General features: G+C 33.6%; 8 protein-coding genes, 1 long non-coding RNA gene and 1 other non-coding gene across 16 annotated transcripts; 7 read left to right on the top strand and 3 right to left on the bottom strand.

Moving 5' to 3' along the window:
• The first annotated feature begins 4,046 nt into the window (after positions 1-4,046).
• Positions 4,047-6,929, top strand: LOC103828915 (transcription factor bHLH144). Of its 3 annotated transcripts, none has more exons than XM_009104549.3 (4): positions 4,047-4,365; positions 4,800-4,959; positions 5,221-5,390; positions 5,559-6,929. In XM_009104549.3, exon 4 carries the CDS (start codon positions 5,896-5,898, stop codon positions 6,577-6,579), a length of 684 nt encoding a protein of 227 aa, XP_009102797.2. In that variant the 5' UTR covers positions 4,047-4,365; positions 4,800-4,959; positions 5,221-5,390; positions 5,559-5,895; the 3' UTR covers positions 6,580-6,929. The 3 variants fall into 3 exon arrangements, with proteins under 3 accessions (XP_009102797.2, XP_018508835.1, XP_033130709.1); XM_018653319.2 differs by having other exon boundaries at positions 4,047-4,415; XM_033274818.1 differs by lacking the exon at positions 4,800-4,959.
• Positions 6,930-7,040: 111 nt separating this feature from the next.
• LOC103828913 (F-box protein At1g30790-like) lies at positions 7,041-8,955 on the top strand. The gene is made up of 2 exons (XM_033274811.1): positions 7,041-7,765; positions 7,831-8,955. The coding sequence occupies exons 1-2, from the start codon at positions 7,730-7,732 to the stop codon at positions 8,866-8,868; spliced, it is 1,074 nt and encodes a 357-aa protein (XP_033130702.1). The 5' UTR covers positions 7,041-7,729; the 3' UTR covers positions 8,869-8,955.
• A 1,190-nt stretch (positions 8,956-10,145) lies between these two features.
• On the top strand, positions 10,146-17,021 carry LOC103828911 (prefoldin subunit 6-like). Of its 3 annotated transcripts, XM_018652797.2 has the most exons (6): positions 10,153-10,586; positions 10,654-10,724; positions 10,793-10,917; positions 11,125-11,185; positions 11,506-11,580; positions 16,663-17,021. In XM_018652797.2, the coding sequence occupies exons 1-5, from the start codon at positions 10,505-10,507 to the stop codon at positions 11,560-11,562; spliced, it is 396 nt and encodes a 131-aa protein (XP_018508313.1). In that variant the 5' UTR covers positions 10,153-10,504; the 3' UTR covers positions 11,563-11,580; positions 16,663-17,021. The 3 variants fall into 3 exon arrangements, with proteins under 3 accessions (XP_018508314.1, XP_018508313.1, XP_018508312.1); XM_018652798.2 differs by lacking the exon at positions 16,663-17,021 and having other exon boundaries at positions 10,146-10,586; positions 10,793-10,892; positions 11,506-11,943; XM_018652796.2 differs by lacking the exon at positions 16,663-17,021 and having other exon boundaries at positions 10,155-10,586; positions 11,506-11,943.
• Positions 17,022-61,515: 44,494 nt separating this feature from the next.
• Positions 61,516-62,100, bottom strand: LOC103829091. The gene has a single exon (XM_009104763.1). The coding sequence runs from the start codon at positions 62,098-62,100 to the stop codon at positions 61,516-61,518; it is 585 nt and encodes a 194-aa protein (XP_009103011.1).
• A 4,361-nt stretch (positions 62,101-66,461) lies between these two features.
• LOC103829090 lies at positions 66,462-67,628 on the bottom strand. The gene has a single exon (XM_009104762.1). It carries the CDS (start codon positions 67,626-67,628, stop codon positions 66,462-66,464), a length of 1,167 nt encoding a protein of 388 aa, XP_009103010.1.
• Positions 67,629-72,105: 4,477 nt separating this feature from the next.
• LOC103828910 (gibberellin 2-beta-dioxygenase 2) lies at positions 72,106-82,094 on the top strand. Of its 2 annotated transcripts, XM_009104545.3 has the most exons (4): positions 72,106-73,559; positions 74,060-74,402; positions 74,730-74,796; positions 74,947-75,116. In XM_009104545.3, the coding sequence occupies exons 1-3, from the start codon at positions 73,147-73,149 to the stop codon at positions 74,754-74,756; spliced, it is 783 nt and encodes a 260-aa protein (XP_009102793.1). In that variant the 5' UTR covers positions 72,106-73,146; the 3' UTR covers positions 74,757-74,796; positions 74,947-75,116. The 2 variants fall into 2 exon arrangements, with proteins under 2 accessions (XP_009102793.1, XP_009102792.1); XM_009104544.3 differs by lacking the exon at positions 74,730-74,796 and having other exon boundaries at positions 72,111-73,559; positions 74,947-82,094.
• A 1,349-nt stretch (positions 82,095-83,443) lies between these two features.
• LOC103828909 lies at positions 83,444-96,064 on the top strand. Of its 2 annotated transcripts, none has more exons than XR_004449151.1 (3): positions 83,444-89,787; positions 90,087-94,882; positions 95,565-96,064. It is a non-coding gene; the product is annotated as an uncharacterized LOC103828909 (long non-coding RNA). The 2 variants fall into 2 exon arrangements; XR_625406.3 differs by having other exon boundaries at positions 83,449-90,310; positions 90,676-94,882.
• A 6,981-nt stretch (positions 96,065-103,045) lies between these two features.
• LOC103828908 (nudix hydrolase 25) lies at positions 103,046-105,072 on the top strand. Its single transcript, XM_009104543.3, has 6 exons — positions 103,046-103,258; positions 103,778-103,848; positions 103,936-103,986; positions 104,256-104,348; positions 104,435-104,529; positions 104,626-105,072. The coding sequence occupies exons 2-6, from the start codon at positions 103,783-103,785 to the stop codon at positions 104,846-104,848; spliced, it is 528 nt and encodes a 175-aa protein (XP_009102791.1). The 5' UTR covers positions 103,046-103,258; positions 103,778-103,782; the 3' UTR covers positions 104,849-105,072.
• Positions 105,073-105,354: 282 nt separating this feature from the next.
• LOC103828906 lies at positions 105,355-112,783 on the top strand. The gene is made up of 2 exons (XM_033274812.1): positions 105,355-110,886; positions 111,110-112,783. The coding sequence occupies exon 1, from the start codon at positions 109,933-109,935 to the stop codon at positions 110,752-110,754; it is 822 nt and encodes a 273-aa protein (XP_033130703.1). The 5' UTR covers positions 105,355-109,932; the 3' UTR covers positions 110,755-110,886; positions 111,110-112,783.
• A 1,442-nt stretch (positions 112,784-114,225) lies between these two features.
• Positions 114,226-114,332, bottom strand: LOC117126936. The gene has a single exon (XR_004449697.1). It is a non-coding gene; the product is annotated as a small nucleolar RNA R71 (small nucleolar RNA).
• Positions 114,333-125,748: the final 11,416 nt, after the last annotated feature.

The following is a 125,748-nucleotide window of genomic DNA, read 5'->3' as shown; positions in this document are numbered from 1 at the left end:
AAACATCGCCATTGTTAAAGTATTTAAAGTAAGTTTGTAAGCTAAACAAAATTAAAAACTCTTTTATGTTTGGGATACTCCCTTAGAGATCTCCCATTGGCATGAAAATGTTCTAAGGGTATTTTCACTTTTCAATGAGTCTTTATTTTATTTTTTCTATAATTAACATTAAAATAGAGTAATTCTATTATAGAGTAATTTTTGCTCCAATGATGTTACTCTATAATATAATTACTCTACTATAGAGTGAAATATAGAAGAATATCACTTTTCAACTCCAAATAGGGTTAGTCTATTTTAGAGTAAAAAATTATATTCCTCTATATTTTATTTTTATTATAGAGTAACACCATTAAAACAAAAATTATTTTATAATAGAGTTACTCTATTTTATTGTAAATTATAGAAAAAAATAGAGTTTCATTGGAAATGGTCTAACAACATTTGCCAAAATTAAAGATAATCAGACATTTCTACATATTCATTTTCTTACAATTCGGTCTCCTCCCAAATGAATAATTACTTTCACCGAATTGTAAAATATTCGATATTTGTTTTGTTTCATGAATTATTATTATTACTAACAATATATCCATCTTTCTGTTGATAAAATGGTTGGGTGTGTTGATTAAAGCTCAAACAATGTGAATATCGTTACCTCGAAATCCAATACTCCAAATAATGATCTGAGCTAAAACCACACGACTCATATGTGTACGCGGTCGTTATTTCTTTTGTACCATATAGTATTAAATTGTTACTTTTCTACCAAATCTGACTTGCTGTTAGTAGCAAACAAGTTTGTACCAAATTAAATGTTTACTTCTCTACCAAATCTCACATAGTGTTTGGGTGATTAGTAGCAAAACAAACAGTGATTTAAAACACGACAGCGTAATTGTTTGTGGCTACCAATCAAATCAAATTAGTGGAGGGGGAAAAACATAAACCCGCATGCCAACATTTGCGTCAGACACTCGATCTCTATGTTGTTTTTTAAGCTTATTATTGCAGCTCAAATGTACAGAGGGAATCATGAGGGTTGGTTTGAACTATGTATACGTTACTTGGAAGTATGGGTTGGAGCAAGAGCCCAAAGAGATGATGAGTATCTCGTGTCGTCGATTATTACATACAACTACAATTTATCATCATTATATTATTTTAAGTACGTACCAAAAAATAAAAATGTCAAGTTTTGGTGGGGGACCTACAAAGCTTTTCACGCGTGTTATCGCAATCCTACGGTCACCATCATGCCCGCATTGAACGGGAACCACTCAGATTGCTTCATCTAACGGCTCACACTCCCCGTGTTTGACTCTGTTCTGTCCAACCTCTCACGCGTGCTCCCCTTCCCTCTCCTTTTGTTTTCCTACTGTTTATCAAAACATCTTTTTCTTTTTTAGCAACAACCAAAACATCTCTTAATACATTTACTTATTGTTATTTTTATAAACTTTGTCCTTTCTAATTCCCTATTCAAAAATCTATATCCGCCTAGTGAATGACAGAATGAGTGATATACATGCATTACGTTATTCACGTAAACTTTATTTTTGAGACCAGTATGATAACCAAAATCGTCTTTGGTAAATAAATTACGGTTAGAACTTTCGTCCTGAGTTTAATTTGTTTTGCCCATCTAGTTATGCCATTTAGATGGATTAGTAGTGTATTCTGATGCAATGTATCATATGATAGTCTTTGGGACTAAAAATATATTTGGATCTCCACAATTATAAAAAACGTCTATATAAGTAGTATTGAAATTCTACACTCGATCCTAATTATCAGATTATGTGAGACATAACATACCAGTTTTTTATATAAGTGATTTGGATGTTGTATGCCATTATGTTTATTGCATTAATCAATTTGACTAACTGAAAATCGACACTAGAATCATGCCCAATCATGTAAATTTGGTTACAATTTTGTTATATGTTCTAATAGAAGTTTTCTCTAAACAATAAATAACTAAAGAAACAACAAAATAAACTCTTTTATTTTATTTTTGGGGATAAAATAACTCAAGGTTGTATTTAACCTAAATTTTGAGGTGTTTTGATTTTTAATGAATTTTACATGATTTTATATAAATTAGAGAATTTAAAGTGATTTTTCTTAAACTATTTTAAAATATTAACAAAACCATGAGATTTGAGTTTTAATTTTTTTTAGTTAAGAAATTAACCATAACACTCTACAATCACTTGAAAGTTTTAAAACTTACAATTTAAAATCAGCAACAGTAAATTTTAGACTACTTTATAAAATGTTAAGTCCAATAACAGAAAATTTTAAGTGGGTAAAATTCATTTTTAAATTGTAAATTTGTCATTTTAATACAAACTAGATCTTGACCCGCACAACCGTACATATAATTATTATCATTTGATTCATATAACATTTGTTTAAAATGATTAGTGGATATAATTTTAATATTTATCATATTACTAATTGTATCATATAACATTTTCACACACACCAATTTCATATTTCACACTGTACTAATTTGATTTAGTAGTATCTTTCTTATTAAACCTTGAACACTAATTAAAACCTTAACTTTTGTGATATTTATGGGAAGTCACTTTATTTGATATTCATTTAGATATTTCATTAAATGTGTACATTATAGATAGATGTTAATCAAATTTTTAGTATGATTTAAATTTTTGACTCAATAATTTATACTAAGTATATAAAAGGCCCACTTCATTTGAATTTTAAACAAAAAATTAGTGCATCGTCTATGTTTTATTGAGGTTTTCTATTTTGTCTTTTAGTGATTTAAATTGTTAATTTTTGGTTGTACTATCCTAATATTCTCGAATCATTTAAAATGAAATTCTCAGTGTTAAAAAAATTCTTGTAATTATTCTGCTATTATACATACTTATTCACGTTATCTAATTTAAAAATAGTCATTTGAGAGAATTTTCCATAAAACAATTACATATGAGATAAATTGTGACTTATGTTTGAATAGTATACATAGATGTGTTATTCAAAAATGAGTAAACTGGACATAATTTTTTAAAAATAGAATACTTCTATAAATTTTATTAATTTTAAATCTCAGATTACCATTTTTATTCTCTTATATTTCTATTTATATTAATGAAGTATTTTTTTGAGAAATTTATTTATATTACATTTTCATAGATTCTGTTCTATAAACTAAAACTAAATCTTTTTGTTAAAATAATTTTATTTACTGGTTTTAATATTTTGGAATATATGGTTTAAAAATCATTTTAAAACAAGATACGTGTGTGATCTATATATTAAAATGGATATATTAATAATAATTATTATTATTAGCAGATATATTTTTATTTAGTTTAAATATAGATATAAAATAAGATGGCCGTATGTTTATATATATGCTTTCATATTTAATTCCAAATATTAAATCAAGTCTAATTACAAAGATCTAACACAATATGTTTATTGTAAGATATATTTTTATACCTCTTGGTATGGTAGACAAAAGAATATATTATTACTTGATAATTACTTGATGGCTTAGCATCCATTATTTTTAGGATTAAATTGAATGTTTGTGTTTGTTGAATATTTTAGCTGGCCAAGTTTACGACCATTCAATCATATGAAATAGAAATACAAACGAAGAGTAAATGTAAGGAATAAAGATATTAGATATATTGTTAGGATACTATTATGTAAATATAAAAATGTTTTAAGTAATTTTTTAAAAATGACCTAAAAAATCACACATACAAAAAAAAGTTATGACTTCTATTTTAATAGTACAGTTTACATCAAATTTTCAGTTGAACATATTCCTAAAGACTACATCAAAAGTTTTTATCTCTTCAGTATAACTCGTAAAAAGACATATTTTGTCGAGAATTTGATCTTGGGTGAATCAATATTAGTAGGAGTGTAAAAAATTGATAATTCCGAAAATTCCACTAAAGTTTAACTTCTTTTTGCTTGTTTTTATTTTTGTTTTGAATAAAACAAGTAGAGTTGCTCAAAAAAAAAAAAAACAAGTAGATTCACGCACACAAACCGTGCTAGGAATTAATAAAAAGGGAAGTGTTTTACAAAAAAAAAAAAGGAAAAAAACTTATAAACATCCATATATGTATCATGAATGCGATTAAAATGGGAGTGGACAAACCAAACAAAAACAAACAAACAGCACCAGAAAAGAAGAAGGCCACGCTCTGTCACTTACTCCTATTGTCTCTCCTTTTTTCTCTTTCTAGATCTTCTTCCCCACCCCACTGCAACTTCTTTCGATCAGCCTCTCAGCTTAAGTTCTACGCAGAAAGAGTTCATTTTTATTTATTCTTCCTCTTCTATTCTCAAGGTTTTTGATCTTTATAGGTATGATCTCTTTTGCTTCTTCTTGCAGCCGCAAATTTTGACTTATTTAGGTGAAGATTCTATTTTTCCCTTTGAAATTTCTGTGTGATTTCGTTCTGTTTCCTTTTCATGAATAAACTATTCATGATCGCGTGAAGATTCTGTGATCAGTATGTAATTTTAGTGAGAAAGATAAAAACATTTATTATCCGTGATCCACCAGTGTTAGTGTCTTTGGTCATGGCTGCTCTTGTTTATCGTACGCAGATGCATAAAGCTGTATGTATGCTTTTGTTTCATGAATCAAACATCCTCTGTTTATTTATTTTTTTCAGTATTATTAGATATACTTTTTATAGAGATTTTGCGTTGGTTTCAGTGCCTTTCAACTTTATATATCTGTGATTATTTTATGAATGGCATTGGTCCTAATTTTGTTGTGTTTGTTTGTGAAGTTTTTTGAAAGAGAAGAGGAACGGGGAGGTTTAATACTCAAAATTAATAGTGGAAGGAATCAAAGATGCCCTGGACATCCTTCTTCATGTTTTTCAACCGGACTTGCACTCGTCTCGTTGTCTTTTTCCTTGTCATTCTGTAAATTTCCATCCTTTCCAGGTGAGTGACTGAGTGTATCTTTTGCCACATCTTCTGTTTTTTTGTCCTACCATTCATGTGGAGTATATTTTATTAAGATCTTTGTAGTCTGTTTTGCTTTGCCTCTATATAGCTGTTTTATATAGTATCTCGGTATCTAGTTTAGATTGTCTTCTCGCCTTGGTGCCATGTGAAAGCGAATGCTCTCTTGTTTTACTTTTTTTTTTTCACAAGCTTCTTGTGTTTAAAACTGATGAACAATATTCCTTTCTCGTTTTGCAGGCGTTGTTAATCCGGAGTAGCTCTCTGTTGTTGTTGTGACTATTTTTTTAGTGTTGAGAATGTGCATTGTTGGAAACAAGAAGAAGGGAAACAGATCACTGAAGGAAATAGGAACTTTTATGATGACTACATGTTTCATTGCTAATTACCAATCCGTTCAAGTTTGCCAGGTAATAACTACTTTTTTTAATTATATTTTAAGTTATCAAGCATTGAAAAATGTATCCCTCTAATAGATCATATATGTTTTGGGTAAATAGTTTTATTCTTTAAAGCATGAAAACCACAGTGTGTATGATGTTTCAACCTTTCTTTCTTTTTTTCTAAAATCTTTGCAGGCAGAATATTTCAGACAGTTACTTAAGCCTGTAACGTAGTCTGGTTTCTGGAGTTTCCGATAATTGGGCGGCGGCTGTCTTTTGATTACTGTGAGATATTAATAGTTTGGTATTCTGAAGACAACTGAACTCTGTTTGGTGGGGTAAGAGCTCTGGTGGAGACTCTTCAGTCTGATGGCCATAACAACTTGATTTAGCATTTGGTTCAGTTGTCAACGTAGTGTTTGTTTAGTAGTGTAACCGAGCAGCTCAAAGCTTAACGAAGACAGATTTGGTAGTAAAGAATCAAGCAGCTCGCAGCTTAGGACTTGTTTTTTGTTTTCACATTTTAGCTCTAATGCAGAACAATCAGTATCCCTACTTCTCTGACCAAATGGGAGACGGAAACATGAACAGCGTCCCGTATGCATCAGCGTCATCCTTTGATGATTTGTTCCCGCCGTGTGCCAAGTTACCATTCCATGGTGTTGAACTTCAACCCTCTTCGGTCTGTCCAAAGAACTTTGTCGTTTTCGACCAAACGTATGACCGCAGCCAAGTGATGTTCCATCCTGAGCTGACACCTAGGCTCGTGAACTCCGGATTAGCTTCTTCGTTTCAGAACGAGTATGTTGCGGGAGGTTATGGTAACTATGGCCAACAAGAAGTATCATCCTCTTCTTCTCACCAAGAAGATCCAAATGAGATTGATGCTCTCTTGAGCACAGATGAAGATGATGATGATGATGAGAGTGAGGATGGTGGTGATTCAGAAGAGGTCAGCAGCACTGCTCGTAACTCGAGCTCTGGATATAATAGCTCAAGAAGGAAGCAGAGTGTATCTGGAAGTGCTAGTAGTTCTAACAATGATGGGAAAGGAAGGAGAAAGATGAAGAAGATGATGGGAGTGTTGAGGAGAATAGTCCCTGGAGGAGAAGAGATGAATACAGCTTCTATACTTGATGAAGCTGTTCAGTACCTCAAGTCACTTAAACTCGAAGCTCAGAAACTTGGCGTTGGACATTTCTCAAACCAATCTTGAAGATACTATCCGATATTCCTTCTTCCATTGCAACTGTTCTTGGGAAGTAACTCTCGGTCCAGCACTATCTGGACCACTCTGTCTCTCTCTCTATGGTATATCTATGGTACTTAGATATAATAGTATGTTGAATCTCTCTCTCTCTCTATATATGTTGTTTCATTTTGTGTGTTGCACAAGGTGTACTTGTGGATTTGCTTTGAGCCTTTTGATTTGTATGGCTGGAACTTACACTGTAATCATTTGTAGCCATGAACTATTATAGTTTGTGATCTGCTTTTTTGCTTGGGCATGTAATGTATTTTGCTTCTTAAAAAAACCTTTGGTCTTCTGATGACAAGTTCATCATATAGTGAAACATTGCAAGTGCCATCACTTTTTTTCTTTTGTCGGCTCAAGGGACAATCACTTTTGTCTTTTGTCGCCTCCCACACCTTTGTCTAATAAGTAATATTTTAGTTGAAAAAAAAAAATTCAGCGAATTTCAGGTTAAGCCTCTCACTAGACGGCTGAGATTGAAAATGTTTCAATGAGAGAAGTTAACTTAAAACAAGCGGCTGAGATTTAGAGAAGAGGTTCAGACTCAAAGGTTTGAACACGTAGAAGAAAAAGAAACTCTTTTGGCTTTGTCAAAAGTAAAAATCTTCATATGAGTCTACAGTAAATAAACAATTTTCTTAAGTTATATGAAACATACTTTAAAATAAATGAATCTAATTAAACAAAAAAGAAACTTTTTGTATTTTTTTATAAAAAATATCAAATTCTTAACATTATTATTTTATATAGTTGTTACCGTATATAATACATTTCAGCGAATTTCAGGGATACACCTCAAATAGACGGCTGAGATTGAGAAATTCACTGATATTTCTAATGAGAGAAGTTAACCTAAAACAAACGGCAGAGGAACTGATGACTTCTGGAACACGTAAAAAAAAAAAAAAAAACTCTTTTTGGCTTTAAAAGTCTTCGTCTTGAGTCGCCATGAAACGCAAGGGATATGAGACGGAGAGGTTCTCCAGCCACCGAAGTATAGAACCGATCCCTCTTGATCTGAAGAAGATGACTAGATTGCAGGTTAAACCACACCAAAAGAAACTCCTTCGCAAAGTCGAATCTAGGGTTTGCTTGAAACGCAAGGAGAGAGATGGTAACGAGGACGATGAGAGCGACAAGAGGCCAAGTAAGCTACTACATTCGATCCCTTTAGATCTAGAGGTGGAGATAATGACTAGATTGCCTGTAAAGTCTCTGATGAGGTCCCGATGCGTGTCGAAGACTTGGTCTTCCATCATCCTAAGCCAAGGGTTCGTCCATGCTTACTACGCTATGTCCTCCTCTGCAACCCGATCCCGGTTTACAGTCGCTTTCAGCAACAGTGTATTTGTCAAGGGTGATGCCCAGCGTCTGTTCATCTTCTCGTCTTCTTCTTTGGCTGCCAATCTCCACATGACTATACCTTCGTTGAGCTTGTCTCACGTCTCCGATTGTCCTTCCGTCCATGGCTTTGTCGGTTGTTGTTATGGTTTTCAGTTCACTATATGTAACCCTAGCACGGGTCAAGTCGTTAGCTTGCCCTGTAAAGGAAACCGCACATCCTTGGGATACGATCCTGTTGATGGTCAATTCAAAGCATTGTCTTTGGTGCCTACTCCTGTCCGGGGTTATCATATTTGTGTTGTGCACGAGGTTATAAAACTTGGAGGAGGAGGGGGAGGAGAATCACGCAATATGGTAACCTCCCCACCTTATTCCCCTCTGACGAATAGACTATGCATTAATGGTTTTATATATTTTGGTGCTTGGGCCCCAAGACCAAGAATGAATCCGGTGATTGTCTGTTTTGATGTTAGACATGAGAAGATAAGTTTTATCAAAATGCCTAAGGATGTCCTGAGTTATTCAGTGTTGATAGAATACAAAGGGAAGTTAGCTTCCGTTGTTAGACACCAACCTTTGAGCTTCCGCAGTTTTGATTTATGGATTTTAGAGGACGTGAAGAAAGGTGTCTGGTCCAAGCAAACATTTGACCTTCCTTGCGATTTGGTGAATATGACTTCCCCGGGCACCAACAAGGCTGGTGAAATCATTTTTGCTCCAACAAAACTGTCACATGGTGCACAGCCCTTCTACATTTTCTACTACAATACTCAAACAAAAGACTTGAGAAGAGTTCGGATACATGGGATTGCTGACGATGAAGGTTTTAGGCGCCGTTATGGACTGGTGAGCGATTGTAATGTCTCTGTCTCACCCGAACATGTTGAAAGTATTGCCTTTTTATAATTGTGTTTTTTTTTTAATGGATGTAAGACTTCGTCAAACTCTGGTGTTTATTTCAATCAATATTCAAGTGTTATCATAGGAATGATATGATTTGCAATAGCTGACATATGTGTGTGTTTGTTTTGTTTTGTTATGATGTTGCTCAAGTGTTGGAAACTCAATGCCATACTTGAAGGCATGAATTCCAGAACTTGTTTACCTTAATCCAGAGTAAATATCATTAGCAAAGTTAGCGCAAATGTGATATTCTCAGGAATTTTCTCTTTGAAGTAGATATCATTCACAGGAATCATCATATCTCTGGTCGTATTTAACTTTGCGGCTTATATAGCTCACCCAAGTTCACCCAAGTATAGTTCAATTACTTTTTTTTATTTGGATTGCTTATAAGATATTATTAAAAATGGCACCAACTATAGCATTCCTAGTTTGTTAAAAAAAAAAACGTTGACTCTTAGTTCATATTAAACACAATTTTGTTAAATTCTTTTTTTTTTTATTGTGAACTAGGTTAAGATCCGCGCCTTGCGCGGAACGAATATTATATATAAATTATTTTTAAATATTATATATTTTTTACATATTATGAAATAATAAATATATATTGAATGATTAAAATTTTAGTAACTATTACGTATATAATTAAATTGGTACAAATATTTAAATAAATTTTATTTATCCAGACAAACACTTTTTCTATTTTATATGTTATAAAATTAAGTTTAAATGATATTAACATAAATATATAGTACATTTTTAATATTGACATCTGTTAAAACATATTTTATACTCATATTATTTTTAATCGTTTGTATTTCTTTATAACAAAATTTTTAAATCAATGATAACAATAAAAAAATTATGGGATGTTTAATAGTTTTAATAATTTATAATTTTAAAAACATTCAATGCAAAGTTTAAAATCTAAATATTAAGTTGTCAACAATTGTTCAAAATGTTTATAAAACAATTTCAAATCAAATTCGATGAGACTTCCTACTTATGTAATTTTGTAATCATTTGTATCTTGTTATAACATAAATTTTAAACCATGGATCACAAAAATTTTAGTGTGATATTTTTAACAACTTTAGTCATTTATATTCGTTTTTTAAAATTCAAAATATAACATATACGAAAAAATCTAAATTTTTATTATATAGTTAATGTGGTTGTTTAATTTATTTTAAAATGAATTAAAAATGATAGAGAATAAACTGATTTTTATCAAATTTTTATTATTCAAAATCATTAATTATCGTATATACTTTAACCACATTAGATAATTCCGTGATTTTTATTTAAGTAAACAATGAAGAAGATTTATGATTAATTTATGGTTAGTTTAATAAAAAACTTATTATATATTTATATAGACCAACATATTTTTCTAAAGATTCTAAAAATGATTGTGGTGATGATATGTGGATACAAAAATATGTTGTAATGTTTCCCTTTTAATATATAGGGGATTTAGAGAAATAATAAAAAGTTCTTAATAGTCTTTATTCCTATTTTGAAATGTAATGGGCCATTTGCAATCCTAGTGAACTCCACGGGCTTTTCAGCCCATCTGGAAACAGAGAGTACTAAAGAACTCGACACCGGAGTGAGGAACAAGAGGAAGAAGAAGAAGATGAGTTCATCATCAATGGCTCTTCGAGATATGCAAAGAGACCTAGAGGCCAAGGCCAATGATCTCGCCAAAATCCAGAAAGGTAATCAATCCCTTGATTCGAAATCTTTCTCTTGTTTTTGTTCAATAAACTTAGATTAATACTTCAGAAATCGCGAAGAATCACCAGCTGAGGAAGAAGTATACGATTCAACTCGGTGAGAACGAGCTCGTTCTTAAGGTATTTACATGTCTCACTGTTTTGTATACAGAGTATGATTCTTCTGAGATTGAAAGAGAATCATACATGAGTTGGATTTGCTGGAAGACGACGCGAACGTATACAAGTTGATTGGTCCTGTGCTAGTGAAACAGGATTTGGCAGAAGCTAATGCCAATGTTCGCAAACGTATGGAGTACATCTCTGCTGAACTGTATGTTTCCAAGTTTCTTTCTTTTGGATTGTTACATCAACTTGGAAAGAAAAAGAGAGAACCTTTCGTTCTAGCCCTAGGATACTAATAAATGCTGTTGATGAATATGCAGTTTAGCACTTATGTGAAAACATGACTTCCTATGTTGATCATGTGTTTGAGCTACATAGTGTCATGTCCCTTAGGAATAACGTTTATTGTTTGAAGGAAACGGATTGATGCAACTCTCCAGGATAACGAGGGGCAACAAAACAGCAAGAGAGAAGCTGTAAGTCATCCCTCTCACAGACTATATGCTGATTTGAATGCATTTCAACATGGATACTAACACCAGTCATAGTCCGAACATTGATGCTTAAATTTACTTAGCTTAAGAAATATACAGTAGACGTTTTCTGGGTCAGTTTATTCATGTCCTGGAAGTAAAGACTTGAACTGAGTGCGCTCCTCTGTCTTGTTGCGTGGTGGACTTAGCACCATATACGAGTTTGTTTTGTTTGAAAGAATAGAGACGAATGGTCACAAATGGAAACTCGTTCCTTTACTTAAACTAGTGATGACGATCTTTATGGAATCAAACTCTTGCAGATGATGAAGTTACAACAACGTCTACAATCTATCCAGGCAGGAAAAGCAAAGGCTTGATTCAGTGATACGTACGAGGCTCGCAGGCCTCCTATCCTTTACCAATATCACAGAAAGAATAAGAAGAGCGCGGCTCCAACTTGATGGGGAAGCGGCGGATTCTAGAAGGTGAGGTGGCACTTATCTAGAAGGGGAATCTTTGAATAACCACTTGAGGGGAACATCACACGTACCGGAGGGAACATCGCACGTACGAGCCTAACAGAATGAGAGTGACGTGTTATCCTTTACGCTTATCCTATTTATATGACTATGTAAAAGAGAAATGGTATCGAGTGTTTGAGTCGATCATAGTGTAGGAGCTGAGAAATCTCCTGTGAAACTTTCTCTTGGTTGTAAACACTTGATCGATTGATTCAATAATACACTTGTTTCTCTAGATCATTGTTTTTACTTCTTCACATAACAAACTTGGTATCAGAGCACGGTTGTTACCTGAGATCAAGCATGGCGCCAGTTAAGAAGAACGATGAGAAGATCTCCGAGCTCGCAGATCGCGTGGATGAGAGGATCGACGCGATCGAGAAGGAGGTAGGGAAGATCTCGTCATTGGAGAGGTGTATGGAGAGCATGATGACGGAGATGAAGCTGATGACCGGTGAGTTTGGGAAGATTCGTCTTGGACTGACAGAACAAACCAAGGAGAAGGATCGGCGGGAAGAAGGGCCGCTCTCCTCTTGTTTGGTCTCTCATCCAGCGGGTGTTTTCAACGCGCCGGTCTATCCAGGAGAAGGATCGGGGAAAAGTATCGAGGGAGGACCAAGGCACCATGGGGAGGCAAGGTACGTGGGTGAGTCAAGGTTGGAGGGTGACTCGTTCACGGTACAGCCGCCACCGTGGAGAGCCTTGGAGGATCGAAACTTTTCGCTGTCTCGGCGGATGGAGATACCGCTGTTCGACGGCACAGAAGCGGAGGGGTGGATACTGAGGATCGATCAATACTTTGAGATCGGAGACTTTACGGAGGCAGACAAGATGAGGGCGGTGCGACTGTGTTTCACCGGCGAAGCCTTATCTTGGTACCGTTGGGAGCGAAATCGAAACCCATTTGAGTGTTGGGAGCAAATGAAGGATAGGGTGCTTCAGCAGTTCTCAACCGTACGCGACACGAGCGTAGGCGAGAGACTGCTTAGCTTAAGACAAACGGGCTCCGTGAAGAAGTTTCGGAAGGAGTTCATCGCGCTCGCATCCAACGCCCCAGAGATTCCCGATTCAGTGTTGGTGATAGCCTTCCAGAACGGTCTGCGTCCTAAGATTCGAGCGGGGGTGAAACTGATGGAGCCGCGGGGGTTGGAGAAGATAATGAACGTGGCGGAGCTGGTCGATGAATGGTCCGGAGAAGGAGACTCGTCGGAGAAGGGAGAAGGGAACGATAGCAAAACGGGCCGGGCCAGTAACGGACGATTTCAGGCCCAAGGAGCTCGTGGGAGCGTTCAAGGAAGTTTGGGCCAGGGGAGTGGACAGAACAGGCCCAAATCCAACACACCCACGACAACCACCAACAACGGAGGTCAGAAGCCACATAATAGGCTCAAGCCACCGTTCCGACACCTGACACCGGAGGAAGTCGCTAAGTGGAAGGCGGATGGCCTCTGTTTCCGCTGCGATGAGAAGTACCGGTACAATCACAGGTGTGCGCGACCGGAGCTGTTGGTACTTATGTTGCTAGAGGATGGAACGGAGATTGATGTCTCTGAATGTTCCGTCGAGTTGGCAGAGACGGCGGTGGAAGAGGAAGGGGAGATTGCAGAGATTTCGATTAGCTCAATGATGGGGATTTCATCATCGAAAACCATCAAGCTAGAGGGAACAATACAAGGCGAGAAGGTGGTGGTTCTGATTGACAGCGGCACAACCCACAATTTTGTGTCAACGGAGGTTGTGAAGAGATTGAACCTGACCATCGATAGTGCTAAGGCGTACAACGTACTTACGGCGGGAGGTATTACGATAAGAGGAGCGGGGACGTGTCCTGACGTGAGGTTGGAGTTACAAGGTTGTTCAATCACCTCAAGCTTTCTGCCAATTGAATTGGGGAGCGCTGATGTGATCTTAGGGATCCAATGGGTTGAGACGTTGGGCGATACGAAGGTCAACTGGAAGTTGCAGGTGCTTAAATTCAAGATTGGAAACAGCAAGTATAGACTGGTGGGAGATCCAAGTCTCTGTTGCTCACCAGTCTCAGCAAAAGCCATGAGGAAAACAATGGAACAGGAAGGAGAGGTAGTGTTGGTGGAGTACTACGGGTTGCAAGTTGAGAAACCAGTGGTGAAAGGACCACTCGCACCACAACTTACCTCGTTACTGGAGGCTTATGCGCCGGTCTTTGAGGCACCCAAGGAGTTACCACCCTCGCGAGGGAAGGAGCATGCCATTGTGCTCAAGCCTGACGCAGAACCAGTGAGGGTGCGCCCTTTCCGATACCCGCAGATACAGAAGGAGGAGATAGAGAAACAGGTCACTACGATGCTGGCTGCGGGCATTATACAGGAGAGTAGTAGCCCCTTTTCCAGCCCTGTCTTGTTGGTTAGAAAGAAAGATGGAAGCTGGAGATTCTGCGTCGACTACCGCGCCTTGAACAAAGTCACAGTGGCTGATTGTTACCCAATCCCGATGATTGACCAGCTGCTTGACGAGTTGCAGGGGGCAGTGGTATTTTCGAAATTGGATCTGAAGGCGGGGTATCACCAGATTTTAGTGAAGGCCTGCGACGTACCGAAGACAGCATTTCGCACGCATGATGGTCATTACGAGTTCTTGGTAATGCCCTTCGGACTCTCTAATGCACCAGCAACATTCCAATCTCTCATGAATGATGTGTTCCGGGGCTATTTGCGCAAGTTCGTCCTCGTCTTCTTTGACGACATCCTCGTCTATAGCAAGACGTTGGAGGAGCACACTGAGCACGTCAGGCTGGTGTTGGAGGTATTGCAACAACACAAGTTGTATGCTAACAAGAAAAAATGCGAGTTTGGCAGTTCTTCCGTGGAGTATCTGGGTCACATCATCTCAGCGGAGGGAGTAGCTGCAGATGAGGGCAAGATACAGGCCATGAAAGATTGGAAGGAACCACAGAATGTGAAGGATTTGCGGGGATTTTTGGGGTTGACTGGCTACTACCGCAAGTTTGTGCTTGGGTATGGAGATATAGCTCGACCTCTTACGGTGTTACTCAAGAAGGATCAATTCGCTTGGGGGCCAGTACCAGCAAAGGCCTTTCAACATCTAAAGCACGCGATGTCGACAGTACCGGTGCTAGCGCTACCTGATTTCAATGAGTTGTTTGTGGTGGAATCAGATGCGTCGGGATTCGGTCTGGGCGCGGTACTGATGCAGAAGCAGAGACCTCTTGCTTACTTCAGCCAGGCTCTCACTGACAGGCAGCGGATGAAGTCAGTCTACGAAAGGGAACTAATGGCCATCGTATTTTCTATCCAAAAATGGCGGCACTACTTGTTAGGGCGCAGGTTCCTGGTCCGTACCGATCAAAAGAGCTTGAAGTTTCTGCTGGAGCAGCGCGAAATTAAGGTGGAATATCAGCGGTGGCTTACTAAGTTATTGGGATTTGATTTCGAGATCCAATACAAGCCAGGCTTGGAGAATAAGGCGGCCGACGCACTATCAGTACCTATTGCCCTACAGATGGAGGATATTAACAGAGCGGTTGAGGTTGACCCGGAGATGGGACAGATTGTCCGAGACTTGAAGCAGGACAGCAAAGCGCACCCTGACTTCACACTGGTCCAGGGGAGGCTCCTACGCCAGGGTAAGCTGGTTATTCCGAAGGATGCGAGTATGGTGGGGTTAATATTAAACGAGTTCCACGATGGGAAACAAGGGGGTCATGGCGGCGTGCTGAAAACGCAGAAGCGCATCGGGGAGATCTTTTACTGGAAGGGGATGATGACTGACATACGGCGTTATGTCTCAGCGTGTCAGGTCTGCCAGCGGAACAAGTATTCTACTTTGGCCCCTAGTGGTCTGCTTCAGCCACTGCCGATTCCACTCAATGTTTGGGAAGACGTGTCCATGGATTTTATTGAAGGGTTGCCAAAGTCAGAGGGTTACAACGTGGTGCTGGTTGTCGTTGATCGTTTCTCCAAGTACGCTCACTTCTTGGGAATGAAACACCCTTTCACTGCGGTTGATGTCGCGGTGTTATTCATTCATGAGATAGTCAGGTTACATGGTTTCCCTAAAACGATCGTCTCTGATCGAGATAAGGTATTCACGGGATTGTTTTGAAAAGAGCTGTTTCGTTTGGCGGGAACAAGGTTGTGTTTCAGCACTGCCTACCACCCACAGTCAGATGGGCAAACAGAGGTGACAAATAGAGGATTGGAGACGTACTTGCGGTGCTATGCAAGTGAGAAGCCTCGCACTTGGGGTCAGTACTTGGCATGGGCAGAGTATAGCTACAACACATCTTTTCACTCCTCTATTTCGATGTCACCTTTCAAAGCTGTCTATGGTAGAGACCCGCCTGTGTTGATGGGTTATGAGTCGGGCTCTACTAGCTATGCGGATTTGGAAAAACGTTTGAAGGGTAGAGATGAACACTTGGCACTGATCAGGCAATATCTGCACAAAGCTCAGCAAACTATGAAGAACATGGTTGATGCACGTCGCCGGGAGGTGGAGTTTCAGGTCGGAGAGAAGGTGTTCCTTAAACTTCGACCTTACCGTCAGCATACGTTGGCCCGTCGTGCAAATGAGAAACTCGCCGCGCGATTCTATGGACCATATGAGATCGCTGCACGGGTGGGACCAGTGGCATATCGTCTGTCTCTACCACCAGAAGCACGCATTCATCCGACGTTCCATGTCTCTCAACTCAAGAAAGCCGTGGGAGAGGAGCTGACTCCGGTCTCTTTACCGCCACAGCTCACGGTGGATGGGATTTTGGAAGCCCAACCAGAACGAGTGTTAGACGCGCGCATTCACCCAACGTCGGTACAGCGTGAAGTCTTGATTAAATGGGCAGGATTGCCAGAAGCTGACTGCACGTGGGAGGGAGCAGAGGCAATGGCTAAGCAGTTTCCTACACTTGACCTTGAGGACAAGGTCAATTTCAATGGCGGCGGTAATGATACATACGAGGCTCGCAGGCCTCCTATCCTTTACCAATATCACAGAAAGAATAAGAAGAGCGCGGCTCCAACTTGATGGGGAAGCGGCAGATTCTAGAAGGTGAAGTGGCACTTATCTAGAAGGGGAATCTTTGAATAACCACTTGAGGGGAACATCACACGTACCGGAGAGAACATCGCACGTACGAGCCTAACAGAATGAGAGTGACGTGTTATCCTTTACGCTTATCCTATTTATATGACTATGTAAAAGAGAAATGGTATCGAGTGTTTGAGTCGATCATAGTGTAGGAGCTGAGAAATCTCCTGTGAAACTTTCTCTTGGTTGTAAACACTTGATCGATTGATTCAATAATACACTTGTTGTCTAGATCATTGTTTTTACTTCTTCACGTAACATTCAGCTAGTAAATTGCAATCACATTTCTCAATGCCCTTCACTTGTGCTCTCGGAGTCTCGGGCACTGTCTTAATGGTTTCAGAGGGTTCTTGTGGTTTTAGATTTGGTGGTGATCCCTTTCTGTCGTTAGTGTTCTTTTTGTTGACAACTGCACTTGAATGTGTGTATAAACTTATACAGATCTTGTCGCCCTCTCTAGTTAGGAAATTTGGAGATTTACACTAGTAGCTTTTACCATACATATTTTTTCTCCAAACAAAACCTACCTCTGTGTGGAGGTAAGCAGTTGGCCAGTGGCAGTGACTTATATTTCAAAGCATGCTCAATCTTGCTTCTCATCCTCATCTACAAAAACCCTTTTGTTTTGTTATACCAAACATTCTGTCATATACTTTGTGGGAACCGAAATTCACACTGTCGATTTCCGTTTAAATAAGGAAACTAAGAAAACCCTAGTTTCCCAGAGGACCCGTATATCTGTTAATTACCACACGTCAAGCAATCAGAACACGAGAATAACAACGATAAAAATAAGAAATCGAAAAGAGAGCAAAGTAGATCTTATTCCGAATCTGCGTATGAGCGTTACAACAAGGTATAAGCCTGGGCTCGAGAGCTGTCGGCGAGATTCCTAGTTCTAGCAACCCTAAGACAGCTAAACCTAATTGAGTCGCAGCTCGAAATAACAAAAACGGAAAATTGCCTAAATTGCTCTAAGTGCTAAGTTTACTCTGAAAAAGTTCTCTCCTCTTCTCATCGCCTAGGACTCCTTATATACTAGCTCCAAGGTTGGTTTACGCTTTTACTCTTCTGCCCTTAAGCCGTCATAGCATAAAATGGAGATTTTCCATTTTTCCCGATCTTCATAATTATCTTCAAAACTTCCGTATTTATCCGCGGAAACTTGACATTTATCCTTCCTCGTGGGCCAAGCGTAAACCATGCTGTGGTTTACGGGGTTTTGGGTAGGAAAATCGTAGGATGGGCTTCGAATCGTGTTTTAGGTCCCTCTGGGCCGTCTTCCGACTCGACACGTTTACTACGAGTTTTCCGCGGTTTCTAATCCGCGAAGTTTGATCGATGAATTACAATAGCGGGAAACATGGACTGAGCTTGCTACGGTCTTCGGGAGATAGCATTCGAAGGTTTGACGAGAATGCATGGACCGGTGTCGTGTCGATGTTCGGAAAGGTTCAATCGCTACACAGCGACCGAACTTTGGCTCGAGCCCGGTCGCTACGTGTGAGACGAGCGCTCGGTCGCTACGTAGCGACCGAGCGGGACGATCGCTCGGTCGCTACGTAGCGACCGAGCTTGGCTGAGCTCGGTCGCTACGTAGCGACCGAGCGGGACGACTGCTCGGTCGCTATGTAGCGACCGAGCTTGGCTGAGCTCGGTCGCTACGTAGCGACCGAGCGGGACGATAGCTCGGTCGCTACGTAGCGACCGAGCTTTTGGCTCGAGCTCGGTCGCTACGTAGCGACCGAGCGGAACGAGCGCTCGGTCGCTGCGTAGCGACCGAGCCTGGCTCGGGTTTGGTTGCTACGTAGCGACCAGACGGCGTGTATACGTAGCGACCGAGCTTGGTTTGTTCGGTTTGATTCCCAAAGGATACTTCTTCGTAAAAACCTCGTATAAGTTATTTTTTACGAAAATTACATCTCTTCTTTTACTATCTCTTTCGAAAATACGATCTCCGAGGATTTAGATTTGGTGGCGATCCCTTTCTGTCGTTAGTGTTCTTTTTGTTGACAACTGCACTTGAATGTGTGTATAAACTTATACAGATCTTGTCGCCCTCTCTAGTTAGGAAATTTGGAGATTTACACTAGTAGCTTTTACCATACATATTTTTTCTCCAAACAAAACCTACCTCTGTGTGGAGGTAAGCAGTTGGCCAGTGGCAGTGACTTATATTTCAAAGCATGCTCAATCTGTCTTCTCATCCTCATCTACACAAACCCTTTTGTTTTGTTATACCAAACATTCTGTCATATACTTTGTGGGAACCGAAATTCACACTGTCGATTTCCGTTTAAATAAGGAAACTAAGAAAACCCTAGTTTCCCAGAGGACCCGGATATCTGTTAATTACCACACGTCAAGCAATCAGAACACGAGAATAACAACGATAAAAATAAGAAATCGAAAAGAGAGCAAAGTAGATCTTATTCCGAATCTGCGTATGAGTGTTACAACAAGGTATAAGCCTGGGCTCGAGAGCTGTCGGCGAGATTCCTAGTTCTAGCAACCCTAAGACAGCTAAACCTAATTGAGTCGCAGCTCGAAATAACAAAAACGGAAAATTGCCTAAATTGCTCTAAGTGCTAAGTTTGCTCTGAAAAAGTTCTCTCCTCTGCTCCTCGCCTAGGACTCCTTATATACTAGCTCCAAGGTCGGTTTACGCTTTTACTCTTCTGCCCTTAAGCCGTCATAGCATAAAATGGAGATTTTCCATTTTTCCCGATCTTCATAATTATCTTCAAAACTTCCGTATTTATCCGCGGAAACTTGACATTTATCCTTCCTCGTGGGCCAAGCGTAAACCATGCTGTGGTTTACGGGCTTTTGGGTAGGAAAATCGTAGGATGGGCTTCGAATCGTGTTTTAGGTCCCTCTGGGCCGTCTTCCGACTCGACACGTTTACTACGAGTTTTCCGCGGTTTCTAATCCGCGAAGTTTGATCGATGAATTACAATAGCGGGAAACATGGACTGAGCTTGCTACGGTCTTCGGGAGATAGCATTCGAAGGTTTGACGAGAATGCATGGACCGGTGTCGTGTCGATGTTCGGAAAGATTCAATCGCTACACAGCGACCGAACTTTGGCTCGAGCCCGGTCGCTACGTAGCGACCGAGCTTGGCTGAGCTCGGTCGCTACGTAGCGACCGCGACCGAGCCTTGGCTCGAGCTCGGTCGCTACGTAGCGACCGAGCGGGACGATCGCTCGGTCGCTATGTAGCGACCGAGCTTGGCTGAGCTCGGTCGCTACGTAGCGACCGAGCGGGACGATCGCTCGGTCGCTACGTAGCGACCGAGCTTTTGGCTCGAGCTCGGTTGCTACGTAGCGACCGAGCGGGACGAGCGCTCGGTCGCTGCGTAGCGACCAAGCCTGGCTCGGGTTTGGTTGCTACGTATCATGGATTACCCTCACCTCCCTCTTTCTCTCTTGATTGATCTAAACACTAGATAGCATTCTCTCTGCTCAGAACAATCTATAAATAGAAGATCCCAACCTCAGCCACACGTATGTGACGAGGCCGTTAGGAGCACATGGGATGTCTCTCACTTGTTATTTTTTATTCCGTAGAGACAGCTGGCAAGTGATAAGATCATCTGCCTTCTAGAAATTCATACTCTCTGCTGCAGGCTTGCTTCACTAATGGGCCGAACCTTGTCATTCCCTTGGTTTGATCCAATATAGCAGCACACATAACATGTTTCGGGAGTGTAAAATGGAAAATGAGACATGACATGTGTTATGAGCACACTTTGATCCTATTTGTGGCTGCATCACAACCTTGTGACTAATTATAGAGGCAGAATCAGCCAATACATGATATATACTGGAGTCAATGATATCATTGAGAGAAGCTACATGGGTTTTCTGTCTTCTTTTATACTCCCTCTGTTTTTTTTATGGAGGTAGTTTTAGGTGAATGCACAATTATTAAAAAAGTTATTAATTTTTTCAAAAATAGCATTTGATATATAAATTAGGTATAGTCCAAACCAATCATAAATAAGTATATACTAGATTTTGTAATTAAATATATTGTAAACGAATTTCTATATAAGATAGTGTATAAGTTTGAGCACATTTATCCAAAACCACGGACCAAACCGTACCAAGCTGAAAAACCAAAATTGAATTGAATTGCATAAATAATATAGCAAATCATAAATCTATGACCAAAAAATTGAAACCAAACCGAGAACCAAATGAGTACCTGAATTTTTAAATAAAAATTATATATTTAAAAATATTAATTACATTCAATTTTTAAATAAACACATATCCTAAAAATACTATTTATAAACCGGATAACACGAAAACTTGAATTACCTGAATATTTTTATTTGGTTGATAAATAATTTAGTTAACCAAAAGTATAATTTATGTATATAATTATTTATTTCAAATATATATAACTATTTTTAATATAACACATAGTATCAAAACGATTTTCAAAATAATATTATGTTTTAAAATAAGTAGATTTTGTTCTAAAACACAATTCTACTGCTAACATATTTTAAAGTATCGATATAGTGTTAATAAATAACAAAGTGTTTTCAAAGTTTTAGAAGTTATCACTAACCGATTTATAATTGGTTAGACTAAATATCTAACATAACCGAAGATAAATAGTCATTTTCTGAAAATATAGCAGATGGAAAGATTGAACCGGTTTTATGTAGACCATAATCATATCTATGGATTTTTATAGAAACTGGTTTGGTATTAGAATAATACAACCAACTTGGAATATTAAATTGTGACAAACATCGTTTAGTTTGTGAATGATAATATTGAAGTGTTCATATATATAACATGGTTAATGAAATCAGTTTAGTTAATAAGGTTAGTATAAAATAATGGTTCATCTCTATAAAAAATGTATTTTTTACAATGGATATTATATTTTGTTTATAGTCTTCGAAAGTATTATCTATTAAATAAATCACAAGTAACTATATACTATATAAATATAGGATGGACATTATTTAATATTAGCTCAAAATATTTATGATGGAATAATGCGTATATAGTAAACATATAAGTAGATAATTAGGTTAGTACCATTTTTTATGACTAATTTACTTTTAATGAAGAATAATTAAGTTAGTAGTATGAGAAATAATAGGAATTCTAGTTAAATGAAATGGTCCAACTATGACTTGTTTTAAGTAGATTTTTTAGGACTCCTTCCCTTTTAATAGTATTGATTATTTGATTGGTCACACTATATCCAATAAAGTAAAATTTACTTAAAATTATAAAAAATACTTATATTTTGAAACAAACAAATTTTACTTAAACTACTTGAAATAAAAAAATAGAGGGAGTATTTGTTATAGATGGAAGATCATATCGTTAATGGACTTAGTTAAAAGGGCCTAGTTCCATCCAGACTATCGAGCTAATGGGCCTTTGCGAACGTATGGAGTCAATTTTTGATTCTCATGGCTTGGTTAATTGTCAATAACTTCATGATGATGCTAATGGTGTGGAATTGATGACGAAGGTCGAATCCAATATTGTATATTTTATGATTTTACATACAAAAGTTTATTTTTTTTGAAATAACATACATAAGTTAATAAACACACGATTATGGTTATTATATAATTTTTTTGGAATTATACGTAGGTGTTTCTAATATTAATTCAGAAAACTCGTATATGATGATTGATGAAATATCTTTTTTTCAACCTGCATCTGTGCTGTCCACACAAGAGAGAGCTTACCAGATAAAGCTTATTCTATAGTAAAAAGGATTTAAAGGGATATATAAAAGATTTCTCCTGAAAAACCGATACAAATCTCGCGTTTCTTTCTCGAACATAAAACGATCAAGACAAAAAAATGTTAAATACAAGGCGAATCCAACATGCGTATTCATTTGCATACGAATGTACACGTAAAGCGTACAAGTTACCATAAAAATTTTTGTATAATCGAATGTCGACATGTAAATATATACATGTCAAGTAGAATGACAATCACGTGAATTTATAAAATTTGACAGAGACAGTGTGTGTTTCCGATGGCTCATCCGCTTCTGCCAGGTACGTAACATGATGAGGCTGTTTGGCAATGTAGATTCAGAGTCCTAACTTTAGTCATTTGATCATGTTCAAATAAAAAACTTGTCATTTGATCACCAAATTTTTTTTTTTTGGTCATTAAAGATTAAGAAATGGATGTTCATATATTTGAAATCAAAATATAAAGTAATCTCATGTTGTTGAAAAATATTCCATAACGTTAACTAACGTATCTTCTGACCGCTCTTGTATTGAATTTTTTCTTCTTTTTTAAATTTGATTAAAAAACATGTAATTGATCATAAGTTCATAACTAAACAAAACCGAAGACTAAGTAAAAAAAATAGTAAACTATTCTCCGAAAATAAAATGTGAAAGCTCCGGTAACCACATGCTGTGGAAATCTGGTATAGTGCAGATTCGAATTCGGGTCTGAAGACTAAGTATGATCCAGATTGTTTCAATAATGAAAATTTTGATGCCTCCACGTTTGAGTGTTTATGGACAAATATTTACTTAATTGAGATCAAGATGTTTTTTTTAATAACTTGACATCAACATCAAAGACATCCATCCGTGCGTGTAATGTTTACGTTGATAAGTAACAAAATAAATTATCTTGAATTTTCATGTTTACCAATTTTTTTAGTATCATTATTACTGTTTACCACTAAGAAATCTTTTTAAAAATATATTTTTCATTAAGATTCAAAATATTTTTTATACCCTTGTTTTCTATATATATAATAAATAATTATTTTTAAAAAACATTATACTTTTTCAAATTTGAACCTTTTTATAAATCTTTTTTTTTGAATTTTTTCCAGTTTATTTTTTCAAAATTTCTTTATGAAAATCGAAAATTATTTTTGAACTATTTTTTCTCTAAAAATTATATTTTAAAGTATTTATTTATATATTTATTAAAATCCTAAATTTCACATTCGAAGAATCGCACCCTACACTTCAACTCTAATATTTAAGTCTAGATTAGTTAATCATATAGTTATAAATGTCTTTTTTCCCTCTTTAAAAATAAGGGTAAAAGTAGTTAGTGTAAACATCAAAAGTAGTATTATAAATGTGGTATATTTGGAAATTTCTCTTATCTTACAATATTCAATATGTAATCATATTTATGGAATTCAAGATATAGCTATCTAGCTCCTGGGTCTCCTAATATTTGGATTCAGTCCGATCGAATTCATCTGTAATCGTTCAAATCTTTTAATATAAAGTTAAAATAATTAAATTATTACATAATAAACGAAAAATTAATTTTTGTAACTTTTAGAACATATTTTTCATAGGAAATCCAAAAATACAACAAAATGAGGCATTGATCTCTTTTTAATACCATTCTTCATTCATTTTTCCTCCCAAAACGGGACATCATTACAATAAGTTTTTTCTGATAAGTATCAGATATCACCCTCTTAATTATAAGATAATACTATAGGAAAAAAATATATATATATATAAGGATGTAGGTTAGAGGTTAGATCGATTATCGAATCTCGAATAATTTTCCTAACCTCGCATTCAAAGATATTTCACTAATGGGATTCTAGGTGCTATGTCATCATTATTTTATTGGAACTATTTTTTACAAGTTTTTTAAGCTGACTAAAATTAAGTATGTATGAATATAATTTTACTAGTCTATTGGGGTGAGTAAAAAATCTAATCTAATGTTAGGTAAATGTTGTACTTTATATAGAGTAAGTCCATTATATTTTGCAAGTCCATGGGTAGGCCAGGGAATATGATTCTTTGCCTGCGGGGTCCGGCCCGTTTGACCCGCCGCGGAGGGATGCGGGTCAAACAATTTAGAAAAATTAATTTGCGGGTGCGGGTGTGGATCATGAGCATTTTATGCGGGGCGGATGCGGGTTGGTGGATTTTGAAACGCGGGTATCCGCCAACCTGCAATTTGTTTTTTAAAAAAAAACTTTTAAAAAAATATATTTTTTTCTGTAAAAATGTATATTTTTAAAAGAAAATATGGGAATTTTAAAAAATAATAATCAAAATATTTTAAAATATTTAAAATTTTAATTATAAATATATTATTTATATTATATTTTACAAAAAATTAACTAAATAATTATTTTTTAAAACAAAAATATAACCCTCGGGTCCCGCGGATTACCCGCAAAATTAAGCGGGGTGGGTGCGGGTATAAATTTATTTGTTCGCGGATTGTGCGGATCGGATTTTTTGACAAAAAAAAACTTTGTAACCCGCGGGTTGGCGGATCAGCGGGGCGGGTTTGACCCGCAACCCAGCCCTATCCATGGGCTGAGTAAAATAATGGAGAAAACTTTTTACTAAGTTGATGACTAAAGTAAGTCTATTTGGTAACAAATGGCTTAAGCTAAGTAAATTTGATGACTAATCTAACTTATTGACCAAGCTATGCAACGCAACTTAGTGAAAAATGGCAACTGATAAAACTATGTTGGTGTCTAACCTTGATGACTTAGTAACAAATATCAAAAGCTTAAACAAACTCAATGACACATGTCAAGTTACTTTAAGACTAAGCTTTGTGAATCTCTCCTATAAATAGACATCTTGCATTTCCATTAAGGACATACTCTCATACACTTAAGAACTCACAAATTCATACATAAGCTTCCACATACAAAAGTTTCAGCAATACCTCTAATCTTTCAAAGTAAGTCTGGAGAGTTGGTTCGCAGATTCTGTGTTGGGTGAAGCAAAATAGTTTCACGTGGTTTTATCCTGGGACTCAAAATCGTACATAAACCTTCTCACGTACGGGCAATTTACTGAGTTAAGGAAAGTGATCAAATAACGACTCCACGTATTTGTCTTTTCCATTTTGGGGTTCTAAAGTTTTTGCCGCTTTATATTATCGTTATCATCACGCTTTGTTTCGTAATTTTCAATATGGATTCTTGCGTCCTAACATACTTAACTCAATAAATCCGCTTCATGCTTATTAGTTGAATTGGATTGAATATTGCCAACAATATTTCTAAACGGATTTTTAAATCATCTGAAACGGTTCTGAGAACACTCTTTAGCTTTTCTTCAGAACGTTTTGGTAAAAAGACGAATCATCCTTAGAAAATGATATATGTAACATTCATTGAAAGGTTCACGATCTCGTTTTTTATTTTAGAAATAACGTTTAGGATGACCTTTTGGCGAAATCCAAAAAACGATTATTAAAGTTCAAGAACGCTTCTTAGCGATTTTGAGAACAATTATTTGCAATTTAAATTGCATGTTCGAATCAATGACTACGGTTATTGGGGCGAAAGGTGATTCAACAAGTTAGCCGACAACCCAATTCGGGAATGGTATACCACTTGGAACGCAACCTACACAAGTTCCGGTTGTACCAAGCAACGTAAGCGGAATTCAGCCCGATAAGTTTGATGGATCGAACTTTAAACAGTGGCAGCAAAGAATGCAATTCTTTATGACTATACTGAATTTGGCAAGGTATCTTACCGAAGTCAAACCAGTGCTAGATGCCGATAATACAGATCCACGGCGCTGGCACGCCTTGTAGCATGGAGGCATGGTGACTTCCTATGTAAAGGCTACATCCAAAACCACTTGGTGGACCAGATGTTCTATGTATACAGTGAGATTGAAACCTCCAAAGATCTATGGGATGCTTTGGAGAAAAATACAAATCCTTCAATGTAGGTTCGGGGAAATTTGCTACTGCAAAATCTTTTAACTTCTTGATGGTCGATTCACGACCTATCATGGAACAAGTTCATGAGATACAATTTATCTTTCAAGAGTTCGTTGACAAAGGTATGAAGCTCTGTAAGACCTTCACAGTGAATTGCTCCATTGAAAAGCTTCCTCTAAGTTGGGAAGACTTCAAAACTTATCTTGCTTACAAGCAAAAGGCCTTGACTTTGGCAAACTTAATTACCCGGTTTTAGAAACGTGACAAAGATGGGCCATTCTGTACTCAAGATGCTAATGTGGCTGAGTATCGGAACAAGGGTAAAGTGAAGGCAAGATTTCAAAAATTCGAACCGAAGCTTATTTAAAAAGCACCCTCGAACTTCAAAAGACAAACTCAACTTCCCATGGAGGGAGATGTCGTAATTGCGGCAAGATGAGACATAAATCATTTGAATGTCGTAGAAAATCCATGGGGAAAAATCAGTCCAACCTAACTGAAGCAGATCTATGTGATGTGGTCACAGTAGCTCATATTGTTGAAGAAAATCCCAAAACTTGGTGGTATGACACAAGTGCCACTACACATATCTGCACTGATAGATATATTTTCAGTACTTATCAGAAATGTAAATCTGAAGATCATGTAAAGACGGGAAACATATCCAAATCTAAGATCAAAGGTACTCGGAAAGTTGTGTTGAAGATGACTTCTGGAATGGAGATCACTCTCACCAACGTAAAACATGTTCCAAACATGAGGAAAAATCTGATTTCCGGATCTCTGATGAGTACACACAGTTTTGGAATTCACTTTGAATCTGACCAGCTGATACACAAAAAGAATCGTGTTTTCATATGAAAAGGTTTCGTCAAATTTGGATTAGTCAAAATGTGTGTAATGACAATCCTTAAGAAAAACGATGAACCTATTTCCGAAAAATCAATGAATAAGAATCCAGTTGCTTATATCATTGAGTCATCTAATATTTGGCATGAAAGATTAGGACATGTAAATCAAAAGTCTATAGAAAGACTAATGAATTTAAACATGATCCCAAGATCCAAAATTAGGAATGACAAATGTGAAGTTTGTGTCCAAGCAAAACTCATAAAAACACCATCACCTCGTGTCGAAAGAACAACCGAACCTCTAAGTTTTATACACACAGATTTGTGCAACTTAAAGTACGTACAAACTATAAGTGGTAAGAAGTATATTGTGACTTTCATTGATGATTGCATAAGGTACTGTTACATATACTTATTACGTAGTAAAGATGAAGTCTTGGAAAAATTCAACGGGTATAAACTCAAAGTTGAAAAATAACTGCAAAAGACTATCAAAATAGTCAAAAGTAATAGAGGAGGCGAGTATGATGGACGTTTTAATACGTTTTGTCAACAAAATGGCATTATTCATCAAACAACCACTCCATATTCACCTGAATCTAACAGAGTTGTAGAACGCAAAAACCAAACTCTGAAAGAGATGATGAATGCAATGTTGCAGGAATTTGGTGTAGCTCAGCATCTGTGTGGGGGGAGGGGGGGGGGGGGGGGGGGTGGGGGAAGCTCTTCTCTCCGCAAATGAAATCCTCAACAAAATACCTCATAAGGTATCTGGCAAAATGCTATATGAACTTTGGAGGTTTCTGGTTCATAAATCAGATATACCAGACATTCATGTCAATACAATCATGGAATCAAAGACTGTTTCATTCTTTGAAAATATATTTCCATGTAAGGATAAACAATATCCAAAACGCACTCGTGAAGAAACAGATGCGGTGACCTCTATTAATGAGGCAAGTACTTATGGCACTTCTGTAACTAAAGCAGAAGAAATGAAAGACGAAGCTAGATGAAGCAAAAGAGCTCGTAAGGAAAAGTCGTATGGTGAATATTTTATAAAGGTAGTTCTCACTGAGAATGAGCCAAAATCTTAAGCCGAAGCCATGTTTACACCCAACGCACCTTTTTGGTAGAAAGCAGTCAATAGTGAAATAGATTCTATAATGCATAACCATACCTACGAGTTAATTGAGTTACCTCAGGGGTTCAAAACACTAGGGTGTAGATGGCTAATGAAAACCAAGTTGAAACTTGATGGCTCAATTGATAAGTACAAGACCGGACTTGTGGTGCAAGGAAAAATACAAAAGGAAGGTCTAGATTTCTTTGACACCTATTCTCCAGTGATGAGAATAACTTCAGCAAGAATATTGATTGCAATTGCAACATTAGAGACTTGGAAATCTATTAAATGGATGTTAAAACTGTGTTTCTAAGGTGAGATTTAGAAGATGAGATATATATGAAGCAACATAGTCCAGGGTCAAGAACAAAAAGTTTTTTGACTTGTGAGGTCATTGTATAGGCTCAAGCGAGCACCGAAACAATGACATGAAAAGTTTGATACTGTAATGATGTCAAACAGATTCAGCATCAATAAATATGATAAATGCATTTGCTTCAAATGTACTCCTAGCGGGTATGTTTTGTTGTGTATGTACTTTGATGACATGCTCATCATTGGCAGTAATAAAGATATCATCCAACGAACCAAAAACATGCTTCATAGTCGGTTTGACATGAAAGACATGGGTTTTGCGGATGTTATCCTCGGCATTAAAATCATGAGAACTCCTGATGGTATAATTTTATCCCAGGATCATTATGCTGAAAAGATACTTGAGAATTTTAAAAATTACTCAAATGGAATTGCGAAAACTCCAACTAGACACTCAATTGCACTTAACTAAAAACGCAGACGAGCTAGTGTCCTCGTCTAGTGTCGCAAGTGGAGTATGCAAAGGTATTTGAAAGTCTGTTGTACTTAACCAATTGTACACGACCCGATTTAGCGCATGCGGTAAACGTATTAAGTCGCTATACAAGCAATCCATGTAATATACACTGGAAAGCCATAACAAGGGTATTGAATTATCTACTATACACCAAAAGTTATGGGCTGCACTATGGTAAAGAACCATGAGTCTTAGAAGGATATAGTGATGCAAACTGGATATCTGACTCTAAGAACTCGAAATCCACAAGTGGATATGTGTTTACACTTGGAGGTGCAGCGATATATTGGAAATCTTCCAAACAAACAGTATTGGCCAGATCCACAATAGAATCTGAGTTTATTGCTTTAGACAAGCAACTGAAGAAGCAGAATGGCTTCGTAACCTTTTGGAAGATATTCCAATGTGGGAGAAACCAGTCCCAACTCTACGCATACATTGCGATAGTCCGTGGGCTATAGCTCGGGCACTGAACACTCTCTATAATGGAAAGATACGACACATAAGACGACGTCATAAGACCATTAGACACTTGATCCAAGCGGTGCAATATCTTAACTATATAAAGTCAATTGATAACCTTGCGGATCCATTTACTGAAGGTTTATTGGGAAATCAAATTTTAAAATCATCGAAGGGAATGGGTTTATTGCCTACAACTAAGGATGTTTGATGAAAACCCCACCATCGAGACATGAGATCCCAAGAAGTTGGTTCAAGGGGATAACTAAATCAAATAATATCCGATAAAAGCACTGTAGCCTGCCCATATCCCAAGATGATAAAGTATAACATGGCAATTTATTGTGTTTATGATAGGTGCACATGGCAATCACCTAGTGAGTCTGAAATGAGACCGTTTCAAGGAGGTGATCAGGCTACACCCTCCAACTTGACTCATGAAACACCAGGCAAGTTCACGGCCAAAACGCAAACATGAGAATTTAACACAACGAGAAAACACAGCTGTGTTAATATTTGTTGACTCAGTTTACATAAACTTTAAGGTGGTTCAAGACATCAAGTTCACTACGAGAAAAGTAAATCCTACAGATACTAACAATGAGTAGTCCAAGGATGGAAAACACTACACATCACATACAATTAGTTTTTTTGCTTATAGTCTCGTAAAGTCTATATGTCTAGTCTTAGTTAAGTTTAGTCAGTCGAATCTGTCGAGTCTGTATAAGTTCTTTCGAGTCTTGCATATGTTTAGATTTTATCTATTCATGTGGGGGATTGTTGGAACTATTTTTACAAGCCTTTTATGCTGAGTAAAAATTAAGTATGTGTGAATAGAATTTTACAAGCCTATTGGGTTGAGTAAAAAATCTAATCTAATGTGAAGTAAATATTGTACAATATATGGAGAAAATTCATCATATTTTACAAGCCCATGGGCTGAGAAATGATGGAGAAAACCATTTATTATGTTAATGACTAAGCTAAGTCTGGTGACAAATGATTTAAGCTTAAGTAAACTTCGTGACTAATTTTAACTTAGTGACCAAGTTATGCAACTTAATGACAAATGGCAAATGCTAAAGCTCACTTGGTGTCTAACCTTGATGACTTAGTAACAAATGTCAAAAGCTTAAGTAAACTCTGGTGATGATTGTTTCGTGGTTTTTAGATTTTAGTTTTTGGCTTTTGGTTTTAGTTTTTAGTTTTTAGATTTTGGTTTTTAATTTTTAGTTTTTGATTTTGCAGTAGATTTTAGTTTTTGGAGAAACACGAACGGTGATTTTGGTTTCTAGCTTTAGATTTTTGTTTTTTAAACTAAGAAAATATTTATTATAAATTTTGATTTTTCTGTAGTTTTTGTTTATAAAAAATGAATGATGATTTTTCTGTATAAAATTATAAATCTATTTTGACTTCTGAATTCAAAATTTATTATCTTATTGGTTTGTCAAAAAAAATGATTAATTATATTTTAGTCTGATATTTTTTAAATAACTTAGAAGTTAATTTCTTGTTTTAAGACAAAATAAAAATTACTAAAAGAATATATCACAAACTTAATAAATAGTAAGCAAATGATTCTTTTTTTTTTGGCATCAGTAAACAAATGGTTCTTACAAAACCTTATTTGTTTATAGTATTTATCATTTTTCTTATATTAAAATAAAAGTAATAAAAATAACTTTATAAGAAAATGAAAAACTACCGTGGGTTTAGAAAAAACATGAAAACTTGGTTTTTGGCTTTTATGTTAAAAAAATAGTTACTTGTAAAAATTAGTTTCCCTACATTTTAGGAAATCTATTCTTTCAAAATCTTGATTGGATACAAAATAGTTTTTTGAAAAACAAAAACCAAAAACTAATCCAAAAACTAGAAACAATCAACCTCTCAATAACACATGTCAAGTTGTTTTATAACTAAACTTTGTGAATCTCTCCTATAAATAGACATTTTACCTCTCCATTAAAGATATACTCTCATACACTTGAAAACTGACAAATTAATCATATGTAAGCTTTCACATACAAAAGTTCTAGCAATACATCTAGTCTTTCAAAGTAAGTGACGAGAGTATAGCATGGCAGTCAAGTGTCGAGATTATAGCGTTACAGTTGGTTCGTAGATTCTGTTTTAAGTGAAGCAAAATAATCTCACGTGGTTTTAATCCGATACTCAAAATCGTAGGGAAATCGTCTCACCTACGGGTGATTTATTGAATTAAAAAAAATGATCAAATCACTACTCCATGTATTCTTCTTTTTCATATATGTTTTCTAATGTTTTTACCGTTTTATATTATCGTTATCATCGCACTTTGTTTCATAATTTTTAATTTGGATTCTCACGTTCAGACATATTTTTCCTCCGTTCCAAGTTTTTAGTAGCTCAAATTTGATGAACTAATAATTCAAAATGAAGTAGCCGTCGTGAGAATTTCGTGCGGCATATTATATGGTAGTTTAATTATGGATTTTGGATGAGGTCAGGATGAGCCACGTGATAGTATATGGGGTTTGGTTTGGCCGCGAAGACCAAGAATTTTTACAGATTTTTTGTGGTTCTATAATCGCCCGCGACTGTCAAATAATGAACATGACATGATACGATACGATACATACATAGTTCTATATTTAAATAAATGATTCCTTTTGTAAACAAACTTTTTAGGTGGAGTTTTTAATTAGATTTATATCTTCTAAATTAATTAGAGTGTGATGATGGTTGACGGGAGCAACTATAATTTGTATGGAGGTTGACGGAAACAATCAGTGCCGTCCCTGCCATAAGGCAGCTAAAGCTTGTGCTTTAGGCAACATATTAATCACAGTTCTTAAGGCCACATATTAATCACAGTTTTTAAGGCCACATTGCAATAAAATGATTGTAGCTCAATGTCTAATGCAACATCTTTTTACTCATTTTCGTTGGTTAGCGTGGTTTTCTTTTGAGTAATGTTTTTTCTTCTTTGTGTTAGTTGGCTTTTGCTACTATATATTTTTTTTTCATTCGATTATTTAGATGTTTATCACAATATATTTTCATCTTTCATATATAGTTTGACAGTTTTATAGTTTTTATTTAAAAGTTATTTTATCCTTTCTTTTTATAAAATAACTCCCTAATATTTATTGATGATCTAAATTAATATACGTTTTTACAGAAAAAAAATTTTAAACAAAAGTTAACCACTATTTTTAAATATGCTTTAGGCCACAGAATTTTTTGGGACGGCACTCAAACAATTATATATTTCCATTTAAACCAATCATATTTGTAAACTTATAACTGTTGTAATGATTTTTATTTTGCTAAAATCAGAATATATCTTTAAACGAGTTTTGTTTCATGATCTAACAAAAGGTACATTTATTGTAAATGACTAGCTTTATCAAGTTTCAGTTTATTATGAATAAAAATACTCATCCAGTATTTTTGTATGTGTGTACTTTGTCTAGTTCTAAATCCCTTATCGTTTTAACTCGAACAAACAAAAAAGCCTGACTGCCTGAGAAACAGAGTAAAGATGGTAACCACATTGCCAAGGAGTTCTAAAATCTGAACAATTGTGATCAAATACGGCATGTTAAATTTATTCATCTGAAAAAACAGTTGTACTAGGAATGTTAAATTTATTCATCCTCTCATTTTTTTAATATGTCATATGCAAAAAAAATAATTCTTCATACTATCTGAGTCTTATTTGAAAGAAAAAGAAAATTTGAAACGTGTTACGTGTTTCTGTAGGTATCAAAAAGCGAAGGGCACGGAATCTTCAATGAGTGACCCTTTGGAAACTGAGAGAGAGACAAAAATCTTTGTCGGAAAATAGTTCTGTCCAAATTTACCCCAAAAAATGAGATGAGATGTCAGTAAAGCCACGTCACCCCCCTTCACTTTACGCACCCCAGCTCTCCACGTGACATTTTTTTCCATCAGCTATTTCCTCTTTAATGCATGAACTTTAGATAACGATAAGCGAAGACTTTTTTTCTTTTCCTTTTTCGTAGTTGATAATTCTGAAGAAACTATTTAATTTATCGTTGGGAATGTTTCATATCGAAACAAAACAAAAGGTTAACACGATGAATCAAAGTTGTTGACGTTGCCCCAAACCCATGTTTTGTTAACAGTATTTTCTGAATATCATGTGTTTGGGGTGATTGATGTTTTTTTTTGAGAAAGAAGGGGTGATTGTTGTTAGTAGAAGAATTTGAATCAAATACACAAAATTTCAATTACCCAATGTCTTACTTAATTTTGAGATTTTGAAAGTGGGTTTATGATTGAATGATGACATAACATTTTAAGGCCAAAGGCAGCTAATAGTTATGGATGCAAGTGCACTAATAATAAATTTTGTTTTCTTTTTGCATAAAATCATTTAAACTTTGTTATATAAAACAGTAAGATTGCAGTTCTAATATCTCAACTTCGATACATTTTATATTTTAATTATGCTTTTATTGGTAATATATCCAATAAAAAAATCTAGATTTAGCCCTCTGTATACATGCAAACATCTACTTGTTAAAAGCTTGGTGATAAAAGGATTTTTTTATGAAGAAGATAACTTTTTTATTGATGTTTTCAACTTAACATTTGAGATTACATAAGAGATGAATATATAGGAAAGGACTGAGTACACAGCAGAAGCTAGCTAGGGTATAGCTCAGCAGGTGACAGCACATAATCCTAAAGTTTCAAACCGCTTGTGCAGCTGTAGATCCTTGGCTGTATGTCCTGTACGAAGCACACCTTTCGACGACATGGTTGTTGCGTGTTCTTGACCGTTGATAAATGAGGAGCTGGGCCGATCAGGTTGGGCCTTAGATGTCATTGGGCTTATACTTATAACTAACAGTACATTAAAGTATTGGTTTAGTACAAAAATTGATTTTCTTGTACCTCTATACTTTACGTCATGTTATTCGGTATCAGCAACTGTTTGGTTCTAGGTACAGGAAAATCAGATCTGATTCAAATTACTCCTAAAAATCTACCATTTATACAGAAACGGACAAAAAAAAATGAAAAGGCTATTTTATAAATTAGTCTAAGTTAATTAAGATTTAATTATGATGTATACTAATTATATAAATGTGAAAAAAAACTGAGCAAGTTTAAAAGGTATAAATATACTACATATACAAAGACATAGTTAAAATTTGGGAACATTAATTAAGGATATGGTTTTTTCTTTAACTTCTTAATCTTTATTAAGATAATCGAGCAAGTACATAGTCCACATGTAGAAAACTTGATATCTTTGTAGGTACATAATAGTGAAAATAATAAGAAGACATAGTTGGAGATCTTTGTTTTGCTAAAATATATGCCTCCTTGTTTGATTCCCGACCGGTCCATTGGAACGATAATTCCTGAAACTTATCGGCCCACCACCTAATCTCTCTTATCCAGGTGTAAGTAGGAAAATGTAGAACCTATTATTTAGTATTTTCATTATTTTTGCAGTTTGACGCGATGATGATCTTTCCATATCTTTGACTCCAACAATATTATATAGCCATTAGAATGGCTTGTAACTCACTTTCCAAATGAGAGCAAACCTTATACCCTTTAGCTTGTACTGCACCTTGATAACGTCCTCTTCCATCACAAACAACCCATATATCCTATCGTAGCCTTTGTTTGTGAACTAATAAAAGATTCATCCACATTACATTTGATCCAATTGTATGGTGGTGTTGTACAAGGTTTTTTTTTTCCTTATTCAATATGTGACATTACTTACTTGAAAATCATATTTATCTTCCTGATCCATATACTTCCATTTCCTAACATCACTTTTTGCATATAACAAAACATTCAATTGGCTTTTCCCAAATAATAACACATTTCTACTTTTTTATATCCCCATAATATCTAGATTTGTAATTCCTAGAAATGATTAAGTGATGCGGAAGCAGAGTATTGAAGACATGCCTCAAGTTTTTCTTCCAATGTTTCCATCTAACTATCTATCAATGATTGTATTAGCTTTTCAAGGTGCCCTCCATTTTTTTAAGGATATATAAAATAAAATAAAAGATGTTCTTATGTTTCCTCCTCCATCCAAGACCTCTTGCATATAACATCCGTCGTAACATATCTTTTTCTCAGGTTATTTCCAGTTGCAATACTTCTGGATAAAAGTATCCAAAGAAAATGTTTCAATGTTTCAGCCTCGCATCTCCATATGTTGGGGAAATATAGTTGCTATCTGGGAGATGAGTAGCTAACGAATACCTTGATTTAACCGAATAGATACCGTTATCATTATAATGCCAACCCATCAGGTCTTATTGAGCCTTTAAACTGATTTTAAGGACCATAATCATTTCTATGTCTTCTGTAACAACATCTTCTCTGAGTTTCTCTATATTCCAACCAGATTTGGTATATAACATTGAAGTAATTAGAGGTTTTAATAGCTGGATTTACTCCTCTCAATGGCCGTGGAGTCTGTGGAGGGTGAATAGATAACCATGGATATGTCCACATGTTTGTTTGTGTACCATTGTCAATTATATATATCATTCCTCCTTTTCATGCATTATCGATTTCCGAACATAAAAAGATTTATTCTTCAATGTAGCCTTCAAAATACCGCCATCAAGTAAGTAATGGGCTCGAAGAATCCTACCCACAAGACAGTTGCGATTTTGCATTATTCTCCACACTTGCTTCAGATCTGTGAAACCAAGATCACCTTCCTTCTTAGGGATACAAACTCTTTTCCGAGCATACCAATGTATTCCTCTGTTAGTTCCTGAACCCACCAGAATCTAGTTAAAATAGCATTGATCTCTTCATAAACTTCTTTTGGTAATCAGAAAATATTCATTGAATATACTGGCATCGCAAGGGCTACAACTTTTAGGAGAACATTTATGCAACCATGTGAACTATGTTTCTGCTTCCACCCTTACAAAATCATTTTTACCTTATCGATAACATATGAGAACTTCTCACTTTTCTTTGATACAAACTGTTCAAGCAAAACCCAAATAGTTCATTATACCACCATTGTTATGAATTCCCAACACATTCCTCATCCTTGTCTTTACTTCAGAGCGAACTTAACTTCCAAAGGTTATAGTAGACTTAAAGATATTAATAGCTTAAGTTGAGACTGATTTGAACTTGTTGAAAATATCATTTAACTTGTTTGCCGCCTTCAAATTGGTTAGAGAGAAGAAAAGAAAATCATTTGCGAAGAGAAGATGACTAAGTGCATGTGCTTGAATAGCTATTTTAACTCCGAGTAATGATCTATCTTCCATAACTTTTGACAAACTTCTGCACAAAGGAAAAAAAAAAGATAAGGAGATAAATGATCTCCTTGTCTTAGTCCTCTTTCTGGGATGATATACCCCTTCGGAGTTCCATTGATTAGGTCTGAATAGGTGACGATAGATATGCAAGCCATGATCCACCAAATCCACTTTTCTCTATATCCCATACACTATATTGTTTCCTGTATAAATCTCCATTCAGCGCGATCATATTTTTTGTACTATCAGTCTTAACAGATATATAGGAGTTAGCTTGTCTCTTCCGTGACTTAAGGCTATGAAAAATTTCATGAGCAACAACAATGTCTGAAATCAATTTACCTGAGATGAAAGCATTTTGGTTTTCCGCAACAATATGGGGTAGATGGCTCTTCAGACGGTTCACCAACACTTTAGAAATGATCTTATACAAAACATTACACACAACAATAGGAAAAATCTTTCATATCACTCGGTAGAAATATTTTTGGTATGAGACCGAGGTTGGTATGGTTATATTGTTTGTCCATCACTCCTAAGTTAATAATCCCTCGATTTCTTGCATTATATCAGCTTTGAAATCATCCCAAAAATTTTGGTTAAATACAACAGTGAACCCATCTGATCCAGGAGAACAATGAGGCCCCGTATCAAACATACCAGCCTGTATTTATTCCTCAGTGATTGGTCTTGTTAAATCATCATTCATCTCTTGAGTAACTCGTTGTCTAAACCCAGAGAAAAATTCTGAATACAACTCTGAATTAGTCTCTTCAAACGCGTACAAACTCTTAATATACTTTGTAGCAACTTCTGAAACTTCTTTGTGCCCTTCACGTATGACTCCTTAATCATCTCGAACAGAACTTATTGTATTCCTTATTCGCTTAGCCTTTGTGATTTCATGAAAATAGCTAGTATTCCTATCACCTGACCGTAACCATATAATTTAACTTTTCTGCTTCCAATATATCTCCTCCTAAAGATACGCTTGGTGAAGTTCATCTTTTATAGCATTCGTTTCCTCAAGAGAAATGGCACTGGAGATGAAAACTTTATTTAGCTTACTTTGTAATCTCTTTACCTTTTCCTCTGATTTGTTCCTATTGAGTCATTTCCATTTAGAAATATGTTGTATGCATCTACTTATTCTATGTGCCAGAGGAACTCTTATTAGTTGTGCTTGTCCCATACCACTCCAACATCTATGCATAATATCTTGGAAACCGTCCTTGTGTAAAAAACGATTATCATACTTGGAAAATCTTCGAGGTTCTTCTCTATCCGCTGACACGAACGTAACCAGTGCTCGATGCTCCGATTCTCCAATTTCAAGAAATGTAGTATGAGAAATTGGAACATATCATACCATCTACTATTCGCCAATGTACGATCTAGACAATATCGAACAAGATGGTTTCCTCTTTGTCCAACTCACGAGAAATGATTACCAATAGTCTGAAGATCAGTGAAATCACAAGTACTCATCATCTTCTAAAATCATGAAATGAAGCCTCTGATCATACTCGTTCACCTATCTTTTTTTTATTACCAACTATCTCATTGAAATCTCCAAGAGCAAACAAAGGTTCTCTTCTTCTATTTATACCAAGACACATCATTTTTTCCTAAGTATGTTGTCTATAAGCCTAGTTTGGGTGCCCATATACAAACGGCAAGTAACACTGAGTTTCAATGCATATAACTTTACAATCAATGAGATTTGAGGAACAACTAAGAACAGAAAGCTGAATGTGCTTCAAAAAATATATTACTAAACCACCACCCATTCCAACCGGAGAAACTAAAACAGAATGCAGATAACCTAACAGAGCTCCTACGTCTCTCACGTAGTCATATTGTTGCTTTGTTTCCGATAGGGTTATATGTATGGGAGATATTTCCTATGTATCTCTTGAAGCGTCAAACTGTCGAGTCACTGCCTAGACCTCGAAAGTTCCAACTTAGTGTCTTCATGGCTGAATATGTTATTCTGGACCCACCGCACCTCTCTGCTTAGTTTTGTCTTGTTCCAGGTCATCTGCATCCTCATCATCAAGGTGAGTGTTTCTCTTCATACGCTTCACATCCTTACATATATTGGATTCTCCATTCTCTTGTTTAGTAAATATTGAAGTATTACCATTAATTAGCTTCTTCCATCCATGCTTTCCTTTTAAGACTTGGATCCACACCATTGTGAATGCCAAAAGGGTTGACATGATTGAACATCTCTTCCTGATTTAGATCTTTGGAAAACGTCATCTTCCTAGCTGCTCTACTCCGTAACTCATCATCATTGGCGTCATTCTCAAAATCCCCCACATCCCTCTTATACTTTACTTGGACATGTTCTACTCTTCAGGCTGATCCTCCTCTGTTTTAGCTTCATCTTCATTGACTTCCTCAGTTATGACACCTTGATTATGAACTACATCTTCCTCATCATTATCGTCTCCACTGTCATCATCCCCATCATCTGGTCCTAGTCCTCCATTGTTGATTACGTAAGAGAGCATTCCACAAGCTTCGCAAAAATCTCTTAGCCTCTCATAACGAAATTTGAAAAGTTTATTAACACCAAGGGTGGACTGAAAATGTCTCTAAAACTTCAAAGAATGAGCCACATTCCAATTCAGCCTTATGCGAAAAAATCCACTCTTCCACTAGCTTCTTCATTGTACTCCATCAAGATGTACTGTCCCATTGCTCTTGCAATATGAAGAATCATTTCACAATTCATAAACTGGAAAAGAATGCTTCTAACTTGTATCCAAAAAGAAATGAAATTAAAAAATTCAATATCCATCAATGTTGTCTAGGGGTGGGCGTTCGGGTACCAGTTCGGGTTCGGGCCGGGTATTTCAGATTTTTGGGTATTTCGGTATAGAGGTGTAGAACCCGTTCGGGTATTTCTGTACTTCGGGTCGGGTTCGAGTATTTTTAGTTCGGATTCGGTTATTTCGGATCAGGTTCGGATATTTAGCTTTTGAAAAAAAATAATTATATTTTCATTTCTCAAATTTCTTGTATTTAAAAATATAAATTTCACTTAACTTATTTTTTATTTTTAATAGATTGAATGGTTAATAGATTTGGACATAACATTTTGAAACTAAAAAAACATTAATTTAGTTATTGTTTTTAAAATTTTGATGTAACTTTTTCTTATTTTTTGAAGTAAAAAACTTGACATGCATTTTAAGTGAGTAGCAAATCATATTTTTCGTAATTGTATATATATCATATGAATTTAAAGTATATGTAGTATCAATATAAATGTTTTATATAAAATGAGAGATGTAAAGTAGAAATATAAGGTTAATTATACATATGTTCGGTTATCTTCGGATATCCATTCGGGTTCGGGTATTATCCGTTCGGGTTCGGGTATCCAATCTCTCCTAATTCAATACCCGTTCGGTATTTTGCTACTTCGGTTCGGATTTCGGTTCGGGTTCGGATGCCACTTTGGATATCGGGTAAAGTGCCCACCCCTAATGTTGTCTACCTCTGCAACACTAGAATTCTCTCTGCAAAAGCCCAAGGACTCCTTCGAATAATTGTGTCCATGGCCTCCCCCGAAGGAAAAACAAATTGGAATCGATGCCCTTCCATGAGACATCCTTGAAATATACCGTCCACTCCCCCAAACTCTTTTCATAGAGGCCACAATTGCATAGAGATTGTCTTTTAGGCATATAACCAGTCGCCCCACCATGATAAAACAGTTTTCCTCTCACACTTGTTGGACCACTTCCGTGGGTAAGCAAACGATGCATCATTGAATCCCAAATTGATTTCTTGTAATGCTCGTCGAATTCCGTCTTCCATTGTACTATGATAAATAAATAATTTCCAGAAGTGAATCAAGAGGTTTGCTAACGAATTGGAGAAAAATGTGAGTGAAATCATCTTTTGAGTTGGAAATTTATAGGCTTCATCTCTCTTTAACCGTTGTGTGGCTAATTTGTAACGAAAGGACGTGGGATCCTTCATGGGAATACATGACATCGTGGGTGGATTTCTTGTAGAAAACCCCTCTTTATCTTTAAAATCACCTTCAACCACAAAATTCGTGACGAGAAATTGCCGTCGTCTTTTTGTTTCCTTTGTTACATCTTCGTTCTTGCATCACCATCTATTAGAAATATAGTTCAAAATAACTTAAATACACATGTATACAAAAAATGCATGTCTAACGGTAAAATGAACACTATACTTTATTTGACGCATAATTATTTTTTCAATTGACATTGTTGAATGTTTTTAACCTTTGACATGAATTTATAATCAAGGATGTTAGGTAAATATTATTACAACATGTAGATTGAAATAATAATAATAAAATTCATATTTAAATTATAATAGATTTGAAATGTTTAGGATCTTGTTATGTTTTTTTCTTTTTGTAATCAACTTAAGCAGATGCATGTAGATTCTACAAACTAAACTGGTAGCTCCGCATCCATATGAACGACAAACGACGGTTACTTAGCCACCTGGGTATTTTGTGTCTGTGATATATGAATGAGCTCTGAACTGTGGAATCTTCCCTTCAGGATCTTGATATCTTCAAAATAACTTGTAAGGCTTGCCATTCATCTGATTCTGAAACCATCTTCATCAACTGAGAAAAATCCATTGTAAATATAACATTAAACTATATTAAATTTTTTATACATTCCATTACCCAAATGAGAGCATTTGCTTCCGAGTGGGATGGTGATTGACTAACTCTTGTGTTCCTCGCCCCCATTAAACCATCAAAACCTGCCAATGTATTATACCACCCTTGTCTAGAGTAATTTTCCTGAGCTTTCCATGATCCATACCATCTACCTGGTATGGTCGGCAATGTTTCGTCCATCACCAATCTAGATTGATCAGTTCTCTGTGTAAGTGAAGCATGTGCCGCAGTCCAAAGCAAAGACTCCATTTCTACCAATTTGAGAGTATCTATGGGGTCCACATCCAAATTGCTAAGAACTTTATTGTTTTTTCCTTTCCATATGTACCATAAAATCCATGCAAATTGATGATCTTCCAAATATGGTAAAACTCGCCAAAATAAATGATCCATGTTTGCGAAGAGACTGAGTGGGAATATACATGGATTTGTTGGTATTCGTGAGAGCACCCGGATCTGAACCGCCGGTAGACACTAAAAAACCACATGATTTGTGGATTCCTTAGGTGCTCCACAACGGGCACATTGTATAACTCTGAATTTCTCTAGATCTCAAATTTTTCTTAACCGCTATACATTCTGAGACCAGTTGCCATAAAACCACATGATTAGGTGGCAACAAACTTTCCAACAAAAAGCATTTAGGGAAGATACCGAAGGACCGTACTCTGCCAGTGTTCTTTCTCTGTTCGGGTACACTCGTTCCAATTGATATCCTTACTTAACCGTGTATCTCCCATTATTAGTAAAATGCCATCCATCACGATCTGCTATCTGGCTTCGACTCAAAGGTATACTTTCAATAATCTTCGCATCATGAGGATCCACCAGAGACCTAGTTGTCTGTAAATTTCATGTTCTCGAAGTTGCATTGATGAGTGAGTTCACTGTAAGGTGAGGGTAAAGGTTATGTTGATTTTTATTTTCTGGTCTCGAGCAAGTGGATGAGAGCCAAGGATCATCTATACTGAAATAGACGATCATGATCCCACCCTTTTGATTAGTCTTTTGCTAACCAGAGATCTAGCAAAGACAAAACTGCACCAGCGACGAGTACGATCTAATCGGTTCTAGGGGTGATGTATTCTTAAAATACTGTCCCTTAAAAATTCGGGAGAATAACGTGGTTGGTTTCTCTATCAACTTCCAAAATTGATATCTAAGCATAGCAGTATTAAAGTCCGGAAGGTCTTTAAATCCTAAGCATCCTTCTATAATCTCTGAGATTTAGAGAAAACATATATATTTAGCCAATAAAAGATTTGCAGTTGTCAACTGAAATTGCAGTTGTATGAATTGAACTCCTGGTTTTGTAATCTTTGGGTGTATTTTTAACCAGTTAACTATGATGAGTGGTTTTGGAAGTCATTGTGATATATAGGTTTGAAAGAGATTTTTTATTTCAAATATTTCTATAATAAATATATGAAAAGGATTTAGATTATATGATTCTTGAATACTTTTTCTCAGCCCTCACATACAAAGATATTTCAATGATGGAAGATTGTGAGATTGACCGACTGTTTGCAGTTTTTAAAATAGTTTTTGATTTTTGATTTTCTAAAACTTATTTTTATCTAACATGATTTCATTAAAATATGTATATTTTTTTATTTTTTTAGAAAATATTTTTTTTTCTTAGTTCTTCTATTTTATAACTAAAAGCTAAAATCTATATTAGACTGGGTTTCGCACATGAATAAAATTTTTATATTTATAATATTTTTCTCTAAATGAATTATTTATTTTAACTTGTTGTCACACGGATAGACTTATTACTTACGGCTCATTTAAATATTAATATGGACCTTTCTAAGATCTGCGATGCCTACAAACTGAAAAATAAAAATTTAAAAACAAAATAACAACCATCACCTAGGTCTTATGGCGTTTTTACTTATGATTCGTTCTATGTGTAGCTCAAATCTTATGAACTAATAATTAAAAATGAAGTAGCCGTCAAAATCTCGTGCGGCATACTTTAGTTGCGGTTTGGATGAGGTCATAATGGGCCACGTGATAGTATATGGGATTTGGTTTGGTTCCGTAAGATCAAAAGTTTTATATAATGCATTCGGTCCAATATTCAAAACGTGTACTTTAGGATCAAAGTTTTATATAATGCATTCGGTCCAATATTCAAAACAATGTTTCACGCAGCTTAAACCATTCTTCATATAAATTGTAATGCATTTTATTAGGGCTATGGAAATCATTTAGATTCCAACCAATCATGTATCATAAATTTATTTTCTTGTATTGGCTAAAACTTTCCGCTAAAGTCAGAATAAATCTTAAAACGTGTTCTTATGGATATCTAACAAAGGTACATGTCATTATATACTAATACGCATTCATATTTGTAGATATACGTTCTGTCTAGTTCTAGTTCCCTCATTTTTTTTAACTCGCACAAAAAAACATTACACGCCCGAGAAGCAGAGTAGAGATGGTAACCACATGCCCAACTAGCTCGGCAATCAATTTAATGTTTATATTCTGACCAAATACGGCTGTTAAGATGCATGCATTATCCTTTTGGATATACGTCATGCAAATATTATTGTATAGTTGGTCAGTCTACTATTTATCCTGTTAATATTATTGTATAGCAGTACTGAGAATGCTCGTTGGCCAGTCTACTATTTACCATATCTGGAGGCAGCGTACTAACGTACTGCATAATGGAATCTCTCTCTCTCCCCGGACGCAATTTTCAGATCAATAGACAGAGACATTAAAAACTCTATCTCAGCAAGGAGGCAGCGGAAGCATTTCCGGGGCCTCATGTCGTTGTGGTTAAGATAAAAGGCCTTCATTGGTCTCTCAAATGCTTCACTTTGTTTTTCCACTTTTTGCCAAAGTGTTGCTTTCTTTAGGTCTGCTTTCTGTACAAACCTTTTTTTCGTTTATAATGTTATTTACATTCTTAGCAAAAAAAAAATATATATAAATATCTATTATTGTATAGTTGTATATTATCTGAATCTTATTGGAAAAAAATGAGAAGTTGAATAGCGTTACGTGTTTGCGTAGGCGCATAGCAAAAGAGAAGGGCACGGAATCTTTAGTTGCCAAAAGATTGAGACGATGTCAGTAAAGCCACGACATCCCATTCCACTTCATATACCCTAAATCTCCACGTGTCCTCTTTTTCATCAGCAGTTTCCTCTTTAATGCATAAACTTTTAGATAGCGATAAGCCAAGATTTCCTTCTTTTCCTTTTTTTTTTGTTGTTGATAAACTTGAAGAAATCATTTATGGGTGAGAATGTTTCGCTCACCGACCAAAACAAAGAACAAAAAGAAAGATTACGAGTCGATTAGAAGTTAACATGATGAATCGAAGTTGTAGACGTTGCAAAAAACGCATGTTTTGCTAGTTTTCTTAATCCCTTATATATTAAAAGAAAAACATTGTAATAAATGCATTCACATTATAATAGACACGTGTCAGTTTCACAATGATTTGATAATAAATATGATAACGCGTTCACACTATAATCATAAATGTGTTCACACTATGTACTTTGTGTTTTTTTAAATATAAAACTCACATACATGGTTCCAATAAAACTCTGAATTTTTCGGTTCGAATAAAAATAGATAACGAATCAAAAACCAAACTATATATATATTATTTTTATATTTACGGATAAAGTTGAGCAAAATATTCATAAAATTTGATTCGATTCGTTATCCGTTTTGATTTGAACCAAAAAATTTGGATATTTGAAACTCTACGAAACAAATCAAATACTAAAATACAATATCCAAAAAAGAAGCAAATCACAAATACCAATATTTTTAGGAACATATATCTAATTCGATATGTTATATGCATATATACATATATGTAAAGAATTATATATATATATATATACTTTAAAACAGATATAAAGTATAATATATATAACATATATATATATATATATATATATATATATATATATATATATATATATATATATATATATATATATATATATATATATATATATATATATATATATGTTATATATATTATACTTTATATCTGTTTTAAAATATTTTTATGAATTAAATTTATTATATTAGGTACTAGAATTTAAAAGGTTATATAATATTTTATTTTTGTAATAAAATGTTATTATTAAATTATTTTTAAAATTTTATTTTATTTACGAATCAAATCAGATATTCTTTAAAATTCTAAAATATTTCGGATATCCGAGTCACCAAATATCTAGGTGGTTAAATATCGAATCGACAATAATGCTTTCAAATACCCAGATATTTGATATGTGTCCATTCCTATTTACGGATATATTTTTATTTTCTTTATATGAAAAATGACTAATGTCAAGGTCTTTTTTATTTTAAATTAATTTTAATTTTATCTTTCATATATTATTTTGAACAAAAATATCATTTAATATTAATTAACAATATCTTTATATATTTTTTTAACTATTTTTATATACTTTTTACATAAACATACATGTGCACCTTGATGTGAGAACCTTCTAACTAAGTATTAACCACAACTGAAATATCTAATTTTTTTGAAAGTTGAAATATTTTTTCTTAATGTTTCTTTCACTACCGACCAAATTGTAGTGAAATGATTTATCTTAATAATATTTTTTTTTATTTTTTAAACTATTATCTGTTTAAAAACTATAATATGAAACTATTAGTTCGACATAACGACTATCTAAAATTCATAATATGAAAATAAACAAATAATAATATTTTAATCGAATAAACTAAAATAAATATTAATTTAAAATCATAATTATATTTTAGAAGATTAAAAACAAAAAAAAAGGTAAAACCTAACCAATATCCAGATTAAACAGATTTAATGTTTTTCTATTAAAAATAACGAAACTAGTAATCACATTCTGCGCAAGGTGCGGGTTATTACCTAGTATCATATGTTTGGCGTGCTTGATATTAGTAGATGTGCTTTTCAAAAAAAAAAAATATTAGTAGATGTGAGAATATTTTGAATCAAATTCAGTTTAAAAAGGAATTTGAATCAAATACATACGATTTACAAATATTGTATTAATTGATTTTCAGATTTTGGAAATCGATTTATGCTTGAATATGTATGACAGAACATTTATAAATAAGGTCCATTTTTTTTGTAGTCGTACATTTATACAAGCAAACATAGAACGATTGACTTTTTTTTTCTACTAAAGAACGATTGACTTGAAAAGGTAGTTTTTATAAATTAATTAGACGAATGAAGATTTTTGAATAAAAGCATATGATGGATATCAATTATGAACGTGTAAATAAAATCTGAGTCACTTTAAAAGGTATACGATACATACGAATATATAGAAGGAATTGATGAATTGATATTATTTATGGTTAACTTAACCCAAAAACAAATGTATACACAAAATGCATATCAAAGTAGAAGGAACCATTATATATGCTCTCATGAATAATTATTTTTTCTGTTGACATTATTTCTGAATTTTTGATACACATAACAAAAGGGTGTCGTGTGAATATTATCAGACATAGTAGACTGAATTAATAAAAATTAGGTAATAATCCACGTCTTGCGCAGAATGTGGTTGTTATTTTTGTTAACTTTTAATAAGAAAACATTAAATATGTTTGTTCTGAATATCGGTTCGGTTTTAGGTTGGTTTTCGGGTTTAATCTCCTAAAATATAACTACCAATCCAAATCAATATTTATTTTGATTTGTTCGGTTAAATGTTTGATATTTTGATTTTTTTGGTGATAACCAAAAACTATTATTATTTGTTTAGTTTCATGTTATAAGAATTTTAGATAGTCCTGATGTCGAACCAACAGTTTCATATTATAGTTTTTAAACGAATAATAGTTGAACAAAAAGAAAACAAAATTATTAAGACGAATTATTTCATTATAATTAGGTAGATAGTAAAAGAAGCATTAAGACAAAGAATATTTCAACTTTCAAAAGAATTGGATACTTCACTTGTGGTGAATATTTAGTTATATAGGTGCTCACGTCAATGTGCACATGTATGTGTATGTAAAAGTGTATAAAAGTAGTTGATACATATATAAAGATACTGCTAATTAATATTAAAAGTCATTTTTGTTTAAAATAACACATGAAAGATACAATTCTTAAAATAAAATTAATTAAAAATAAAATAGGCACATTAGTGAATTTTTTTCATATAAAAAATCAAATTGTATCTGTAAGTAATAAAAATAATATATATATATATATATATATATATATATATATAATGGCTTGCTGCATTTTATTTTTTGGTATATTATGTTGTATCTTGGCCAATCAGTTTTTAACATTAATCATTTATGGCAACAAATATTTTACAGTTGGGACTGCTAAAAAACAAAAAGCCTAAGATTTTAAAACGTGTACACACATTCGTAGAAATTCAACAAATATCTTCACTCGATCTTTTTGAATCCATTACCGGAAGTTCTTTCTATTTCTCTATATTACTTCACTCTATCTTTCCTTCTCGAAATTGTATATGAGTTTAGTATTGATTAAAAACACATATATATTGTATAAGAGAGTTTGAAAGGTTTATGAAGGAGAAGATATGTCAATTAGTTTTTGTAAATTATCTTTCTATGTGAAACCTTTGTATAATCCGTGGAACTATGCATATGAGTTTTATATTAAAAAAAATATAAAATACTTAGTGAGAACACATTTGTGTAGAATTTGGCTGAGAAGCTTTTTACACATGATACATCAGCGTACTTATTTTTCAATCGCTGTGAATCTACCACGTATCCATTATAGTGTGTAATGCTTCTCCTTTAATATATAAGAGATATTCGTATTTTGAATTATAGTGTACACGAAGTGTTTAGGATCTTATCTTGTTTTTATATAACGTCATACTAAAATTTAGATTTTTCTCTGATGTGTTGTGAAAATTTAGATATTTAGCCATTTAAAACATCCAAAGTTGTTGTATGAATTGAAACTCTGAATATGTAATCCTTTAGTAATATTTAACCCCTTTACCCTGAAGAGTTGTTTTTTCTAGGATCTTTCTCTATCATATCGCATATTATTATTTTTTTTTTTTGAACATTATTAGTTGGTCTTTTTGAACATATCGCATATTATTTAGGACTGGTTTGCAGGAAATTGTTTTCTGATACTTTGATCGATGGAGTATGTATATAAAAATGTTACTAAAATATCTATATTTTTTAATATGCAAATTTTCGGTTGAATTGCTTTTAGCTGAAAGCTGACCCGGTCACATCCCACGTTATCTACGGATCTACCTTTAGATTGCTTGTGCACACACACAAAAAAAGGTGACTCTCCCCGTAGGCCTGGACATTTTACCCGGATCCGAAGATCCGACCCGAAACCGACCAGAAAAAACCCGGTCCGTGTAGGAATCGATCCGAAAATTACCCTATCGGGTTTTGTTGCAGAGGACCCGCGGGTCTTGGACCCGACCCGACCCAAACCCGAAACCCGATGGGTACCCGAATTAATAATGTAAATTAAATAAAATGCATCAAGAGGGAATCGAAGACAAGTTATTTGTCCAGAGAACATGGGGTCAACCACTAGGAGACAACGAATTGTTGTTGTATTTCGCATAGTTTAGTATATATACACATTTTAGTATAATAAAAACACAAATGTTGAATAAAATTTTGAATATTTTCGGATATATAAATATTTTCAGATATTTTTTTGTATTTTTAGGTCTTTTTTAGATCGAACCCGATCCGAAACCGAATCGAATCCGAACCGATAAATTCTAATTACCCGAATGGGTCTAACTATCTAAGACCCGACCCGATCCGAACCCGGCACGACTCGAAACGACCCGGAACCGAAAATTTAAAATTACCCTATCGGGTCCTAAACTCTTAGACCCAAAAAACTCAGACCCGAAAGAACCCGATCCGAATCTGACCCGACGACCCGAATGCCCAGGCCTATCTCCCCGTTTGACCCCACAGTTCTACGAACCCCATTTTTCTTGTTTTTAAATTTAAGTGTACATTTGTCCAAAAAAAAAAATTTAAGTGTACATATTTATACTCGCCTCCACATAAATAGCACTACATCGAATTGTCTATTTGATTTTTTTTTTACTGATCTATTTAGTATTTATTGCTACATTAAAAGGTGAAAGTAAAAACAGATTACACATGTTCATGCACATGCATGCATCCACAAAGTCCTCTCTACATTCTGACATTATCATGTTTCTCGGCGTTCATAACAATTGAAGATGTGCAAAATATGTACAATCAGTTTCGAAATATATATATGTACAATCATTTTTGCCAAAAAAAATAAATAAATACGAATAGAGAGATGCATTTTACATAAATTTATGATTAAAATTAAGAGATTTATTAGTCTTTCATGCAGGGGCGTAGCCAGTGCATGACCAATGGGGGCACGTGCACCCCTAATTTTATTGATATTTTAAATTTAGTATGTAAATTTTCAAAAAGATCAGCTAGGAAAGATGATTAGAGTGTCTTGTGCACCCATTGATGTCTCAAGGTCGATACCCCTTTTCACATTTATTTTAATTATACTAGATGTGCACCCATTGAATATTGTGTCTGGCTTCGCCCCTGCTTTCATGGTTCTTTGTATATGTGATTTGCGTTTTTGTGACATTACGACAGCTTTAATTTTATGACTTAACTATGTTATAATTTTCTCAATATCCAATGCTTAAGTTTTCAGTGACACGTCAACATCATTTCAAGATTGTACTCAGTCGATTCATATACACTTATAAAAATTAAATAATTTGAAAAAGTTCCATATCTAAGAGTCTTCCTTCTGGCCACATACATCTCTGATCCATGGTACAATAAAGTTTTAAACCAAAACTCTACTCCAGCAAAGTATATACTTTAAGGGATTACAAGAACTTGGTGGTCTCAACTCTCAAGCAATAGTAACATATTTCTTGCTAAGATTTATGTATTAAATAATTGAGGGCTCTAATTATATGAATCAAAACCTATGCTTTTTAAAGTTTTGTCAAGACCTATGCTTTTTAAATGATTTTCTTCTCTTCTATGAGAACATTATAATAATATAATAATAATATATATATATATATATATGTCATGTAACATGATAGGTATGGGCATTCGGATCTTCGGATTGGGTTCGGGTCGGATCTGGTCGGGTCAAGTCCCGGTCCTTCGGGTCTTAGAGTTTATGACCCGATAAGGTAACTTGAAAATCTCGGTTCGGATCTTGTCGGGACCGGATCGGGTTCAGATTCTAAGAACCTGTAAATACCTAGCAATTTACGGTTCCAAAAAAATCGGGTCAGTTTTCGAGTTTTCGGATCTTTGATGTTTTCAGGTCGTGTTCTAATGTTTTTGGCCCAAATTAGCCTATTTACCTTAGATATTACCCTGTAATAAAAACCCGCAATGCTGAAACTTAAAGCCATCAATTCGTAAATTTTTCCATACTTCATAACAACATAAGAATTAGTCAAGGATAAGGCAAAAACAACAACAACAACAACAAACTAGCAGTTTCATTATATAAAAGTGTAGACATAAGTAGACATTAAAGTTAAAAACCGATCAAGTGAAAATTAAAAAACATAAGTAAGCAACCAGAAGGCAAAACCAACAACAACAACAACAGACTGATCCTCAGTCTCCAACTCTCAGTATGCTTATGAACAGCTACATTCAAGCTTGAAACACATGTTCAAATTCTGAAAAACTAAAACAGTGAAGGTCATAAAAGTGTAAACCAAACTACAAAACATAATGACAATAGACATAAAGAATAAAGAGACAAGAAACCAGAACTTATACCTCTCATAAGAGCATATTCCTCTTCTATCACCTTAAGCATTTGTTCCTTTCCTGCGATTCCTTTTCCCTTGAGTCTAATCTCACATTTGAGCCACTGCTCTGTGCACATCAATACGTTTACCATATAGTGCGTCAAACAACTTCTACTGGGGTCTAAAATTCGGTAAATGGTGTTGAAGACCGATTCAGATGCAACATAACTCACTTGCATTGCAAGTACATCCTTAGATAGCAGTGATAGAATCATAAATTTTGCACTATTAACCTTCCAGAAAGAGAGTATATCATATTCTGAACCGCCTATAAGGTTTGGAATCTCCACATTCTCTTTCAGATACATATCCAACTCAATGTTTTTCCTATAATCATATTTTTTGAATAAGCTCTTTGTAGATGTCATTCATACTCTCATATGCAAGCCCATTTTCAAGTACTATCCTCTGAGATACTTCATCTCCTAACTGATCCTGTAACTGAGATTCAGATTGAAAAGATGGTCCTTGAGACTGACTATGAAGTGATGAAACCGAACAACCACTAGTGCCACTTCCATTGTTGTAGTGATCAAACAAACTCTTCAAAATTTCCTCGACTTCATATGTCAAATGAGTAACCTCAACCGAACCTTCACCATTCAACTTCTCAAATAGCTTTGTGGTAACCTTCATCTTCTTGGTTGGGTCAAGAACACCAGCGACAATCACAAGTTTATTCATCTTTTCATGATTTGTCCCAAACGGATTCTAATACTTGCCTAGTTTTAGACCTTAAACTTTCATCTGGACCAGGAGCAGTGCTTAAAGCACTAATGTTCCTCGTTACTGTGACGATCGCATGATACAACTTATGCGCAATAGCAGTGTTTGATGCAGACATAACCAAAGTAGATTTGTAGGAAATAATTAAGAACTTGACTAACCTATCAACTGCTTCTCAATCATCTTTACTTGGTGGTCCAACTCTTTTTTTCCATCCATAATTTCATTGAAGTAGTCATTGTATGGCTTGTCCTCAGCTTCCATCTTCTCAGAAACCACCTTGAATTTCATTTCTTGTTCTGGCATCAAATAGGTGGAGTTCCACCTAGTTCTCACATCTAAAGGTAAGCTTCCTCTCTGAATTATTCTTGACTCTACATGTCGCTAAAAAGAATTCTGCCTCGGAGTTGAAGAGCTCACAAAATATATGGCATTACGAATGGCATTGACACTACTCTTTATCTCCATCAAGCCTTCTTTAATCAAATTGAGAATGTGAGTAGCACACTTAAAATGCAGAAACTTTCCATCTTGAACTAGTGCATCATCCCCATTTTTCTCAACAAAAGGTTCCCTAAACTTTCTCAATGCAGAACCATTAGATGTGGCATTATCTACGGTTATTCCATACAGTCTTTTGATATCCCATTCCTCTAAGCATTCAAGAAATACCTTATATATTGTTGATCCTTTGTGATCATACACATTCTTGAATCCAGCGATGAGCTTCCTCAATTGCCACGAGTTGTCTATGAAATGAGCCGTAATCACCATATAACTAGAACCAGTATGAGGATCAAGCCAGATATCACTCGTCAATGAAAGTCGTTGCTTGATCTCGTTAAGAATCGTCTTCATTGCGTCTTTCTTTTTTTCACAAAGATCTCAACAATATCTCGGATTGTTGTTCTTCTAGAATGAGGCACGTAAAGCTTAGTCTCTATCATTATCTTATTCTTTCAAGTAAAGTGTTCCCATACTTTTGATGTTCTCTTCTTTTCTGACCTTGAACCACTGGCTCCTTATGTTTTCTTACGTTTTGATTTGTTACGAGAGATTGGAGTCTTAACTTGCTGATTTATCTAAATTTGAACCATTATCACAAGACACCATCTGCATTATAGACCAGACAACATTAAGAAAGAAATAAGAATGATAAACACAACCAACAACAAGAACATTATCTACTTCGAAACTGACCAATAAAGGAAGTTAAGGAACAATAGAATCAAGGAAATAAACTTGGTTTAATCATTATCAAACCCGGGTTCACTTTGGATCAAATCTTAAACACGAAAGAAACGCTTCAAAAGAAAGAACAAAGGAACACAAGTAGGAATCAAACTTGGATTACAACAAAACCAAAAACAAGAATCGGACTAAACCAAATACATAAACAAGATTTAAATCAAAACTTCGAGACTTACCCTAGTTTGATTGGTAGACAACGCTGTCGCTGATGAAGAAGCGGCTAGGGTTAGGGGGGTTTGATGATGATGAGATTACAATTTGATGATGTTTGATTTCGGATTTACAGTTTATAAATGGACAAACTCTTCGATTCAATTGCTTTTGTGGGAGTGGAACCGATTAAGGAAAGTAGGAGCTATAATGGTGTATCGGGAACTGAATAGATTTAGGCTGCTTCAGGTATGAAGTAAATTTCGGGTCAGATCGACGATCCGCAGGTCCTAAGAAGTAAGACCCAATAGGATAATATGGTTGTATCCGAACCCGACCTGAACCGGGTTTTCGGATCGATTCCGGTTCGGATTGTCGGGTCCGGGCAAAATGCCCAGGCCTATAACATGAGTGCTTTTTTAAGGTTATAAATAATTAGAGGTTAGGAAGTTGTCATGCTCACAATTAATGTTCAACGAATAGAGAATATCGCTTACTAGGATAAGACATGGTGAATTTATTTATATATATTATCGAATTTTTTTTATATATTTGATCATTTTATTTATACATATACAATATTTTTGTTGTCATTATATAATTTATTTCCGATGGACCGGATCAATTTTTATCAAAAATTATGGAACTAAACTATAAATAATATGTCATGGGTTGATCAGATTGAACATTAAACAAACTATGACAAAAAACCTTTTTTTTCCTCCGAACATATTTTTGAAAAAAGTGAATAGTAATGTTACCTTTATCTTCCATATGGTTTTGAAAGGTTTCAGATCAACCATCGAATTGATAAATATCATTTTAATGCTTTTAGTCGTATGCTTAAGGAAAACTTACATTTTTGTAATTTAAAGTCGTTTTAAAATATTTTAAATATAACAAATAAGGAACTCTAACATATAAGAAAAATATAACATATAAGGTTTCCTCATTTTTGTAATTTAGAGTCTCTTTAAAAAAATTAAAATATACTATCATATAAAGTTTCTTTATTTTTGTAATTTAAAGTCATTTTAAAAAATTCAAAATATAACATATAAAAATCTATTTTTTTATTATTCAATATAAAATTAAACAAAAATGAGAGGAATGAAAATATTGTTATCAAATCTTTATAATTCATAGTCATTAATTTGTTAACCATATTAGGTAATTCCGTAGCTTTTATTTAAGAAATGTGTGTATTTCTTATATTTTGGGTTAATATAATATTCTCTAGTAATTGAGTTTGGACCAACATTTTTTTCAGTTGATTCTTATGTTGCCACGTAAGCTAAATTGACATCTTAATTAAGTGACACCTAAGCAAACCTCTTTTTAATTAGTACAAACTTAAGGTTACAACTTTTTAAATGATCATCAATTAATATATGTCCTCAATTAATATATGAGATATATAGAATCATTGTTTATCTAGTTTGGGTACACCCATTAGTTTTTCATTCAACCAATCATCCATGACATTTATCGTGAACTAATTCAAATTTGAAATCAAATAATTACAAATCAATACTTTAAAACGCCTTATCAAGTGGATTGGGTCACCTTGGTTAAATTATAAAGGGAAAATTGTTTTTTTAGAGCAAAAAAATGATAACTATGTCCCTTTAGACTAATCTCATATACTTTATGTTCTATTAGGCTAATTATTTTCAAAATAGCAATAATGCCCTTAAAGTTGTAATTTTTTTTTCGTCTTTTTTTTTGTTTTTTTATAAAAAATCGATTTTTTTATAAAATATGAAAGTGAATATTCTCAAATATTTTGTTTCCATATTTTTAGGAACTGATTTTTTATCTGTAGAATACAACTAATTTGTAGAAATCGATTTCTACAGGTTTTTAGAATTATAGTAATATTTAGATTTTGATTTCTACATGTTTTAGATTTACAGTAAATCTGTAGAAGTCGGTTTCTACGTGTTGTAGATTTATATTAATATGTACATTTTGATTTCTAAAGATTTTAGATCGGTAGGTTAAGTGCAAAATGTGTATTCTAAATATTTTTAGAATACTCTTATTTACATATATCGTGTATTCTAAACATTGTAGATTCAATGAAAAAAGTGGATTTTGTTTTCTACTTCGTTGAATGTCATTTCTACTTTATTTAGAACATAATCTAAAATTTATGATTTAAACATTTTTAAAACTGAAAAAAATACCACTAAGTTCATATTGGTATTTAATCAAAATTTACTATTTTTCCAATTTTCTTTTATTTGTAAAACTATTTATTAAATTTATTTTCAAAAATATTAAAAGGTGTTATGGATAAAAATGACACAAAATAGATATTAGTCTAAAGGGACATAGTTATCATTTTTTTTTTGCTCTAAAAAAACAATTTTTCCTATTATAAATATGTTGATCGATTACTTACCTCGATGTGTTACTTATCACTAAAATATACTATCATCTAGAAACTAATATGTTCAAGGAAAACCGATCAATCATCCAAAATAGTTTTGTAAACATGTGTTAACTAGATGCAGCTACAATGCTACATCATCGTTTGAAATATTTAGGATTTATGACCTATCACCTATCAACGGATTATAGGATTGTATAAATGGGATATTCCTAGAAGCTGTTTTCTTTTCAGTTTTCATTTATGCAACTTTTGAGTCTTTTACGCATTTAAAGAAATGTGATGACGACAATATGAGAAAGACAATCACAAAGAACGAAGGAGAATAATAAGTCGACATCAATAAAACTTTATCATATGCCACTAACCCGTTTCCCCCAATCATCTAGATATCTTTAATTAATTTCAATGAGTGTGCTCATATCTTTCAAATTTATTGAAAATTACTTAAATACTTGGCTATCACTTTTCAAAAATACATTCAATCAAAAATATCCTAACATTTAGATCTACGGTGTAGTGATATTCCTTATTTAGTGGTGAAGTTGGATTTATAAACTCTTATAAATATTTCATAAATTATTCTTAAACAATTATAAAGGATTTAAGAGAGTTAATTTATTTTATATCACAGATTTAAATTATTTATAAAAATTATTAAAAAATTGTTTTTTGAAAAATAGTATCAAACTTGTAGTTAAATTAAAATTCTCCCAAAATTCTTTCTAATACTCCCTTATGTATTTTAAATGATTTTTCGCCACCTATCGTTTTGTGTGATCAAAAGGAAAGTATGATATATTTGGTTGCAAAAAAAAAATTTAGTACATCAGTGTGACATATTGTCAGTTCATCATTTAGAACATAGAATTAGTTTTATTAAACGGATGATAATGTCAACTGAAGCTTTGTTTCAGATTTCAATCGTTTGTACCGTTGGTTGACCAGAAAAATTCATTCGTACTTATTAATAGTTTTGGTGTTTTAGAAACTTGATCGAATCATATCTTACGACGATCCAACCTACTTAATTTAGGGACATCCATTGGTTATCCCAATGCCAAGAAACTAAATTACCATCACTTTGACGGTTTGGGATTAGGCTTTGTCCTAAAATAGTTTACATGGTGGATCGTAATAGATGATCGGTTCACCCGTTATCATTAGTCGGAAGGTATTCTAAACTCGAATCAGACAATGGCTACTTTCTAGCATTAAATGTGTTTCTTCCGATACCGATGTCAATCAGTCGATAGAATTTATCGAAAAAAAGGAACAAGATTAAGTGACTTGTAAAATAACCAAAATTCACCACAAATTTAGCAAAAAAAAAAATTGACCCAAATTTTATTTTCTGTCCTAGAAAACCGGAAAACCCATAACTATTATTGTATTTATTATGTGCCAAATAAGCATCCACTATTAATGATATGAGGACGTAAAATGGTGCACATCTATAGCATTTTCTTGGTTGGTTTAACCAAATATATAGTTGAAAATACGTACTGTGATATTGGTTATTAGGATAATAATGCAAGGAATGTTTCAATATTCATATTCTTAACTCCGAAAAGAACCACACCAACGAAAAAGCAACTTCAAAAGAACCATCACCAATGAAACTCGACTCCAACCTCAAAATCTCAGATCATGATCTAGAATACAATCAGAAATTTTTTTAAACCTAAGTAAAAATACATGTACACTAGAAACAGGGCCGGCTTAGAATTGTATTAGGCCCTTGGGCAAAAATAATTTTACACCTAATAGTTAATTAAACTTAAGATTAGGGACCCTTGTTGTAAAAGAAAAATAAAAATATGGACTCTTTTTGTTATTAAATTTATTGGAATTTATGGTGGACCCGAACGAGTGTTACTCTCTCTGGTGAGCCGGTATACTGACTAGAAAAGGAAAAGAAAACATAAACTAAACCGATAGTGACTATGAAACTCACTCTGTCGACTGGGAAAACGAAGCTAAATGAAAGAAATCTAAAAAATGTATGAGAGAAAAGTCTAGAGAGAAGGAGGGGGGAGGTTTACAAGTTTTTCAACATCCATATTACCACACACAAAATTATCACATTGGTAAACTATGCAGAAGGCAGTAATGAATTTGGACAATATATCACTCATTGTGACAGATATTATTTCGATTTTGTTTTCCAGTTTCATCATTGAAAATTTAGCGGATAGACTCCGTAGTCAAATGCAAATTAGATTGGGCGACAACAAGTTTTGCTTTTAACGTGTGAAAAAGATTAACTAAAAAGTTTGTGTATATCATCTTCCCCAATCATCTTAGTTACTAAATCTAAGAAATGACAGAATCGACTAGATGCCATGTTCGTCATAATCATATGTGATTCAGGTTCAGTTATTCAGCCGACTTTATCTTTCTTTTTTTGTCATCATAGCCAACTTACTTTGCAAGATTATTTCTCTTTAAAAAAAGATTATTTCTCTTCCAAAACAAAGGAGTTCACTGGAAAGAAATCACAATTTATAACATAGATACATAACGAAGAACAAATGTCTTCATAAATAACTTTAAAATGTTTTAATACAATATTAGGGATTAGTACTTTTTGTAATTGCTCCTTTTTATACTCCGGTTTAGACTTTTTAATACATACTCCATTTGTTTCATATTAGCTGTTACTTCAACATTTTTCTTATAACACAAAAAGTGTCGTTCTACATTCCAGTACAATTTATATTTTCTTTTAGTTCAATATTAATTATAAAATGCATTGTTCTTATAAATAAATATATTTATCTAAAATGCTATTGGTTAAATAGATGACATTAATTAAAACACAATTACATTTCAGTCAGTTTCTTAATATGTGTGAAAAATGTTTAAGTGACATTCTTTCTGAAATAAATCGAATATATTTTTTAGTTATACAGAATTTAAACTTTAATTTCTTTCTAGTTGAAAACCAGTACGCTTTAATACCAAAAACATGGTGTAAAGCGCTTTCTCGCGAATTAGTAGCACAATATTACTAACACATGCGCATATTAGTCCAGTGTGTTTGGAGGTCAAAATAGTATTTTCAATATTGTGGTAATATTGGAAGTTTGAGAAGAGATCAAAAATCGAAATAAAAAAAGACATCAAAATATAAGCAATATCTGAAAGTATAAAATTTACATTTACCTCTAATATATATTGTTCAGCATTAGTTAAAAATAAAATAAAACATTGTATATATATTACCATTATTTTCGTGAATATTAATATGATTTTCAAATATATACTTTTGTATTCTTTACTTTTATTAGTTTTCATAAAGATCGGTTCCAACTCTGAAAATATTATAATTTAAAATTCATAAAGTTCATATTATAAGAAAACTGATCTCAAAAAATAAAATAAAAACCTTAAAATTCTTCAAATGATTTGCTACATCACTTTTCAGAGGTGGCAAAGGAAAGTCCATATCAATGTGTATGCATTCCTTCACAAGTAATCTCCATTACGCGGACATGTAATTCCATTACCGAGCTTTCATCTTTCATGCCTTCTAGCATGTCGATGTCTTTAATCGACTCCAAAGTCCTTTCCCTCTAGTTAGTCACTTCTGCTTCATTATTGATTTTTGTATTACAAATAATCATTCTTTATTTTCGCTTACATAAAATTCGTCCATTATCAACAATACGAAAATCAATTCGGGGAGGACACTGGTCGTGGACACTCAATAGTCCTACTGTCCTAGACATCACCCATTGACCCATGCCTTATCAAGTTTGTTTTTCTAAGACTTTAGGGTGAATTTTAGCTTATGATTGAGTTATCCCAAACTTTCTTATAATAGACAATGGTGGTTTTTCAGGAGGATTGTGCATGATTTATGCATTAACAGATTGGTGTAATTTGCTTTTTTTATTCTACTGAATTCGATAAAGAATTTGTGTCTTTTTTATTTCTGCACTTTACAATGATCTCATTTTCACTTACATAATGAAAGTAAACATTTTTTTCTTTTATTTGGTTAAAAAATCAATCCAAGTTTTATTTCTGTAACATTTTTTTTCTTTTTCCTCATACATAAATTTAATTTTTCAATAAAAACAATAAGAAAAGTAATATCAATATGAGAAAATAAAAAGGGAAATTCAGTGTAGATATCTAGTTTTTACTGTGGTTATTTTTTAAAAAAAAATAATAGGCGACAAAAAAGTTCCGACCACTTTTATAATCTCTTGACATCATTTTAAAATTATTTAAATTAGTTTCATTGTAGCCAACCGGTTTTCATGCTCGTATTAATAACAATATGTTGTCACAAACTAGCTATAATTGTTTTAACCATGGTTTTGATATGAACAATTGCAACTAAATTCTTAATAGTTAAAAATTATTAAGAAAATATATACATAAATTTAAACTTAATTTAATGTGAGAAATCCGCTAGACTCCTTTGGTTAAGAATTACTACTGTTAACTGATTTGATCAAGAATCTTACTTAAGGTTCAAATTATACTCGTACTTAGACCATGTGCTATTGAATATTTTTTTAAAACGGTTGAATGAGTTTAATGAGGGTGTTGAGAAAGTTTTTAAAATGATGAGAATTATTTGTAATTGAATATATTCAATTAGTTGAAACTTAAAAGGTGGGGTCTATGTCAACAACATGTCAGTATATTATTAGCTTTTGAAAGTGTTAATATTTTCTTATTCACCCTGACATTTTCAAACCTATTATCGTATAATAGCTTAATTTATCTTTTTTTTTTTAATATCAAAATTTATTATTTTGTGTTTTGTAAATAGAGATTTTTTCATTTAATTTGGACATAGAAAACATATTTTATACTATTATAATTTTTTGTTAATTTTTACTAAATTTTGTTTATGTTTATTGTAAGATAGAATTCCAAAATATATAATCATAAAATAAAATATAAATACATATAAAATAAAAGTAGATGGAAAGAGTGTTGTAATTTTTTAAAAACAAAATCATTGTAAATATATAAAATTTATGTATATTAAATGATTATGTGGAAGTGAAAGAAGATGGCGTAGAATGTTAAGATGTAAAAAGAGGGTGTTGAATAGATAAATCAATGTAGATGGTCTAAAGATTGAAATTAAAATTTAAGTTATAGAAATTCAAGTTTAGGATTTTGTTTTGGTAAGATTCCAACAGAAGAAGATGCATTTAAAGTAATTAACTAGATTTGACAAAAAAAAAGAAATGCAAAATATTCTTAAAAATGATAAATTTACAAGTAAAAGATGGTGATACGAAGAATAATGACTCAAATTTCTCATATTTAATATTTCATTCTCTATTATTTATAACATGTGACTACTAATATGTTTTTTCCGGAATGATATTTTTTTTTTTTTTGACAACAACACTCAAACACTAATTAGAGCTGAGTCTCCAGCCGATCTAGCAAGCCAAACCGGTGGAGTTGAATCGACATAAAGCATAGCTGAAGGAGAACTCCTCGCACTACGTGCAAGCTTATCCGCCAAGGTATTTTGTGCTCTAGGGATATGTCTGATCCGAAAATGGGGGAAGAAAGTCTTACTTCGCTTGAATTCTTCCATGTGTGTAGAAAATGCAGGCCATTCTTCAGGTGTCGACACCATCTTCACCAGCTGAGAACAATCCGTCGCAAAAACTACATCAGGATATTGGAGGGTCTTCATGCATTCCATTGCCCAAATAAGTGCTTCGCATTCTGCATGGAGAGGTGACAAACTTCTTCGAAGATTCATTGCCCCAAACATAACCTCTGTTGATCCTCTCTGTTTACAAAACCACCCTTGTCCCGTAAACTTATCATCCTCTTTCCAAGCGCCATCAATATAACAAACTCTAAAGTCTTCCAGGCCTAGATCCTCCGATTGATGTACATTCCCAGTATATGAATTCTCATTAGGATCCTTAACGGTTAACTGTGCTTCCAACCACATCCTACTTTCCACCTCCGCCATCCTTAAAATCTCCTGTGGATTAGCATCCTTATTTGAATAGATCTTATCATTTCTAGCATTCCAAATATACCATAGTAACCATGGGAAATAGTGTAAATCCTCCTCCTTTGGTAATCTCCAAAATAAATAATCCATATTGGTGAACACAGACGCCGATGGAAAAAAAACTGGAGAAGAAGGAATCCTGGAGAGTGCCCAAGTTTGCAATGCAGGTGGGCATTCGAAAAGAACATGGTTAGTAGTCTCCTCATCTGCCCCACACATGCTGCATCGTGTATCACAAACAATCCCTCGAGTAGTAAGGTTTTTGGACACTGGTAGTGTACCAGAAAGAAATTGCCACACAAAATGTCTCAATTTTGGTGGACATTTCAGTTTCCAAGAAAAGGACAACAACGGTTTAACATTAGGTACATAGAAAATGGGCATCTGAACTCTATCTGAGTACAGAGATTCCGTTCGAAACCCTGATTTAACCGTATATTTACCAGATTCCGTAAAGCTCCATCCCACTGTATCTGGTTTCCGAGATCTACTAATCGCTATACCTCGAATCAATTTCACATCATCGGGATGCATATAGGCATTCAGCAATTCTACATTCCATGAGCAATCAATTGGGTTAATGAAAAATTCCACCTTTAATGAAGGGTGTAAAAATTGAGTATTTGATTTTGGTGTTGCTGACCTCGGGCGAGGAGCGGGTATCCACGGATCTGTCCATACGGAGATGGATTGTCCTGTTCCCACTCTTTTGATTAGCCCTTTTTTAACCAGAGATCTAGCTGAACAGATGCTTCTCCATCCATAAGAGGATGAATATGATCTGTGATCGTCCAAAGGATCTGTATTCCGAAAATAACGGCCTTTAAAGACTTTTGAAAACAAACAATCTGGTTTATCTATTAACCGCCAGAATTGTTTAGCCAACAGAGCTGTATTAAAGTCTTGAAGATCTCTAAAATTCAACCCTCCCTCTTCCTTAGAAACACACACTTTATCCCAAGAGAGCCAGTGTATTCCTTTTTTATTTCCACTTCCACCCCACCAGAAATGAGAAAGGGTGCTTGTTATTTTCTTCGTAACTCCTTTTGGAAGTCTGAAACATGACATTACATGCGTTGGCATCGGTGAAGCCAATGATTTGATCAGAACTTCCTTTCCCCCTTTAGTAAGAAACCGAACAGTCCAGCCATTTACTTTATTATTAACCCGATCATTCAGGTAACCAAAAATTTGTATTTTAGATCCTCCAAGACTTTCCGGAATGCCTAAATAATTACTCATTCCCCCCCACACTGGTAATCCCCAAAATATTATGAATATCTGTTCTAATATTATCTGGGACCTTATGACCAAATTGAACCGATGATTTCTGAAAGTTAATTTGTTGGCCAGAAGCTGCCTCGTACTCTTTAAGTATTTTTAAAATTATGCCACATTCCTCCGTCGTAGCTTTACAGAAAAATAAGCTATCATCCGCAAATAAGAGATGAGAAATATTTGGACTGCCGCGTGCAATTTGCAGTCCCGTTAGTCGTTTCTCACGCTCCTCCTTTTTAATATTTGCTATGAGGGCTTCAGTACACAAGATAAATAAATATGGAGACAATGGATCACCTTGCCTTAACCCTCTCTCTGGAACAATATGCCCTTTCGGCTGCCCATTCAAGAGAACCTTATAATTTACTGAAGAGATACATTGCATCATTAGGGTCACCCAATCACTCGAGAAACCCATCTTTAATAGTAAACGCTTGACAAAAGGCCACTGTACACGATCATAAGCCTTACTCATATCCGTCTTAATTGCTAAAGAATTACCTTTACATGCTTTATTTGTACGAAGACCATGAAACATTTCCTGAGCAATAAGAATATTATCCGAAATTAATCTTCCAGCTACAAACGCAGACTGAGTTTCCGATATCAGCTTTGGTAGCAGACCTTTTAGCCGCTGACATAATACCTTTGAAATAATCTTATACCCAACATTACATAAACTAATTGGTCTCAATTCAGTCATCCTATTGGGTCTCACCGTTTTAGGAATAAGACAAATATTCGTCATATTTAATTTGTCATCAAAAACTCCTGAAGAAAGAAAATTATTAACCATATTCACCACATCCTCTTTGATGATTGACCAGGATTGTTGATAAAAAAGTGCCGTCATTCCGTCTGGTCCGGGCGCTTTTTCTGGATGCATCATAAATAGTGCTGCTTTAACCTCCTCTTCCGTGGCCTCAGTCATAAGTTTCCGATTTTGACTATCCGTTATCGAAGTAGGAACTTCCTCTAGGAAGCTATCAAAATCTCCTGGGGATGACGTATGAAACAAATCCCTAAAATATGTTACTGCAACCTCTTCCACCTTGGACTCAGAATTAACCCAAATTCCCTCTTCATTATACAGACCAGAGATTCTATTCTGAATCCTTCTCTGTTTAGTAAGAGCATGATAAAATTTCGTATTCCGATCACCGCATGTATGCCATTTTGTTCTACTCTTCTGCTCCCAATATTGTTCCTCATCGCGATATGCTTCCTGCAATTTCCGAGAGACTTCCAGAACCTCATCATTTGTTTTGGAAAAGTCATTTTGAATTTCCTCCAGCGCCTTTTGTAAATTATTTATTTTATCTTTCCCATACGGTGGATTAGCTTTTCTCCGCACCGAAATCTCATGTCTACAATTGTGAATTTTCCCAACAATTCCTACATCCCCACGCCTATTGCTCGAATGCCAACCGCGAGTAATGGATTCCATTAAACCTTCTTCACCAATCCATCTTTTATCAAACCGGAACTGTCTACGAAATTTAAGTATTTTATTCTCAATAGACGCCACAATAGGTCTATGATCCGAACCTACCATTCTCAAATATTCTACATGAGAACAAGGAAATAGATTATGCCACTCATTATTTCCTAGAGCCCGATCCAACCGACACTTAACCACTTGCTTATTCCTCCGCCCACTCCAAGATAAAGTGTTACCTAAACTCGGAAAATCTACCAAACCGCAATTCTCAATCATATTGTTAAAGGAGATGAAGGTATCAGCGTGCCGCAGGACCCCTCCTTCCTTTTCATGATTTCCTGTAATCTCATTTAGGTCTCCAATTATAAACCATGGTTCATCCCGAGCTATACCAATTCGAGTTAATTTTTCCCAGACATGATCTCGTAGATTTTGATTTGGTTCTCCATAAACAAAGGATATAAAAATTTGTTTCCCTTCATATTCCGTTTCCACATCAATAATTCTGTTGGTCGATGACAGAATGGTTACCTTAAAGGAGGAATCATAGAAAAGAGCTAGACCCCCACTTCTACCTAGAGGGTCAACAGTATGAAGATGACTGTAACCAAAATGAAACTGAACCGATTGTACAAAATCAAATTGTTGCTTTGTCTCTGATAGAAAAAGAAAAGCTGGTTTATGTTTCCCCCAAATTTCCCGTAAATAACTGAAAGTCCAATGACTACCCAATCCTTGACAATTCCAACTTATAATTTTCATAATTCCACAATAATTAAGTTTGGAAACCGAAACCTCTTGAAGTATGTAGCCGTATCCAAACCGTATGGTCCCAATGAAGAAACAAAAATTATAAATATCCTCCAAAGCAAGCCAGTGCTCCCATACCAAATCCGACTCAACAATTCCAACTCCACGGTATAAACCGTAAAGACCCAATTACCATTCCAGTCTCTATCACCAATGAGAGACAAAACTATATATTGCCTCCGAGACAAGCCATCTCCCCCATGTATCTGGTAAACTGAGCATGAGCTACCCCCACAATCCTTAAAATTCCACTGAATCAGCAACCCCACGGACCATAATCTCCAAGATTCCATTTCCAAATATCTCCACAACCAAGAAACCAAAACACGGTTAAAAAATAATAAAACCAGGCCGCAGCTTACTGCCAACCTCACGTGCATATGTATTCTCCAAATTATCATACAAAGCAACTTTAAGAACTCCAAAATCCACCTCATCTCAAACCACACTAACAACGAATGAGACCTTATTCTCTCTTTGACAAAATCTTCAAAACAAATAACATAACACATTGCCAAAACCATAGGAGCCAAAACCATACAACCATGCTGATACCAAAGAGAGAGCCATATATTGAAAACCTTAAACCACATGCATGCCATTAAAAGCTCATTGATTTGACACAACCATGCCATACCACAGAGATGATCATGCAAAAGACTATAGAAACTGAAAACCATAAAAACAACACCACTAGGACAAGACTCGATTCTAAGGGATTTCATAATTGAATCCAACATTATTCAAATAAAAATAAAGATACTGCAGGCCCTTACTCAGATGAGTTCTAAGGCTTCGGCGGTGCCTTCTTAGCCTTATCGCCCTGCTTCACTCCCGCCTTTGCCAACAGCTTCTTACGTGGAGAAACAAAAGCTTGCCCCACACGCTTCTTGACACCCCCTATCATCCCCGCCTCCTGCTTCATCTCCTTCTTCTTTGCAAACTTCTCATCGGATGGGGCCACCTCCTTCTCAGAGTCCGGCATCTGGACATTCCCGTCATCGACAACATAACTCTGCACCTGATCACTCCACTTCTGATCACTCCCCTCCTGCTCATCCAGTTTCTTATCACCCAACTCCTGTTCCCCCAAACCTTGATCACCCGCATCTAAACCCTCCTCCTCGGCAAAATCCATAATCTCGCCTTGTTCCCAACCCTCTAACTCGTCCCCCTCCACCAGGAGCTCCGAATCCGACAAGATCACGCCATCAAGCATCAGGTTCGCATCATCTAGAGCATCAGAGTGCAAAGACTGCTCCTCTACCTCTTTAGCCTCCACATCAAGTGCACCTTGCTCCTGCACAGACTGAGCCGTACTCAGCACCCCAATCTCTTGCCCTGTCTCATCACTCTTGACCTCAGAAGCCGCTTCCTCAAATAGCAAAGACTTTCGCGCTTTTGAAGACCTCCCAGTCCCGGCTGTTCCACTCCCCTGAACCCCACCTGGAGCTCCCTTAAAAGCGTCAAGCATAAGCTTTGTAGGGTTCAAAGAGCGCTGCTCTTCTATCACTTGTCTTTGTTGATGTGGAAAGTCTCTCGCCTGGAGAGCCGTCCTCTTATCTCCATGTCCATGAAACCTTCTATTGAAAGAAGAGCCCTCTCCATATCCCCGTGTGAACTTCTCCTTGTAAGGATGATAAGCACCATCTTGCTTTTGATAACCATGCTTCTCCCTAGCAATCCCCTTCCCCTTATCAGTCCCTTTCACCCCTTGAGACCCTTGAGACCCTTGAGACCGACCATACTGACCTTCTCTCCGATCACCATTCTGCCTTGAAGCATTTGCAACTACCGCTTTAAAGCTTGTTGCACCTGTTCCAGTCTCTCCAGAGACAACTTCTTGTACTGAAGTTTCGCCCTTTTTGATAAGCTCCGGGCAACGCGCCTGCTCGTGCGTAAGACATAAACACTCTTTGCAGAACCCAAACAACTTCTTATATCGAAGCCCCATCGTAATCTCTACACCTTCTTGAAACTCCACCGTTACCGAGAACACCAATGGCTTAAAGCCATCAACCTCCACACGAACTCTCCCTGCAATGAGATCCACCGGTCCCTGAACCGGAATGATATTTTTAAATCAAAAGTATGTGATCTTCAAAAAGCTTATCAGTATATTAAAGATTTTGCGGAAAAAAAAAATGAACATTGCAAATTGCAATATAAAAAGCATGTTATAATATATAATCATATTATAATATCAAGTCTTACATCTATTTGCAAATTGCAGTATAAAATCATGGTATAATATATAATCGTATATATATATTTATTGACATTGTAGCTAAGTTAGGAGAAGATCCTGCATTGAGATTTAAAGTAGATATAGGACTTTAAAAATATTATCTTAAATTTTCATAGAAAGGTGCCCTGAAATGAAATTAGTTATGTCCTAATGATTGTAAGAGATGACTGCACCAATTATTTGCGATGCCACGAGAACGTGGGACTGAACAGAGTAAGGATAAGGATGGTTTTATTTGTGTACTCTTCATTTTTTGGTCTGATATTTATGTACTATATGATTTATGATAAAATAAAATAAACGTGTAAAAAGCTGGCTTTGGGCCTCTCTGATGGGTAGACGTTATTCCTCAACTTCATAATCCTTACTCTCACGACTTTCTATATTTTAGTTTAGATCGCATAATCAACCTGCACATAGAGATTAGAGGAGGCTAATTAAAACATGAAATATATATAGGTGTGAAGATTATATTGGCCGGTTTTGACGAGGATGCAATCATTTTCATCAATAAGTTTGCCACTGTTAGTTATTTTTTTCTTTCTCTTTTCTACTTTTTCTGACTATTGTTTATTGTGTTTTTTTGGTAAAGATTAGCTAGGTTTCACTCATCTAGCTTTATCTCTATGACTCTATCCAAGATCTCAAGATATCGTTTTTTTAACTCAATATAATCTAAACTTTTATATGGTCATTATGCATATCAAAAGTCAAAACAAATGATCTTATAGTACTTTCACTGCAGAAGGCCAATGCAGTTTACTAAATCCACAAAATATATTTCTAAAAATGAAAAAAAAAATATTTTGTGTTTGTTTCATGTTTTTTGACCAACCCAACAAACCTAACTTACCGAATAAAATTTTGAAAATTCGTACCATATTATATGAAAGCTTTTTTTTGAGAAAATATTATATGAAAGTTGTAGTAGAATAATTAGATGAAGTTTAATTTAATTGCTAATAGGAAATCGTAATCTTCTGAACCACAATTACTATAAATACTATAAAAAATTGCAGCTATCATGTGAATACTTCTATAGTAAATTATGATCGCATCAAAATCAAAACATAGGTAGCACATGAGTATTACACTTGAATTTATCTTCTTCTTTTTTGAAACTAAACACATGAGTTAATATTTTAAAAGCAACGTTATGTAACAATATCAATGTAACTATTTTTCTTTTGAAACGGGGGTTTCGGTTGTGTGTCAATATTTGTAAGAAAAGCAATAACACCTTTTTTTTTTTTTTCTTGACATCAAACATTTACAGACTTATATTGACTCTGTAAACCAAAGTGGTAATTCTGCATCCATGTGCACGATAAAAGACGTTTGGTTTCTAGCACTGCGTGCTAAGCAATAACACCTTTAAAATCCTTTCTAAACACGTGGAATTACATTACCGTTCGTTAAACAAAGAAACCGTATTCTCGAAGAGGCAAATACTGTAAACCTATTAATTCCTAAACCTATTAGAATTGTATTTGCCTCATCGACCATACGGTTTCAGAGTGCTAGATTTGATTGTCAATACCAGTTTCGGATGATAGTCTGATGTAAACTTGTAACTTTTTGAGCTCAAGTCCCTAAAACAGTAAACCTATTAATTCCCAAACCTATTAGAATATTAACATTCACTTAGAGCTCTCAATAAGAATCTCTTAGAGAAGTTCTCAGAAACAAATAAAAATATTACGAAAGATAAAAAGAAAAAAAGAAAATGAAGAAAATTTGAGATAGGTATCTCATTGTAAATACTCAACAATAAAAATTTGAGATATTTATTCCACATGTCACTCTATAACCGAATTAGCTTTTCATTTCATTTAAAGTTTAATCAAATAATTAAATTGTCAAAACTATTAGTATTTTATATGGATGGATAAACTTTTGAGAGTATCTAACCATTGTGGATTCTCTTAGCTATTATAAAAGCAAAGATATTAAATAGAGTAAGCAAATTAGTAAAGTTGGCTTAGAGAATCTCCAAAAAAAAATACTCTATTTTTAAGTTTCTAAAATTTTATTTTTGAATTTTAAAATTGTTTTTCTCCAAAAGAAAAATTTCAAACTTAACTTCAAAATTATTTAAATCTCATAATATGATCTTTATTTTTTCATAATTAATTTAATTTATAAAAAAATTATAAATAAATAGTTACAATAGTATTAATTAATAAAATTTTAAAATAAATATGAAATTTGTACATAGAGTTACATAATTGAATATTAAACTATAAGCAAAATATCACATTATTCCATAAAACTATTTCTGTAATGTCCTCATATATAATCAACTAATGCATTTCTAAATCTAGTTTTAAAATTTTTTAATCTTATTTAATTTTTTTCTTTAGTTTTATGTGTAAAACTTAAATTTATAGAAACAAATTTGAAAATTTATGAGATATAAAATTTAAAGATTAAAATGATAAATAACAAAATATTTAATAATTATAAATATGATGTATAATTGTAAAGATTAATTATAAATATAAATACGAAACTTCAAATTTAAAGTATTGAAATTTTTTAAAACAAAAAACTTCATCTTTAAAGCAATAAGTGGTAAGGTGTGAGCACTTTTGTTGTTTTAAATTAAAAAAAGCAAGAAAATGTTTAGTAAAACATCAAAATAGAGGAAGAAGCTAACTCTATTAACTCTCTAATCTTTATACAGAAAGTTGATTTTTTTCTTTTACAAGTGGCATGGAGTTTTCCAACGCGTGTCATCTATGTTTTTTTTACATTTTAAGTTTTCTTCTTTTTGATTATTGCAATTTGGCTAAATATTTTCTAATTGTATGCTATCTAATTCTTTTCACACTAATTATTATCGTATGAAATTTGATAATCTATTTTATTATTTATTAAATTCAACATGAATAAAAAATAAATAAAATAATAGAAATAGATTTTACTTATTTAATTTATTCACAGTTAAAATAACATAAATTTTTATTATTTTATACCATATTCTATTAGTTAATTTGCAAATTATATATTTATTTAATTATTAAAAATATAAAATGACCAAAAGAATGACAACCCATGTTATAATGAAGATGGCCAAATGCAATTGTTTTTTTTTTCTATCGTATGATTCTTAGTCACCGCCTAATTTATAACTCTGTTTTCCAAACTTTTTTGTTGCTATATAGAAGGATGTTAAAAAAAATCATTTATAGAAGACTTTCCTTGGTTTTTGTCTTTCATATATCGAAGTAAATTGCTCTTTTTTGTTAGAGTATCTCCAAAAGAAACTCTATAACTTCAAATATGGAATTTTTTGTTCTCTAAAAAGAAACTTCAAAACTTCAAATTTGATGTTTTAAAGAGTGAAACTCTATATTTGAAGTTTCACTACTCAAAATTTCAAATTTGAAGTTTCATATTTTTATTTACATTTTGGTCCCTATAATCACACATAATCTTTATGATTCATAAATATTTTCTTGTTTATTGTTTTAATCCTTAAAAAATTATATCTCATATATATTTTAATATTTGTTTACATATTTTAAATTTTACACATAAAATTAAATATAAATTTAAAATAAGATTTAAAATATTTTAAATTAGATTTAGACAGCAATAATATACAAAAGAAACTCAACAAAGAAGATTTTTAAAATTACATGAAGACATAACTATTACACAAATTTAAATATTACAACAACATTAATAGTCATATAAGAAATTATTGTTGTTGTTTTTGATGTATTTTTGTTGTTGTTTTTGATGTATTTTTCGTACAATTCTAAATTGTTCAATATAGAATATATTCACGACTATTAATATCATCAAAAAGAAATTAGTCTTTTAGCAATATTTTATGTTTCTCTTTTACTTTCTTTTTCCGATCTTATGTATTTACAAGTATCAGTATCACCCGATTTCAATAACTTTTAGCTCGTAATTTACAAAATAAAAATGAGGAGAACCTTTTTACTTCGAAATGCACTAATATATCATATATGCATTACGCAAATCATTTTATGGAATAATATTGTATTTTGTTTGAAGTTTAATATTAATTAAGTTATTTTTATTTAAATTTTTTATAGAATATTTTATTTATTAATATTATTGTAATATGTTTATATATGTGCTACTTATTTACAAAAGTTTTATGAATTTTAATTAGTTATGACAAATATAATGTCAATATTATAAAATATAAATAGTTTTGAAGTTAAGTTTAAAGTTTTGCTTTTGGAGAAAAACACCTTTAAACTTCAAATATAGAGTTTTAGAAACTTCAAAATAGAGTTTCTTTTTGGAGATGCTCTTAATGCTACTGGACACATTCTTTTTTTTTTTCTATATTTTGTCACATCATTTCTGAAGGAAAACATAAAACTGGAAGTTAAACAAGAAACTGTATAGTGTTCCAAAAAACAAAGAAACTATATATTTGGAGAATAAGTTGATTTTGAATTTCATCTTAACTAATAGTATCTAATAAAAAAAATATTTTGAAAATTCTTCTGCCCCTGGTCATATTCTTTTAAGGGTTTGGTCAAAATATATTCTTCTGAAAATTATAAAAATGGGAAATAATTAAATAATCTGAAGAAAATTAAACATTGTTCGCTCTGAAATTTAATTAGTAAAAAGGTATATTCTTACATATATAAAAATACAGCTTTCACTTACATAAACCATGACTTTATACTATAATTTGAAATCGTGAAACTGTTGAACTTTTGAAGTCAATAATTAATTAAGGAAACTACGACCCGTGATTCTTTTTTTTCTTTTTCTAACATTCTTTACTTTTCTTTATTTGTCAACAATCCATACGCGTGATTAGTCAAAAGTAACCATACCAATGCCGTTTTCTCACTGTGCCAACTTCGATTTCATAAACCCAAATTAGAAAATAAAAACAAAAAGGTTTCCACGCTGTATTTCCATGTGTGCGAAGATGGCACAGTGAGAAGAATAAAGACTCGACATGCAAAAATAAAATAAAAAACTATACAATATGCAGTAATAAAAATGTTAATAGTATATTAGTAACACTTTAATATATAAAAAAAAAAGCTTTTTCCCGTCCCACACAAACGACTCTCTATAAATGCCAATCAAAATAGCTTCCTTCCTCCATAGTTCCTAAACCATAACAACTACTTCTCTCTTCAACCTTTGCTTCAATCTCCAACAACTTTCTTTTCTACAATCTACAACAAAAGCTAACCAAAATAAACCAAACATGGTGGTTTTATCACGGCCAGTCGCTTTAGATAATCACATATCAGTAATCCCAGCATACAAGCCAGCTCCGGTTCTCACATCCCATTCAATCCCCGTCGTGGACCTAACCCACCCAGAAGCCAAAACCCTTATCGTGAAAGCTTGTGAGGAGTTTGGTTTCTTCAAGGTTGTCAACCACGGAGTGTGCCCTGACCTCATGACCCGGTTAGAGCAGGAAGCTGTCGGCTTCTTCGCCTTGCCTCAGTCTCTCAAAAACCAGGCCGGTCCACCTGAACCGTACGGTTATGGTAGTAAACGGATTGGACCAAACGGTGACGTGGGGTGGATTGAGTATATCCTCCTCAATGCTAACCCTGAGCTCTCGTCACCCAAAACCTCTGCCGTTTTCAGTCAAAGCCCACTAATTTTCCGGTAAGCTTTTACCTTCATCTTCCTTATGCAGATATTTTTGCAAACACATTATATCACTCCTTTTCTTTATATAAAAAAAACAGAGCAGTAGCCTTTTTGTTTTCGCCTTTTTAGAGTTTCAGCGATATTCAATGTTTCTAGAAACAAGTGCGAAAGTGACAAATCATTGGACCACCAAAAAGATTTCAAGACTGAGTTACCGTATCCAATTTTACTAAGTGGATAAGTTTCTATTTCTTATCCAGTTAAAGTACAAACAGAGGACTCTGTTTTCATATTCCTCTGTTTTGTCCTCTTTGTCCCTTAAGAAGCAACGAGAAAGTAACAACCTTTCTTGCTTAAGGACATTCCACTGCATTTTCCATTTGAAACCCATAAAATTCTCTGAAAAAAAAATATATGAAAAGCAGTCATCTGCTCTCCTTATGAGTAGAAACAGAGCACTCTGTTTATATCTTTCAAAACGAAGAATCTGACCATTGTGAGTGAAAAAAAAACAGTGAGGCAGTGGAGGAATACATGAAAGAGGTGAAGGAAGTGTCGTGCAAAGTGTTGGAGATGATAACTGAAGGATTGGGGATAGAGCCAAGGGACAGTCTGAGTAAGATGGTGAGAGATGAGAAGAGTGACTCGTGCCTGAGACTGAACCACTATCCGACGGCGGAGGAAGAGGCGGAGAAGATGGTGAAGTTAGGGTTTGGGGAACACACAGACCCACAGATCATCTCAGTGCTAAGGTCCAATAACGCAGCGGGTCTTCAAATCTGTATGAAAGATGGAAGCTGGGTCGCTGTCCCTCCTGATCACTCTTCTTTCTTCATTAATGTTGGAGATGCTCTTCAGGTACGTACCTTTTTTACTCTTTTGTTTAAATTTTTACGAAAAAGAGAAATTACTTAAGATTTGATAGTTGTGTTTGAGACATTCCTGCAGTTTAACCGGGCTGGTCAAAACTCATTAAAGTATTTTCAGTAGTGTGTTTGCAAAAAAAAAAACAAATTAGTGTGTTCTCTTATATACGAAACCCTTTTTAACCTAAATGGGTAATTTGGTAGATCAAGATCAGTGTGAATGAATGGTAGACCAAAATTCTCACATGCTATTTCTTCTCGTCTCTTCTTGTTATTTATAGAGAATAAATATATAAGAAAATCTAGTTCCTTTTCTTAGGTGTACGTCTACAGAATCTATGGATAGAGTGATCTCACGTGACAATTTCTATTTACATGATGGTGATGTATGCATTTAATCTTTTATAATTTCCATTTCAAAAAAAAAAAAGTCTTTTTAAAGTAATGTATACGATGTGTGTGTGTTCTTAATTTTATCCTAATTTTGACTCCTACAACATTTTCAAAGTGTAAGCTGATACAATCGATGATTGCAGGTTATGACAAACGGAAGGTTCAAGAGTCTAAAACACAGAGTATTAGCTGATACAAGGAAATCGAGAGTCTCGATGATATATTTTGGAGGACCGACACTGAGTCAGAAGATCACGCCATTGCCATCTCTTGTCCCTAAGCAAGAGGATTGGCTTTACAAAGAATTCACTTGGTCTCAGTACAAATCTTCTGCTTACAAGTCTAAGCTTGGTGATTATAGGCTTGGTCTCTTTGAGAGACAACCTCTTCTCACTCATAGGTCTAATGTATGAGACTAGTCATGATGATCCTTATCATCCTTTGTATGATAGAAAAAAGTCATAATTACAAAAGAAGAAAATGGATAGTGTTTTGGATTAGTTTTTATTTCTGGCATGTTTTTTTTTTCCGTTAGGCACAAAAGCAGTAGGCTTTGCCTTGAGTTTGACCCGACCAATCTTATCTTTTGTATTCCCTCGTTTCCATTTCTTTTTGCCTTATTTGTCTGGCTTATTTGATTTTGTTTTTCCATTTCCCACTTCAATTTGGCTATGTTTTTTACTTTGGTGTTCAATTATAAGAGAACTTCTAATGGTGTTTAATTTTTCACTTCCTGCATCATTTTTATTATGATAGTACTTCATTTTTTTTCTTCATTTCTTCAAAATTTTTAAAATTGAACTTATTTTTCATCAAATTTAAAAAACACTGTTTATTTTTTTTTCAATTTTTAAAGATGAAATTTTTTAGTTACAAACTAATCCTTAACTTTAACTTCTTGTTATTTTGCACATAAATAAATTATACGTTTTAGTGTCACACAATTAATTTCATCTAATTAGATGTTACTAATGAAGAACATGAATATATTAATCTTCAAAAATTTCTATGTTTGATTTAGAAGAGTTTAAAATAAAATAAACTTCTTTTTTTTTGAATACTTTGTTTAATCACGTACAAAATATCTCTATTTGGTTTTTCTTTATGAAATATAATATTTATTTATTATTTATGCTATGTGTAATAGTGATATCATATAATAACGTTTAAATTATAATAAATAGTAACTATGTCAGATTACTATTGAAATAAGATATCTGGGTAAATTATTAAATTTGAAAAAATATATATGATATTATTAATTGCTAATTATAAATGGTAATATAATATATTTAGAATATTCCATTTTTAAGAAAAATGAAGTAAACAGTTGGAAAACATGTTGTTTCATTCTCTTAAGAAGATCAAATTTTGAAGAAAAAAATATTGAAAATGCTCTAACAAATGAGTTCATATAATTAAATTTACATTAAAAACAAAATAATAGAAGTGTTCCACTTTATGTATGTGCTCACCGTATCCTCATGCAATGATAGAATATATATATATATATATATATATATTGGCAAAGGATTTAAGAGATTATAATATATTTCTCTTTGCATTTCTATTTTATGACTTCTCGTCCTTAAACACATGGAATAGAGCTTCGTTTTAAGACCATTTCCAATGGTTTCCCTCATTTTTTCTTTCAAAATGATGTAAACTTAAAATGAGGTTGTGATTTGCTCCAATGGTTTTCCTCATTTTCTCCCTCAATTTTTATTATATTCATTTTTCAACTTTTTATTTATTGCAAATAACACTTTTTATTTTATAAGATTTTAGACTATACTCATTTATTTTTAAATTCTACAATTTAACCAAACTTTAACTTATAAAAAACAAATATTTATTACACTAATAAAGTTACATAACAACATACAAAATAATAGTAGAATTTTACTTAAACAGTACTATTATTATATTTTTTCCACTTTGTATTAGTTATGTATCTCGATGGTATTGTTTTCTATTTTATTTTCTTTTAATTATATATTATAATTTATAAAATTATAAGTTATATTTTAATAACTAATTATTAGTAATTATATTTTAAAAAGTTTAATCAGTATATACATACTGGATATAATGTTATAAAAATTATGTTTAATGTTAATGTTTTGTTTATGCATAAAATAAAGATTGTCAAAAGTAAAGGACTATTATGTAAATAAAAAAAACTTGACATCAAAATGAGGATGTGAACAGTATTCCCTCAATTTGAGGGAACACTATTCACATCCTCATTTTTCCCCTCAAAATGAAGTACTATTGGAGATGGATTTCCTTCATTTTTTGATGTTTTTCCTCATTTTGATGCACCATTGGAGATGCTCTAAACATTTAAGAGAAAATAAAATTGTGCTGACGCCAAAGCAAATATACCCCCATCTTATTCCTAGCGTTTTTTTCATTTTTGATTTATGTCATCAACTTTTACTACCTAAACATAAACATAGGTGGTTTTACCAACTACTATTTTCTTTTACAACGGTTATATACCACCATTCATGTTGTTACTATATAATTTAATTGTCAACGCTGGTATATGCTAGGTAATATGGAAGCTTCACGAACATCTGGTTCCGAAGTCCGAAGCATCCTCTTGCCACTTCAGAACCGGAATCAAAATCGAAAGTCTATGAAAATTTTCAGAATCTAGTTTTTAAAATTATCTTTTAAAAAACATGTTGGAATAAGTTTCTGTTTTGGAACTATATTTATGTTTTAAAAACTCAATGTCATAAATAAATAAATAATATTATATTTTCATTTTACATAAAATCTAAAAAACTAGTAGTATTAGAATAGAAAAATGAAAATATTAAAACTACAAGTTATCTCAGTGTACAATATTTATAATAGATCTTGCACACACCCATATATATATATATATATATATATATATATATATAGTGTGTCAATTATTTGTGAGATAAAAAATAATTAATTTGATTAATTGCATAATATATTATTATAAACTTAAGTTGACAGTATTTCCACATTTATAATATGAAGAAAACTTAGTGGATATATTAATAAGTGATAGTTCTTTATTTGAATCATATAATTTTTATCATATGTTCTAAAAAAATTTCTTCTATTTTTAATATATATGTATATACATAGAAATATGTTTCCAACATGTACTCACTTTCTATTTTTCTTTTTTAATTATGTTTTTGTGCTTCTATATGATTTTGTTTTCTTACCCGCTTTCAGTTTCATGTAACATTGGTTATATGTTCTCTTTATTAATTTATATTGTTTAATGTCGTATGTCATTAGTAAAACGATGCGTCTTATACAGGGGTGTCCCTGAGATGTTGAGGGTCTAAAACAATTTAATAAAAATTAAAATAAAAATTAACAAATTTAGGTGCTTTTTTCCATGTAATTTTTTAAAAAAGTTTGGAAGTCCTATGCCAATGTTTTATTTCGCTATGCTCAGGATGGATCGCCCTGGTCTTATAACATGTTAAGACCGTAATGTCTTGTAGCACGTGAAGCTGGTATGTACAGAATAGTTTCAAGGATCGAATTCATAATTGCATGCTTTTTTCTTAACCATATTTATCTACACGTGGATAGCTAAACGTGTCCAGAAACTTGTGCTCAAGTCTTCTGGTCAATAACCATCAGATTTCTCATGTACAGATTTAATACTTATCCTTTATTTTAGCCTGCTTTATTTAGTTCGAAAATGCGTGTGTATGTGTGTATTTTTTTTTGCTTCCCTACTGTCTAAATAACATCTTTAGGTAAACTCTGTTTGTCCAATTTTCCTCGCAAATTTATAACAAATTAAAGATTTTATAATGCATATGATTATGGATCTGATCCGTAAACAAGATAGGAATATATTATAGCACTAAAAGTAAAAGATGACTGTAACGATATTAAAGTGATGGTATATAAGAATAACATTTTTAGTCATTGGATATGATTATTAATAGGGAGCAGTATAAAAAATACAATACAAAGGTTGATAAAACTAATAATATCAAAATGATGTATACAACTTCTTATCGCCAACCAAAACGCGTTGATCCAAGTGGTAAAAAAATTATGGCTGGAATTATCACCATCTGAGTTCAATTCGTACTGAAAAAACTATTTACAATCAGAACTGGTCCTTTTTAAGGCTTCAAGCAAAAATAAAATTTATAGCTGTTTTGTATATCTTTACAAAAAAAAAGGTTTATCCATAAATGGGAAATTGGGCTGCATAGCTACAAAACAAAACATAATTAAATATCTAGCCAAAAAAAAAAGTACCTCCATTATTTATGTAATATATACTATAATACCCTTAACAACCGGTTAATGAAAGATAAAAATATCTCTTCTTCTTCTTCTTCATCTTCGATTAACAATTACCATCAATCAGCTTTCATCTCCACCACTTTGTCCTCCGACGCCATTACAATACGATCATCACTAATTCTCCATTGTGTTTTGTGTTTATCGTCTCTTTAAAGATTTTTTTTTCTATAATCAGTATTCCTTTTTCATAATTATTCTCACCTCATTCATATTCACATTCATCACTGAACCACCATCACCATAGCCATGAAATCTACAGATCACGACGGCGTTACGGTCGAGGCGCCCTCATTTGATTCCTAAGTTTTTGATTGTACTATGCTATTTTGACAATATGTACTATGTCATTTCGTTTGTTACTATTTTATTTAATATGCTTCATATTATGTAGTACATGCATGTTTTGATATTTGGGTTAGGGTTTATATTTTCTTTTGGGGTTTGGTGATTGGTGTTTTGGGTTTAGTTTATGTAAGATTTAGATTGACGTTGGGGTAAGCATTACCTCATTTCTGCAATCATAAACATTTCAAAATTTGAAAAATATGTAATATGCTATTTTGTTTGTTACTATTCTATATGATAATGTTTCATATTATGTACTATGTGCATATTTTGATATTTTGGTTAGAGTTTATATTTCCTTTTATGGTTTAGTGATTAGTGTTTTGGATTTAGTTTATATGAAAAGTTTGGGTTGACGTTAATATGTACTATGCTATTTGGGTTAGGGTTTATATTTTTTTTTAGGGTTTAATGATTAGTGTTTTAGGTTTACTTTATGAGAGGTTTGGGTTGACATTGGGATAAACATTATTTTTTTCCATGTAATCATAGACATTTTAAAATTTGAACAATATGAACTATGCTATTTTGTTTGTTACTATTCTATTTTGATACTACTTCATATTATGTACTATGTGCATATTTTGATATTTGGATTATGGTTTATATTTCTTTTTAGGTTTTAGTGATTAGTGTTTTGGGTTTAGTTTATGGAAGGTTTGAGTTAATGTTGGGGTAAGCATTACTTCTTTCATTGCAATCATATACATTTCAAAATTTGAACAATGTGTACTAGACTATTTGATATGTTCCATTCTATTTATAATATCTCTTTCTTCAACCACATTAATTATGTCGGTGATTACCAGAAGCACCACCACAACCACAGTAATCCTTATCATGAAAGATCATCTTTTTCATGTATCCACGACCGCTTCATTCTCCATAGCCACTACCACCGTAGTTTTCACATCGTCGTTGTAACCATCACCACCACATCTTCCATCCATTGCCATTGCCGTAACCACCACCATCCATTTTCTATTGTTGAGCACTGTTGATTTTCTTACCAATTACAGTCTTGATATTTTAGGTCCACATATTTTTCACCATCAACGTCACCACTTATTTCTTCTTTCACCTGCAACTTGTTATGAAAAAGGATAAAACCGGATGAAACTTGGAAAAAATTGTTAGTGACTTAATAATGTCAAAATCATAGCTATATTCTTCATTTTGCCTCCAAATTTAGCTATTTGGCAAATTAACCCTTTATAAATTACACAATAGAACAAAAAATTAAATGTCACTAGACCAAAGGAACATTTATCATTTTGTGGCCAAAATATTTATTATAAAATTGGTGGTTGGAAGCGAGTGCTTGATTGGTGTGGTGTCAAGACCGACACTTGGATTTACGGTAAAGAGGTAAACATTTTTTTACACCAAAAAATAACTTCTTACTGCCATCGTTGATTGACAAAATTTCACCTAGATAGTAAAATTTACCATTCAAGACCTATATTAGATTAGAAACGAATGCTATACAAAATCATTAGTGAGTAAGATCTTTGTATTAAGCCAAAACATTGTTTTAAGACCACTAACGCGAGGGAGTACTGCTAGTAGGGAAATCATGGCGACTACATGAGTGCGAACATGTATTTGAATTTGTCGAGACAATTTAAAGATTTAGTAAGACGATTAAGATTTTTTGTTCTGAAAAGGAAACAAGAGGTGTTTTAAATTGAAATAATTGGGGAAAGTTAAGTGGTGACCACATAAGATTGAAAACATACCACTTGGGAGAAAAGAGAGAAAGCAGATCTATCACCAGGTCCGGCGACTGGCGGCGCGTTCGCGCGCGTGCCGTCACCGGAGCCCTCCCGCTATCAGTTAAGCTGCCGTTTCAGTCTCGGTTTCGTCTCCTCTTCTAGCCGCCTTGCTTAAGCTCTGGAAAAAGGCCGTCTATGGCGGATCTGTCTCTGGCGCAAGGGCGCGGTCGGGGTGAGGCAGGCATGGTGAGGTTTCCTCGTTCGGTTTTGTCTCCGGGAGGCGGATGCTCTTTCAGCTCCGCCGTCGCCGGCTCCAGTCCCCGCGTCGTAGAGGCTACCTTAGCTCTGACGGCGTCGGTTTAGATCTCGGGGGGCGAAAGCGTTCCGCTGTTTTGCCCCGCCGCCTTGGGTCCCTAGGGTTCGTTTTTTAGGGTTTGTTTCTCATTTTTCTTTTAGTTTTAAGGTTCTGGTTTGTTTGGGTGGGGGGAGATCCCGTAGGAGGTTGATCGAAGCTCGGCCATGGTTAATTGTGTTAGGTCGCGCGAAGCTTCTTTCTCGGTGATGTGTTTGAACGGTTTCGGTTGAGCTCTCGAACTATCGATTGAAGCTCTCCGAGTTTAGTTTTCACCGGAAGTGGAAGGCGTTTGCGGTGGCGATGTGTGGATTGTGTGGTTTCCGATACTCTCTGGTTAATCGAAGGTGGGTTTTCCTGGTGGTGTGCCGAAGGGGGGCGTCGTCTGAGCCGTAGCGTGTGTCCGCGCGGCGGCGGGGCTTCTTCGTGCTGATCAGGTGTCGTAGGTGGGCTTTGGGCCCGGCTGGTGATTTGCGTTTTTTGGGCCGTTTATTTGGCTTTGTAATGTGTTTGTTGGGCTCACCCCTTTTAATGGAAATTTCAATTTGTGGGAAAAAAAAAAAAAGTGGTGACCACATAGAAAAAGGTGAGACAGGTACTCTGGTTCTTACAGCTTTTAGAGCTGTACGAAACAAAACAGAACTGTTCAGTTACTGTCGTCCTGTCGTTGGTTATGACTTTCATTTAGGCACCAATACCCATTTTCATTTCACTTTTCCTTCATTACGCATTTACACCAAAGTATATCTTAATTTCTTTATATAACTTATAAAGTAGTCATATACTCATATCTACATAAGTTGTAGTTTATTTTGCAGTTTAGTCTATGTTCTGAAGAAGTTTAGTTAGAACAAGTTTTCAAAACCATTGAAGATATCATTTGTTAATTTCGCAATGAAATATTACAAACGTATAGGGTCGTTTTAAATTAATTTACAGGAAGCATTAAATCTATTGTGAAAACGGTTCTGGTCGTCTCTGGTAACACTTTCAGGTAGTGAATTAAAATATCACAGGCGATACATATATTTAATATATTTGTAACTTTGTATTAATCCGTGATACAGACTCCTTCCCTAGAATATATAGATGAATAAATTACGTAGTGTATTAGTTAATATTGTTAATATATCTTCTGTACAATGCCAGACTTCTCATTTAACAAAGTTGCGCTTGTATAGTGGTAAGATTGATGGGTCGAGTGTCCTATATCCAAGATGGGTAGCTTGCTATTGTTCTCCTATATGCCAACTATAGCTGGCCACAAAACTGGATATTATTTGAAGTGTTTGGATATGTTGATGTGGATAAAAAGAAAATACCAAAAGAACAAGATGTTCCAGACCAGAATTACAACAAGTTGTTTGCATGAAATATTTCTAAACATTAAAAACCCTTCTTACATGTAGTTTTAGAATGTATTCATATAATGTTTGGAAATCTTATGGTATTTATGAAAGTATCTTTGTGATAAAAAGAAACAACCCCCTATGTAATGAGAAATTACCACAAATAACACATTCATAGTACCACTTTTCATGTTTACACTAATATTTTTACCCTAATTTTTAATGAAGGGTAAAAGACAATTATACCTTTAGGGTTAACTAATCTAGACTTAGGGTTTTGAGTTGAGGGGTGGGGTAGGGTTTTTGGAATGTAAAATTTAGGATTCTAATAAATATATAAATAAATACTTAAAAAATATATAAATTTTTTAAAAAAATAGTTTCAAACATAATTTTCGTTTTCCAAAAAAAAATTTGAAAAAAAATAAAAACAATTCGAAAAAAACATTTAAAAAAAACAATTTATAAAAAAGTTTGAATTTGAAAAAGTATAATTCGAAAACATAAAAAAAAATTTAAGTTTTTTTTTTTAATTATACATATATATATATTTTTAATTTTTAATTTTTTTATATTTCAATAATGATTTATTATACATATAAATAACAAAGGCATAAGAGTCTTTTGCCACTTTCATGAATAATGTATTTTTGAAAATGTCTTCTTAGTAGTGATAAAAATGAAAAGTGGTAAACATGTAATTTCCCCTGTGATCCACATATTCCAAAATAATACCAAGCTTTTTAATAATAAATAAATAATAGAATAATATTTTTTTCTTCAAAATTTAACTCTTTTTTTTCTTAAAATGAACATGTTCTTCAATGATCTACTTCATTTTTTTTTCTTCCAAAAAACATTCTAATATATTCTATCACCTTTTTATAATTATTTTTTTAATAATACCTTATATTTTTAAGGCTTTACTTATTTTGCCCAATTATTTTTTAAGGGTAATTCAACACAATTACTATTTATATAAGTTAAATATTATTATCTGATACTATTACATATAATATAAATAAATAACAAAGAATATAAGATTTTATAAAAACACCATATATATATCACTTTAATTGATTAACCAAAGTATTCTGAAACGAAAAGTAAATTTCTTCTATTCTAAATTCTTCTAAATCAAATATAGAATTCTCCAAAATTAATATTTTCATGTTCTTTGTTAATACCATCTGATTAAATGAAAATAATAATGAATTTAATTGGATGATACCAATACTTATAATTTATCTAATTACAAAGTAACAACAAGTTAAAGCTAAGAATTAGTTTGTAAATAAAAATGTTTATCTTACAAAAATGAAGAACTAAACAACACTGAAGAAATACTGTTCAATTCTTTGAAAATTTTGAAATATGAAAACATGTTACAAGAGCAAATAAAAAGTTAGAAACGATGCACTGTTGGAGATGGTCTTACTGCATATATACTTCTGACTTTTGATTCATTGAACATATTAACTTATAGGAATTCGTCAATGCATATCAATGCGGAGCATTAACTAGAGGTGGACATAAATCGAATACTACTATAATTTTTAGTGTTTGTGATTTACTTTGTATTTAACGGATATCTAATTTTTTTTATTTGCTTTGCTTCAGAAAATAGGGATATCCAGTTTTCCAGATATCCAAAAATTACTGATATTTGCGAATATTTACGAATATCTAATCCACTTTGTTTACAAGAATAATTTCTTAAAAAAAACTATATGAGACTTTTTCAAAAAATATCTTTTACATAATATAAAAGAAAAAAGTAAAGATCAGTGAAACTACATGTTCCATAAATTTTAAAATTATTTAAATTATTTATGAAACATAAAATTTAGAAAATTGTAATTTTATAACGATTTTGTATTCCTTTATTAATTTAATACTTTTATAAATAAAATTATATGTTAAAATAATATTTATAGGAAATTATACATTTAAAATTTTATATTAATTGTAGATATATATATATATATATATATATATCTATTGTGTAAAACTCGAAGCGGAGCGGATATCCGAGTTTAAATTTTTAGTATTTGTGATTTGTTTTATTTTAACGGATATTGATATTTAATATTGCTTTGTTTCGAAGACTTACAGATATTTGAAAATTTTGGATCTAATCGAAATGAATAACTGATCGAATCAAAATTATCGTATAAAATACTCACCTTACCGTTAACCAAATAATATTTAGTGGGAAAATAGTTTCGTTGAATGAAAAAACGCAAAGATGTGACTGTGTGCTGCTTTTCTTATTGCATGTATGGGTCCAAAGCCAGCTCATGTTGGGCCCTTTTTGTCTGTAGATTTTTGCACGTCTTCAATAGACATTGAAAATAACTACTAAGAAAAGAATTGGAAAGACGGACATTCCTTATATATGTACGCAAATGTTTGTAACTTTGTATATATGAACTTATGAAGTGTGATAAATCACTGCACAATTGACGTGACATGTTTATCCAACCTTGTATATAATGCTCGGTAATGTAAACTTATATAGAAGTAATAAACTAATTTTAATAATATGATGAATGGAAAAATGTAATTACTGGTCGAGAGTAAGGATAAAATTTCGCTTACTGCGACTCCATCTCCATGTTTACACTTCAAATAGCAAATTATTTTCTGCGTATATAAAAATTAGTATGGAAGCATCTTTTGACTTTTGACTTTTTGAGTATATTTAAGCTGTGAGTCTGTGACGAGATTTATTAATCCTCTCCCTAATTCTCTTTATGGAGAGGATTATATAAGCTTTGAAGTGTATATTTAATCCTCTCCCTAATTCTCTTTATTAATCCTCTCCCTAATCTCTTTTTATTGAAAATAGAAACAATAAAAAGACATAATGGAAAGTAAAAGACACTTGATTAAAAATATATTTACTAAATAAAAGTTCTAAAATTTCATATTATGAGAGGCAGAAAAGCGTAATGAAAGAATGGAAGAAGATACTTTAGATGCTTTCTTTGCTTTCGTCATCAAATATCTTGTATTTCCATTCAAATTTTGTTCACTTCTGATTGTTTTTAGTTGCCAGCGATTTCACGGTTATAAGTAGTTTTGAAAATTTAATATAATATGATATTTTAATATATTTTTGACATGCTAAAATTAATTTATTATATATATTTTTACATAAATATATTTGAGATTTATATTTACTATTTATTACTTTTAAAACATATAAATATGACTGGATTTATAGTATCTTATTTGACTTTTTTCAACAACCGAAAAATAGTCAGTATATGCTTCTATTTAATTACTTACAATAAAATTAAATTTATATGTTGTGCAGTGTCTAACATTTTGATTTACAAATTTTAATTTATTATATTACATGATATTCACATATTCCAATAATATTTGATAAAATGATATGTACATGATAATAATTTATAAAATCACTAAAATTTTCATGACTAATATGAATTAGAGTAATTTACTATGTGGATTATTTCACACCCAAAATGCAAGATTTGACGTAAATAACCAGTTATTCTGGCTAGTGGAGAGCTCAGAGACATTATGAGATCAATCGTCATTGAAATAGCTCATATGATTTTTCTTACAACGTAATTGATAAAGTTTGTAAGTCAAGTTTACATGATTATTCTTAAAATCTAACATTGAGAACTAAATATATGGTTGAGTAACATTCTCGTCCATCGAGAAAAAAAAAATATCTCTTGAGGTTTGGTGTCTACTCACATCAGTTTTAAATTTGTTTTTCCTTGCAAACTAAATTATCATTACTTGTCGAGTATGAACTTGAGTTTCGGCTCAAATAGTTAATATGATGGATCGTAACAAATGATCGGTTCACCTTCTTACATTAGTCGAAAAGTATTCCAAACTCGGGTTAAACAGTGTGATAACCAATCCACTATTTAACACTAAATGCGTTCTTCCTATAGCCGACCGTATCAGCCGATAAGGTGTATATATATTTATATATATATATATATATATATATATATATATATATATATATAATATTTACAGTTCATGCCATCTTATAACTTGTGAAGTTTTTCATTCTCCTCTGTGATTTTAGGATTTATAGAAACTATCTATTAATTTTAATTATTTATTTTCCATTATAAAATTTTGGTGCATACTTTTCTAACATTTAAATGATATGAAATCATATTACATATATTTATATGATATTTCCCTTGCCAAACATAAATTTAATGTTTTCTGTTTTATCGCTTTTATAAATAAAAATATAATTACATCACAAAACCATACATTTAAATAAAGAACAAGTATAAATTAAATACTCTTACATGCCAAATTTGAAATTATATTATATTCCTTTATAAAATTTAGTTTTAATTTTCCTCTTTTTATATTTTTAAACAATTTGAATGTTTAATAAATTTAGTAATAATTTATATACCAAACAAATATGTTAAAATATGTTCAATTTACAGAATTTACCATATGAAGGCAATCCAATTCAAAATTCATTGATAAAATTCCCAGATGCAGAGAATGCTCCATTGCCCATAAAAGAGAAGAGAACTCCGCATGCATGGGGGGGGGGGATAGGACCTTATCCTTTCCGACTGAGCCGAACAGATGATTATGCGACTCCATATCCATGGTGAAACTACCTCCAAAGACTTTCGAGCTTGCCACCCAAGATGCATCCACTTGGCATCATGGTAGACGTGGCTCACTTGAAACGTAGGTGTCGCGGTCGTTGAAACAGCTTCTTGTATCACTTGTGCTGCCTTCCATTCCTCGGCTTCTTTGATTGTGTGATTCACAATCTCCAAAGAGAGGATATCTTTACCATTGAAGACCTTGTCGTTTCGTACTTTCCATGTGAACACGAGAATCCATGAAAAACACGCTAGCACTGCGTTTGCGACCATCCCTTTTCGCGCGTAAGAAAAGATAGTCGAAGCTCTCATATAGAGAGTTACTCGGGAAAATCCCCGGAGATGATGTTATATTTGATAAGACCCATGCTTGGAGGGCTGGAGGGCATGTGAACATGAGGTGATTTACTGATTCTGTGTCGCTACAGCATCTCATACACGACCGGTCATGTCTACAATGTCGATCGACGAGTCGACTAGACGTTTTGATACTGTCCGAAAGAGCTTGCCATAGGAAGTGTTTGATTTTTCTCGGTACCTTTAACTTCCATATTAGCGCTTTTAGTCCATTTAGACTAGGTTCTTGGACTTGTGTCTTCTCCTTTTCTTCTTTTAACTGCGTCGCAAGCTGTGTATGCTCCTGGTTGCATATGATATGATCCAAACGACCAAATCATAAACAGAGAGGGGAAAAAAAAAAAACATAAACGTCGCACCTATTTGATAGGGCATGTCTGCAACCCTGTGCCCAAAGGCGAATCTAGATGTAGATTTTATTGGGTCCACAAAGCTTATATTAGAGATGAATGTGTGTCATTTTAATAAATTCTTTTCATTTTAGCTTATAAAGTGATCCAAAGCTGAAATATTAGTGGTGCACATGCAGCCATAGTCTTCTACCTAGCTTCGCCACTGCATGTGCATGTGGCTAATGGGCCTGGGGGAGGGGGGTGAAAATGTTTTCAGTAATGATTAAAAACAATTCTTCAACGATACTAGTCCAAACCGTACATGTGTGACAAAAAATGGAAAGAATGTCCGAATCCTTTTTTTTTGGATAAAGTGTCCGAAGCCATTTTCGATCAGATATCAGTGAGAGGCTGCGTAGCTTTATTACATTGTCGTAGCTTAATGGTTTTTTTTTTATCGGCCATAGCTCTGGAAATTAATTGGAAACATTTACAACAAATTTTAAAGCTGCTACTACAGACTTGTGGATTACACGATTAATCTGGTTTTAGGTCAAATGTATTATGTTTAGCCATTTAGCCCAACACTTTCTGAGTAGATAATAACAAGACATACTCATCATAACAGAAACATACATGATCTTCATGCAGTTCGTGAGCAACTACATTACATATTATACTTTTTTTTTGTTGGCACATTACATATACGCATCAATGTAGAACTGGATTTGATCCAAAGCAATGTAGAGTTGGATTTATTTTTTACTTTAAGATTTCTTTTTTGTTGAAATTTCTAACTATAAACCAACCAAAAATCAATATGTAAGATAATGTTGTGGAGTTCCGGACTGGACTCTGTTTTGGATTGGTGTGTGCTTCTCGGCTAAGTTAGACTTTAGATTTTAGCAAAAAAATGCTGGGACTTTTGTCCTTTTTTTCTTGAGTAAAGTTGGATCTCCGCCATTGCAATTCTATATTTCTATAGCGTCGTTCCGCTTTGGAGTAACTTTTTTTTAATCTGTTTTCTTAAGAGCATCAGCATCCGTTGAAACACTTCAATCGTTTCTCAAACTTGCAATAATAATATATTTTGCATAATTTTGTTATTTATTTATTTTTTAAATTTATTATAAAACAGATCCAGTAACAGAGTGAAAAGTGGCCACAAAGTCTCTCCCAAAATTTTAAATGTGTTCTCTCTCCGTTTTTCTTTCATCCTTTTTATTATTTTAATACTTTTTGATGTTTGAGAGATAGAGCAAAAGACGTCCAGTGTACTTAGAGCATGATTAATATAAGAGCAGGATTAACCCTGTCTCTTAGATAGGTCTCTTAATGTAATTGTGATTTAAAAAAAAAAAATAATATAATTACTACAGCAGACGTCTCTTAAATAAGGTCTGGAAGAGACGTGTCTTAAGACACGTGTCGCTATGAAAAAAATTGGAAGTCTCGTCTCTTCTCTTCCTCTCTTCGTCTGCATCTCTTCGACTCTGTTTCTCTCCCGATGATGAATCCACAAGGCCATCCCGAACCTGATTCCGATCTGAATTGGTGTTAGATATATGGTTAGTTTTCTTTCCAGCTTAACGTTTATCTGGCGAGTGGTCTGAGAACTGAAACTCTGGGATTTAGACACAATGCTTGTTTGTATGAATCTGATTTCTCCTTTAGTCTATGTTCAAGTTCTTGTCTTTTTTACTTGTTCCTTTCCAATTTGAACTTTATAATCGGATATGGCTCCATCTTTTGGTATAAGCTTTTGAGTTTCTCTCGGCTTTGGTTACTCTGATTGCCTCTTCTTTGTTTACAAAAGATTGTTGAGTGTTCTTGAGTTCTAAACTCTTTGGTTCTTTGTCCTTTTCAGGTGGATAAAGCAGAGGTATAGGAAGAGATCAAAGAGATTAGAGCCGATGAGGTTTCATCAACCAACGGAGATGCCAATGGATATCCCTCTATTAGTGAGAAGTTTGGTGATAAAGACCCTGAGAAAGGGGTAGCAGCAGTAGTAGTAGTAGTAGAGTCAGAGAATGGTGATAGCAGCAGATCAGGCTCGTTTAATCACTTGATTCTTATAGGAACATCCAAAACGTAAGTCCTTGTGACAGCTTTATTTATCTGAGGTTATTGGGTGGTGTGGTGTGATGCAGGCTTGCTTATGGTTGTTATGGTTGGTTGGTTAGTTCATGTGGGATTAGTTTTTTTGCTTCTGTGCTTCTGTTTCTTTGATCACAAACAACGAGAATGGAATCTTACCATCATTTTGTCTAGCTTGGTTAGAGGATGGAGTGTTAGCATGGTTTAGCTTATGGTATGAACATTCTCCAACGTGTGAGAGCTAATGCTCTTTTGATGTTCGTTTTTGATTACGGGAAACCGAAAGGTGAAGATTAGTTTAGTGCTATGCCTAATCCATATTTCTCATATTTAATCTTTTTTCTTGATATTTGCTACAGATAAATGCAACGAAGATGAGAACTTGCCATCCATGAAGAGGTTGTGGCTGGTGGTGATGGAGTCAAACCATCCTCATAGCAACTGTGTATGTGCCGTGCCTACTGCTAAAGGACCTTTCCTTGAGGATCTCTCTCGGTGCCTCCAAAGAAGCCAAGCATAGCTGAGGAGCCTGCAACATCTGTGTCTCCGTTCTCTACGGCTCGTGCATCTCACAACACAGATAACTTTTCTTCTCTTACCATTCTTCTCATGTTCAGAAAATAATCAAAAACTTTTTATACATTTTTATCACAAATTAATACATTTTGATCACAAATTCATACATTTTGATCACAAATTATACAATAATCAAAAACAATGTTTAATTTTTTTTAAGAACCCCTAAATAAGAGACTCCCATTGGAGCACAAAAATGTTGATGTCTCTTAACTAAGTCTCTTAAGTAACATTTAATATTTAAAAATCATTAAGAGACCCAAAGTGGGTTTTTGGGTTAATGATGCTCTAAGGTTTTTAGGGTGAGATTCTTAGCGGAATATAAGAACCCGTCTCTTAATTTTTAATATCTTATTTAAGAACCGGTTTTTAGCTTTCTTAGTTAAAATAATTTTTTTAATTAAAAGTTAAGAGACGGATTCTTATATTCCGCTAAAAATCTCACCCTAAGAACCTCCCATCAGTCATGCTCTAATGTCTCGTTTTTATAGATCGTTTTTATAGATTTTAAGCCCGTGCCTATACAATATTTCTTTTAGTATCATTCTAGTTGTTATATTATTTTCTTGTCAAGGCATTGTTATATTGCTTTTATGTGTTGTTTAGTAGTAGTTAACATTGTTTATATCTGTAATTTCATCTCCTTATAAAAATTATATTCTTAATTTCAATAAAATAATTATTTTAAAACAAACAAAAAAACTTCTATAATTTTAATTTAAATGTTTTTAAAACATAAAAAAACACAGATATTTTCACAGTTTTTTAGACATTAACTATATATAAAATGATATAGTAGAAAAAGGAAAAGGAGTGAAATACCAATCTTTCAAAAAAAGAAATTATCAAAAAAAATGTTTGGAGAGTTTATCTACACTTGCCATTATATCATTGGTTCAATTTTGTTTGTAATTTAAAAGTTACTAAATAACTAAATTTTACTAAATTTATTAAAATTTATATTTATAAAAAAAAACTTCAGGACTTTCTTAACTGATAATAATGCGTGCTTGATAAAAAGATGTCTAAATTGCTCATTTGTTTTATAAAGAAGCATTCAGGACACTGAAGGCAAGAAGTTATATATATAGTAGTCTCCTGCGGCTTTCTAAATAAACTAATATCGTTTTGGGCATTTCCGCTGGGTTGTTTTTATGGTTAAATCCTAACTGTCTGAATTTTGGACACATCTTCTATGTACTTAAAAGGGTGGATTGTATTAAGAGCATTGTAAGAGTTTTTAAAAAAAAAATTAATATAAAATCACTATTAATTGAAGATCTTAAAACATTTCTTCTCATCTGATGTTATTGAACATATAATTCATTTAAAATTCTGTATAATAATTCAAAATTTGTTGTTATTCAATTAGTAATTTTAAAAAATCATGTAAAATCATATTTATTCAAACATTACTAACTTGTTTAACTTTGTTTGAAATGATTTTTTGAAATTTTAAAATACATTTTTTAGATAAATATGGAGGAGAAAGTCACATTTAAAGCATAATATCTGGAGTTATAGGAGTTAAATTAAAGATACGAATTCTAAAAAAAGAAGGTGGGTGTTGTGAGAGTATAGCAGTGGAGAGTGGAACGCAAAATTGAGTTTCAGTAGAACGAACCCTCATCACTTAGACTAAGGTTGGAAAAATCCGTACTATGACGGCCTGAAGCTCAACCAATTTGGCTAAGATGCTGATGTTGCTGTCGTAGATAATTTAGCTAGTCAAAACATCGTAGTTTCTCACGGTGTAAGATGCTGATGTTGCTGTCGTAGAACAAAAAGGAGAAGCTTGATTATGATATGATTGCCTTCATGTTTGACTAGCTCTTGCTGCTTTTATGTGATATTTAGATGTGGGTAAGACATGTTATTAGTAATATGTGGTCTTATGTTTTGAGTAAGGAAACAGTATCTTATTCATGAGGAAAAAAATAGTGATCTAATTACATGATCTATAGTGCTCTTCGATATCGCATATCGCCTGTGGTTGATTCGTTATATGTTGTATTTGATACCACTAAAGCAAAAACATATGAAGTTGAGATAATGAGGTGATTAATGACGACATACTGATCTTCTCTAAAGATATGCATTTCAATTAGAGTCAAAGTAGAAAACCCGATCTGGTTTGGTCCCTAGAAACACCGGACTTGATCTGATCCAAATACATTAATTCGAAAATAGTATTTTTTTAGTTAAATCGAATTGAAGTTAAAAAAAATTTAAGGTTTAATCGATCAGGTTTTATTAAACTATAAATTTTGCTTAAAAATTTTTACTAGTTAAGATATAAGATTAAATAAGTTTTAATAAATTTAGGTTGTTTATAAATGTATATTGAAGCGAACATAAGAAACCAAAAAATATCTAAATCTTATTACGTGAAATAGTGTTTTGCTCTCTCTTCCTTGCGTCACGTAGGATTCCACCTAAGAAAGTCGAACTCCAGCGTTACGACATGTGTCACATCCGCATTAAACGCATCATTTCATTTAAACAGAAGTTTGTTGGGTTTCGATGGGAAAAGTGTCAATTTCGACCCCAACAATTTCAGTCGTGCCAAATACGACCCAAACAATTGATCAGTGCCAAATACGACCTCAACTCATTTATAATTCGAAAAAACTACATAAACTTCTTAAAACATGTTTAAATCTACATTGAATCTAACAGAAGTTAGTCAACCGTTAAAAAGATAAAACGATGTCGTTTTGATATACGAGGAAAAGTTTTAAAAAAATAATTTTATTAAGAAAATTTATATAAGAAAATTTTATAACTAAATTCAAAGTTTTAAGTATATTTAAGATCGTGTAATAATAGATATTTTATTATTTATATTTTAGGAAGATATAATTTATTAAAGATATGATAAATAAAAAAACATGTTAATGTATTTATATAAAGCAGAAACAGTACGGTTTGACTTCCGGAGTGAACATAGTTTAAAAAAAATAAATATATATATATATATATATATATATATATATATCAAAACGACGTCGTCGTATCTTGTTAACGGTTGACTAACTTCTGTTAGAGTCAATGTAGATATATGCACGTTTTAAGAAGTTCATGTATTTTTTCTTAAATTATAATTAAGTTGAAGTTAGTTTTGGCAATGACCATTTGTTCGGGTCCTATTTGGCACGACCTAAATTGTTGGGGTCGAAATTATTTTAGTCTAGTTGTTAGTGTGCCCCTTTAAAAGGATATCTCGGCACGGGTTTGAGTCCCGAAATGAACATATTTAAATATATATATATATATATATATATATATCAAAATGACGTCGTCTTATCTTGTTAACAGTTGACTAACTTCTGTTAGAGTTAATGTAGATTTATGCACGTTTTAAAAAGTTTGGATAATTTTTCTTAAATTATAATTGAGTTGAAGTCGTTTTTGGCACTGATCATTTGTTCGGGTCCTATTTGGCACGACTGAAATTGTTGGGGTCGAAATTGGCTCTTTTCTTTGTATATCAAAACGACGTCGTTTTATTTTGTTAACAGTTGACTAACTTCTGTTAGAGTCAATGTAGATCCAAGCACGTTTTAAGAAGTTTGGGTAGTTTTTTCAAATTATAATTGAGTTGAGATCGTATTTGGCACTCACCAATTGTTCGGGTCGTATTTGGCACGACTGAAATTGTTGGGGTCGAAATTGGCACTTTTCCCGGGTTTCGATACTTGCCGTGTATCATTAAGTTTGGTATTTAGTGGGTTTCATCATGTGATTATGGGTTACTTTTGGACGGGCCTAGACATAAATTTAATTGAACCCCAATTTGCTCCACGTATAGAGGGTCATCCTCTTGGTTAATCCGCCGTCGCAACAAGAACGTTTCGGGCCCTAAGTTCTTATGAATCGAATCGTCGTCTTCAATGATCTCATTAACAATTTCTCCTCCACACCTCATACGATCTATCATTGAATGCATGCTCTTTTAGTCCCTTTCTCATAATTTTCGGCTATAAAAAGGTAAGTCCTATTCTATGAATTTCATCAGTTATTTACTCCCAATCAGAAGATTTCCAGATAGTCTTAGTTTATAGGAGATTCTTTCCTTTTCGATATTGTTTGTGGATTTTGTTTACATTTGTTCATGTCCTGATTATCAAGTTTTTTTATTCATAAGCTTTCGTTTGTGGGAGATGATTTAGATTTCAATTTTGTTGGTAGATTTTGTTTCAGTTTGTTCTTTTTATTTATTTTGTTTTATTCTTCTCCCTTTGATAATATCCTTTATGCTTGCCCCTTCGCTTGCTGTTCAATTTCTAAGGTTTTAGATCAACGCTTCACAGAAAAGTTAAGAACTTTATTGGCTCTTGATTGACTCGCAGCTACTAGCTTTAGATATATCATTCTCAAAGTTTATTGATGATCCCCTCTCCAGTTGGGGGTAGTTAAACAATTGTTTGTTCTTGTTGGATTTGATAACAAGTGACCAGCTTGATGGCTTTAAGAATATTTTACCCCAAAAGTTCGTCTTTTGCTAAAGCTTCTGACTTTCTTCATCAGATTTAAACAAAGGGTTGAGTTTTTTTTAGTATTTGATGAGTCAATTCCAAATTTGATTTAATTATAATAGTTATTGGCATTGTTTAGGTTGCTTTGCAGCTCATGTAGCTAATTTCCAAGTTGATGCTTTTTTTTTGGTTAGGGGTGTGAAAGGGTGACACACAGTAATAAAGAACTATGGCATCTCAATGTCCCAGTGCTATGGTTGAAATCAATATAACGCGGCGATATTAAATAGTGGTGAGGTTTCTGGTGATGAATAAGTTAGACGTCGGTGCCTGTGATTAACACGAAGAAGTTGGAACTGCCGGCGATGGATCCCTTGAAAGCGGAGATGAGGCTACTGATAATGAAAAATTGATCGGAGAGAATAAGTCACAAGTGAATCTTACAAAAAAAGATTATTGAACGAGCGCACCCAGGAGGTTCAAGAAGACGTAAAATGGGATAGCCAATCCTCACCACACCGTGCTCGATACGATGACAAGTTTCTGGCTTATTAGAGATAAACATGTAAATTGTAAAATTATTAAAATGATTTTGATCCAGTTTCGTATTTGCATCAACAATTGTAATTTTTTTTAAACCCTTTTATTTAAAATAATTTTATTATCTTATATATTAAAATAAAAGTCATGACTTCTTTTCGTGTGTGATTTTTTTGGTTTGGACCATTCCTAGAAAATATTATATTTAACTTAAGTTCATTATTATATTTTTTAATATCTTTATCTTTTTATTTGAAATACAAATGAATATATTTAAAATGGTCTAACAAAATTTTTTTAAAATCTTCTTAGAATCTTTTTAAATTTACTTTCAAAAATTAGTTAGTTTTAATTTAAATTGTCATAAAATATAATTAGAAATTAAAATTGAATATAGTTTTGGTTTATAAACGAAAATTTAAATAAAATGAAATTAATTAATTTCACAAATACATTTACTAATAATTTTAAAATATTTTGTCGGAAATAAATATTTATTTTTATTTTAATTTTTTTTCAAATTTGTTTTCTAATAAAATAAAAATCATGATTTTTTGATGAGTGATATTTTTATTTGGACCATCATTTAAATTTTATATTAAATGTATATCACGAATGCTAATATACATAATATTTTTAACTGTTTTAATCATAATATCTTTTATATCTTTTATTTAAAAAAAAAAAAAAAAAATTCTAACAAATCTCTTGAAATAAATTATAATAAGATCTTAATTGTCATAAATTGAATATAAATGTTTTCAACTAATTTTGTAATTAGTAATGAAATGTTACTAAAAGAATAAAATTATATCCTATTTTATCAATTTTATAATAATATCTATCATTTTAAAATAAAAATGTTATATTGAACAAAATATGATAAAATTATTTTAAATTGATAAGTTAACATATTTTATTTTCATAAATATAAAATATTTATGCTAAAAATATAATATGTTTGTAGAACGGGTTAATATTAGTAAACTAGATAATACATGTATAAAAATTTAACATATCTTAAACTTTTTAATATACAGTAATTTATTATATAAAATTAATAAACATTAAAAAAATATTAAAAAAATCTAGCGATTCGAATTACGGATCATGATTATAATAAATTAAATACAAAATTGTTTTCATATATGTTGTTTCATGCATTAAAAAATTTAGTTTAGTAATTAAACGCAAATTCAATAAGACAAATATATAATAAGCGACATATATATGTGATGATTTTAATTTACAGCATGAAAACTATAAAATTATTATATTTAGTATAATTATATAAACTTTTAAATATGTGAGTAACATTAAAAATATATAATAATTATGTAAAACAAATATCTATATATATAAATGTGAAAATATATACCCGCACGGTTGTGCGGATGGAAATCTAGTTATTACTTTTAAGAAAGGAACATGTTTTTCAACGGTCAGCTTATGGGTCGTGTTTGATTAAGAACTTTTATTGAAAATAATGTTAAAAGAACATTGCTATCATAAACAATGGTAATGTGTTCGAAGATAAATGATATAAGAAATAACAATGGTAATGTGTACGAAGATAAAGAACTATTTTGAAGACCCGAACAAAATTAGTAAACAGCCTAAACATCATACCACGAGTTGCACTCAACGTCTACTGGACTTTCACACTCCACCAAAATTAGACATAATGTTACAAAGATCTGTGATTTATCTCAAGTCATTTTGTCGCATTTTGTTGTATCAACTTAACGGGTTGTACATTTTAACAATATTTTACATCAAAACTTATGTAAGAGAGATAAAAGAATCTTTAGTTAATGAGTCCGCTTAGCTGGGTTGTAAATGCATAAATTTGTTTTCTGAAAATTTAGTCTGCAATTTTTAGTGATTTAGTCTTAAGTTTTTTTATCTAGAAAGAATAACTATTTTTAAACGCTGGTTTAAGAAAAAAAAAATAAAACATAAAAAATATATGGTTGTAGATTTAAGAGGGAGTCTCCATTAAATTTCTTGAAGACTAACTGGAAACAAAAATTATAAATAGTTTTAAGTGAAACAAAATATTTCTACAGTTTAATCAATTAAATACTATAACTAAAAATTAATTTGTTATTGTTCATTCCGCTGATCACCTTATATATAATTACCAATAACGAAAAGATTTGGATACTACAAATTTTGAAATGAGTAAAAAACAATGAATAATTTAAAATAATTTTATAATTTTTTACCTATTTACATATTTAATATATTATATATTAAAATAAACAAAATATAAATTTAAACAAAAATCTCGGGCGTAGCCCGGACCGATCCTAGTTAGATATATTTTAGAAAATGATATGTTTAAAAAGACTTTTCATAAAGACACGATGTTTTCAAATGGTGCAGTTACAAAGTTGTAGTAAATTAGCTAGTTATTAGTATAAATCTTTACTCCCAATATTTCATTTAAAAAGATTAAGTTAACAGACATATATACCTAGGCTCTGAATGAAAAAAATGGATCATGCATCGCGGATCAACCAGATCGAACTGAACAAAAGTGAATTTAGGTACAAGTATGGATCAAGTGGTTCTAGAAGTCTAAAGGATATTTTTAAATAGTGATAACGAATAAAAATGGTCTAAAGTATTGTACAATTTTAAAATAATTTATACAAATTTTGATATTACTATTTAATTTTCATAATTGAATTCAATTTTTTATAAATAATTTGTACATTTGATGAATAGAATTTTTCTTCAAAATATATTAGAAATTGATTTAAACATATATATAGTTATTTTGAATTTGAATATTTTTATAGATTGTATATATTATTATATTCAGAACATTATACATTAAATCAATGATATAATAATATACTGTTTATAAAATTTTATTCTATAATAAAGTTTAAATAGTCTTTTATGTTTATTGATAAAATTTTTATTAAGTATTAATATTTTTAGTCAACATTAAAATTAATACCTAATAAAAAATTATCACTAAACAAAAAAGACTATTATATAAAAATTGTTTTGTAAAAACTGTTATTAATTATTCATTGCTTTTCTTTATACAAAACTGTTGAAAAATATAATAAACTGTTTTTAGAACACTTTATTTAAAAATAATATTATTTTATTTATATATATACACATATTTACAAACAAAAAAAAATGTTGTGTGCCAGCCAGGGTTTTTAAAGCAGTACACAAAAGTGGAGTATTCAATGATTCTTTACAAAAAAAACTCTGATTGAGAACTGAATGGATGAACTGCAATAATTAGGGGTGGACATATTGTTCGTTCAGTTTGATCGGATTCATTATTCATTTTGATCCAAATATATATATATATATATATATATATATCCATAAAGCTTATAATCAAAGTAAATTGTAAAATGTGTTATCCATAAAATGGAAGCAAATCACAATTATTATCTTTTAGAAGGTTGGATATCCGATCCGATCATATATTTTTAGATATGTAATTTAATTGTATAAACAAACCATTATATATCTATATCTCTACACGTTTTATGATTTAATTTGGTAAGTTTTTTATTTTAATTTTTTCAAGAAAAGAATTTTGAGTTGTTGCATATCCAATTTAATTTTCATGTTGAGTCAATTGATAACAAATAAATTTTCTTATTAGTCTTGTAAATATTGATTTTTCTGTTTTTGCTTTACAATTTCTGTTAAAATGTTAAATTTTTTAGCATGAAATTATTATTATTATTATATATCAATATTACGAATGATTGTTTATTTAATTTAGTGTTATATTGTTTTTTATTATTTTATATTTTTGGTAAAATTGAGGGATTGAATTGAATAATTTACTAATATTTATTTTTAAGAAAATGATATCCGGAATTTCCAGAACGAATCGAATCACAAACAAATAGAAATAATTAAATATCATGTGTATTCCGTCATTCCATAATTTTAAATTTTTTTTTGCAGCTTAATTATTGTATTCTACACAGCTTGATTATTTTTTTCCGCGATTAAGCAATATATGTTAAACTGATCAAAAATATTTTATATGGTATTCATTTGTTATAAGTAAAAACAAATAGAAATAATTAAACTAATTATAACAAAAGTGAAAATAACTAAAATTTATTAAAAAAAATAATTCTTATTATAAAAATTTAGCTATCTCTTAATACGTTTTAATAATAGATTTGACATTTTATAATTTTATAAAATAAATTATAGTATACCTTAAATTACAACATAACTATATATCATTAAAATATCTATTTCTATTTATTTAAAATTTTAAAATGGTATTAGCATACAATTTAATAATATGAAAGTGTTGGTTTTCTAAATAATCTACTAAAATTCTTTTTTATTTATTTTGTCATTAATCTACTAAAATTTATTTTTACACTTAATAAAAATTTTCTTTATATTTTTGTCAATAAAAATACAAATTTGTGTTTTTACATTTTTTTTATTCTGCAATTTTTGTTAATTGGTAAAATACTTACGGAATCACCTTTAAAACGCTATTCCATTGTTGCACGAATTTATCAATTAGGGCCAATGTTTACCAATCGGAGCCATAATTTAATTTCATTTTGCCAGAAAAGTTTCTCCGTCGCTAATTACCTAATTCGTCACTATATTTGTCTTTTGTTTATGATTAATTATCCAAAAACAATAAGGAAGATGGTGGCAGCTTTACTTATGATCCGTGATTGAGTGCAGAGACAATTTATAATCATACTTTTTGTCATAATTAATAATGACAAAAAGATACTACAACTAAATAATCATTAAAATTACTATTAAGTCAACTCCCTTGCTTCCCCACCACCGCACGTTCGCCACTCTGTCCACTGATTGACTTTATCTCTACCTTTTCTATGCTATCTTGCGCATAAAACTGTCACATTCCTCTGTGCTAACTTACTTTCCACCTCATCTCGTTAACCTGCGCTATCCTTTATTATCATCTAGGAAGGAAGCTTGCCCCCCTTATACACCTTTACTTACATAACCCTTAAATAAAATTGGGAAAATTGTTTTTTTAGAGCAAAAAAATGGTAACTATGTCCCTTTATACTAATCTATACTACTTTATGTCTCATTAGACCAATTTTTTTCAAAATGACAGTAATGCCCTTAAAATTGTAATTTTTTATTTTTTATTTTTATTTTTTTATTTTTTTGTTCCTTTTTCGTTTTTTTTATTTTTTTTAAAAAAAATCGATTTTTTTTTCAAAATATAAAAGTGAATATTCCCAAATATTTTGTTTCCATATTTTTAGGAACTGATTTCTTATCCGTAGAATATAACTAATATGTAGAAATCGGTTTCTACAGTTTTTTAGAATTATAGTAATGTTTAGATTTTGATTTCTACATGTTTTAGATTTATAGTAAATCTGTAGAAGTTGGTTTCTACGTGTTTTAGATTTATATTAATGTGTAGATTTTGATTTCTAAAGATTTTAGAACGATACGTTAAGCGCGGAATGTGTATTCTAAATATTTTTAGAATATTCCTATTTACGTAGATCACGTATTCTAAACATTGTAGATTCAATGAAAAAAGTGGATTTTGTTTTCTACTTAGTAGAATGTCATTTCTACTTTATTTAGAACATAATATGAAATTTATAATTTTAACTTTTTTATAACTGAAAAAAATATCACTAAGTTCATATAGGTATTTTATCAAAAGTTACTATTTTTCCAAATTTTTTTTGTTTGTAAAACTATTTATTAAATTTATTTTCAAAAATATTAAAGGATGTTATAGAAAAACATGACACAAAATATAGATTAGTCTAAAGGGACATAGTTACCATTTTTTGGTCTAAAAAAACAGTTTTCCCAATAAAATTTAGTATATCCATCCACTTGAATTGACAGTTATTCGTGACAGATCACAAAAATTATAATAAAATTGAATGTTAGATATTTTAAATTTAAAAATTCTCTTAGTAATATAAATTATATACTATAAAATATATACATATTTTAAAAATAGAAATAAATTTTAATTAGTATTTATATAATAAATAAATTTAAAATTAGTTAAACAAAAGATATTATTTAATTTTATAAACTGATATTGTCATGTAAATAAATATATATATATATATATATATATTATTTTTATGGTAAAATGTTAAATAACGTAAAATATATTGATCATATTCATCCCGTGTTTAACATATACAAACCCACATCTGTTCCACATTAAATTTTTGGAAATAGTTCGATTGGCAATCTATCTCCACGGATCTAACGAAGTAGAGTCCGCAGTTTTTTATTTAAATCCAAGGCATAATTATCATTACACAATTATATCCGTATCATTTCAAAGATTATTTCTTTTTGCCAACTTGCTATGTATTTGTTTGTGGTTGTCCTTGTCAAAAGTGTGTCAATGACATCACAATTTTTCCTCCGTCAAAAAACAATTATCATTTCTCTTTTGCAAATACACATTATATACAGCCAAAGTCAACTAATTTTACATTAGAAGTTTAAATATTTGAAGTATATTTAGTTTGGCAAACGTATTTAAAAATTGCAACATGTTAGTATATAAACTAACTAAATACATAACCGTTGACAAAGCTGTAATTAAACGTTTATCAATTATCTCATCACACCAAAAGCAAACAAAAAAAGAATTATTTTTGTCTTTACATAATGGCAGCTGGATTTATGTTAAAATAAGTTTTCGGTGGGCCCATCCCAATATAAGGGGGTGTTAGTGAGAGTTAGATTTATGATGATTGTTAGAATTTATAGAATCTAGTGTTATTGGTTTACATATTCTCACATTCTCATTAAAATCTAGTGTTATTGGTTTTATGATTTAGTAATTCTATACACAATCTTTTGTTATTCAAAAAGTTTAGTTTTTAATGATTCTTTAAATCTATTAAAGTTGGTGTTATTAGGAGTTGTATTCTTCACCATTTAACTCATAACACAAGATTTTGAGAATACTACTTATATACCTTAGATTCTTAGAATCATTATATCAATGTATTTTCATAGAATTTCACAATATACAAAACTCTCAACAACTCTTTCCAAATTTAACAAATCTCTCAACTTTTAAAATCAACAAATTCTATATAAATCTTACTCCCACTAACACCCCCTAAAGATACCAAATAGTCAGAGTCAGACTCAGAGAACACAGAAAAGGAAGAGGCTGTGATATATTTAAACGTCATCGTTTCAGGGACCGAATCCAATTCCTATATAATGTAAAAGATATACGTGTGCTTTTGTTTGAAAGAAAAGCACATACACACCATGTTCTTGAGTTAAAACTTTTCTCCTGCTTTACAGAAGTCAAAGCACAAAAAAGAAGGTTTGTTCCTTCGTTCGATGCTTGATTTTCTTGTTTTTATTTTTGTTTTCCAGATCTGAGCGTTTTAGATTTGTTCTATGTGTTCACAACTTTTCTGATTCCTGCAAATTGACAGACTCGGGATTATTTTTTGATTCATAGTTTAGATTTGAAAATCGATTAGAAGTGTGGAGTTGAAAATATTTCTAGATTTTCCGCCTTTTATTAGTTAAAAGAAATTGAAAATGATTGCTTCTAGTTTGTTATCTTCGATTTGAATGTAGAACAATAGAGTCATTAGGTTTTGTTTAGGAGAATCTTTCTTCTCAGTTTTTTGATCTGCTAATAGAAAAATGAAATCTTTCTTGTATTTGTAGTAACATACAAATATTTTCTTGAATTGCAAAATAGAAAAAAAAAAACAAGATTGTAAACAGCAAAACCAAACTATAATCATTTGAGCTGAAACTTCTTGTAAGTATCATATCCTGTTACATAACGGTATTAGTATATTAATTAAGTAGTAATTGTTGCTTTCAGCAAAAATGGAGAATCTACCTCCTGGTTACCGTCCCAATGTTGGTGTATGTCTAATCAATTCGGATAATCTGGTAACATTTTAATCATCTAATTCAGCTAGAAAGTTACTGTTTCACCACTAGTAAATAATAAGTACTGAGTTTAATTACGTTTCTCAGGTATTTGTAGCTTCAAGATTGAATGTTCCTGGAGCATGGCAGATGCCACAGGTGTTGTTTTGATCACTTATTTCTCTCAAAATATAGTAATCAAAATGTTGTCCAAAAAAAAAATATAGTAATCAAAATATTCATGTTTGCTGTTTTCGAGAAACAGTAGAGCATATTATTCTGATGTTTAGCACAACTCTGGTGGAAGTAGATGGTCAAGATTTGGATAAAGAATCTTGAAACATTTTGAAAACGACAGATTCTCTTAACTAAGATTATTTTCTCTTGAAAACGTTCAATGGTGTGAATTTTAAAAGAAACTGTTACAGGGAGGCATTGAAGATGGAGAGGATCCAAAGTCAGCAGCCATGAGAGAGTTACAAGAAGAAACCGGGGTCGTTTCAGCCGCAATCATTGCTGAGGTATCTACTCATTTTACTAAAGACATATGATTATGAAACAGAACATTTACGATTCTTTATGTATTCTTAAATGTCTTAAAAAACAGGTTCCAAATTGGTTGACATATGATTTCCCACCTGCAGTGAAGGCAAAGGTTAACCGTCTCTGGGGTGGTGAATGGCATGGTCAAGCGCAGAAATGGTGAGTCTTCAAATCCACCTAATTATGGCCAAAGTATTTTCAAGAAAATAGGATGATTAATGGCTCATTGTTTCTGAAACCACAATGAATCTACAGGTTCCTAGTGAGACTGATTAAGGATGAGGACGAAAGAGAGATCAATCTAGCAAACAACGAAGCGGATTCAGAGTTTTCGGAGTGGAAATGGGCGAGACCTGAAGAAGTGGTAGAGCAAGCAGTTGATTACAAAAGGCCAACCTACGAACAAGTCATCAAGACTTTTGGTTCTTACTTGAATGATCCAGGAAGAGCTGCTAAATGTAAATCAGCCAAGTGGTAATAAGAAAACCTAAGATCAATGTTGGTCTTTTTATAAACTTTATATTTATATTTAGGGTTCCTTTTAGTGGAACCCTTTTGGAATGAAAAGGTTTGCTTAGGTGTTTTTTGTGTTCATTTTTGTAAATTGGTTATTGGTACTAGAAGGTTTTGGTTTAACTTCGGGGTTATTGTAATAAAAGTCTTTGTTTGGATTCAAAAAGGAATGACTTGTATTTGTGTTAATAACTTGTATAGAAAAATCAAGGTAAACAACATATTGTAATTAGTGCCACTGAATATAAAACTGATCAGATCTAAGTATTTGCTTATTACCAAAATATCTATCATCCTACAAGCTATATAAAAAGGTATAAAAACCGAATGAGTTCTGTATGTGCTGGATTGGTTTTATGGTATAGTCGTTCTGTTGATGTGATTAGAGGATTTTTGGTAGGTACAAATACACCATGGGGGAACAAGTGACTTTTGTTTTCGACCCTGACAATGACTTAGGGTTTGACTAGTGTAAATGCATCAGTTGCGGATGCGGTTACGGGAGTATGCAGATGCAGTTGGTAGCAGTTTTAAATGTTATTAATCGATTTGTCCGACTGGTATACCAACGTTAGATATTGGTGCGTTTGCAAGATACTTATAATTGGTTGACTACCAAATACAATATCGATTAAATAATAAATTAACAATATTAATATTTTTTGTAATTATAAAATATTTAAAATCATATTATTATAAATAATATAAAAACTATATTTATAAAATCATAGTATCAAAATTTTAGGGCATTTAAACTTTGGTGGAAGAATGTACATTTCATCAAATATCCTAGATACCCAAACCCATTATACGTATCAGTGAAACACGATGAAACTTTGTTTTTTTTTTGTAACTGGAAAAAGACTTTGTTGTATTGGGTTTTTTTTTGGTCTAAATGTTAAAATTTGTACAATTTTCTAAGTTTTACATTATTGTGGTGCACAACTTATTACAAAGAGAGTAGAAAGAGAGAGATAGTTTAAAGGGGAATACATTAACTAAAGGAGGATACAAATCAAAAATAGAGGTCAAGCAAGGAAGGAGGAGCAGTCGAGACTTGAGGAAAAGACAACAACCTGTCTCGCATACACTGATCGACCACCCTGAAGAAGGCCTACTGAGATAGCTGAGTGTTCGTGAAGATCCTTGCATTACGTTTGCACCAGAGATGGTAAATGATGACCTGGTTGAGAAGCTTCATCAGCAATATCGCAGGACCTGGTAAATGTTGTGTTGGTTTATATGGATTAAACTCTGATAAAACCATAAATTTGATGGGTTTAATTGTAGATGGCTGTAGTATAAGTAGTTTTGGAGGATGTTGCTTTGCGTGACCAGATGCTAATTGGCATTGGTCATGAATACACACACTTGTTTGAGAATCCAAACCATTTTAAGGAACCGTATTTTTTTTGGGATCCCGATTATTTGGACCAGTCTTCCTATCACTTATTTTGGTTTTGTTATTGTGTTTTTCAGAAGTATTTCATTCTCATGTTTCTTTAGTTCGAGTTGATATTTTCCTTTTCATGTTTTATAATGAAATTTATTTTCATTAATATTAAAAAAAGGAAAAATTCCATAAAAATACCTCAACTAAATTTTGTTAAGCTTTTTAATACCTAAACTTTTTTGCTATCCAGTTTAACAACCAAACTAATTATTTTGCTCATTTTAATACACTTACTTTTTAAAATGAGATCATTTTAATACCTAAAGTATGCTCATTTTAATAATATGTTTCAAACAAAACTTAGAAAATCTCTAAAATTTAAAAACAAATTGTAAAATTTTCAAATTTTATTTTAACTTTTAAGAATTAAAGTCAATAATTATGGATAATCTTAAACTTTTTCAAATATTAGTTTTAGGTTTAAAACTCATTTATTTATTTTATTCAAAATGATTTTTATAAATTTTAAAATATTATCCAAAAAAATTAATTTATTGTTAAAATCTCAAAAACTTTTTTTGGAAATTTTAATATTTAATTTTGAGTTTTATATTTTAAAAATATTTTGTTTAAAAGTTATTAATATTCTTGATTAAAATTAGTATAGTTTGAGGATTAAAATGGCACAGTTTTAAAAGTAGGTGTATTAAAATGAGCAAAAAATTAGTTTGAGTATTAAACTAGGTAGCAAAAAAATTTAGATATTAATAATCTTAACGAAATTTAGTTGGGGTATTTTTATGGATTTCTTTCTAAAACAAAACACCTTAAAATCCAGCCTATTAGTGGTAACTGGAAAATAGTAACAAATAAAAAGATATCCTCCTTTCAACTTCATAATAAATGATACCATTTATTTTAATATTTTTCATTTCGCTATGAAGATATTTATGTAGTAACAATATATTTTTATACTGATATTAACTTAATCTCCACGATTTTTATCTTTACTATTGAAAAGATTTGGTTTTAAAATACTGTAAACTCTATAAATGTATGACAATTATATTCTACAATAATATTGTTCAATTATAAAAATTGTGACCTAGACTATTAGTATAAATAGTAGCACACTTAACTTTTATCTTTTCAAGATTCCAAAAAAAAAACAAGAGTAACCATGTATAACGTAAAAGAAAACTTTGTAAAAAATAATAAAAAATCAATTATGAAATAAATAGTTAGGAAATTTTTTTTATCATAATCCTTTCAATTTTTTTCAAAATCAAATTAAATAAAAAAACACTTCAAATCTTTTCAAATTTTAAAAATAAATTTAAAATCTTATTTAAATATTTTAAATAGATCTAAATGATTGATAACCCAATTAGATTCTAAACTAATGAATACTAGAGTTTAACTCGCACATCCGTGTAGATATTTTTTATTTTATAAATATATAACTTTGATGCTATCATAAATGTTTTAAGTATATGTTTTATATTATAATTTTATATATTGTATAACTCTATAATCTATTTTTTTGGTTTCTGATTTGATATTATTAAGATATAGTGATTTGTTTTATACATTTTACTTTCTTATTAGATATTATTACCTACTAATATATTTTCGAATTTGTTACAATAAATTCATAATCTGAATAATCAATTAGAAATTCTATTTTAAAATATGTTTTTAATATCTACATTATGCATTGCATATATTTTTAAAATTTATTTATTTATACTATAGAAAATATTTTCTTAGGATAATTTATATTTACCTGTTCTGTTAAAAATACACTTTAATGTCTGCCATTGTAGTATTTTGTAGAATTGTTTAAGTAAATAAATTAGTTAAAAAAATATTAAGAATAAGATTTATAAACTAAGTAAATAGACACATTGTCTAATAAACTTATTTAAATCTAATTCAAGCCCACATATCCAAAGTGAAACATTTGCTGAATTTTTATATTTTTAGCCAAATGTATAGCTTTATAAGTTTTTTTATTATTCACTTTGGACCTCCATTTCTCATTCAAAACCAACTCCGATTTTGACATACGAGTACACTACTTCATAGTGTCAAATATTCGGTTATTCCACGAATGTCTTCGCCCGAAAACTTTCCAAAATGGTGTTAAACCATTTCGTCAAAAGCGAGTTCCAACATCTCTCTCTCTCAAATTTTATAGAGAGAGTCTTAGTTTCGTTTGTCGGATTTTCTTCCGGCTCTTGACTCCCGGCAGATTAGGCTTTGACTCTGGCATCACATGGCTTCCAAAGAGTCGTGGTGGCTGGCTTCCGTCTCTAGCATCATTGTTTTCCTTTCAGTGATGATGGCTACTTATACACCGGTTCATCCATTTCCTTTTGTTTTATTTAGTTGGATCTTCGCTTCTCTGTCCACCATCTTCGTTTCAGTTGAGGTTATTGATCTTTAGATTGGATGGCTTCAGTCCTTCCCCTCTTTGCTAGGGTCAATTCATATTCTTGTGTATCTTTATCTTTAAAGATGAATAGTTGTTAATTGTGCGGATTGGTAGCTCTTTGATGTTTTAGATTGGTTTGTTTCCTCGTCTGGTGGCAGGGATTGTCTCTGTGTAACCCTCAATCGTCTTTAATTTGGTCGTCGAAGCGTTCTCTGGCACCAATGAGATAGGTCTCCAGTGAATGGAGAGCTCCAGGCTCCAACTTGAATCTCTCAGCTGTGATTTGGAGGATGTGTCTGCGATGCTTAACTCAGTCAATCCCATCTTTTCTTCTCAATACACGTGGAAAAGGAGAAGGTTTTGTTTTGTCTTTTTTTTTCTTGATTGGTTTAGTTGTTGGGCCTTTCATAGACCTCGTGTTTTTATGTTAATTTACCTTTTCATGGGCTTTTTATATTTTTCCTTCTTTGGGCTGTTGTAATTGTTTTGGTTTTGTGAATAAAATACTAGATGAAAAACAAAATCTAATTGTTTTTTTTGTCTATAGTCATGGTGTGACAGTATTCTGCTGTGCCAATGCTCGTGAATCCGTGATTGGTGACTTGACCGAATATGTTTCCCGAATTTATTTAAATTGTGTATTTAATTTAGCATATGTCTTGTTACATATTCTAACTTTTTCACACATTTTAATAAAACACATTAAATTTGCATAATTTTTTGTGTTTATCTTTGTTCCATAATTTTAAGCGAATAAAAATTTAGTAAGTGTAATTAAGTTTTTTAAAATTTGCAGTTAGTTAATAAAACATGTCTTGAAAATGTAAAAAATAGATCTTTTTAAAACAAATATTTTTTCTAGAATATGTAATATTAAAGAACAGATGGAGTACTACAGTGTAGTATCTCAGGTAGACAAGTTTCATATTCTAATCTATATTAATTTCTAAATATGAATTGCCGGGGATCTACCAGGATGTTTCATATGCGAGTGTCCTTTGGTTTCCACGTAACTCATACGTAAATCACTGACGCCACAAATCTCGAGTCGTGTCAAGAATCATGAATATTCAAAGGGCACTTTAGACATTTCCTGAACTCAAGACTCAGATCCATGAACATATATAAAGGCTACAACGCCTCAAAAGATATAAACAAACCCAAACAACACTTCACCACTATCTCATAATCTCTCAGTTCCTCTTTCTAACAGCCGTAAATGACAGAAATTCATAAGTACATGATCGAGAACCCTATGTTCGTACCATACAAGCCAGAAAGACGATATTATAACTCTTCTTCGTTGCTCTCCATCCTATTATCGACACTCACTTACGTTTTGATCTTTTACGTTTTTGAAATATCTCCATCGTCCGTCTTCAAAGATACAAAGGTTTTGTTCTTCATATCCAACACTCTTATCCTTATAATCACCGTTGATTATGGCGCTTTCACTGGCAAGGAGAGGCACGACTTTTACGGTGAATATACTGCGGCGGCGGCAGCAGCGATGAGACTCCGTGCAGATAGCTATACTCCAGTTCCCGTCTTCACATACGGAGAAAACTCTAAGAACAACCGTAACGATGTTGGAATTAAGAACACTAATGAAGAAGAGCCGATGGTAAAAGATATTGTGTGTGTTTCATTGCCTCCTGAGAAAATAGTGAGCGAGGAAAAGTTGAGAGAAGATGTAGCAATAGAGGAATACAAAACGGTTAGTGAAAAAAGTAATGCCGTTAACGAAGAAAATTGCAAAGCAAGAAACCATGTGAACCGAAAATCTTATGGACGAACTAAATCAGATAAACCACGGCGGGTTAAGATAACCGAAGATACAAAGGCCAAACGTAGAAGCTATCGTCGAAGCGAATCTGATAGCTCGAAATGGATGGTTGTTTCGCAGAAATGGGAGAATGTTGAAGAGGAATCTGAAGAGTTCCCAAAGATGTCGAACGAGGAACTGAACAGAAGAGTCGAAGACTTCATCCAGAAGTTCAATAGACAGATAAGATTACAATCACGAGTTTCGTCTACATGATTTAATTGCTCATAGTATAATAATGCTAGTAAGAGCTTTTATTTTTTGTTTTTATAAAGACTTTGTGATGGGATGACTATTTTTGCAGTCGTCGGTGGAAATTAATAAACGACATGAAAAGTATCATATAAGGGCATCTCCAACCCCACTCCATATTTTACTCCAAAATTGAAAAAATGGAGTGGGAAATGGAGTAATGAACAAAAAATAAAAGGATTACTCCATTTATAGAGTAATGCTTTTATTTTTTGTTCATCACTCCATTTCCCACTCCATTTTCCCAATTTTGGAGTAAAATATGGAGTGGGGTTGGAGATGCTCTTAGAGTAAGTGACGACTGTAGAAATGGAGTAAGTGACGACTGTAAATATTTGATCCGTTGTTAGAAACAGTGTACTGTATTTTATCCCCTGATTTTATCCAAAACATGATAGTATTGGTTAATTATGTTACATGTGTCAAGATTTGATTATTTGAAAGTGAGAAATATTTTTTTAATAATTATCCGTTAGAGCTTGTAAACAAAGTTTAGAATGATCAAACTTGAGGCCTATAATTTTCCTCCAACTTAAGTACAAAGAGAGGAGTAAGATGAAAAGTAATAAGATATGTTGTTGGTAAAAAGGTAAAATTTCTTCGAATCTCCAGACATTAATGAATCTATTGTCGTTTCGATAATTAATTTTGAAAAATACTTAAGATATGAAAATGACTAGAAAAAAATAGAGACAACGAGTAAGGGTTTAACTGGATTCGGATCAGATTTGTAAAATCATTTCCACGAAAAATGGATCACAAAAATTAATCATTCGAGACTTGGCGAATAATTCGAGAGGAACAGCCGGTATGTGACTGGGCGTCGGGCGTTTGGTTTTGTAGAGCTACTCCAAAATTTTCTTTCGTCAGCTGGATTGCTATGCGTAACAGACTTTCAACCATGGATAAGGTTTTGAGTTGAAACAGAGGTGTTAACACGGGTTGCGTTCTTTGCCAACAAGCATTGGAGACTTGGGATCGCCTATTCTTTGAGTGCACTTACACCTCTCAAATCTGGGGGAAGCTTGCCCGTGATATGTTTAAGCGACGTTACACCCAGAACTGGCCGGCATTGATTTTGATCATATGGAATGGATCAACTGAGAAAAACTTGCAGTTCTGCACTCGTTACGCGTTCCAAACCGCTGTACACACAATCTGGAGGGAAAGGAATCAGCGTCAGCACGGGGGCACCGGCTCCTCATCAATCTCTCGGAAAGACAATAGACAAGAGTGTTAGGAATCGGTTGTTCCTGCTCCAGCGAACTGATCCTAAGCACTTTGGAAACATTCTAGCCTTTTGGTTTGGAAGTAGATAAATCATGTAGTATAGTTTTTCCATTCAAACCCTGTTGCGCTTGATGTACCAACTGTTTTTTTTAAATTAATTTAACATTCATACAAAAAAGAAGCATGGTTAAAAACATGGCTAACCTAATTTCCATTAAGTTCTTCCTCGTATTATACACTAAGTGATTTTCTGTGCCCATTGATATATGGTGTTTTATACATCTTGTATATATGCTTTTAAATTGGTTTTCAAGTCTTTATCGAGTCTTCCTAGTCCTTTTCGAGTCATTACAGGTCTGGAGTTGCATTGGATGGGAGATGAACCAGCTGGAACAAAAGAGGCAGAAAACAGTGCAATTTGGTGATTTTCACGCAGAACAGTCTTGATGACTGTTCTGGATAGCGGAGCAACCCGAGTGACTGTTCCGAGGGAGTGTTCCAGCGGCAGAGATTTTTAAGGAAACAACAACTTATTTCGGGATTTGCCCTAATCTCTCTATTTTCTCTCCCAGCCGCCTGTGGTTTTGATATATCTTCTTTTTCTATTTTTCCTTATCATACTACGCTAGTTTACAGAGAGGAACCAGACCCAAAAACTCCATTGTTGGATTTGCTTATTGTAAAGGGAGAAGGATCTCTACACTCTTGAGAAGAATCCTGAACCCTATCTCTTTTATTTTATTGATTCAGCATGTTTTCTTCATCTGTTATCTCTGTGTTTTCTTGCTCCATGGCTGAGTAGTCAGCTTGCTTAGTCTAGGGTGTTAGGGTGTTAGATCCGTGAGCTTGACATAAATAAGTTATAAATCGATTGTCTTCATTCATTGTTGTTCTTAAGGCTTGCATCAAGTTAACCACTTAGTGCCTGATTCTAGGTTTAATCTATTCATCAAAAGTGTTATAGGTTGCTAGACATAACTTGAATGAGCATTGCATCCCTAACCAGCGAAAGTAGATGTTAGGGTGTTTTGTGAACATATCGGACTTGATCTCTATTGCTTGCTGTCGCATCTTGATCCAAACGAGAGTTTAGGTATCAAGATCGATCAGCATAGGGGGCAGTTCCACGACAGTGGGCTGTTCTACTTGAGTGATCCGAGTTCTAGACTGGTCTTTAATCGAACTTGAATAATTGTTTGGCTCACACTTGTTTAACACCCGATCAAACCACCCTAGGCTAGCATTTTAGTTATCTGAATACTTTAATTAATCTTGTTACTTGTTTCTCACGAAACCCTCAAATCTTAAAACCCCCATATTGTTTTAGCTAAGTATTGATCCCATAAAGATAAAGTGTAACCGTTGGTCTCTGTGGATTCGATCCTAAAGTGCTACATCGACATACCATTCGATTGTGGTAGTGTGCACATTAGGTTATTTGGTGTGCGTATACACGTAATATCAAATTGGCGCCGTTGCCGGGGACCATCTTTTTACCTTTATTTTTCGGTTATTTATTTAGTCTAAGACCTCTAACTTGCCTTATCCTTTTTGTTGCAGCTAATGTTCCAGGTGCATGACCAGTAGACATACTCGGAGAAACGCACAAGGAGAGTTAGTTACATTTACCAACCAGGAGCTAGCAAGGTTAGAAAGAACAAATCGTCAACAGCCAAGGCAAACTGACACCACTATGGGTGATCACGCCAATCAGGATGATCTCGCTGCGGCTATGGCACTCATGCAGCAGCAGATGCAACAAATGCAGCAGACCATCCAAGCTCAGCAGGATGCTGCTGAACAGGCTGCTCTCGCGCAGCAGAACAACAGGCGCAGACTGTTCCAATCGGGCAGAGAAACCTTCCGCGTAACATCCCTACTACGCGCTCTGCCATTGTTCCTCCACTCTGCACCAGGCAGGACTTCGAGATCAAGCCTGCTTTGATCGGTCTAGTACAGAGAAAGGTGTTCTCTGGTCTCTCTACAGAAATTCCAATGGAGCATATTGAGAGCTTCGAAAAAGTCTGCAGTTTCACTCGCGTGAATGGTGTTCCACCAGACTACATCACGTGCATGTTATTCCCATTCTCTCTTGATGGAAAAGCTGCACGGTGGTTGAACTCTCTCCCTACCGGCTCTCTCACTTCATGGGAACAGGTCCGATCAGCGTTCCTCAGCCATTTCTACTCTAAGGCGAGAACAGCTGCATTGAGGAACAAGATCACCTCCTTCAGACAGCTCACTGATGAGCTTTTCTGCGACGCATGGGAGCGCTTCAATGACTATCGCAGAGAATGTCCTCACCATGGATTTGATGATGATTATATCCTGGACATTTTCTATGATGGAGTGGACTGGAAATACCAAGGTGCTCTAAACTCTGCGAGCAATGGAGACTTCATGACTCAAACCACTGCTGGAGCGTTTAAGCTGATTGAGAACATGGCTGCTAGCTCAGCTAATAAGAAAGAGGAGAGTGATTGCTCCAAGAAAGGAAACAGTTCTGACGCCCAGAAAATAGATGAGCTGACTGCCAAGGTTGATCAGCTACTGAAAAACAACCAAGGGCACGTTTTCAGCATGGAACAACCTACGGCCGGGCATATTCAGAACCAGAACCAGCGACAACCGCAGAGCAATCCGCATGCTGTTCCAGCTACCGGGAACAGTCAACCAGATGAGCTGAAGGGTCTGGGTATGATGATGCAACAGCTGTTGCAGGGTCAACAGGTTCAGGCCAAGGCGTTGAATCAGGTAACCACGGAAATAGACACCAGGATGGGCAACATGTTCACTGAGCTGAATAACAAGTATGACAATCTTGCAATCCATATAAGAAAGATCGATGTTCAGCTTGCTCAAACAGTTGAAAGTGTCAAGAGGCAACAAGAGACGCTCCCTGGAAGAACTGATAAAAATCCTAGGACTGAGCACTGTAATGCAATAGAGCAGCCGTTCGCTGAGACTGCTCCAGGCGCAAAAGAGAGAGTAGAGCAGTCTACTAGCTCTGGAGTGACTGCTCCTAGCGAACCTGCTGAGACTCCACCATCTCGAGTCTATGTTCCTAAGGTTCCCTATCCAATTCCACCTAGACATCTGATGGATCCCATTAGTGAAGAGCAGTTGATTGGTTTTAACAAGATGGTGAGAAGGCTTCCTAAAGAACTTGCATTCGAAGATGCTCTGCAGATTCGTCCACTGCTCCAGTTCTTTAAATACTGTAGAGAGACTCAAGAGGAGATCAAGGTCTTCTATACCAAAGCACAGTCTACACCAGCACTGAAGGTATTGCCTAAGGTTGATGATCCTGGAAAGTTTGTTTTCCCATGTTCCATCGCAGGAACAACCTTCAAGGATGCTCTTTGTGACTCTGGTTCTTGTGTGAATCTCGTCTCAAAGGCTATTGTACACGATTTGGGTATTGCTGATGTTGAGCGTTCTCAGCTGACCCTGACCTTTGCAAACTCTTCCAGAGCAGTCCCATATGGAACCATCCGCAGCCTTCATGTTCAAGTAGGGGAATGCATTGTTCCTGCTGAGTTTCAAGTTGTTGAGATGAACAAGGATCATGAGATGCCTTTAATATTTGGAAGGACATTCATGGCTACTGTTGGAGCAACCATCGATATGCCCAACAAGAGAGTCTGCTTCTCCAACATCAACCAGAAAGTTTTCTACAAGGCTGTACCCACCAGATCTTCCTCATTACACGCCTCTCGCATCTCAGTGTTTGATGTAGAAAAGCTGAAGGTTGTTCCAGAGAAGGAGCATGGTGATAAGGGTGAGAGCAGGCTGTTCTCTGATGAAGATCCTAGCACTGATCCTACTAAATTCAGAGGGAATTCAAGGGTGAAACAGAAAGTCCAGAAGAAAAGGATCAAGGGAGATCCTACAATGACTTTGATACCTCTCAAGTGTGATGAGAACTCCATTAAGTATGAGGTAAAGTGCAAGGGTACCTCCAAACCGTTCTCTAAAGTCAGAGCCATTCTCACACATGAGCTGAAGGAGAAAGGAGACGCTGCTGTGAAAGGGTTGCTGAGCAGAGTTCTGAAGCTGAACATGTCTGATTGTGGCGCTTGTTTTGGAACAGGCCCTCCTGCTCAACCCGACTGATCCCAGTCACCAAGTCAAGCTAGAGACTTAAACCAAGCGCTTGGTGGGAGGCAACCCACTGGTGAGTGTCATTAACATTAGGATTTTCTTTTTCACTTATTTTTGTTTTTAGTTTGTTGAGTCTCAGGTCACAAATCAGAAAATCCGAGACCCTTGACTGGAGCAAGCAGCTGGCTGCTCTTATTCCAGAGCATCCTTTACCGGAGCAACCACGTCTTGCTCTGTCAGGCTGCTCCGCGCCAGGTAAGTATCTCGAACAAAAAAAAAAATGTTTATTCTTGATTTCACCTTCTCTCTGATTTATTTTCACACCAGGGACGTTGTGAAGTAAGTCTGGGGGAGGGTTTTCGTCGTTTACTAACTCGTTTCTTTCTTTTGTTTTTTTTCTTTTGGGTCAATTTGAGTCAGTTTTTATTGAGTCAGTCAAAAATTTGTGGGAATTAGGACCTTATTCCGTGTTGATCACTAACCACCTCGTGCTTTAGTTATCTTATTCAGTGACCTTAGCAGTGGCGAAAGACACACATGTGGACCTGGAACACCCTGACATATCTCACTTGATTCTCCAGAAGGTTCTCAGCCGATCAGGTTACACTGGGTAGACTTAACTCCACCTTACTTGAACCTAATCTTGACTGAAATTCTTCTTGTTATGGGCATTAGATCAGGGAAACGAGAACACACTCAGGACTTCTTATCCTTTTTATCCATCTTGCTGATCCTGAGTGGCTAGCTCATCTTTAGCTAGTTCCCACCCTGCACCTTAGCCTTTATTCCACCTTCATGCATTTGTTTTTCAGTGTCATATGTGCAGATATGTGCAAAAAGGTCGGAGAGGAAAGGATCAACGCAGCCTCCTACTCGTTACTGCTGCAGAAATTATGTCAGAAAGGAGAACAAGCAGATTAAGGGAGCAACCGCTCCATAATGAACTGCGCAAGAGCAGGGGTGGAGAACCAGAATGGTCGCGAAATCAGAACCACCAGTGGCACTCAGAACGATCATGTATTACCTCCTTCTTCGTCACATCACCATATCAGTATTCAAAAAAAAAAAAAAAAAAAAAAAAAAAAACGAGATTAATGTGATGGAGAAGGGGAAGAAAGAAAAGAAACATGGAGCCACTGGAAAGGTCGAGCAAGAAGTTGGTACCAAGTATTGAAGAGTGTGTAGAGGAAAGTAGAAAGCAGAACAATCAGTTGCCTGTTCCGTCATCAGAACAGTCGCACCAGATAGAGCAAAAACGAGTAGAGGCTGTGGACATCAATGGATCTATCCTCTCTTGCCATTTTGTGTGATATCCTGCATCCTCTTCAATGAAATGGTAGCCCCTAAACACTCTTAACTCCACCATTAAATAGCCTGTTCCACACCTAGACCGTCTACCCTGAATGATGCCTGTGATGAGAAGCTCACGCTACTCTTAAATGAATGTAGGGAGTTCTGTCTCGATAGTGTTGCTTTTTCAGGTTTGAGATGAAGAGTATGGAGCCGATTTTTGAACAGCAGTCAGTGGGGTTCCGGTAAGGGTGTGTTGTCCTAGTTTTACTGCTTGTATGGTTCAGAGATTCGTGGTTAAAGTATGGTTGCTGAGAATAGGAGAGTTCCCACACTTTCAAACCTTTCTCCCTGTTCTTGATACTTGACATTGTTTGAGGACAAACAAGGATCTAAGTCTGGGGGAATTGATATATGGTGTTTTATACATCTTGTATATATGCTTTTAAATTGGTTTTCAAGTCTTTATCGAGTCTTCCTAGTCCTTTTCGAGTCATTACAGGTCTGGAGTTGCATTGGATGGGAGATGAACCAGCTGGAACAAAAGAGGCAGAAAACAGTGCAATTTGGTGATTTTCACGCAGAACAGTCTTGATGACTGTTCTGGATAGCGGAGCAACCCGAGTGACTGTTCCGAGGGAGTGTTCCAGCGGCAGAGATTTTTAAGGAAACAACAACTTATTTCGGGATTTGCCCTAATCTCTCTATTTTCTCTCCCAGCCGCCTGTGGTTTTGATATATCTTCTTTTTCTATTTTTCCTTATCATACTACGCTAGTTTACAGAGAGGAACCAGACCCAAAAACTCCATTGTTGGATTTGCTTATTGTAAAGGGAGAAGGATCTCTACACTCTTGAGAAGAATCCTGAACCCTATCTCTTTTATTTTATTGATTCAGCATGTTTTCTTCATCTGTTATCTCTGTGTTTTCTTGCTCCATGGCTGAGTAGTCAGCTTGCTTAGTCTAGGGTGTTAGGGTGTTAGATCCGTGAGCTTGACATAAATAAGTTATAAATCGATTGTCTTCATTCATTGTTGTTCTTAAGGCTTGCATCAAGTTAACCACTTAGTGCCTGATTCTAGGTTTAATCTATTCATCAAAAGTGTTATAGGTTGCTAGACATAACTTGAATGAGCATTGCATCCCTAACCAGCGAAAGTAGATGTTAGGGTGTTTTGTGAACATATCGGACTTGATCTCTATTGCTTGCTGTCGCATCTTGATCCAAACGAGAGTTTAGGTATCAAGATCGATCAGCATAGGGGGCAGTTCCACGACAGTGGGCTGTTCTACTTGAGTGATCCGAGTTCTAGACTGGTCTTTAATCGAACTTGAATAATTGTTTGGCTCACACTTGTTTAACACCCGATCAAACCACCCTAGGCTAGCATTTTAGTTATTTGAATACTTTAATTAATCTTGTTACTTGTTTCTCACGAAACCCTCAAATCTTAAAACCCCCATATTGTTTTAGCTAAGTATTGATCCCATAAAGATAAAGTGTAACCGTTGGTCTCTGTGGATTCGATCCTAAAGTGCTACATCGACATACCATTCGATTGTGGTAGTGTGCACATTAGGTTATTTGGTGTGCGTATACACGTAATATCACCCATTTACAGATATAAATATTGGTAAAGTAAATATGTTATAATAATTTATTAATATTTTATTTTTAAATAATTTTGTAATTTATATTGTAATTAATGTGTATGATTATTTTAAATAATATTATGTTATTTTAATTATACGTATCATTTTGGATATATAATATATCATGGGTTTAGTTCTTATTTGGATATATTGGATAACATATATTTTCCGAGTCAACCACGATACTTTTGTTCTATAGATTAAAATTATGATTATTTTTAATTGCATTCGCTACAAGAAAACACAAGTTTTACGAGGACAATTTTCCTCGTTACTTCGTCGTAAAAGCAGTGTTACGAGGAATTAGCGAGGAAACCCGTTTCGTCGTTATACGTTTGTCATAACGCATATATCCTCGCTAATTCGTCGTAACGTAGCGAGGAAATAATTTCGTCGTAAAAGCGAAGGAGGATATTTCGTCGTAAAGACCACGTAAAGATTCCACGTAAGGACGTCGCTAAGTTTCCTCGTAAATACCACGAAAAACTTTCCTCGTAAAAACCACGTAAATAAATACTCGTAAAATAAACGTAAATACCTTGACAGCTTTCCACGTAAAGAAAACGTAAAAACCTTGATAGATTTCCACGTTATTTCCTTGTAAAAGTTTCCTCGTAAAAACCACGTTAAGCTTCCACGTAAAGAAGCCGCAAAATTAGCTACGAATTTACTTCGTTTCATTATTTTATAGAAATATAAAAAATTATAATTATAAATATAATTTAAATTATTTAAATTATTAATAAAATTAAAATTCTAAAAAAATCAAAACCAAAATATTTTATATATAAATAAGTTTTGAATTCATAATACAAGAACCGAAATTAAAAAGAACTAAGGGTGGTCGTTAATCGCCTGGTAGAATTCATCACTCCTCGCCTGAACATCCGCCTCGGCATGTGAGTCGTCGGTCGGTGACTCGCCTGGGATAGGATTTTGTTGTCGCATGGTCCTCAACAAAGTCTCCCATTCCGGATTTGTGGCCGCTACAACGTCCAAGAAGCCCTCGAGTCCACCCATACGAGATCGCAGCTGAGTAGACTCTCTACGCAGCTCTTCGGACTCCCTACGCAGCTGAGAGATTTCATCATCCCGTCGCTGAACATAAGACGATGTCGCTCTCAGAACATCGTTGACGGAACCAATCCCCAACGTCCGTCCCTTTTTTTTAGGGACAACCTTAAAAACAAAAAATAAATTTTGTTAGTAAAAATTTAAAGTTAAATTAAATGAATATTTAAGAAAATTAAAATTTTAGAAAATTTACCTCCTCGTAAAGCTTATCCACTTCAGGTGTGGATAAGGTGACGGGTAATCCATCGGTGGACTGTTGGGTCAGCTGGGTCTGGCGTTCTTCAACCCGAGCAGCCAAATCGTTGTAGATTTGCTCGGACTTGCCATCTATAAATCGGCCTGCCTTGTTCTTGTGGGTCCTCTCGTAAAGTTGCATAAGAGACGGGAATTCTCCCGTCTCTTTGGCCTAAAAAAACATTTAAGAAAGTTGTTAGAATATATATAAAAATATACTAAAAATTTAATATAATTAAATTTTTAATTACCATTTTCAAACGGACACCGGCGTGGGGTTTTTGGCCCGTAGTGTGAAGTATCGGCCCGTTCCCGTGCTCATCGACTGTGTTACGGGAGTTAGAGCAAGACTGGGCGATTCTAATGGAATCAGGAAGACGCCAATATCGGATGAGGCCATCCCAGACATCCGTGGTGAGCTCAGCGGGTTTGCCACGCTCATACCCCTTCACGATCCAGTCACCCTTCCAGTTGGAGACTGTGTCCAACAAGCGAACTTTCGCCTTCGCGACAAACTTCTTCCTCACCCTCTCAGTGATCCCCAAGGCCCAATTATATTTTTGCTGTTGGAAAAAATAATTTATAATTAGTTTTTCAGAAAAAAATATATATATAAATAATGAAAAAATTTAAAGATATATATTTAATTAATAGAACTTACAGCGTAAATTTTGAACCACGTCTTTCTGACGTAGTGGGGCGTCGTTTTCCAGTTCGGATGTGGCATGGAGAAGTAACCTTTTATCGTGTCGGTTACGTCCGATGCAAGACATCCGTCAATCCCCCACCTGAAAAATACAAATTTAAAATATAAATTATTTTTTAAAGTTATAAAAGAATTTAAAAAGAATAAAAAAATAATGAAACATACCATAAAGTTCCGTCCGGTCGGTCGGGGTCGATGACTGGTAAACCTTCTCTGCCTGGCAGACGGAGAATGTCCTCTACGGTGTACTGCGAGTAAGGAGCACTCGGAGGCACCATCAAATCGGGATGAATCTCGGCGGGCATCGGAGGTGCCGGCATCGGAGAAGGCACAGGAGGAGGAGCCATCTGGGGAGGCACGTGAGGAACCGATGGTGCACTAGAAGAAGGAGATCCAATGACTCTCTGAGTGTACTGAGTCTCGGGGACAGTCTCCTGACCCGAAGAACCGGGAGCTGAAGAAGACGACGGGTCTAAACGACTACCCGGCTCACCGAACATCTCTCTGTAATGGGCAGTAAGTCTACCTTTTCGAACCTGAGAAAAAAATTTAATTTTTTAAATTTTCGTGAACAATATACTTCCCAACATTATCCACCTAATCAACACTAAATAACATAAGATCCGTAAACCTATCTAAATTCCCTATACTAACCACCTAATCTATCCTAAACTAATCAAACTAGAGAGGAATTAGAGAGACTTACCATTGCTACGAATTAGGGAGGAAGTGGAGAGGAAGTGGAGAGGAAAGACAGAGCGAGCTCGCTCGGGATATATATAAGATTACTTGTCCTCGTAATTTCCTCGTAAACTTACGAGGAATTACAGAGGCCCGCGTTTTCATTTACGAGGAAATAGCGACGAAATACAAAGGCCCGCGTTTTCGTTAACGACGTTTTTACGACGAGTTAGGTTACGTGGAATTAACGAGTTAACCAGTTACGAGGAATTAGCGAGCCTATATTTTCTATAAATACCCACAACTTTCCTTCTCAAACCACACACAAACTCACAAAACACACCCTATCTCAAATCACACTCCTCACCAAAATACTTTTCAAATTAGAAATATTTGAAAAAAAAAGAAGAAAAGAAGATATTAGAATTTATGTGGGTGAGACTTAAGTCTCGCCACATATAATTCCAGTATCTTTCTTTTTTTCTTTTTTACTAGTTTTTATACTATGAGGAAGTAGCTAGTCTCGCTTTTCACCAAATTAGAAATATTTGGAAAAAAAGAAAGAGAATAAGATATTAGAATTTATGTGGGCGAGACTTAAGTATTATAATTGCTGGAAGTCTTGCCACATGTAAATCTGGTGTCTCTCTTCTTTTCCTTTTTTTTCTAGTTTTTAGTCTACGAGGTTTTTACGACGATTTTTGTTACGAGGTGTTTACGACGAAATCATCCTACGTGGAATTAAAGAGTGCCTCCTTCGTCATTTACTTTACGTGGTATTTACGTCTATTTACCTTACGAGGTCTTTACGACGATTCCGTCCTACGTGGAATTAACGGGTTTCGCTTTCTTTATTTTTTTTAGTTTCGTCGTTATTTCCACGTAAGCTAACGAGTTCTTTACGACGATTCTGTCCTACGTGGAATAAACGAGGATTACGTCGTACATTCGACGTCAACTTACGAGGAATTAACGAGTATTACGTTTAAATCCCTAAAATCCGAAACCCCAAAACCCAAAACCCCATATTCCTTATCTTCTACTTCATATATTCCAAACCCCATCTTTATTTCTATTCCAAACCACAATTCCCACATTTACTTATTTATAAAACAAACTCCCACAATTTCTTATTCATAAAACAAACTCCCACATTACCTTATTCATAAAACAAACTCTCACATTACCTTATTCATAAAACAAACTACACAAAATCAAATACATCAATCGGATACATCGACATTCTCGTCATCACTAGAAATATCATCATTTTCATTAAACTCGTCTTTTACAGCTTCGTCTGTGGCATCATCGGTAAGATCTTCGTATTCGTGATTATGCGGATCAATGAGAAGGATGTCATCAATTTCTTGTTCAGGTTCCTCGACTTCATTTATCTGTTCTTCTTGCAATGGTGGTTCTTCTCCACTGATGATTCGTCCTCGAGGTGTAACTTTGATCACTGGTAACCAATTTATACCCGAATCTCTCATCCGAGGGTATGGAAGGAAGCTAACTTGGTCTGCTTGTGAAGCTAAGATGAAAGGCTCGAATTTGTTGTACCGACGTCCACCGTTGACATCAACTACACCAAATTTGTTAGACCGAACACCTCTGTTGACGACGGGGTCGAACCATTCACATTTGAAGATGACGCATTTCAGCTTCAGTATCCCTGGAAATTCGACTTCAATAATCTCCGTCAAGATCCCGTAGAAATCTGTTTCCCCTTTCACACATATTCCATAGTTACTGGTCGCCCGCTGTCTACCATACTCATATGTGTGAAAAGTGTAGCCTCGTGTGAAATACATCTGTGATGTGGTGACCTTTACAAGTGGAGATTGAATTACTTCGTGTAACCACTTAGGATAATCTGCATCGTCGTCATAATCAACCTGCAAAAATAAAGAGAACATTAAAATACAAATCATGTATGAAAAAATAGTTTGAGTTATAATACCTGATTCCGCAACCACTTAATGAAGTGCTGATCTTTCCTTTTGTCTACGTCACTTGTGGATATACCAGGAAATGTTTCTTCGACTTGAGAAACAAATAGGCTGTAAAATTAATCACATTTCATAGGAATGAATCTCTTGCAATTATATAATTAATTATATGTGTTTTGAAGTGTCCATATATGTTACCTTTCAAAATAACGCATCAATGGATCCTCGCAATTGAGTAGAATATACGTGTGTGCACTATGAGCGTCTTGTTCACTCGACCACCAAACCTCTTTAGACTTTCCACCGAGTCGTCCAATCTGGCTAAAGATGTATGGAACACCAGCAACTGCATATGTTGGCGCAACTCCACCATCATCATATCTTCTTGGAGCTCTTCTACGGGTACGTACTTTTGACGCAAAGTAGTACGATGTGAAGTGAGAAACTTCTTCCGTCAAACTTCCAGCAATTATAGAACCTTCAACTTTGGCGAGGTTCTTTGCTTTTCCCTTCAAATATTTCATGGCTCGCTCATACTGATACATCCATCCGTAATGTACAGGTCCACGAAGCAATGCTTCATATGGGAGGTGGACAGCTAGATGCTCCATGACGTCAAAAAATCCAGGAGGAAATATCTTCTCCAAGTTGCACAATAAGATGGAATGTTCTCCTGAAGCTGTTCCACAACTTCTTCTTTAAGAGTGCGTGTGTTCAGATCCCTGAAAAATGCTCCAATGCCTTTTATATTCCAAAAACAATTAAACACATTGTTAGTCGTATATTATTTTGCAAACTAGACCGTTATAAAATTATTGTGATATAAAACACTACGAACCTGCAAGTGCTTCATGTACGTTTGTTGGAAGTAGCTCCGCAAATGCAAAGGGCAGTAGTCGTTGCATAAAGACATGACAATCATGACTCTTCATCCCAGAGAACTTTTGACCCTTTTCAACACATCTAGAGAGATTTGAAACATACCCATCGGGGAACTTCACTTCTGATGCCACCCAGTTGAACAACACCGACTTTTTTTCTGAAGACAGTCTGAATATCGGAACGGGAACTTGTCCATTGCTTTTAATATGTAACTCGCTTCTTGAGCAAATATCCGGCAAGTCCAACCTCGATTTTATGTTTCCCTGGGACATTCAATATTGTATTCATGATGTTCTCAAAAAAATTCTTCTCTATATGCATCACATCGAGGTTGTGGCGCAGAAGAAGATCCTTCCAATATGGCAACTCCCAAAATATACTCTTCTTGTGCCAGTTGTGATGAACACCGTAAGAATCAGGCATATTACAAGGGACATGCCAATTACCACCCCAACGAACTGTTTCGTTAGCTCCGTAGTAGTCGATTTGTGCTTCAATTTGTTCTCCAGTTAGATATGGTGGAGGAGTGTCTCTCACAACCCTTTTGTGCCTAAACAAATTCTTGTTTCTTCGGTAAGGATGGCCAATGGGAAGAAATCGACGATGACAATCAAACCAACTTGTCTTCCTACCATTCTTCAGTTGAAACGCATCTGTCGTTCCATTACAATATGGACAAGCTAATCTCCCATGTGTAGTCCATCCAGACAACATCCCATATGCAGGAAAGTCACTTATGGTCCACAAAAGCATAGCTCGCATCGTAAAATTCGTCTTCGTTGAACAGTCGTACGTCCTCACCCCTGTTGACCACAAATCCTTCAACTCTTTTATCAGTGGTTGTAGGAAAACATCCAGGGACCTTTTTGGATGGTTCGGACCAGGTATCAATATCGTCAAGAATAACAACTCCCGTTGCATGCACATCTCCGGTGGCAGGTTGTATGGCGTAAGAAAGACTGGCCACAATGAATATTGTCTCCCAGACATTCCGAACGGACTAAATCCATCTGTGCATAATCCGAGATACACATTCCGGCTATTGCTAGCAAAATCCGGATGTACTTTGTTGAAATGTTTCCAGGCTCTTGCATCTGATGGATGAGTCATCTCACCATCCGTCTGAGTATGCTCGGCATGCCATCTCATCT

This window comes from Brassica rapa, chromosome A07, assembly GCF_000309985.2.
Source record: "Brassica rapa cultivar Chiifu-401-42 chromosome A07, CAAS_Brap_v3.01, whole genome shotgun sequence".
Taxonomy (NCBI): Eukaryota; Viridiplantae; Streptophyta; class Magnoliopsida; order Brassicales; family Brassicaceae; genus Brassica; species Brassica rapa.
This window is presented reverse-complemented; position numbering and strand designations above follow the sequence as displayed.

Bases quoted from the DNA above. Each gene is read 5' to 3' on its own strand.
- LOC103828915 (XM_033274818.1), top strand. From the start codon at position 5,896: ATGCAGAACAATCAGTATCCCTACTTCTCTGACCAAATGGGAGACGGA.
- LOC103828910 (XM_009104544.3), top strand. From the start codon at position 73,147: ATGGTGGTTTTATCACGGCCAGTCGCTTTAGATAATCACATATCAGTA. The intron at 73,560-74,059 runs GTAAGCTTTTAC...AAAAAAAAACAG, and splicing joins CAAAGCCCACTAATTTTCCG to TGAGGCAGTGGAGGAATACA. The intron at 74,403-74,946 runs GTACGTACCTTT...CGATGATTGCAG, and splicing joins ATGTTGGAGATGCTCTTCAG to GTTATGACAAACGGAAGGTT.
- LOC103828908 (XM_009104543.3), top strand. From the start codon at position 103,783: ATGGAGAATCTACCTCCTGGTTACCGTCCCAATGTTGGTGTATGTCTA. The intron at 103,849-103,935 runs GTAACATTTTAA...TACGTTTCTCAG, and splicing joins TAATCAATTCGGATAATCTG to GTATTTGTAGCTTCAAGATT. The intron at 104,530-104,625 runs GTGAGTCTTCAA...ATGAATCTACAG, and splicing joins CATGGTCAAGCGCAGAAATG to GTTCCTAGTGAGACTGATTA.
- LOC103828906 (XM_033274812.1), top strand. From the start codon at position 109,933: ATGACAGAAATTCATAAGTACATGATCGAGAACCCTATGTTCGTACCA.
- LOC103829090 (XM_009104762.1), bottom strand. From the start codon at position 67,628: ATGGGGCTTCGATATAAGAAGTTGTTTGGGTTCTGCAAAGAGTGTTTA.
- LOC103829091 (XM_009104763.1), bottom strand. From the start codon at position 62,100: ATGGCGGAGGTGGAAAGTAGGATGTGGTTGGAAGCACAGTTAACCGTT.
- LOC103828913 (XM_033274811.1), top strand. From the start codon at position 7,730: ATGGTAACGAGGACGATGAGAGCGACAAGAGGCCAA. The intron at 7,766-7,830 runs GTAAGCTACTAC...TTGCCTGTAAAG, and splicing joins TGAGAGCGACAAGAGGCCAA to TCTCTGATGAGGTCCCGATG.
- LOC103828911 (XM_018652797.2), top strand. From the start codon at position 10,505: ATGAGTTCATCATCAATGGCTCTTCGAGATATGCAAAGAGACCTAGAG. The intron at 10,725-10,792 runs GTATTTACATGT...AGAATCATACAT, and splicing joins AGAACGAGCTCGTTCTTAAG to GAGTTGGATTTGCTGGAAGA. The intron at 10,918-11,124 runs GTATGTTTCCAA...TATTGTTTGAAG, and splicing joins GAGTACATCTCTGCTGAACT to GAAACGGATTGATGCAACTC.